Source organism: Macaca fascicularis, chromosome 8 (genome assembly GCF_037993035.2).
Source record: "Macaca fascicularis isolate 582-1 chromosome 8, T2T-MFA8v1.1".
NCBI lineage: Eukaryota > Metazoa > Chordata > Mammalia > Primates > Cercopithecidae > Macaca > Macaca fascicularis.
This window is the reverse complement of record NC_088382.1, coordinates 28,612,263-28,756,441: the sequence shown is the minus strand read 5'-3', so window position 1 is coordinate 28,756,441 and position 144,179 is coordinate 28,612,263. Positions and strand designations below refer to the sequence as shown.

At 40.4% G+C, this 144,179-nt stretch overlaps 3 protein-coding genes across 27 annotated transcripts; 2 read left to right on the top strand and 1 right to left on the bottom strand.

Annotated features, from left to right (window-relative positions):
• Positions 1–54,571: 54,571 nt before the first annotated feature.
• CDCA2 (cell division cycle associated 2) lies at positions 54,572–104,767 on the bottom strand. 8 transcript variants are annotated; one of them, XM_015454597.3, is made up of 16 exons: positions 104,693–104,767; positions 104,267–104,384; positions 103,439–103,499; positions 103,182–103,352; positions 101,539–101,708; positions 97,427–97,577; positions 95,400–95,596; positions 93,869–93,953; positions 83,090–83,301; positions 79,753–79,840; positions 79,044–79,285; positions 77,211–77,289; positions 75,721–75,809; positions 74,074–74,211; positions 58,925–59,096; positions 54,572–55,939 (listed from the first exon to the last, which is right to left on the bottom strand). In XM_015454597.3, the coding sequence occupies exons 3-16, from the start codon at positions 103,497–103,499 to the stop codon at positions 54,708–54,710; spliced, it is 3,087 nt and encodes a 1,028-aa protein (XP_015310083.3). In that variant the 5' UTR covers positions 104,267–104,384; positions 104,693–104,767; the 3' UTR covers positions 54,572–54,707. The 8 variants fall into 8 exon arrangements, with proteins under 8 accessions (XP_015310083.3, XP_073856610.1, XP_005562927.3 ...); XM_074000509.1 differs by having other exon boundaries at positions 101,539–101,693; XM_005562870.4 differs by having other exon boundaries at positions 104,559–104,716.
• Positions 104,768–105,028: 261 nt separating this feature from the next.
• On the top strand, positions 105,029–134,929 carry KCTD9 (potassium channel tetramerization domain containing 9). Of its 17 annotated transcripts, XM_074000518.1 has the most exons (14): positions 105,255–105,506; positions 106,153–106,210; positions 117,149–117,270; positions 119,077–119,120; positions 122,525–122,637; positions 122,744–122,840; positions 123,455–123,513; positions 123,718–123,846; positions 126,473–126,540; positions 126,628–126,723; positions 127,449–127,598; positions 129,512–129,617; positions 130,329–130,462; positions 132,983–134,929. In XM_074000518.1, exons 7-14 carry the CDS (start codon positions 123,486–123,488, stop codon positions 133,097–133,099), a joined length of 828 nt encoding a protein of 275 aa, XP_073856619.1. In that variant the 5' UTR covers positions 105,255–105,506; positions 106,153–106,210; positions 117,149–117,270; positions 119,077–119,120; positions 122,525–122,637; positions 122,744–122,840; positions 123,455–123,485; the 3' UTR covers positions 133,100–134,929. The 17 variants fall into 17 exon arrangements, 14 of the variants coding, with proteins under 14 accessions (XP_073856614.1, XP_073856619.1, XP_073856613.1 ...); XM_074000512.1 differs by lacking the exon at positions 122,525–122,637; XM_074000520.1 differs by lacking the exon at positions 122,525–122,637 and having other exon boundaries at positions 123,327–123,513.
• Positions 133,805–143,965, top strand: GNRH1 (gonadotropin releasing hormone 1). Of its 2 annotated transcripts, none has more exons than XM_005562869.5 (4): positions 133,805–136,653; positions 139,892–140,033; positions 141,535–141,630; positions 143,763–143,965. In XM_005562869.5, the coding sequence occupies exons 1-4, from the start codon at positions 136,493–136,495 to the stop codon at positions 143,802–143,804; spliced, it is 441 nt and encodes a 146-aa protein (XP_005562926.3). In that variant the 5' UTR covers positions 133,805–136,492; the 3' UTR covers positions 143,805–143,965. The 2 variants fall into 2 exon arrangements, with proteins under 2 accessions (XP_005562926.3, XP_065374657.1); XM_065518585.2 differs by lacking the exon at positions 133,805–136,653 and adding an exon at positions 138,967–139,027.
• Positions 143,966–144,179: the final 214 nt, after the last annotated feature.

Sequence of the window (144,179 nt, the reverse complement as noted above, 5' to 3'; positions counted from 1 at the left end):
GCTCAAAAAGAGAGGGCTATCTGTAACGTTACAGTTGAAATGCATGAGCCAGTGTGCAGTTAACTAGAAAATCTTCAAGGCCCCTTAGACCCTAGACCTGTGATTTTATAATTATACATCTGGTTTAACTTGGGCTGTTATTTCCTAATTCTCCTCATCTACCATTCCAAGAATATATTCTGAAGAAGATACATGATGTCTCTTTTTAGGTTTGCGAAGCCAGACAGAGAAACAACAGGGAAGACCAAGATTAATTATTCTTTGAAGATACAGCTGGTAAATATCTGCTGGGGTCTCCAAAATTCTCCTCATCGTTTGTAACAACCCTAGTCCACATCCTAACTCCCTTAAGTTGTTTGAAATATGACCTCAATCCTGTCCTCTTATCAGACTCTGGACAACAGGTCAGTGTCTCTCCCAAGCCTTCCTCTTCGCAGATGGGAACCACTCCAGGACACTGTGGCCAAGTGTGGTGGAGGAGCCTGCTTTACTCAGTCACTGAAACCCACACTAATGACCCGACTGGCTCTGCTTTGTCACAGCCTAAGAAGGGGAACAGACAAAGGAGGGAGTGAGGACGTGGATGATACGAAGCAGGCTCATTCACTTCCCTGTGTCAGCCCATGGCCATTCAACCACTGGGCTTTCATATATGGGCCTGTCTCTCTGGCCAAACAGCCTCAAGGTGACTCCCTGCTTCTCCCCTATTCCTCTGGGCCATCCTTCCCAAATGACAGGATGTCTGCATCAGTAGCCTCTCTATCCAAAACCACACAGCTCTCACCTGGAAAAGGAAGATCTAGTTCAGACAACTACCTTCAGACAGGGAAGGGATGCTTATCTTAAGTGTTAGTGTTATCATCTTGATAGCAACAGGGGGCAGCCAAATGCCTAGGCAGTTAGGGATGGATACCTGGTGAAACCCCACCTCCAGGTTGAAGACAGTTTAAAGCCTGAAACCCAAGCTGCAAGTTAAATCCTAAGACAGGATTGAGAACTTGTCTTCCCGTTTGGCGTGCTTTCCTCTGATTGATCCCCACCCTTTACCTATTTTATACACACCTACCCTTTCCTAATTGGTTTTCTACACTGCTGTGCCCACCTTTGAGTGGTGTCTTCACTTTAACCTTTCTTGCATACTCACAAACCAATCAGCACATGCTCCCCATCCTGTGCCTGTAACGACTCCAGACTCAGCCAGCAGAGGAGGAGATGACCTGACTTAGGAGAATAGACAACCTGACTTTGGGAAAGATAACCTGCTCTTCTCATTCCCTCTCCAGCTCCCCTCTCTGGACCCTAGACTCAGCCAGTAGAGGAAGAGAAGGCCTGACTTAGGAGTAGAGACAACTTGACTTTGGAGAAGATGACCTGCCCTTCCCATTCCCTCTCCAGCTCCCCTCTCTGCTGAGTTGTTTTCATCTCTCAATAAAATTATCTGCCCTCACCATCCTTCAATCATCAGCGTGACCTCACTCTTCTTGGACACCAGACAAGAGCTCAGGACCCACCAACTGTGGGTACCCCAAAAGGCTGTCACACTGGCTCTTTGCCCTTGCCAGTGGAGGGCAGCCACCCCCCAAGACAAGGCAAGTGGCCAACTGAGCTGCTAACACGCCACTGTCCAGGGATGGTGGAACTAAGAGAGCATTGTAAACACCCCCTCTGGGGCTTCAGGATCAGAGGCACCCTCACCTGGGCGCTACCACATTTCCCTTGAAGCACACACCTGGTCTGGCCAGGCGCCCCACACAGAGCTTGCTTCTGTGTCGGAAGCAGCCAGCTGGGTCCCATACTCGCTCACCCACATGCTCCCTCCCACAATGGACTGAGCACGGTGGGCCAAGCAAAGAGGGCACCCCTGCTGTGAGTCCAGCAAAGGGGCCAAGAAAAATCCTACATCAATCTCTATTTCCTCAAACTCACAATTTCAATACTTGAAGATACTTCCTTTAACAAGCCAGGATAAAGAATATGGAATATTCAGCTAATCTCAGAGCACGCATTAGAGAGAGCCAAAGTCAAAGGGAGGTGAAATTAGGCGATCCTAAGAGATCCTTTCAGACCTAGATTTTGGCACTATGATTTTTACTTTTTCTAAATGTCAACACATAGATAATATGGTATAGGCCACAGGATCTGAGACACAATGCAAAAGGAGGTGAGGAAGTAGGGAAGAAATACCTCTAGGCTGGAAAGTCATAGTTCTCACAGACTAGAGAATTTCCTAACTCAGAAATTACTGACCAGGTCAAGTGCAGTGGCCCATGACTGTAATCCCAGCATTTTGGGAGGCCAAAGCAGGCGGATTGCTTGAGCCCAAGAGTTCATGACCAGCTTGGGCAACACAGTGAGACCCTGTCTCTACAAAAAATACAAAAACTAGTTGAATGTAATGGTGTGTACCTGTGGTGCATGGGAAGCTGAGGCAGGAGGAGCCCTTGAGCTCTGGAAGTCAAGGCTGCAGTTAGCTGTGGTCATGCTACTGCACTCTAGTCTGGGCAGCAGAGTAAGACCTGGTCTTAAGAAAAAAAAAGAAAAAAGAAATTACTGACCCCCAACAGCCACCTCTCCCAGTCTTGGTTTCCTGGATTTTCAGCTAACAATAGATGGAGAACAGCCCATCTGAAGAGAGCAGGATGTGGCAAGGAAGAGATGTTAAAGGAAGACCCAGAGTCTAGAAAGATATTGGATAATGATTAAAAGCATATACAAAAGTAATAAAAGTCAACCGACAGAGACCATTTAGTGCTGGAGCAAACAGCTCTTCGCAGCTCAATAGACCCTGAGGGCCCAGAACAATGACTGATGCACGTAATAAGGACAGCACAGCATCATTTTCAGAGTTAAATACCTTCTGTGTTCTTAGTTAATGAAAGCAGAAAAGCAAATACTCATTAGATGCTTTAAAGGTTTTGTTCTTAAGTTTTGCTGTTTAAAATGGAATGCATTCAGTTATCTGGAAGATTCTCTGACCCAGAATCCCTCATTTTCTATGATGTCTGATAAATGAGTGTGCCAGGGAGCCCCAGAATGCTCAAAGTTCTGCCATTTAAACTGCCTCCTTTTGGGGGAGAGAAGTAAACCCCAAGAGGGGTTTTTCCCTACATGGTTTGCCTTACTCTTGCATGTGTGTTCTCAGTTAAGTAAACCCACATGGGCTACATGGGACCACAGATCAATGCAACCACAAGCAACCCATTCTCTAGGCGTGAGGAGTGCTGGGGTGGATTGGAAGGTAAACATTGCTCAGTGGAAATGCTCTAGGTTGAATGGTAGCAACCTGATCTGACCAAATACTATCTTTTGGGGAGAGTAAATGCTATGAAATAAATAGAAGGTGGGCTGATCAAGCTTGGCCCCTTGTTCCAAAGCTGCTGTTTATGCTGAATAGTGTCACTTAGAATGCTTAACAAGCCCACTGGCTCTTTTTAAGGGACTTCAGCACCCATAGTCCCCAAGAGATGAAAGATGTTTATTGAGCAAGAGAGTCTTTTATGGGACCAGAAATGCCACCTGATCCAATACTGGCCAATCTATAGACTGGTCCCCAACCAGTAAGATGGCATGGCATAAAACATTCTACCCCATAGGTAATTTGCTAGGTCAATCTTTCTCTCCCATCAGTTTTTGAATAAAGGCCAGGCACAGTGGCTCATACCTCTAATTCCAGCACTTTGAGAGACAGAACTGGGAGGATTGCTTGAGCCCAGGAGTTCAAAACTAGCCTGGGCAACACAATGAGACCCTCATCTCTATAAAACATAAAAATTTAAACATTAGCTGGGTGTCATTGCATGCACCTGTGATCTCAGCTACTTAGGAGGCTGAGGCGGGAGGGTCACTTGAGCCCAGGAGGTTGAGGCTGCAGTGAGCTATGATCACCCCACTGTACTCTAGCCTGGGTGACAGAGTGAGATACTGTCTTAAAAAAAAAAAAAAAAAAAAGAACTACAACAAGAAATGATGGAGAGACTGAACCAGTGTGCTTGGGGTACACTATCAATAAAGAAATATTCCCTGCCTTCGTGGACCTTACTGAGGAGTGGTTTTGCAGACAAGTCAATGCTATGACCATAAATGCTGTGAAATGGTGTGAGACACGCTGAGATAAATGAAGAGAGGGTGCCAAGAAATCACAAATCTGGATCTGAATTTAAGAAAGGCTTGCTAGGGGACAATGTCAAAGCTGAAACCTAGAACCTAAGGAGAATGATGAGAAAAGAGTAGAGAAGACAGAGCAAATTGTGAGCGGGTAGGACCAGCGCCAAGAAAAAGCCAGTGAGTCAAATGATGTGAGAATAGAGCAGTAGAGTATAGAATGAGCGGGGAAAATGTGGAGGCCAGAGAGATGTGCGAGGCCTCACAAACACCATTAGGGCTTTGCTGTGAGGGAAGAGAGAAGTCACTAAAGAGTTTTAGGCAGAAGAGACACAATTACACTTGTTTTTAGAAAACCATTTGAGGCCAGGTGTGGTGGCTCACATCTGTAATCCCAGCACTTTGCAAGGACAAGGCAGGCAGGTCTCTTGAGCCCAGGAGTTCAAGGCTAGCCAGGACAACATAGTGAGACCCGCATCTCTATCAAAAACATAGCTGAGCATGGTGGGGCACACGTGTAGTCCCAGCTACTTGGAAGGCTAAGGCAGGAGGATTGCTGGAGCCCAGGAAGTCGAGGCTGAGGCTGCAGTGAACCATGATCATGCCAGTGCACTCCAGCCTGGGCAATAGAGTGAGACCCTGTCTAAAAAAAAAAAAGCCACTTAAGTTGTAGAATGGAGACTAGATAGGAGAAAAGAAAACAGCAAGTGAAGACACACAGTGAGAAGACTGGGCAGCGATATGGAAGGGAGATGCTGGCAACTTGAATTAGGGAGATGGCAGTGGGGCCTAAAGAAAAGAGAAAGCTGGGTGGCCTGAATTAGAAGCTGGGTTCAAAGGAAGTGAATCCTTGACTGGATTTGGGGGGCCAGTGAGAAGGAGTCAAGGATCGGGTTTCTAGATTCAGTAATTAGGTGAGCAGTGATCCATTCAATGAGAGGAAGAGCAAGGTGGAGCAGGTTTATGGGAAAGGATGGTAAACTCAGATGGCCGTGGTTGATTTAAAGCCTGTGGGACAATCCTGAGGAGTTGCCCAGTAAGCGAAGTTACTTGGGTCTCAGACTGAGCAGGGACACATGAGCTGTGGCTGGAGAGGTGCCTCTCCCCTCTCAGCTGCAGTGCTGCAGTTGCCTCTTAACCATTCTCCAGGGTTTTTTTCTTTTTTTTTGAGACAGTTTCTGTTTGTTTGCTTTTTGTTTTTTCTGAGTCAGAGAGTCTTCATCTCGTCGCCCAGGCTGGAGTGCAGTGGCATGAGCTCAGTTCACTGCAGCCTTGACCTCCAGGCTCAAGTAATCCTCCTGCCTCAGCCTCCCAAGTAGCTGGGACTACAGGCACCCACCACCACACCTGGCAAATTTTTGTGTTTTTTGTAGAGATGGGGTCTTGCTGTGTTGCCTAGGCTGGTCTAGAACACCTGAGCTCAAGTAATCCGCCTGCCTTGGCCTCCCAAAGTGCTGGGATTACAGGTATGAGCCACTGCACCAGCCTTTCACCTTTTCTGGTCCTGCTGTGATATAGTCCATTCTCCACTCAACAGCAAATCTAATCTTTCACAAATCCCAGATTAGATTGCTCCCTTGCTTAAAAGCATCCTAGGAGTCCGTAATGCAATAAGAAAAAATATCCACCTTCTTCCTCTGGTCTATAAGCATCTCCAGGATCTGGCCCCTGTATGTCTCTAATCTCCTCTCACACATATTTTCCTTCATTTCTACACTGGTCCCCTGTCAGTTCCTTGACTATACTCAGCTCCTTTTATTCCCAACACTGTCACTGCATGCTCCCCATGTCTGGGAGGCTCTTCCAAACAATGACCATCTGCCTGGCTTCTTCTTGTCATTCAGGTCTTATCCTCAGTGCTGTACAGAACCATGGGAGACTGGGGCAAAAAAGAAAAATATGCTCCCCCATATACATCTTTATGTATCATTTAAATGGTCAGTATTTTTCCAGAACATTAAAGTAGTTGAAAAAAATATTGATAATTAAAAAAAATAATAAGTATATTACAACTCACAATGTTATTTTAAGTTTAAAGATTCTATTTATACCAAAATCAGGACTTAATGTAATTTTCCTTTTCTAGTTTCAACAGAAGCAAACTCATCACTGGCATTTTCAAAATCAACTTCTTGGCTTATCTCATTTTCGACTGAGTGGACTGTCGTATTTCACAATATCTCTTGACCAAGTGATGATCTTAAATAATTTTTAATTAAATTCATCTTACTAGCACTTTATTTTTAAATTTTGGTATTGCGCTCCTAATATTTTTGGCATTGATTTTGCTTTTTTAAATTATTGCATTAAAAAAATATATATTCCTTTTGGTTACTGAGATTTTGGCGACCCCTGCAAATCTGTACTCACCAGCCTTACCTAGGTCCAGCCCTGCTCAGCTTAAAGGCCATCTCCTCAAAGACACCTTCACTGACCCCTCTATCCAGAATAGCCTTCCAACCCTGCACCTGTCCAGTTACCTTCTTTTCCATTACCCTGAGTTAGGATTTTTTTGACAGTCTTACTCTGTTGCCCAGGCTGGAGTGCAGTGGCATGATCATGGCTCACTAGCCTCGAACTCCAGGGCTCAAGTGATCCTCCTGCCTCAGCCTCCTGAGTAGCTGGGACTACAGGTGTGTGCTACTATGCCCAGCTAATTTTCTTTATTTTTTGTAGAGATTCTACAAAAGACCCCTATGTTGCCCAGGCTGGTCTTGAACTCCTGGCTTCAAGAGATCCTCTCACATCAGCCTTCTAAAGTGTTGAGATTACAGGCATGAGCCATCATGCCCAGCATACCCTGAGTTAGTTTTAATAGCACTTATATTGTTCTAAATGATCTTATTTACCTTTTGAACTTTTTCTTAGTTTTGCCTTCAGACCCCAAGTAGAAGCTCCATGAGACTATGTCCGTCTTATTCACTGCTATATGCACAGCACCTAGTTAGTGGCTGGCACTTATCTGATGAAGTAATACACTTAGGAATACTTGTATTATAGATAGTTCTTGAATCCATGGGCTTCAAAGAATGTACGATACAAAAAGACAAGGTAGACTAGGGCAAAGCTCTGGGAAATAGCAGTATTTAGAGGGCACCAAAATAGGAGTCTAAAAAGGTAACTGAAGGCTAGGGATGGTGGCTCATGCCTGTAATCACAGCACTTTGGGAGGCCGAGGCACGCAGAACACCTAAGGTCAGGAGTTCAAGACCAGCTTGGCCAACGTGGTTGAAACCCCACCTCTACAAAAATACAAAAATTTGCCAGGCATGATGGCAGGTGCCTGTAATCCCAGATACTCAGGATGCAGAGGCAGGAAAATCGCTTGAACCTGAGAGACGGAGGCTGCAGTGAGCTGAGATCGTGCCATTGCACTTTAGCCTGGGCAACAAAGCAAGACTCCGTCTCGAAAAACATAAAAATAAAAAAATAAAATAAAAAGGTAACTGAGAATGAACAATCAGAGAAGCAGAAGAGAAGACAGGAGTGGTGACTCACACTGTAATCCCAACACTTTGGGAGGCCAGGGCAGGAGGATGGCTGGAGGCCAGGAGTTCCAGGATGCAGTGAGTTATGAATGTGCCACTGCTCTCCAGCCTGGGTGACACAACGATACACTGTCTAAAAAGGAAGAACATAAGAAAAAGGATAATTTAAAGTTTGATTTTCCTGACTAGGTAGGAGTAGTGGAAACCAAAACCCAGGTGGAGGAATTCACCTGGAAGAGGAAGGGAAGCAAAAGGTAGAATGGGGAGAAGATAATGGAAACGCAGAAACACAAGATCAATGGCGCCCTCCATGATGATTTCTAGTTTCTTTTCTATGAAATTGGAAGTAAAATCATCTGCTGTGATGAAGAGTGAGGCAACTGGATAGAAGTTTTATTCATTCAAAAAATATTTACTGGGTATCCCCCATGCACCAAGCACTATTTCGAATACATAGAATTCAGTAATGGACAAAGCAGACAAAGGCCCTTGCCATTGTGGAGCTCATATCCCAAGGTGGGAAGACAAATAATCTACAATGAATATAATAAGTAAGTGAATTACATAGAACGCTAGAAGATTGTGAGTGCTTTGAGCAAATAGAGCAGGGTGAGGGGAATGAAGAGCTCTGGTGGGGAGGATGTAGAGGGAAGGCTGCAATGTCAAATGACAAGGTAAAGAGAGGCCTCATGTGTAAGCAAATATTTGAAGATGGTTGGGGAGTCAGCCAGATGGCTATCTGGAGAAAGTATTTGAGGAAGAAGGAATAGCCAGCACAAAAGTCCTCAGGTGGGAGCGTGTTGGATATTGTATAAGTTTCCTATTACTGATGTAGCAAATTACCGTCAACTTTGTGCTTGAAAACAACACAAATTTATTCTCCTATAAGTTCTGGAAGGCAAAAGACCACAAGGTTAAAATCAAGGTGTCATCAGGGCTGGGCTTTCTGTGCAGGCTGCAGGGGACAATCTGTTTCCTTGCCTCTTCCTGCTTGGAGAGGCTGCCTGCAGTTCTTGGCTCATGGCCCCTCCTTGTACCACTCCAACCTCCTGCTGCCATTCTCACACCTGCTACTTCCTCTTCCATGGTCAAATCTCCCTTGGTCTCTCCCTTATCAGAATATTTACATTAGTGCTTATCAGATCAATCCAGCATAATTTCCCTATCTCAAAACCAGGTCCTTCATTTAATCACATCTGCACAAAGTCCCTTTTAACACATGAGATAATATTCACAGGCTCCAGGGATTAGGTCCTGAATATATTTGAGAACCACTCTTCAGTCTACCACAGCTCATCTCCTGAACCTTAAAGATTCACAACCATCCAATATGCAAAATACATTCACCCCATCCCAACATCTCAATGCATTATGGCATCCATTGAAAGACCAATATTTCATCTAAACTCTGTCTCTTCAGAAATCTCAAATCTCATTATCTAAATCAAGGCTGGTAACACTGAGGTCAAGGTATGATATGAGTTGTGTCTCTCAGACCATTTGATATTTCCTGCTTAACCACTGAATTATTTTTGTTTACCTCAACCCTCAGCAAAAATACTACTATATATTTGTACAATACGTAACACAATTTTAAGCATGGTCATACCCACAACCTACTTTGATTCATATAGCATTGTGATATAGGGAGGGCACTGTTCATAGTCCTCATTTACCAAGTGCAGATATCTGGCCCAGAAAGAATTGAGTGACTTATACAACGTCACCTGTAAGGTGTTAGAAGAGTGGGGCAAAAGTCAGGTCTCCTGTCTCATAATCTAGTGTTTATTTTACATTTTAGTTTTACAGTTATTTTTATATATTTTACAGAATATCCTATCCTGGGCAACATAACAAAAAAATTAAAAATTTTAATTTTAATTTTCTCTACAAAAAATTTTAAAAATTAGCCAGGTGTGGTGGCACGTGCCTATAATCCCAGGCTACTTGGGAGGCTGAGACAGGAGAATAAGCTTGAGCCCAGGAATTTGAGGCTGCAGTGAGCTATGATCACACCACTGCACTCCAGCCTGGGTGACAGAAAAAAAAAATAAAGAATATCATGTTTATAAGATACTTTATTAAATATTTAAATCATCTAACTCATGTATAGGTAAGACTCTGGGTATGATCAATCCTTGTGCAAAATTCCTGTCCATCCATGGACCTGTGAAATTATAAAACAAATATCTGCTCTGCAAATACAATGAACAATGATGGAACAGGATGCCAGTTGCAGCTATTCACATTCAAAGCAGGACAAAATGGAAGGAAAAAATATCACTGGTCCTAAACAATTTTGAAATCCAACAAGGCATACTCCATTAGTTTTCAAGGCCAGTGAATAATTCTCTGTGGCCAGAGGCTGTACCCTCTGGGCCCAAGATCCTATCTTCTGGGCCATCCTTCCTTTTTCAGAAAAGATCATATGTGTTTGTGGCTGAGAAGTTTTATCAGCTTGTTCTGCCTGTAGAATACTGGGAGTCCTACAGTTTTCTTTCATTTGGTCCTCTGTTTCAGTCTTCTCTTTCAATTCAATGTTTCTGCTGTTATAAATCTCAAAAGCCTTGTGGATCTACCATGTATATCATGGAAATCCACTCCATTAGACCAAAGACTCCTCCACAGGTTTCACCTGATGATCTCATCATTATTCCTGCTTCTGCTGAGATGGCTAAGGGGACCTATGAATCATATGCCTAATCTCTTCAGAGTCCTCTTTATGGCTGAATATTCTGAATTTTTATCCATTCCAGACACTAGCAAAAAGCTGTCGAGCCACACCCTTGGCCTTCTTTCCAGAACACAACTTTCCTGACAGTGAACCTTATTTTAGCATCTTTTGCAATCTGGATAGGCTGAGGATTTCCCAAATCATGAAGTCCTGTTCCTTTCTGATTAACAGCTCTGAATTAGCTGGGCACGGTGGTGCATGCCTATAGTCCCAGCTACTTGGGAGGCTGAGGCAGAAGGATCGCTTCAACCCAGGAGGTGGAAGTTGCATTGAGCCAAGATTGTGCCATTGTACTCCAGCCTGGGCAACAAAGTGAGACTCCATCTCAAAACAAAACAACAACAACAACAACAAAAACAGTTCTTCCCTCAATTGATCTCTTTCCTCTCACATTTCACTATAAGCAGCAAGAAGAAACCAGGCTATGCTTTCAACACCCTGCTTGGAAATTTCCTCAGCTAAATATCCAAATACATTGTTTAAAAGTTCTGCTTTCCATATACCTGTAAGACACAATTCAACTCAGCTTTTTTGCTGCTATATAACAAGGATCTCTTTTCTTCCTGTTTTCAAAAATATATTCCCTGTTTCATTCTAGGTCTTCACAGTTAGCACCTTTTTGTTGTTGTTGTTTCTTAATTATTATTTTTTAAATTATTCATTTTTACTTTAATCCAAGCCAGTAGGTTAATGTCTTTAATGTCCATACTTCTACAAACCATCTGTTTCTACCAATTTAGGTATCCTCTAAGATAATTTAGGCCTTCTCTCGTATGATCCCCACTTCCTTCTGACCCCTCAGAGAGTTTTTAACATCCATATTTCTCCTAACAGTCTGGAAGGCAATTGAGACTTTTTATTTCTTCTTTTTTAGAGACAGGGTCTCACTCTGTCACCCAGGCTGGTGTGTAGTGGCACAATCATGGCTCACTGCAGCCTTGAACTCCTGGGCTGAAAGAATCTTTCTACCTTAGTCTCCTAACATGTTGGGATCACAGGTGTGAGCCACTGCACCTGGCCCCAATTTAGACTTTTTCAATCATGCTTCTCAGAGTTCTTCCAGCCTCTCATTAACTGCCCAATTCTAAAGCCACTTTCACATGTTTAAGTATTTGTTACAGTAGCACTTCACTTTCAGGTACAAAATTCCATGTTGGGGTTCAATCAGAGAAACAGAACCAGTGGAAGATATATATTAAGAAATTTGTTGCAAGGAATTGGCATATGTGATTGTGGAGGCTGCTAGGAAAGTCCAATCTTTGTAAGGCAGGCCAACAGGAAGGGCAGGCTAGAATTCTGAGGTATGAGCTGAAGTTCTAGTTTGCAGAAAAGCCTCAGTTCTACTTGTTAGGCCTTTCAACTGACTGAATTAGTCCTGTTAAGATTATCTGGGGGCTGGGTGCACTGGCTCATGCCTGTAATCCCAGCACTTTGGGAGGCCGAGGCAGGCAGATCACCTGAGGTCAGGAGCTCCGGACCAACCTAGCCAATATGGTGAAAACCCATCTCTACTAAAAATACAAAAATTACTTGGGCGTGATGGTGCACACACCTGTAATCCCAGCTACTCAGGAGGCTGAGGCACGAGAATCACTTGAACCCAGGAGGCAGAGGTTGCATGAGCCGAGATCCTGAGATCATACGACTGCACTCCAGCCTGGGCAACAGAGAGAGACTGTCTCAAAAAAAAAAAAAAAAAAAAAGAAAGAAAGAAAAAATAAAGAAAGAAAGATTATCTGGGATTATCTGCCTTACTTAAAGTCAAATGATTATGGGTTTTAATTACATCTACAAAATACCTTCGTAACAACACCTAGGTTAGTGTTTGATTGAATAACTGGAGACTATAGCATAGTCAAGTTGTCACACAAACTGACCATCACAGATCCATTCCAGATTTAGCAGGGAGGCCTGAGGCTGGACAAGTGTGAACAACTGTGACAGCAGTAGGAGGTGGAGTCAGAGAAACAATGGAGGGCCTGCAAAAAAAGTATGAATCTAGAGTCTACCAATCTATATGTTAATACTATTTTCTTTAGAAATGCAGTAGTCCAGGTTTAAGCAAGATGAAGTCAGACACTCAAATTGACCTATACTCCCAGTGCTTTGGGATGTCAATCTGGGTTTTTCAGGGAGGATATAACAACAACAAACGAAATGTGAGCAAAGAAGTTAATTGGCAAGTGTATTAGTCTGTTCTCATGCTGCTAGTAAAGACATACCTGAGACTTGGTAATTTATAAAGAAAAAGGGGTTTCATGGATTCAGATCCACATGGCTGGGGAGGCCTCCCAATCATGGTGGAAGGTGAAAGGTACGTCTTACATGGCAGCAGGCAAGAGAGAGAATGAAACCCAAGTGAAAGGGGAAACCCCTTATAAATCTATCAGATCTTGTGAGACTTGCTCACTACCTTGAGAACACTATGGGGGAAACCACCCCCATGATTCAATTATCTCCCCCCGGCTCCTTCCCACAACACGTGGGAATTATGGGAGCTAATATTCAGGATGAGATTTGGGTGGGGACATAGCCCAACGATATCAGCAAGGGTAATGTGGAAACAATGAATGAAAAAGTCTAAGTTGGGTAGAAAATAAGGTGAACACTGTATAGGGAATAGCTGAGCCTCAAGGGATTAAGGGTCAATAACAATAGAACACAGGGTCAAGAAACATGTGGGACAGGCGTGAGTGCATGAGGGAGCTGCAACACTAAGAGGCCCTGGTTGATGGAGGGCATGTCTACACTTATTCTTTTGGTGATGGACGGTTATAGGTTATGATAAAGTACGGGATATGTTTGTGAAAAGGGTTGCTGGGGACCAGCAGAGATAACATCACAGAGATGAGCAGGACTTAGAGTGGAAGGTAGGAGCCAGAGCCCCATACCAGTGACTTCCCTAAATGGAGGATATTTTTCAGGCAGACAGTGGGTGGCAATAACAGGAGGGAGAGATCTATGGTAAAAACTGGAGGAAAGCAGAGATTTTCTGCCCACCTATGGGCATGCATGGAGTGAGAAAATAAAAAGGACTCACTTGAGATGGCTCCCGGGGGGAAGCAGTGTCCAGAGGAGCCAGCCCGGTTTCGGCTCAGGCATGGTGACAGAGGAGAATCTGTTTACCATGGGACCGGTGGAAGACTTGGAAAGAGAGCAGTGAGGTGAGTCAGAGAAAAGCAAGCAGAGAGCTAGAAGCAGAGAGAAAGTGGTAACCAAGGGTAACAGGGAAGGGGAGGCATGACAGACCCGTTGGTGGTGAGTTTTCTAAAGGGCCATGTCACAGTAGCCTCCTGGTGAGTGAGCACAGGGCCACTCAGGCCTGGAGTCTTGCAGAGCCTGGATGGATTCCACTGGCAGGAGAGGACTAGTCTGCAGGATAAGTAGATTCTAACCTCACTAGAAGAGAACAGCAATCATCAAAGCTGAAGATGGGGTCTCAGTGGGCAGCACCATACAGTTCTGCAGTGGTAGAATGTAAGGATATGTGGAACCCACCATGCATGTAATCCCAGTATTTTGGGAGGCTGAGGCTGGAGGATCACTTGAGCCCAGGAGTTCAAGGCTAGCCTGAGCAACATAGTGAGACCCCATCTCTACAAATTTTTTTTTTCTTTTTTTTTTTTTTTGAGATGGAATCTCACTCTGTCGCCCAGGCTGGAGTGCAGTGGCGCGATCTCGGCTCACTGCAAGCTCCGCCTCTCAGATTCATATCATTCTCCTGCCTCAGCCTCCCAAGTAGCTGGGACTACAGGTGCCCAGCACCACACCTGGCTAATTTTCTTGTATTTTTTTTAGTAGAGACAGGATTTCACCGTGTTAGCCAGGATGGTCTGAATCTCCTGACCTCTTGATCTGCCCGCCTCAGCCTCCCAAAGTGTTGGGATAACAGGCGTGAGCCACTGCTCCCAGCCAAAAAAATTTTAAAGAAGTAGTCAGGCATGATGCTGTGTGCCTATAGTTCCAGCTACTTGGGAGGATGGGGCAGGAGGATCACTTGACCCTGAGAAGTCGAGGGTGCAGTGAGCTATGATTGTACCACTGCATTCTAGCCTGGGTGACAGAGCAAGACGCTGTCTCAAAATAAAATAAGATGTACCCATATATAAAGCTGACTACTTAGAAGTGATATTGTGGGTCCCTTAAGGGTGAAGGTCAATGAAAAGAAAAAGTCCCAGTAGATAAACGATGGGACAAAGCCTTATTTATAAATACACATGTAAATTTTTATACTTCTGTTTGGATGCTATCAATGTTAGCATGTAAATGAAAGTTGAAGCTATGAATATCAAGGAGAAAAAGTGCCATCCAGGGATGTCACGTAGAATAACAATAGCAAATATTTATTGAGCATTTCCTCCATGACAGTCATTGATCTGGCACTTGACATGTATTAACTCAGTTAAATCAAACAATTCTATGAGTAGGTATTAATATTTTGCCATTCTACAGATGATGCTGCAAAATTTATAAATGATGGTGCTAGAATTCAAATCCAAAGCCCACATTCTTAATCCCAGTCTTATACTACCAAAAAAGGTAAGAAAATTGAGAATATAACCCTGGAAAACATCAATAACTAAGAATACACTGCAGGCCAGATGTGACAGCTCACACCTACAATCCCAACACTTTGAGAGGCTAAGGTGGGCAGATCCCTCAAGCCCAGGAGTTTGAGATGAGCCTGGGCAACATGGTGAAATTTTGTCTCTACCAAAAAAAAAAAAAAAAAACAAGTTTAGCCAGGCATGGTAGCACACACCCATAATCCCAGCTACTTGGGAGGCTGAAGTGGGAGGATCACCTGAGCCTGGGGAGGTTGAGGCTGCAGTGAAACATGATTCCACCTCTGCACTCCAGCCTAGGCAACAGACTGAGACTCTGTCTCAAAAAAAAAAAAAAAAAAAAAAAAAAAAAAAAGAATATACTGCAGATGAAATGTAGAAAGTTACATGATTGGGCTACATATCGAATGGATCCTAAATATCGTATTGAAAGTTCCTTTTATGATAAGTTCCTGACAGCATCTTGTTTTATTGCTTTTGAGTCTGTTGTTTTTTTCCTTGAAAATAGAATGCAGCAAAAAAAAAAAAAAAAAAAAAAAAAAAAAAAAAAAAAGAGGGTTCAATTTGGTTGGGTTTCAATTAATGAAAGTTTTGTTGTATCTGCTTAATGGGTTAATAAAAGCAACTTTAGCACTGGGAAAACTTCCTCTGGTCTTTCTGCATTCCCACAAGAAACTTTTATTTAAAAAATAATAATCACCATAATAATATTTTTTCTTATTTTCCAAAGTGGACTCCTTGGACTCTACTGACTAGAGCAGTTACTGAGGAAGGATCAGAGGTGAATTTTAGTTCTCCTGGGTTATGAACAATGACATGGGACTTAAGAAAAACCTTCATCCAATTTTTTTCCAAATTAAATCAAGAGCATTGATAATTAGTTTCTATCAAAGACATCTAGAGGGAAATGAAAGAACTGAAAAAGCCATAAGCTGCCTTTACTTCTTCATTAATATTTGCTCCCAAATGCAGGTCAAATAAACCACACTCCCAGTTTTAAATGAGTTGCTTTAAAGTTGATGAATTATTTTTCTCTTTAGATTTATACCACCCGTTGTGGCTAATTATTCCCACTACATTCTCTTCTTTTATTTGAGGTTTTGGTCAAACAAAGAAAACAAAGCTTGGCTCCCTAGAAATTGAACTCCGTTTTGTTTTAACATTACTCTTACTGCATATGCAATCCCACGTGGAATATTGAGATAACTGTTTTCACAATCAGAACTCCTGGCTCTAACAGTCGGTGAGGTCAACTGATTTTATGGCTTTCAGAATCTCCTAAACAGAAAAATGAGTTAGGAGGTTAAAGCCTGTAGGAGCTACAAATGCACATTCGCCTATGACCATCACTATGCTAATTTTTCTCAGTCGAGGCTTCTTTTTACTCTACTGTACCCCAATTTGCTCATCTGTAAGATAAGGATAAGAACACTATAGCATGGCTGGGCCCGGTGGCTCATGCATGTAATCCCGACACTTTGGGAGGCCGAGGTAGGCAAATCACCTGAGGTCAGGAGTTTGAGACCAGCCTGGCCAATATGGTAAAACCCTGCCTCTACTAAAAATACAAAAAAACTGGCTGGGCGCAGTGGTGCACACCTGTAGTCCCAGCTACTGAGGCAGAAGAATCTCTTGAACTCAGGAGGCAGAGGTTGCAGTGAGCCAAGATTGTGCCACTGCACTCCAGACTGGGTGACGAAGTGAGACTCCATCTCAAAACAAAACAAAACAAAAGAACACTGTAGCAGAGACAGCTAGCTGGCCACCAAAATTCATGCTTCCCCTCCTCTAGTGCAGAGTTATTGCTGAGAAGTAACTGTTCGGCCAAGAACATCTCCTCACCCCCATTGTATCCAAGTCGAACCATACAACTAGTTGTCACCCATAGAAAGTGGATGGAGTTTTGTAGCCCTAACCCTTGAGAGAGCAGGTGTTCACTCCCACCAGCCCAATTGTCCCATAGAACTGATGCTTGTGGTTTCTTTTGAACAAACAGAAATTGACCCTTCCAGTCTTAACATTTGAAAAAGTTATATTGCTCTTATCTGAGTTCCTTTCATATGAAACCCACCATCAGGCCTCCCAGATAGTAGCGAAGAGTCAAAACTTACCAGATCACTGCATCTGGACAATGAGATGCTAGACAGTCCTTCATGACTGCCTAAGCAACCACCTGCTTCCTGTTGACTGACTCCTTTTCCTTACCCCTCCCTAATTCTTGTTTTCCTGCATGTACTACATTTCTTCCCTGCTATATAAACCCCTGATTTTAGTTGGCCAAGGAGATGGTTTGAGACGGATCTGCCATCTACTCCTCTGCAGCACCCAATTAAAGCCTTCTTCCCTAGCAATGCTTGTTGTCTCAGTGATTGGCTTTCTGTGCAGTGAGCAACAGGACCTAGACTGAACTCTGCCATTTTGGTAACAGTAACAGAGACTAGATTTACCATCACACATGAACACCAAAACACCGGATCATATATATGAAGGATGATTCTCAAGAAAACAAAGAGTGGGTGATGCCTGCCTGATGGAAAATAAATAAGATGAGCAGTATGTTAGCCCAAACTTATTACCTGGAGAAGGTTTCTGATCTTCAGCATGGGGAGGGGGAATCCAGGAAGATCCCTGTCCTCCCCCTGAATTCAGGAAATGGAGCTGGAAGTCTGGGAAAGCCAAAGCAGTTAGAGTTCACAGGGCAGAGTACCAGAGAAGTGAGAGCTGCACAGAGAGTGAACTCTGGAGATCTGCAGAGGGTCCCCATTGAGTATTCAGATGAATATTGTGTGAGTAAACTACCTGAGCTCAGGACATGAGCCACTCAAAAGGATTAGAGGGAACAATACCCAGAGCACACACAAGGCCAGAAATAATGACCTTCTGATATGGTTTGGATCTGTGTCCCCACCCAAATCTTGTGTCGAATTGTAATCCCCAGTGTTGGAGGCGAGGCCTGGTGGGGGTGATCAAATCATGAGGGTAGAGTTCTCATGAATGGTTTATAAAGCACCATCCTCTTGGCACTGTTCTCGTAACAGTGAGTTACCACATGATCTGGTCATGTGGTAAAAAGTGTTTAGCACCTTTCCCCTCACTCTCTTTCTTGCTCCTGCACCTTCTGCTATGTTTGTAAATTTCCTGAGGCCTCCCCAGAAATCAAGCAGTTGCCAGCATCATGCTTCCTGTATAGCCTGCAAAAACCATGAGCCAATTTAACCTCCTTCCTTTATAAATTACCCAGTCTCCGCTGGGCATAGTGGCTCACACCTGTAATCCCACATTTTGGGAGGCTGAGGCAGGAGGATTGCTTGAGCTCAGAAGTTCAAGACCAGCCTGGGCAACATGGTGAAACCCCATCTCTACAAAAAATACAAAATAAGCCAGGCATGCACCTGTAGTCCCAGCTACTAGGGAGATCGAGGAGGGAGGATCCCTTGAGTACAGGAGGCAGAGGCACCTGGCATAACACAAAGTAATATACAATTCAAAAATGTCTGGCATCCAATAAAAAGTTATGAGGCATGCAAAGTAGAAATATACAACCAATAATGAGGAGAAAAAACTATTAAAACTGACTCATAACTGACATAGATGTTAGCATCAGTAGAGAAGGACATTAATAGTTTTTGTAATGGCATTCCGTGTATTCAAGATGCTACAGAAAAGGTAGAACAAGCTAAATAGAGTCATAGAAGATATTTTTAAAAGAACCAAAGTGAGAAATCTATCAGAACAAATACAAGAAAGCTACTAGACCTAATAAATGACTTTGGCAAGGTTTCAGAATGAAAAATACACAAAATTGTACTTCCACATAGTAGCAATGAACAATTAGAAATTGAAATGTAAAAGCAATACCATTCACAATAGCAACAAAAGTACTTAGGGATAAATCTGACAAAAAATGTGCAAGACTTAATACATCGACAATACCTCTCAAAATACATTCTATGACCAAATCACAGTCAGCAGAGAGCATTTCCCCTAGACACACTCTGTCTCTTTCAACTCTTTCATTCCCCCCTGCTATGGTTTGAGTGTTTGTCTTCCAGAATCCATGTGTTGGAAGCTTGATTCCCAATGCAGCAGTCTAGAGAGGTGGGGCCTGGTGGGAGGTCTTGGGATCAGAGCCTTCATGAATGGATGAATGTCATTATCTCAGGAAAGGTTAATTACCTTGAGAATGGGTTGTTATAGAGCAAGCCTGCCCTTGTGCTCTTACTCTGTCTCATGTGCTTGCTTCTGCTTTCTGCCATGGGAGGACTCTCACCAGATGCCAGCACCATGCTCTTGGACTTCCCAGCCTGCAGAATCACAGGCTAAATAAACATCTTTCCTTTATAAATTACCCAGCTTATGGTATTTTGTTACAACAGACAATTGACTAAGACACTCCCTAATCTAATTAGGCCTTTGCTCTCCCCTAACCTCCACCTCCTGTCCCCAGTCTGAAGCCTGTCCCAAGGTCCCACCACCTTTTAGATTAGATTTAGATTTAGATCTGCCTCTGGCATTAATGTCAGGAAGAAGTTCACTCTGCATCTGATGCAGAGTATCTGGAACATAATCACCCTTTTATATAGTGAAGATTAGCCTCCTGTTATCTTTATCTATTATGTTGGATGATGTATGTCTTCCTTGTAGCCTTGGGGTACAGTACAAAGGGCTTCTTTCCATTCCTTAGATGTCCAGTACTTCAAGAAGGTGGTAGATGAGAAGAAGGGGGGAAACATATCTTGCCCTAGTGTAACCACCTAAACTTCATGAGTAGTTGGATAACTCTCCTTAATAAATATTAATAAAAAATATTTTAAGAATCAATTGAAATAAGAACATACCTTCATCCAGGGAAATAAATCCCTCAGTCATTGGATGCTAAGCCCAGAGAGCATTCAAACCTCAGCCTTGGCCTTGGTTGTCTGAAGCAGCACTTTCTCTGTTATTCCTTTGAATAAGAAGGTCCCCTCACTACCTACAGGCATTTGAGGTATACCCTTATCTGGCAAACCAAACCTACTTCCAAAGGGAACCCTAATGAGACTGATTTTGTCTCAGATCCCTCAAACATACTAGGCTAGCTTCCAACTGTCAAGGTTTTTCTCAAGTTGATCCCCCTCTCTGAAATTTTCATTTTTCTCTCTCTGCTCAAATTCTCTAGATTGTTTTTGTTTAGAGAGATGAGCCCTGCTCTGTTACTCATGCTAGAGTGCAGTGGCACGATCATAACTCAATGAAGCCTCAAACTGCTGGTCTCAAGTGCTCCTCCCACCTCAGCCTCCAGGACTTCAAGAAGGAAGTGGGTGAGAAGAAGGGAGAAACACAGTGTTGGGATTATGGACATGAGCCACTGCAGCCAGCACACATTCCTTAGGCTCTTTTTTTTTTTTTTTTTTTTTTTTTTGAGACGGAGTCTCGCTCTGTTGCCCAGGCTTGAGTGCAGTGGCACCATCTCGGCACACTGCAAGCTCCACCTCTCCGGTTCATGCCATTGTCCTGCCTCAGCCCTCCGAGTAGCTGGGACTACAGGCGCCCACCACCATGCCCGGCTTATTTTCGTTTGTTTGTTTGTTTGTTTGTTTTGGAGACGGAGTCTCGCTCTGTCGCCCAGGCTGGAGTGCAGTGGCCGGATCTCAGCTCACTGCAAGCTCCGCCTCCCGGGTTCAAGCCATTCTCCTGCCTCAGCCTCCCGAGTAGCTGGGACTACAGGCGCCGCCATCACGCCCCGCTGATTTTTTGTATTTTTAGTAGAGACGGGGTTTCACCATGTTAGCCAGGATGGTCTCCATCTCCTGACCTCGTGATCCACCTCGGCTTCCCAAAGTGTTGGGATTACAGGTGTGAGCCACCGCACCTGGCCTCCTTAGACTCTTAAAAGTCCTAGCTTGTTCGCGTCCTCCCTCTAGGCAGTGACTGTTGGCACCACACATTTTACTATTTATGATCCCAGTTGATCATCACCTTATTGAAGAGAAAAACCATAATATCCTCAGTGAATCAGAAGGACTAATTTTCTTTTTCTTTCTTTCTTTCTTTGTTTTTTTCTTTTGAGACATAGTTTTGCTCTTGTTGCCCAAGCTGGAGTGCAGTGGTGTGATCTCAGCTCATGCAGCCTCCGCCTCCTGGGTTCTAGTGACTCTCCTGCCTCAGCCTCCTGAGTAGCTGGGATTACAGGCACGCGCCAGCACTCTAGGCTAATTTTTTGTATTTTTAGTAGAAATGGGGTTTCACCATGTTAGTCAGCCTGGTCTCGAACTTCTGACCTCGGGTGATCTGCCCACCTAGGCTTCCCAAAATGCTGGAATGACAGGTGTGAACCACCACGCCCAGCCAGAAGGACTAATTTTTATATTCCCAGTGCTTATCACAATTCCTGTCATATCATAGTCCTTAGTATTTGCCAGTCAAATAAATTATTATTTAACTTTTAAATGGAAAGTGTCTGGGAGGAAAACATTGTGCAGTGAGAACTTGAGTTCTAAACAGTTCTGTTGCAGCCTCAAATTGTAAAACTTCCCAAGTCAAGTCAGGCATGGTGGCCTGTGCGTGTAGTCCCAGCTACCTGGGAGGCTGATGGGGGAGGATTGCTTAAGCCCAGGAGTTTGAGGGTGCAGTGAGCTGTGATTGCATCACTGCACTCCAGCCTGGGCAAGAGTGAGACCCTATCTCTAAAAAAACTGATAAACCAGGCCAGTCACAGTGGCTCATGCCTGAAATCCCAGCACTTTGGGAGGCTGAGGCAGGCTGTTCAAGATCACTTGAGGTCAGGAGTTCAAAACCAGCCTGGGCAACATGGCAAAACCCTGTCTCTACTAAAAATACAAAAATTAGCCATGTGTAGTGGCGGGCGCCTGTAGACCCAGCTACTCGGGGGGCTGAGGCAGGAGAATCACGTGAACCCAGGAGACAGAGGTTGCAGTGAGCCGAGATTGCGCCATTGCACTCCAGGGGTGACAGAGTGAGACCCTGTCTCGAAAACACACACAGAGAGAAAAAAAATGAAACAAAAAATTGATAAATTAGTAAAAAGCTTTAAAACTCCTAAACCTCAGTTTCCTCCTGGACAACGCAGGCACACTAACCTCACCGTGTATACCACACACAAACATACATATTTGTCGCCTTTACTATGGAATGCTCTTACAAGGCCATGTGACAAGTGCAAAGCAACTCCCTATTTTTGCAGAAGAGTTGGTGGACTTGCACTGATACGGCGATGAGAGAGATGGCCATGGAGGAAAGGGACAGGTTGAAAAGGAGAATCGAGTCTAGGGGAAAGGTTTTCAATAATGCGGCACAGCCTCGTGGAAAAGAACTGGATCAGTGCTGGTGCTCCAGGAAGCAGACGCCAGGATAAAATTAGCAGTTTCCGAAATTTATCCGGGAAATACCATGAACAGCAAAAGAGACAGGGAGCAGGAGGAGGCAGGGAGGGGCTTCTGACATCCATGAAGAGATTGAAGAGGGGGAGGAGGTTTGGATAGGAAGGGCCTCAGGCTGCAATGCTGGGGGAAAGACAGCATCAGAGACAGCTTCCTGGGGGACATGGCATCCAATGCAAGACCTGATGGGCAACTTAGAGGCTGGCCGCCAGCAGGGGCAGGGTGTGGCAGCAGGAAGCAGACAGCAGAGCAGAGGTCCTGAAGGAAGGAACGGTGTCCCATGGCCAGGAGACAAAAGAGATTGCAGCCACGAATTGAAAAAAAGATTAGTATGGATGAAGTGCAAAGAACTTGGGGTGTGAGAGCCTGCCATGTTCCAGGTACAATCAACATCCTGTGTCAGGTAAAAGATACGTGCAAATGCTAGTTTGGGGAGAGAGGTAGGCAGGACCACGTTATGCTGGACCCTGTGAGCCATGCTCAAGAATCTTGACCTCTGGACTGGGGGCAAAGGGAGCCCCTCTTCAGGCTGTGAGGAGAGCAACAAAGATGACCCGAACATCCCTGGGCTTGGTAGCCTCTCCGATGCAGTGGCAGGGTGGAGAGGGTGGCTAGAGGCTGGGTGTCCTTCCTTAGAGCACAGCTGAGTGAAGTGGGGCACATCAGCTCCAGCATCGGTACAAACCCCAGGTACACACCAGGCCTCACCTCTGCTTAGCCTCTACTAAGGCTGCCACTCTCTTAAATGTTGGTGACCTCCAGGAGCTCTGGCACCACCGTCCTCCCTAGAACAGAAGCTGCATCTCCATGACGGTGTTGAAAGTGGAGGAGTAAGGACAGAAAAGTTGCTTTCCCCTGCGACACTCCATCTTCAGTGCGGATAGAGTTTTTTAAGCCTCCAGCTCAGCTAAGACCAGGTAGTGACTGTCATCAAAGCCACGCTAATGCACTGAGGATAACAGAAGCTCCCACACAGGCGGAGTTAGAACAGGCGTTGTAGGTAACTGTGCTCCAAATCCACAGGCTGACCTGTCCTCAGTGATCGCCACATGCCCAGCAGCCAGCCGGATTCACAGTCTGTTGAACTGGGCCGGCCATCTCCTCTCCCACCTGTGGAGCTAGAGGGACCTCTGGCATCCCTCCTTCCCATGAAGACTCATGTCCTCAATACCCCATCTCCTTTGCCCCCCAGTACCATTCACATCTTCCTTTTTTACCCTTGGATCTGTCCCCTTGCTGGGTGATTGATCATAGGAATTTTCACCCTCAGGGAATACTCTGCCACCCAGGTGTCTCACTCTATTTTTAGTTTCTTTTTATTTTATTTTTTTAAATTTTTGGCTGGAGTGCAGTGGTGTGATCTTGGCTCACTGCAACCTCCCCCTCCCAGGTTCAAGCAATTCTCCTGCCTCAGCCTCCCAAGTAGCCAGGATTACAGGCACCAGTCACCATGCCCGGCTAATTTTTGTAGTTTTAGTAGAGATGGGGTTTCACCATGTTGGCCAGGCTGCTCTTGAACTCCCGACCTTCAGTGATCTGCTAGCCTCAGCCTCCCAAAGTGCTGGGATTACAGGTGTGAGCCACTGTGCCTGGCCAGGTGTTTCACTCTAATCTCCCCCTGCCTGTGGGAGCCAGGTGATCCACTCCCAGTACACTGCTGTTGGGCTGGATCCCTGCACCTGGAATAACATTCCCGTGGGGCTTTGAAGGTTGAGTGTTGAGTGCCCAGTCTGGGTCATCTCAGGTTCCCCCCATCACCAGCGTGATCTGGGCTTGCCCCAGTCGTGGACTGAGGACTAGCTTTATCAAGAACTACAATCAGTTTTGGCAAGAGAACTATCTAAATCCATATATAAGGAAAAAATTTCCCCTAATAAAAAAAAATAATCTCTGGAGATGCAACTTTGCCTACAAAGAATAAAAAACAGCTTATCTTCTTAGAGCCTCTAGTTTGTTTGAAAACTATCCTTTCCAAGAAGAAAAGGATTGTTAGATTACATATGCAAAACCAAGTTTCCACTGAGCTGGTCTTCCCACAGTCAAGAAATATTTGTCCTGAAGTTCTTTCAAGACTCCATCTTTTAAATTAAATTTTTCATCAAAGTTTCCAAGATCCCAAGACTAATTCTTTGCGAGGGCTCGAGTTCTCAGTATCTATACTTGTCCTTTCCCAACTTACACCGCAGCAGCTCGTGCAAAAACGAAATATTTCTAAACCAGCAGTCTAAGATGGGAAACTGCCCACCCACAGCAATCCCGAGGGATCACAGCCTGTATCGTATTATATGATACACATGCGCACACTCTCGCACACGCACATAGATAATATGCTATACACATATTATACATAATCTACAATATAGCACACTGTGAATGGTTATCCCTGACTTATAAACAGCTAAAATATTAACACCCCATGCCTATGAATGGCTGCCTGGCCTATATCTCTGTTCTCCTAAGATATCACCCCAAAGTCCTTGCTCTTAATAGTAAGATGAGGGTCCCCCTACACAACATTTATAACAGCAGATAAAATAGGAATTTAACAGCTACAGGTGAACCTGTACCCTTTGAATGAAGGCATCCTTGAATCTATACACATATTAATACTAGAGATATGTAGTAATTATCTGCATTCCACATTGTAAATAGTTTCTGGGGAATATCCATTTTGTGTTCTTTTATTTTATTATCATTATTATTTTTTGAGACAGTCTCACTCTGTAGCCCAGGATGGAGTGCAGGGGCGCGATCTCAGCTCACTGCAACCTCTGCTTCCCAGGTTCAAGCGATTCTCATGCCTCAACCTCCCTGATAACTGGCATTACAGGTTCCACTTTGTGTTCTAAGTGACTAACTTTGAACATGACCCTTACTTCTTTTAAAGTGCTTGTAATATACTATATCCCGTAATATTCCAAAAAATGTTTTCTTTATATACTTTCCTGTGACATAAATAGCAGGCAGATTGCTAGCTCCATTTTACAGATGAAAAATGTGGGGCTTAGAGAGCAAATGAAACAAAACAAATTCACCAGAGGCCCAGAACAGAGTTTTCTTCTGCTAAGCAACAGGGTCTCGCCAGCACAAACCAATCTTCCAGTGAAAGAAATAAGAACCAGAAGAGAGAAAAGGGGGGCAAACCTTGCCCAGAAGACAGCATGTCATCTCCATCGCCCAGCCCTGCAGACCCTGGAGTTGTAACATTTATTCATAAATTTAGAAGCCTGTTTTGGCCAGACGGTATGGTCAGTGACTGTGCTACAACAGAGGAAGAAAAGAAACACAAAACTCAAAAGGATGTTTTGACCGTGCTATGCTTCTATCAATCAGCCAAGAACCTCCTTGCTGGAAATGAAGTATCCAAACTCCTAAATTTTCCCTTCTGTCTCCCAACCCGGCCAGCTCTGGGGAGAGGCCACCATGTGCTTGGGACAATTCACCTCCTATCCCCCCTCACTGGGCGACATTGAGTTAGAACTCCCTAACTTCTACCCCACTCCATTCCAGTAGAACTCCCTAACTTCTACCCTGCTCCATTCCATTCTTTCTTAATAATGCACTCCAGGCGTTCTGTTTCAGGCTAGTATTTACATGGCTATGTGGGTTAGATCCAGGCCCAGCTATTACCAGTGAACGCGGTGACATTAATATGAGTAAATGCAGGAAAAGGGATGAAATAAAACATATCCTATTGAAGGAAATGAGCGCTCCTTAAGAAAGGAAAACACACATAGGAAAAGACACGGGCATATCAGAATACAAATAGGGCCCATGGGAACAGTGGATTCCACAGGCATGATGTTATTGAAGTATTTGATACTAGAGTAAGCACCTGCAGATATGAATTACATCCTTGTTCAGACCACTAACATCAGAGTACTGACATCTCAGGAAGCGCCTATGTTATATTTCAAATCCCCCTGCCTGCTGCATAAATATCCAATAAATCAATCAGTGATAAAGGACGCTAACTAAAAGGCTTATAAAGCTGAACAAGCTGCTTCTCCCTCCTCAGAGAGACTGCCACCCTTAATTTACTGGGGGTTTCCCTAGTCACTCACACTTCCAGCCTTGGGACACAGAGAAGGCGAGATGGGGGATTAACACCTTCAGTGCTGGGTTTGGGGAAGAGCAACAGGTTGGTCATCTGGGGATGTTTCCCCAAAGTGGGCAGCAGCTTTGAGGGGGCAGATAGAATTTCCTGGTGTCTTTCAGGAATTACGAACACCCACCCTCCTCACCACCATCTTAACGGGGTTGCCATATTTATAAAATGAAAGAAAAACATTTCTTCCTCCTTGAGGAGAGACAGAATCGTGGGCCATGTTCATTTTATTTGGTCATAATAACGTGTCTTTTATATATATTCAAGGCAGGTTTTCCAATAATTGTTTCGTAAGTGGAAAATCAGAGGCATAATAGAAATCTTCATGACTTTCCCAAGTAAATAAGAAACAACATGAAATCTCTAGTCAAACAGAATGGGTGATTAAAAAATTGATCTGTGACTGCACTCCAGCCTGGGCAACAGAACGAGACTCCGTCTCAAAAAAAAAACCAAAAAAAAAAAAACAAAACAAAACATTGATCCGTGACACATTAAAAAAAAAGAGAAAGAAAATGTGCCAACTTTAATAATGATTATCTGTGGGTAGCAAAATTGGGGGAGTTTTGACTTCTTTCCTGTATTTCCCAAATATTCTACAACACTAGTGTGTTGGGGGCTTAATTTTGTGTGTTAACTTCAGTAGGCCCCAGAATGCCCAGATGTTTGGTTAAACATTATTCTGGCAGTGTCTGTGAAGGTGTTTTTGGATGTGATTAACATGTGAATGGGGTAGGCGGAGGAAAGCAGGTTGCCCTCATTCAATCCACTTAAAGGCCTGAATACAAGAAAAACCCTGGGTAAGAAGGAGTCTCTCTACCTCAACATCTTCAAGCTGGGACATCAATCTTCTCCTCCCTTCAGACTCACGTTGGAACGTGCACCATCGGCTCTTATGTGTCTCCACTTGCCAACTACAGATGTTGGAAATTCTCAGTGTCCCTAATCATGTAAGCTAATTCCTTATGATAAATCTCTTCATATGTTCATATCTCCTGTTGTTTCTGTTTCTCTGGAATCCATGACATGCAGTTGTGTTCCATGTTCATTTTATTTGGTTGTAATAACAGTATATTTTATATACTCAAGGCAGTTTTCTAATAATTGTTTTTTCAGTGGAAAATCAGAGGCATATGGAAATATTTGTGACTTTCCCACAACTAGTTTCGCATTTACACATTTACTACCAACTTTATTTCTATAATTAGAAAATCATTTTTAGGCTGGGCACAGTAGCTCCAACAGTAACCCTAGCACTTTGGAAAGCTAAGGTGAAGGATTGCTTGAGCCTGCGAGTTTGAGACCATCCTCGGCAACATAGCAAGACCCAGTCTCTACAAAAAACAAACAAACAAAATAGCCAGATATGGTGGCACATGCCTGTGTCTGAGGTACTTGGGAGGTTGAGGTGGGAGCATTGTTTGAGCCCAGGAGGTCAAGGCTGCTGTGAGCCATGATCACACCACTGCACTCCAGCCCGGGTGACAGAGTGAAACCCTATCTCAAGAAAAGAAAAAGAAAATAATTTTTAAAAATTACCTACGCAAATTTAAGAAGAACCATGTACTATGCAAAGAAAATCTGACAGAATTAATCCCACTGCAAACATTCATATTTCATTTCAGGTTTAATTTTGATATTTATTGTTACTGCATAAATCTTAAAGCACCTGGAGAGTATTAACATAAATATTATTTACAAAACATCACTCAAAGCCTTTACTGGTTTTGAGAGTATATTTTTTGTGTTTAAAAGTTTTGCATTGGATATGAAATCAGTTTTAATTATATAACAACATTATTTTTCTTTAGTGATTTTTAAATCAATAATAACAAAAGTCCTAGCTGTGTTCTTAAAACAGGTGGATTTCAACAAAAATTTATGCACACTGCATGGTAGTAAGCTGCATGGAAAATAAAAATGACAATAATGAACATCTGTTTTAGGCCTATCAAGTATTATATTAATTATTATCTTATCAATTATTTAATGATCATCTTATTTAGAGAACCCCATGTCTCAGGTACATCAGCTCCATTTTACAGTGGAGGAAGCAGCAGAGGGCAGAGGTTCCATGACTAGCCAAAGGTTACCTGGGCTAGCAGGTGGGAGCACTGGGGCTTCAAACCAGGCCTCTACTTCTAAATCTTAAGCTCTCTTCTATGGTGTGTGACCGGTCCCCCTGCCTGAAGAGCTTGCTGTCAAGATGAGATGAATATGCAGGAAACACAGAAGAGTATACGATGAAGCATTAGATCTGAGTGGTATTTTTATCGACTTTCATCAATTATAGCAAGTCTCATCTGACTTGCTCCATTTTGAAAACTCAAGTTCAAAGTTGGGAAATAACTCACCCACGTAGTTAGTGGCAGCTCCAGAAAGAGAATCCTGGACTGATGGCTTATGTTCCAAATGAGGCAGAAACACAGACAGAGCTGCAGCCCAAGGAGCTGTGTTGTGAGGAGGGCCAAGCAAAGGCCGTCCCTGGCTCTGCCCAGATGTTCGGGAACAACAGAATGTAATGATTCAGCGGGGAAAAGCTTTTGTTTGATTGTTGACTTTTATTAAGTCTTTATGAAATCAGTGATTCTCTTCAGAGTCCTCAACATCACTGGGGTTTTTTTTTTTTCTACATAGAATGCCAAGAACCGGATGTTCTTTAATAACTAACCTCTTACTCTGGATCATGCAGAATGGGACTGAGGGAGGGGGAGGGAAGGAGGATGGTGGGAAGAGTGGGGAATGATCAGGAAGAGAGAGAAAAAGCAATGAGGAAGGAAAAGAAAAAGAGAAAAATATCGGTTTTTTTGCCCGATTCAAATTTGTGTCTATTATAATTAGCCACTGTTCATGAGAATCTCCTAAGGGTCAGGGTCTATCCTAGGTACTTAACTTACATTATTTAAATCTCACAAAAAAACCTTGAAAGGTAGGCGCTGTTGTTATTTCAGACAATGAATTTTAAATTAACTTGCTCAGGTCACACAGTTAAGTGGTGGAGCTGGGACCCCAATCAACCTGACCCCAGATCCCAAGTGCTGAACCTCTATAGAGAACTGTTTCCCCATTTCCAGGCTCCATAGGCAGAGGCCCCAAATACTCCCAGGTGCTCTCTCAACTTGGCCAAACAATCCTAACTGGCGGCTTCCAAGTTACTTGGAGTTCTTGGTTTTTTTTGCTGCTGTTTTGTTTTGTTTGTTTTTTTAAAACGGAGTCTTGCTCTGTAGCCCAGGCTGGAGTGCAGTGGCACCATCTTGGCTCACTGCAACCTCTGCTTCCTGGGTTCCAGTGATTCTCCTGCCTCAGCCTCCCAAGTAGCTATGACTACAGGTGCACGCCACCACGCCCAGCTAATTTTTCTACTTTTTTAGTAGAGATGGGGTTTCACCATGTTGGCCAGGCTGGCCTTGAACTCCTGTCCACAAATGATCCACCCGCCTCGGCCTCCCAAAGTGCTGGATTACAGGCGTGAGCCACCGCGCCTGGCCGTAGTTCTTTAACTATTAAAGTGCATCGTCTGTAAATTAAGATTATTTTCTCACTGAATTTTAATGCAACTGATAACCAAGGCCACTGATTCAAGCACAGGATTTTATTTAAGTAGAATTAATGCTGGTTCTAAAAGGGATCTGCTAGAATTCTTCAGTACTAAAAATCTCTAGGACTTTTTATATAAAGATATCTAGGAAGGGATAGATATAAAAATATCTAGGAAAGGATCTTTCACCCCAATGCATTATGTTGTGCTTGTTGTTCTCTTTGCTTAGGCAGAAGACAATGGAGCCACGCTACATTTAGCTAGTACATGAGAAAACAAGTTGACATCTCTCAATTGCTCCTAGAATCTCGGAGCAGAGCCAGAGGCTTGAAAACAGATGACATGCCCAGGTTCTAAAGAGAAGTTTATCCATCCAAGTTATTAACAATATCCTCAGCATTTCCTGGGAAAATAAACCTTCATTTTAAAAATAAACCTGACTAAAGGTATCTGAAGACAAAAGGCTTGGTTCCCAGCCAGCAGCAAAATGTGAAAAAGAATTACAATTATTTTGAAATGAAGTTCTGAAGAGCGCTTCAGAATTAGAAAGAACCATGAAAACCAAACTCCTGCAGCTCAGGCCACAGAAGTACGTGACAGTTTAGTGGCAACGAGCACACACTGACTCAGGGGCCCCAGTAGAGCTCCTTCTTGTTTTCTTTAAATAGTTTTCTCTCTTGCTTTTTTTTTTTTTTTTAATTGAGATAGAGTCTTGCCCTGTTGACAAGGCTGGAGTGCAGTGGCGCGATCTTGGCTCACTGCAACCTCTGTTGCCCAGGTTCAAGTGATTCTCCTGCCAAGGCCTCCTGAGTAGCTGGCATTACAGGCACCGGCCACCACTCCTGGCTAAGTTTTCTATTTTTAGTAGAGACGGCGTTTCCCCATGTTGGCCAGGGGGCTGGTCTCAAACTCCTGATCTCAGGTGATCCACCCACCTCGGCCTCTCAAAGTGCTGGGATTATGGCATGAGCCACTGCGCCCGGCTAGTTTTCTCATTTTTATAGCAGCATGTGGTCGTCAATCTATTAGGCAAGAAAGAGCATATGCTAATATTTGGGGAATCTTTTTGTACTATTCCTGTAACTTTTCTTGAAGGATAAAATTATGTCAAAATAAGTGGTAAAAAATTAATGTAACCTTATTGCATTCCCGTCACATACCAAATAAAAAATAAGGAACTTTACATACATTATCATCACATAATTCAACACCCACAATAATTGTAAGAGAAAAATATTACGACTATCCTCATTTTACAGATGTGACAATTGAGATTCAGGGAAGTTAAATAAATTAGCAAACACCACAGTAACTGAGGCACTGAGATTTACACTTAGGTCTAACCTCAGATCCCACACTCTCAACTCACAGAAGTCCCATTGGTTACTACGTCAAAAGGATTAAGCAGGAAGTCCCAGCCAGAGGAAACGGGCAAGAGAAAGAAACAAAACACATACAAATAGGAAAAGAAGAGGTCACACTATCTTTCTTTACTGATGATATGATTCTATATCTAGAAAAACCTAAAGACTCCACCAAAAGGCTCTTGGAACTGATAAACGACTTCTGTAAAGTTTCAGGATACAAAAATCAGTGGCATTTCTACACGCCAATAATGGTCAAACTCAGAGGCAAATCGAGAACGCAGTCCCATTTCCAATAGTCACACACACACAAAAATAGAGTATCTATGAATACATCTAACTAAGTAGGTGAAAGATCTCTACAAGGAGAACTACAAAACACTGCTGAAAGAAATCACAGATGACACAAACAAATGGAAACATTCCATGCTCATGGATTAAAATAATCAATATCATTAAAGTGGCATAGTACCCAAAGCAATCTACAGATTCAACACTATTCCTATCAAACTACCATTGTTACCTTTCACATAACTAGAAAAGGCTATTCTAAAATTCACATGGAACCAAAAAAGAGCCCAAATAGTCAAAGCAATCCTAAGCAAAAAGAATGAAGTGGGAGGCATCACATTACCCAACTTCAATCTATACTATAAGGTTACAGTAACCCAAACAGCATAGTACTGGTACAAAAACAGATACATAGACCAATGGAACAGAGTAGAGAATCCAGAAATAAAGCTGCACGCCTATGGCCATCTGATCTTCGACAAAGTTGACAAAAATAAGCAATGGAGAAAGGAATTCCTACTCAATAAATGATGCTGGGATAGCTGGCCAGCCATATGCAGAAGAATGAAACTGGAACCCTACTTTTCACTGTATACAAAAATTAACTCAAGATGGATTACAGATTTAAATGTAAAATCTCAGACTGTAAGAATCCTGTAAGAAAACTTACAAAACACCATTCTAGACATCAGCCTTGGCAAAGAATTTATGACAAAGCCCTCTAAAGCAATTGTAACAAAAACAAAAATGGACAAGTGGGACCTAATCAAACGAAAGAGCTTCTGTACAGCAAAAGAAACTATCAACAGAGTAAATAAACAACCTACAGAATGGGAAAAAATATTCAGAAACCATGCAACCAACAAAGGTCTCATGTCCAGAATCTATAAAGAACTTTTATTATATTTTAAGTTCTGGGGTACATGTGCAGAACCAGCAGTTTTGTTACACAGGTATACATGGGCCATAGTGGTTTGCTGCACCCATCGACCCAACATCTACATTAGGTATTTCTCCTAATGCTATCCCTCCTCTAGCCCCCCACCCCCAACAGGTCCCAGCGTGTGATGTTCCCCTCCCTGTGTCCATGTGTTCTCATTGTTCAACTCCCACTTACGAGTGAGAACATGTGGTGTTTGGTTTTCTGTTCTTGTGTTAATTTGCTGAGAATGATGGTTTCCAGCTTCATCCATGTCCCTGCAAAGGACATGAACTCATCCTTCTTAATGGCTGCATAGTATTCCATGGTGTATACATGCCACATTGCCTTTATCCAGTCTATCATTGATGGGCATTTGGGTTGGTTCCAAGTCTTTGCTATTGTGAACAGTGCCACAATAAACATACATGTGCATGTGTTTTTACAGTAGAATGATTTATAATCCCTTGGGTGTATAGCCAGTAATAGGATTGCTGGGTCAAATAGCATTTCTAGTTCTAGATCCTTGAGGGGTCGCCACACTGTCTTCCACAATGGTTGACCTAATTTACACTCCCACCAACAGTGTAAAAGTGTTCCTATTTCTCCACATCCTCTCCAGCATCTGTTCTTTCCTGATTTTTTAATGATTGCCATTCGCCATTCTAACTGGTATCTCATTGTGGTTTTGACTTGCATTTCTCTAATGACCAGTGATGATGAGCTTTTTTTCATATGTTTGTTGGCCGCATAAATGTCTTCTCTTGAGAAGTGCCTGTTCATATCCTTTGCCCAATTTTGATGTGGTTGTTTTATTCTTGTAAATTTAAGTTCCTTGTAGATTCTGGATATTAGCCCTTTGTCAGATGGATAGATTGCAAAAATTTTCTCCCATTCTGTAGGTTGCCTATTCACTCTGACGATAGTTTCTTTTGCTGTGCAGAAGCTCTTTAGTTTAATTAGATCCCATTTGTCAATTCTGGCTTTTGTTGCCATTGCTTTTTGTGTTTTAGTCCTGAAGTCTTTGCCCATGCCTACGTCCTGAATAGTATAGCCTAGGTTTTCTTCTAGGGTTTTTATGGTTTAGGTCTTATGTTTAAGTCTTTAATGCATCTTGAGTTAATTTTTGTATAAGGTGTAAGGAAGGGGTCCAGTTTCAGTTTTCTGCATATGGCTAGCCAGTTTTCCCAACACCATTTATTAAATAGGGAATCCTTTCCCCATTGCTTTTGTCAGATTTGTCAAAGACCAGATGGTTGTAGATAAGTGGCATTATTTCTGAGGTCTCTGTTCTGTTCTATTCGTCTATATATCTGTTTTGGTTACTGTATGTTACCTGCTGTTTTGGTTACTGTAGCTTTGTAGTATAGTTTGAAGTCAGGTAGCGTGATGCCTCCAGCTTTGTTCTTTTTGCTTAGGATTGTGTTGGCTATGAGGGCTGTTTTTTGGTTCCATATGAAATTTAAAGTAGTCTTTTCTAATTCTGTGAAGAAAGTCAATGGTAGCTTGATGGAGATAGCATTGAATCTATAAGTTACTTTAGGCAGTATGGCCATTTTCACGATACTGATTCTTCTTATCCTTGAGCATGGAATATTTTTCCACTTGTTTGTGTCTTCTCTTATTTCCTTGAGCAGTGGTTTGTAGTTCTCCTTAAAGAGGTCCTTCACATTCCTTGTAAGTTGTATTCCTAGGTATTTTATTCTCTTTGCAGCAATTGTAAATGGGAGTTCACTCATGATTTGGCTCTCTGTCTATTATTGGTGTATAGGAACGCTTGTGATTCTTGCACATTGATTTTGTATCCTGAGACTTTCCTGAAGTTGCTTATCAGCTTAAGAAGATTTTGGGGTGAGGCAACTTGGTTTTCTAAATATGCAATCATGTCATCTGCAAACAGGGACAATTTGACTTCCTCTTTTCCTAATTGAATACTGTTTATTTCTTTCTCCTGCCTGATTGCCCTGGCCAGAACTTCCAATACTACGTTGAATAGGAGTGATGAAAGAGGGCATCCTTGTCTTGTGCTGGTTTTCAAAGGGAATGCTTCCAGCTTTTGCCCATTCAGTATGATATTGGCTGTGGGTTTGTCACAAACAGCTCTTATTATTTTGAGATATGTTCCATCAATACCTAGTTTATTATGAGTTTTTAGCATTAAGGGGTGTTAAATTTTATCAAAGGCCTTTTCTGCATCTGTTGAGATAATCATGCGATTTTTGTCATTGGTTCTGTTTATGTGATAGATTACGTTTATTGATTTGTGTATGTTGAACCAGCCTTGCATCCCAGGGATGAAGCCAACTTGGTGGATAAGCTTTTTGATGTACTGCTGGATTCAGTTTGCCTGTATTTTATTGAGGCTTTTCACATTGATGTTCATCAGGGATATTGGCCTGAAATTTTTTTGTTGTTGTGTCTCTGCCAGGTTTTTGTGTCAGGATGATGCTGGCCTCATAAAATGAGTTAGGGAGGAGTCCCTCTTTTTCTATTGTTTGGAATAGTTTTAGAAGCTCCTCTTTGTACCTCTGGTAGAATTCAATTGTGAATCTGTCTGGTCCTGGGCTTTTTTTTTTTTTTTTTTTTTTTTGGTTGGTAGGCTATTAATTACTGCCTCAATTTCAGAACTTGTTATTGGTCTATTCAGTGATTTGACTTCTTCCTGGTTTAGTCTTGAGATATTGTATGTGTATAGGAATTTATCCATTTCTTCTAGATTTTCTAGTTTATTTGAGTAGAGGTGTTGATAGTATTCTCTGGTGGTACTTTGTACTTCTGTGGGATCAGTGATAATATTTCCCTTATCAATTTTTATTGTGTCTATTTGATTCCTCTCTCTTTTCTTCTTTATTAGTCTGGCTAGCAGTCTATTTTGTTAATCTTTTCAGAAAACCAGCTCCTGGATTCACTGATTTTTTGAAGGTTTTTTTTCTGTCTCTATCTCCGTCAGTTCTGCTCTTAGTTACTTCTTGTCTTCTGCTAGCTTTTGAATTTGTTTGCTCTTGCTTCTCTAGTTCTTTTCTTTTTTTTTTCAGAGTCAGTTCTTTTCTTTTTTTTTTCAGAGTCTTGCTCTGTTGCCCAGGCTGGAGTGCAGTGGCGTGGTCTTGGTTCACTGCAAGCTCTGCCTCCTGGGTTCTCACCATTCTCCTTCCTCAGCCTCCCAAGTAGCAGGGACTACAGGTGCCCACCACCATGCCCAGCTAATTTTTTGTATTTTTAGTAGAGATGGGGTTTCACCATGTTAGCCAGGATGGTCTTGATCTCCTGACCTTGTGATCCACCCACCTCGACCTCCCAAAGTGCTGGGATTACAGGCGTGAGCTGCTGCACCTGGCCTGCTTCTTTAGTTCTTTTAATTGTGATGTTAGGGTGTCGATTTTATATCTTTCCTGCTTTCTCCTGTGGGCATTTAGTGCTAAAAGTTTCCCTCTAAACACTACTTTAGCTGTGTCCCAGAGATTCTGGTACATTGTGTCTTTCTTCTCATTGGTTTCAAAGAATTTATTTATTTCTGCCTTAATTTTGTTATTTACCCATTAGTCATTCAGGAGCAGGTTGTTCAGTTTCCATGTGGTTGTGTGGTTTTGAGTGAGTTTCTTAATCCTGAGTTCTAATTTGATTGCACTGTGGTCTGAGACACTGTTTGCTATGATTTCCATTCTCTTGCATTTGCTGAGTGTTTTACTTCCAATTATGTGGTCAATTTTAGAATAAGTGTGATGTGATGATGAGAAGAATGTATATTCTGTTGATTTGGGGTGGAGAGTTCTGTAGATGTCTATTAGGTCCACTTGGTCCAGAGCTGAGTTCAAGTCCTGAACATCCTTGTTAATTTTCTGTCTCATTGATCTGTCTAATATTGACAGTGGGGTTTTAAAGTCTCCCACTATTATTGTGTGGGAGTCTAAGTCTCTTTGTAGGTTTCTAAGGACTTGCTGCATTAATCTGGGTGCTCCTATATTGGGTGCATATATATTTAGGATAGTTAGCTCTTCTTGTTGCATTGGTCCCTTTACCATTATGTAATGTCCTTCTTTGTCTTTTTTTTAATCTTTGTTGGTTTAAAGTCTGTTTTATCAGAGACTAGGATTGCAATCCCTGCTTTTTTTCATTTTTTGGTTTCCATTTGCTTGGTAAATATTCCTCCATCCCTTTATTTTGAGCCTATGTGTGTCTTTTCACATGAGATGGGTCTCCTGAATACAGCACACTGATGGGTCTTGACTCTTTATCCAATTTGCCAGTCTGTGTCTTTTAATTGGGGCAGTTAGCCTGTTTACATTTAAGGTTAATATTGTTATATGTGAATTTGATCCTGTCATTATCATGCTAACTGGTTATTTTGCCCATTAGTTAATGTGGTTTCTTCATAGTGTTGATGGTCTGTACAATTTGGTACATTTTTGCAGTGGCTGGTACTGGTTTTTCTTTTCCATATTTAGTGCTTCCTCCAGGAGCTCTTGTAAGGCTGGCCTGGTGGTGACAAAATCTCTAAGCATTTGCTTGTCTGTAAAGGATTTTATTTCTCCTTCACTTATGAAGCTTAGTTTGGCTGGATATGAAATTCTGGGTTGAAAATTCTTTTCTTTATGAATGTTGAATATTGGCCCCCACTCTCTTTTGGCTTGTAGGGTTTCTGCAGGGAGATCTGCTGTTAGTCTGATGGGCTTCCCTTTGTGGGTAATCTGACCTTTCTCTCTGGCCGCCCTTAACATTTTTTCCTTCATTTCGACCTCGGTGAATCTGACAATTATGTCTCTTGGGGTTGCTCTTCTCGAGGAGTATCTTTGTGGTGTTCTCTGTATTTCCTGAATTTGAATGTTGGCCTGTCTTGCTAGGCTGGGGAAGTTTTCCTGTATAATATCCTGAAGAGTGTTTTCCAACTTGGTTCCATTCTCCCCATCACTTTCAGGTACAATCAAATGTAGGTTTGGTCTTTTCACATAGTCCCATATTTCTTGGAGACTTTTCTCATTCCTTTTCATTCTTTTTCTCTAATCTTGTCTTCACACTTTATTTCATTAAGTTGATCTTTAATCTCTGATATCCTTTCTTCCACTTGATTGATTTGGCTATTGATACTTGTGTATGCTTCGCGAAGTTCTCATGCAGTGTTTTTCAGCTCCATCAGGTCATTTACATTCCTCTCTAAACTGGCTATTCTAGTTAGCAATTCCTCTATCCTTTTCAAGGTTCTTAGCTTCCTTGCATTGGATTAGAACATGCTTCTTTAGTTTGGAGGAGTTTGTTATTAATCACCTTCTGAAGCCTACTTCTGCTAATTTGTCAAACTCATTCTCCATCCAATGTTGTTCCCTTGCTGTAGACGAGCTGTGATCCTTTGGAGGAGAAGAGGCATTCTGGTTTTTGGAATTTTCAGCCTTTTTGTGCTGGTTTTTCCTCATCTTTGTGGATTTATCTACCTTTGGTCTTTTATGTTGGTGACCTTCGGATGGGGTTTTTGAGTGGATGTCCTTTTTGTTGATGTTGATGCTATTCCTTTCTGTTTGTTAGTTTTCCTTCTAACAGTCAGGCCCCTCTGCTGCAGGTCTGCTGGAGTTTGCTTGATATCCACTCCAGACCCTGTTTGCCTAGGTATCACCAGCAGAAGTTGCAGAACAGCAAAGATTGCTGCCTGTTCCTTCCTGTGGAAGCTTGGTCCCAGAGGGCCACCTGCCAGATGCTGCCCAGAGTGCTCCTATATGAGGTGTCTGTTGACGCCTGCTGGAAGGTGTGTCCCAGTCAGGATGAATGGGGGTCAGGGACCCACTTGAGAAGGCAGTCTGTCCCTTAGCAGAGCTTGAGCGCTATGCTGGGAGATTCACTGCTCTCTTCAGAGCTGGCAGGCAGGAACATTTAAGTCTGCTGAAGCTGTGCCCACAGCCACCCCTTCCCCCAGGTGCTCTGTCCCAGGGGGATAGGAGTTTTATTTATAAGCCCCTGACTGGGGCTGCTGCCGTTCTTTCAGTGATGCCCTGCCCAGAGAGAAGGAATCTATAGAAACAGTCTGGCTACAGTGGCTTTGCAGCACTGGGGTGGACTCCACCCAGTTTGAACTTCCAGGCAGTTTTGTTTACACTGTAAGGGGAAAACCACCTATACAAGCCTCAGTAATGGCGGACGCCCCTCCCCCCACCAAGCTCGAGCATCCCAGGTTGACTTCAGACTGCTGTGCTGGCAGCAAGAATTTTAAGCCAGTGGATCTTAGCTTGCTGGTTTCCATAGGGGTGGGATCCGCTGAGCAAGACCACTTGGCTCCCTGGCTTCAGCCCTCTTTCCAGGGGAGTGAACAGTTCTAACTTGCTGGCATTCCAGGTGCCACCAGGGTACAAAACAAAACAAAACAAAACAAAAAAACAAAAACAACTCCTGCAGCTAGCTCGGTGTCTGCCCAAATGGCTGCCCAGTTTTGTGCTTGAAACCCAGGACCCTGGTGGTGTAGGCATCCAAGGGAATCTCCTTGTCTGTGGGTTGCAAAGACCATGGGAAAAGCATAGTATCTGGGCCTGAGTGCACCATTCCTCATGGCACAGTCCCTCACTGCTTCCTTTGGCTAGGGGAGGGAGGTCCCCGACCCTTTGCACTTCCCAGGTAAGGCAATGCTGCTCCCTACTTTGGCTCACCCTCCATGGGCTACACCCACTATGTAACCAGTCCCAATGAGACGAACCTCAGTTGGAAATGCAGAAATCACCCGCCTTCTGCACTGATCTCGCTGGGAGCTGCAGACTGGAGCTGTTCCTATTCGGCTATCTTACCAGCCATCAACTCATTTTGTAATTTTATATAATGGTCAAGTACTACAAATTCAAACTACAAGTACAAAACAATATATTTCGAAATTTTATAATTTGACGTGTTACGGTCACAGGAACATTTGCAAGTGAAATGGGGTATAAGTGAAATAAAAGTTTTTATTCATTTATTTATTTTATGTATATATATAAAATAAATAAATAAATACAATATATTCATAAATATATTTTATTTATAAATATATATATTTATTTTATAAAATAAATATAAATATATTTATTTATTTATTTTGAGATGGAGTCTCACTCTGTCGCCCAGGCTAGAGTGCAGTGGTGCGATCGCGGTTCACTGCAAGCTCCGCCTCCCAGGTTCAAGCCATTCTCCTGCTTCAGCCTCCCGAGTAGCTGGGACTACAGGCGCCCACCACCACATCTGGCTAATTTTTTTTGTATTTTACTAGAGATGGGGTTTCACTGTGTTAGCCAGGATGGTCTTGATCTCCTGACCTCGTGATCCGCCTGCCTCAGCCTCCCAAAGTGCTTGGATTACAGGTGTGAGCCACCACACCTGATCATTGATTTATTTTTATATTGACTGATTGATTGATTAGCAAGGTCTTCTCTGTTGCCCAGGGTGGAGTGTAGTGGCGCAATCAGCTCACTGCAGCCTGGAACTGCCAGGCTCAAGCCATCTTCCCACCTCAGCCTCCAGAATAGCTAGGACTACAGGTGTGCGCCACCATGCCCAGCTAGTTTTTGTATTTTTCATAGATAGGGTCTCACTATGTTGTCCAAGCTGGTCTTGAGCTCCTGGGCTCAAGTGATACTCCTGCCTTGGCCTCCCAAAGTTTTGGGATTCTAGGCATGAACCACCACACTCAGCCAAGATGCATTTTTTAAATGATTGATTCTTTGAAAAAGCTACTGGGGAAAGGAGGGTAGCTTTCCCCAAATTTGGAAGTTAACTCCTACAGGAGGGGATTCCCATTCTCTCCCTCAAATTTCTTTGTAGAACTAGAGCAAGGAACTAGAGAAATCCCTTAACAAGTCTCATAACTTCAGTGTGCCAACTAAAATTATGCTCTACTTACCATCTGGTAATTAGTTATCACTTAATAAACATTTCTTTTGGCACTTGCTGTCCTAAGCCCCAAAAACAGGACCTGTGCCAGTTTCCCCTCCAGAATTCCAGGCAGAAATGCCAACGGCTGCCCAGAGTACAGACCTGTCTCTTCCTGGAATTAAGGTGCCCAAGATGGAGGGAGGGCTGTTAAACTTGGATTATCCCTACAAGTGTCCTAAGAACAGGGTAAGACTTCCTGACAGAAGCTGGTCTTTTACCAGACTCTAGAGAGAACTTCCTGGCAATCTTCCTGCCCTTTGCTGACACACACACCTAACCTCTCCTGCTAAGCCACAGGTAGACACACTTTGGGTGTGAAATTGATTTAATAGTCCCAGAGACTAAACATAGAAATTGACCCTTCTGGTCTTATTTTATTTTTTGAGACAGAGTCTCACTCTGTCACCCAGGCTGGAGTGCAGTGGCATGATCTCAGTTCACTGCAACCTCCCCTTCCTGGGTTCAAGAGATTGTCCTGCCTCAGTTTCCTGAGCAGCTGGGATTACAGGTGTGTGCCACCACGCCCAGCTAATTTTTGTATTTTTTAGTAGAGATGGGGTTTCACCATGGTGGCCAGGCTGGTCTTGAACTCCTGATGTCAGGGGATCCTCCCACCTCAGCTTCCCAAAGTGCTGGGATTACAGGCGTGAGCCACCGAGCCTGGCCAACCCTTCTGGTCTTAAAGTTTAAAACATATATTTGTTTTATCTGAGTTCCTCCCTTAGGAAGTCACCTTCAGGCTTCTCAAAAAAGTATCAAAGAAGTGAAACTCATCAGATCACCACATCTACACAATGAGATGCTGGACCCCTCATTCATCCCGATTGCTTCCTTGCCCCTCCCTAGTTCCTGTTTTCTTACATATTGTTTCATTTCTTCCCAGCTATATAAACCCTTAGTTTTAGGCTAGTCAGGGAGATGGATTTGAGACTGAGTTCCCATCTCCTTGGCTGCAGCACCCGATTAAAGCCTTCTTCCTTGGCAACCATCATCTCAGTGATTGGCTTTTAGTGCAAGTGAGTAGAAAGACCTAGATCGAACCCCTGGAGTTTCGGTAACATGGTGAAAAGACCCATGGATGGTATTTGATTTCCATGGCTAGGGACAAGCTAGAACAAGGCTATGGATAGGCTGATGGAAATTTTTAGCCAAAACTAGTATAATAGAGGATGACACAAAAAATGACCTCGCTGGATCCACATAACCTCCTCACAATGTGATCAAAACAAATCTAAGTTAGGAGTAAGGAGTGCAGTGGGCTCTGCGGTAGTTGACATGTGTGTACTAACACGGGATGGATTCCTTTGGAAGAAATGCAGGATGAGGCTACGGCTTAAGGACAGGAGAGTAAGACTGGAAGGGGAAACACACCCCTCCGATGAAGCCAAGATGTGGTCATTGTATCTCCAATCACGTGGTGAGGGCGGCTCTCCATCTCTGAGGACATTGGCATATCTTGCACAAAACTCTTATCTTTCTGGATGAGACTCTCTTCTCCTCATTCACAGCCCCCAAATCGTTGCCTCTCAAGGTCCAGCATTTTCATCAAAGGAGAATGAACTTGAGGAGAAGATAGACTCCTAATTCCAGCTCAGCCACCAACCAGCTCTGAGACCTTGGGCAGATCACATGACCTCTTAAAAGTCTCAGCTTCCAGCTGGGTGTAGTGGTTCATGCCTTTAGTCCCACCTTGGAAGGCTAAGGCAGGAGAATTGTTTGAGGGCAGGAGTTTGAGATCAGCTTGGGCAACATAGCAAGACCCCATCTCTACAAAAAATTAAAACAAAAGCTAGCTGGGTATGGTGGCACTTGCCTGTAGTCCTAGCTACCTGGGAGACTGAGGCAGGAGGAACATTTGAGTCCAGGAGTTTAAGGCTACAGTCAGCTATGATCCTGTTACGGCCCTCCAGCCTGAGCAACAGTGTGAGACCCTGTCTCTTAAAGAAAAAAAAAAAACAGTCTCAGCTCCTTATCAGTAATGTGGGTGTGATAATGAAGTCACACACAATGAGGCATGTGGAAGAACACCTGCTGCAGTGACAACACTGCAGATGAACAATATAATGCAATATTTTTCATCTTTTGGTTACCCTGTGATCAAGGGAATAGGTATCTACAGCAAGGTGCAGGATGCTGGGCTGATGAAAACAAATACAGAATATCTGTTGTTATTTTCATAGAGGTCCCATAAAGCAGGCATTACTAATATTCCCATTTTGCAGATGAAGTAACTGAGACTCACACTTTTGTGGTTTTAAGCACTTTACTTTTTAAAACTGATTTTGAAGTCATGATGGATTCACAGGAAGTTGCAAACATAGCAGAGGCCCCGTGTACCCTTCATCCAATTTCCTCCATCATTGCATCTCCCCTGACTGGAGTCCAACAGCGACTTTGCCATTTCCTCACCTGCACACCTCAGAAAAGGAGCTGGTCTCCTGGAGGCTGACTCAGGGGCCTGGCTGGAGCCACTGGAGGGATTTTATTAGGACAGAGGTATAGATTTCAGTGAGCTGGGGAGCTGTGCTAATATTCCCCTTGGAGATTTGTAAGACAGGACAACGCTGAGACTGGCCAACATTGTGAGAATGCTCCTGCCTCCAAGAAGGAAACTGGTCCTACCAATTCAAAGATCCTGCCAAAGGAGACAGCTAACTTGCCCCCCGGCCCTCCAATCTGTTAGCCAGGCACTGGACACCAGCAAGCTGCCAGTCACTAGATGGGTATTTGGCGATGAAAAGTTCATCACTTTCATTGCTTAGTCCCTCCTGCTTCTCAGCACTTCCCTCCAAGTGACCACTATCCGCCGCCAGCAGATGCATACAGCCAGTTCTCCTGGGTCTCTTCTCCGCTCCAGCTTGTGAGCTTGGAAAAGCAAACAGCTCCCACATTTCTTACTGCACTGTTTATTAGATGGGAGTTATTTCATCAGTCATTAACATGTTTCCCTGAGAACCAGTTCCCAAGAAAGAGGAACTCGAGCCTCTTTGTTGCATATGGAGTCATGCTCTCTGCACCACCTCGGTGATCACTTGCAAACATTTGACAAGTGTTGCTCCTTTCCTGATGGCCATGATGCCCCAGCAACCCCCTTCCCTTCTCCCTACTCATTTGGGTGACGGGGGACACTCTTTTGCGGCTGCTGCGTCCCAACCTGCCCCGGGGTCTGGTGTCGTGCCCCGGGGTCTGGTGTCGTGCCCCGGCTCCTGAAACCGAGGAAGGGAGGGTAATGGCAAAAAACAAAGAATACTTGTATTCCTTAAAAAAATACAGGAGAAATGTTCTCTTTGACCCCCAGGAAAACAAAAACCCTTACAGAAAAAAGCACCCTGCTCAGCTGCAAGAAGGTGAAAGTTTAAATGTGGACAGAGTAGTAATATATAAGCAGTTTTTTAGTTTTCTGATGGGAATACTTAACAACCTAAGTATGTTTCCCCAGGAGGTCATCTATTATATTTTGTCCAATTTCTTCCTCCAAGAACTGAATCAATTCATGATGTAATGCCCAAGGGAGAACAATCTTCTGGAAACAGAGTATCTTTCTGGGGACAAGGTTGAGGAAAACATCTTAATATTGTTACAGCTTTTGGCCCGTGGAAACGGGCTTTGCTTGTGGATAGTAGAGTGAAAGGGAAAGGCAGGGAAAGTCAAAGGGGCACAGGCCTCACAAGTGCCGGGGATATGGCTAGGGCTGTTTCCCTTTCTTGGAGAAACAGAGGGTACAGATCCACCCAGACATTTATAGGACAGCTCTAGGGCACTGGGCACAAATCTTAGGGACTGAACTGAAAATGCTCCTTAGACAGAGTGCTAACACTGGAAGGCAGACACAGTGCTAACTTCTAGGTTATTCACTTTTTTAGAGACAGGATATTGCTCTCTTGCCCAGGCTGGAGTGCAGTGGTGCAGTCATAGCTCATTGCAGCCTCCAACTCCTGGGCTCAGGGATCCTTCTGCCTCAGCCTCCCGAGTATCTGGAACTACAGGAGCGTGCCATCACATCTGGCCTGTTTTTGTATTTTTAGTGGAGACGAGATTTTGCCATGTTGCCCAGGCTGGTCTCAAACTCCTGGCCTCAAGTGATCCTCTTGCCTCAGCCTCTCAGATTGCTGGGATTAAGACAGGCATGAACCACTGTGCCTGGCCGACTTCTGCTTTAAACAGTGCTGCTTCTATCTTCTTCCTGCTCCCAACCCCTCCCGCACCCCAAATATGAAAAGAAAATGTAAGTCAACATTCATCATTCAGTTAATTTTAAGAAAACAGAGGCAACTTTGGATTATTTCTGAAATTCTGGATGGCTTCAAATCTCTGCTGTGGGCCACTTTCACCAGATCCCCAACTAAAATTTTAAAGACCAGCCAACAGGAATCCAAATGGCCTGACATCCTCAAGCATGGGAAGGGGAGGCAGCTGCAAGATGAAGGCGGCAGCTGAGGCAGGCAAATAAACCACAAACTGAGGGTCACAGGCCTCCAGCCTTTCCCAGCCTTGCGGTGGCCTGCTCCTCCACTCCTGTGGCTGTCTCATTCATAACAATGGAAGCACTAGCACATCTCCCTCTGTGCTTTCAGAGGCAGGAAGATCTGACAATACCTTAGAAGGATGTTTTGTATGTTCTACTATAGTGTGAGCTGTAAAAAAAAAAAAAAAAAAAAAAGAAAGGTTGGGGGGAGGACAAAGTCTAGATTAAGCATTTTAAGGGGGGCAGGATATTTATTTAAAGAAAAGCCGGTTGTTTCTCTCTGAGGGGAAAGAAAGCCACAGTGGGACTCATTTAAGAGTCTCTTCAACTTGACTGGAGAAGGTAAATTGTTTTTAAACCCGCAAATTTCATTTAGGTTTAAAGGGATCCCTTCAGCTGTCACAGGGTTAAAAAATAGTAAGGCAGAACTTGGATAAACCAAAGTGTTCAATTAGTCCTTTTACCCAAAGCAAGCACTCTACGGCCTACCACATTTAAGTTTGAAGACTAAGAACTTAAGGCAACATTTACAGGTTGAAAAGGGTTCCCCACCCCCCGCAAGACTCTAGTGCCTCCTCCTCACATTTACATTCACCTGTTAACAGCCTGAGCCAAGGATCTTGGGAATACCCACGTACCCACTCGTGACAAACTACAAAACACTCAACACGCACTGCTTGAAACGGTTTATATGCCCAGGATGTGCCAGTCGGGCTGGTTGACAGGAATATAATTGGACCTCGCAGTGCTTGGGAAGAGGTTATCTTTCCACTGCTCTGCAGTGCTTCTGAGATGCAAGACGTGGGCCGTTTCATCTGCTGTGTTTATTCGACGGAAAAGTAGCAGCCAGCAGAATTTCCACTTATTTCCACTCACACAGATGTCTAATACTGCTCAGCAAAACTTAAAGGCAGGCTAGAATTTTATATTTCAAAGGGATGACCAACGGTGAAGCCTTTGCCACTATTATGCGAGGCAGGCTGCCTGGCTTACAATTTGTTTCCTGTAGTTCTTGGTTAAGACACAAACCGAGCCAGCTGGTTATAGGCAACCATAAATTCTAAGTTATTATTGTGACCAATAATAAATATATTTTGTCGGGGTCATGAAGCACAATGGCACATTACAAAATGAATCATCTTGATGGTGCAGAATATGTTCTCCCCACAGATCCAAAGCAGGGAATACTTAACAGCCTAAGTGTGGGGGTGGGGGGGTTGGAGTCAGTAAACAACGCTGGGGCTTGCGTCATAAAGGAGCCATTGATGCTTTCTAGAGTGGAGGCCTTGGGGACAGTAGAAGGCTACTGTCAAGGGGGTTTTGGTGCATATTTGCTGGGTCTGATATTCCTAGAATTCTGAGATTCTTAGTGGTCTCTAAATGTTTAAATACTTAAATTGAAGCATTTATCACTCTTTGGGGACCTCCATAGACTTTATTTACATTTGGAGTTACTATTATCAGAGAGTTCATTTAAAAAATATTCACAAAAAGTAGTCTATTTAAAAGTATTACCACAAATGCAATTCCTTAAGACAAATCTCCAATTTTTAAGAAAGAATGCCACCTGCAAGCTGTAAATATGTGCATTAATTTTTCCCCATAGTATTTGCTTTGGCTGTGACCTACCCTAATACTCAGTTGAACAAGGGCTAAAAATTGTCAAACCGAATTCTTGCTTGAGAGCTGAACTCTAACTACAGCCAGTTTGAGAGAAACACACATCCAGGTTTAGGGAATATGTTTTGTTTGTTTTGGCTATGACATAGGGCAGAACAGTTTCCATCCCTTCGAATGCATTCAAGAGAGTTTGAAATATTGCACAATAAAAGTCATTCATTATATCTGTCTCCTTTCCCTTCCAAAAACAAAAATGGCTGCCCAGTTCCAAATCTACACAGGGGGCAGGAAGAAGGGAGGCAGAGGGTCACTGGAAATCACCCAAGACTAACATCAGGTTTTTCAGGTTTGAGTTAGGGAATACTTCTGAAATCTTCATTCCCAGCGTTTACTTAAAACAAGAAAAGACAAGACTGGCTGCTTTATTGATTATTGCTCTGTGGTGAACAATTAGAAAATGGACACACTGTATTGCTCAAACGTTAGGCAGATAATCTTACATTTTACATTTGAGTGCTTGGCATCCAAACTAAATGTACGTGAACTGAAAAAATCCTATTTTACTCATCTTCTCTATAACGTTTCAACTGTTTGACCCCCACTTTATACTGAAAAATTATTCTCATGTTTGAATCAGACATAGGGATGAACCTATTTTTGAAAGCACCTGCTACCTAGCAGTTACGTGATGTGAAAAAAGTAGAAGAAATTGACATTTACTTCCTTGTTTACCAACAAGGACCTGGGATATCAGAACACTGGGAATGCAGTTTGCTTTTCAAAAGAAAAGAAATGCCAGTATCAGATCACTGTATTTGACATTATGAAATATTATCAAAGTGGAAGAACTTTTAAAGCAAACTTTAAGACAGTAAAAAAACCATGAGAATAAATTATCAGATATAGCAAATATATAAGTTACCTTTAAATTCTGAGCTTAAAAATTCACACATACACTTACAAATTTGGAACTTTAAAAACTTATATAATTTGACATTTCTTCAATTACATCTAAAACCAAAACGTCAGCTGTTTGCATCCCTGAAGGAAACTTTTTATCACAGAACATAAATCAAGCTAGTCAATTTGTATGTCTAGGATAAATGAGAAAAAAGAAAGTCAGCTCTCCAGGTGGTCGCCGGAAATTCTGTGATGAAATCCCAACCTGCCTTTTAGAAAATGCAAACCTGTATTCTTCTTTAATGTAAATGCTCCTTTATTTTCTCTTTTCATGTAAGAGATACAACGCTTAAAAAGTATCAAAAAATAAAAGCAGTTTCAGAAAATATTTGCTTCTCAATTTCCTAGAAATTTCTAAAAACCTTTCTAATAAATCTTTAAGGTCACATCAAAATCAGACGAAGTATGATCTTGGTTGAAGATGTGGAACAAATCTTCAACTGACATGTATCACTTGAAAGACAGTAATTACTTACCTTCTCATTTAAGCTATGTTACTTGCAGTCTGTAACACAATTTCATAAACAGAAAAGCATCAAAGAATGTGCAAAAATGAATACACCTGCACAATATTAGACAAACTTGAAACTATTAGTACATTAGTAATTAACCCATTCTAGAGCTAAGTCAAGGCTATGTAATAATCTTCAAATAAATTTAAGCACCCCAAAAGGGGGAAACAATTATTTGCTGTAATTTAATCCCAATTCCACTCACTTGGTCTAGGACTTCAAACCCAGAGTGAAACCCTTTAGATACGCTACAAAGAAACCCAATAGTATGAGCCAGAAACGCCTAAGCAATTGAGAACAGAGCAGGTTTCTTTAAAATTTTAGGTACAATTCACAACTTGTAGTCTAGTTTCAAATCCATGCTTTTCCAGATGTATTTATGGGTTAGATTTTAAAGAAAGTTAATAAATACTTAAAAGAAAAGCATGAGATGAAGCCAGCCTGTATCATCTAGTCTCAGTTTAATGATGAAATTATTAATAATTATTGAATAATAATCAAAGGAGATTTGGAACAGGATGTGCCTTTTGGGTCCCCACTCCTCTAAAACTCCTATTAGTGAATTTGGTTCAAGCATCACCTATTCTGGAAAGAAACTAAACTTTCGTGATTGAAAGTTGATGCCCCCTGGAGGGTTGACAGGTTAGGGTATTTCTTTTTTATTATACCCTGTAATGTATTTTGTAATGTAATTTTGATCCCTTATAGGAAGAAAACTGAGCATCTTCAAAGTAATTATATTTAGAAATTAATGCCTGGCACATAGTTGTTGAATAAATGACTGGCAAATAATTTTATTAACGAGTCCATAATCTGCCTACCTAGAATGAGCTGGTGCAGGAAATTTTCCTATATTAGGAACTAATTCTCAAATGCTAAGGTTACTAAGGACAGTGACATTTATTCATTATTTATTTATTTGAGACAGGGTCTCACTCTGTCACTCAGGATGGAGTGCAGTGGCATGAACATGGTTTATTGAAGCCTCAACCTCCTGGGCTCAAACGATCCTCCTGCCTGAGCCTCCAGAGTAGCTGAAACCAAACATGCCCAGTTAATTTATTAATTAATTTTTTTTGTAGAGGTAGCGTCTTATCGTGTTGCCCAGGCTGGTCTCAAACTCCTGGGCTCAAGCCATCCTCCTTGCCTTGGCCTCCCAAAGTGCTGAGATTACAAGTGTGAGCCACCATGCCTGGCTAATTTTTATACTAAACCAAACTATAATAAAAGCTTCAATTTATGAAAATAAATGAGTTATGCTTATTAATTTTTACCAAATTGAATTTTGAACCTTATTTTAATTCACCTTATTTTCTTACTGCTCTACAGAGTACAGAGTCCAAAGAGAGAATTATTTCTTGATGACAATCTTTCAGTGACTTAGGGTCAAATTTTAAATCATAAACTGTAGTAAACTAGTTTCTAGAGGAGTAGGCTGAACGCAGAGGCGCCCAGATCAGTTAGTTTCCTTGCTGTGTCTCTGATAGCCTGTCATTGCTGGCTTGGCTTCTTGCACCCAAATGGTACTACAAGTCTGGGTATATAACTGAAGGCCCCAGACAGATGTGGTTGGCCAACCTTTTGCTTCTTCTGGCCTCCTCTCTACTCTCCAAAAAAAACTTCAACTATGATTTAAAAAAATTCAAAATTTTCTCATATACTCGCGGTGGCATGATATTGATAGAATAGACATACAGATGAACAGAATAATATCCAGAAATAGATATAAACATATAAGGTCAAATAATTTTAACAGAGGTGCCAATGTAATTCAATGAGAAATGGTTAATCTTTTCAACAAATGGTGTTGAATGATTTTCATTAAAAATAAAAGACCCGGCCGGGCGTGGTGGCTCACGCCTGTAATCCCAGCACTTTGGGAGGCCGAGGCAGGTGGATCATGAGGTCAGGAGATTGAGAGCATCCTGGCTGACATGGTGAAACCCCATCTCTAATAAAAAAAAATACAAAAAATTAGCCAGGCACAGTGGCGGGCGCCTGTAGTCCCAGCTACTCTGGAGGCTGAGGCAGGAGAATGGCGTGAAGCTGGAGGTGGAGCGTGCAGCGTGAAGCTGGAGGTGGAGCGTGCAGTGAGCCGAGATCGCGCCACCGCACTCAGTCTGGGCGACAGAGCAACACTCCGTCTCAAAAAAAAAATAAAAAAGTGAAAAAAAAAACAAAACGCCATCTTCATCTTACACAAGAAAATGAATGTGGATCTAACACTTAAGTGAGAGCTAAAACTATACAACTGGAAGAATACACAGGAGAAAATCTTTGTGCCTTTGAGTTAGGCAAAGATTTCTTAGCTAGGACACAAAAAGCATATGCTTAAAGTAAAAACAAGGTAAACTGGACTTCATCAAAATGAAATCTGTTCTTCAAAAGACATTGCTAAAGAAATAAAAAGACAAGCCACAGAATGGGAAAAAATATTTTAAGAGACATATCCAATAAAGGATGTGTATCTAAATGTACAGATTCTTGTAACTCAGTAATAGTAAGACAGTAACAGCAACAACAAATGTGGGCAAGAAATTTGGACAGACATCTCAACAAGGAAGATAGAAAGATGGCAAATAAGCATAGGAGAGATGTTCAATATCATTAGTCATTAGAGAAATAAATCAAAACCCATGAGAAACTACTGCACACATACTATAATGGCTAAAATGAAAAAAGGCCAACAATACCAGATGCTGGTGAAGATGTGGAGCAAACAAAACGACGTGTTGCCAGTGGAAATGCAAAATCATGCAGCCACTATGGAAAAGTTTGGCAGCTTCTTAAAAAGGTAAACATATATTAATACTACCACCATACAGCCCAGGAACCCTACCACCAGATACTTATGCAAGATAAATGAAAACATGTGACTATAAAAAAGGATCCATATGTGAATGGTTATAGCAGCTTTATTCATAATAGCCCCAAACCAGAAATAATCCAAATATCCATCAAGTGGTAAACTGATAAACAAGTTTTGGTACGTCTATAAAATGGAATAAACAAGTATCAGCAATAAACAAGTATCAACTACTGATAGCATGCAAGCATGGCAGAATCTCAATAGTATTATGCTAAGCTAAAGACACAAAGGAAGGCCGGGCGCCGTGGCTCACGCCTGTAATCCCAGAACTTTGGGAGGCCGAGACGGGCGGATCACGAGGTCAGGAGATCGAGACCATTCTGGCTAACACGGTGAAACCCATCTCTACTAAAAAATACAAAAAAACTAGCCAGGCGAGGTGGCGGGCGCCTGTAGTCCCAGCTACTCGGCAGGCTGAGGCAGGAGAATGGCGTGAACCCCGGAGGCAGAGCTTGCAGTGAGCCGAGATCGCGCCACTGCACTCCAGCCTAGGAGACAGAGCGAGAGAGCGAGACTCGGTCTCAAAAAAAAAAAAAAAAAAAAGACACAAAGGAGTATATATTGTAGGATCTCATTTGTATGACAGTCTGGAGAAGACGGAACTGTAACACTAGAAATCAGATGAGCAGTTGTGAAGACCTGGGGTTGGCGGGTAGACAATTGACTATAAAGAGGCAGGAGGAATTCTGGGGTGACAGAAATGTCCTATTACTTGATTGTGGCACTAGTTACATGGCTGTATAAATTTCCCAAAATTCTGGATGCTTTAAAAAAGCGAACTTCACTGTAGGTTAATTATACCTCAATAAATTGACATTGAAAAGTAGCTCTTTCAATCTAAAGCATGAACCAGGCATAATTAATCATTCTCTCCTCCATATGCCAGGTCTAAGGCTCACCCTCAATTCTGCAGCTTAAGTGGAAGTAGAGGCAGTAGTGACAGAAGATGGGAGCAAAATGGCATTAAGTAGTAGGAACAGAAAATGAGAGGCAGAAAGAAGGCAAGGATACTAAAATGTGTGTAAGGGGAATGTGCCAGTTAAGATGCACAGAAGAGAACGTAATCGTTTTAATTTCAAGGAATTTATCTTACAGATATTTTCAACAAGCCCAACATGGCTATGTATTTGCTATATTTACTGCTATAATTGCAAAAGCTGGAGACAACTGACATTCATCCATTAGTGAGGAGATAGCCACCTTCATTACAGATGTTCAAGGTGTATATGCAGAGGTTAAAAAAGACTGAAACAGCAGCACTAGGGCTGTCCATAAAAAGACTAAAGGATACTCATGGCATTTTGTTGAATTAAAAAAACCAAGTGGCAGAATGGCACATACAGTGATCCTGTTAGAAAACAACAAAACGATGCGTGCATGTTTACACGGGAAAGGTCTGAAAGGTGCATGCCGGGTGTTAAGTGCTTGCACAGAGAGAGCTGCAGAGAGGAGGGTGTGGCTGGATGACACCTACATGGAATGGAAGGAAGATAGATTCCACATTTCCACTTTTAAATTCTATACAGTTCTGTGTTTTTCAATAGATACATACTATTTATGTAAGAAAAATGAGTAAAAATAGAGGGCCACACAGGCCACAGCCATTAGGTTATGCACAGAGAAGGAAAAACTTCAGAGGTTGTGCTGCCATCTTCTGGAACAAACAAGAATGTACAGGAACAGAAACATGATGGAAGGACGTCAAGGGTTATAGCAGTGAAAAACTACGGCAGGAAAAAAAAATTTTTGAAGCCAAGCTTTTGATTTCACCATTAATGAAAACAAATGGGAAAACAACAACAACAACAACAACAACAACAACAAACCAAGAATGACCAAATACAGAAATTATTAATGTTTTACAAATCTTGTACAAACGAGACCTGGTAGATAAAACTGCATCTAACTTGCTTTGATTGTTCGTATCTGTTCTTTTTAGGAAAAACGCCTATTGGTTATTGACAAATGCCGACAAATGTTTATAAGGAAACATTTTGAAACTAAGGGCGTGTTTACATTTTTAACTGCTGCTAGAAAAAGAGAACATTTCACATTTGAAAAACCATGCCCAAATCACAGATTGGAAATGTTTCCCTCATTCTCATTAGCACTTTTTGAGAAATAAAACAAAGCATGTGAAATTTTAAAAATTACAATACAATTGAGATTATATATCATCATAGAAAATAGGGAGTGAAATAATAATAGTTGTTAGTCTCCATATTAGACAAGGTAGAAATGCAAAACAATTTTATTAGGTTTCTGAAAGTTTTCTTTTCAAATCATTAAAATGAAAAAGCTTCAGAGAAGCTAATTCGTTCATTTTCTTGGGTGGGGGGAGTGGTGAACTTGTTTTTAGTGGTAGTGATTTGCCAACACCACCAAACTAGAAATGGAAAAAAAGAGTCTATAAATAATTTACATGTAAAGATAAAAGAATTTTAAAAACAATCCACCCTTGAGTAGAAGAAATTGGGGATCACTTTGAGTGTTAATGTAAAATACATTAGTCTTTAGCAGCGGGAGTTCCAGACCTGCCGGTGCCAAGAAGGTAACAAATAGTCCCTATGTAAGAAGGGGGAAATGGGTGCCCAGCGGGAGCTTTCTTCCCTGCTGTGTTATTTATAGAGAGCTCTATTTGTTAACATGTTTCTGCTATCATGGAGAGGGGGAGTTTAATGATTTAAAGGATTTCAAAGACAATTGTTTAATGATATAATGATTTATGTGCATTCATAAATTCCAGATATATGGCAATTTAGTTTTTCAAACGGCTATCACTGAAACAGCCATAGGAGATGTTGCAAAAGCTAGAGAAACCAAGTCAAGTGCCAGACATTACAAAAGAAAAAGAATCGCTGGAAAACTCAGTGTTAAAAAAATCAGTGACCTACCACCACACTTAGTGTTAGTAAACTAAATTTCTCAGTGAGTTTTGGTTTTTAAAACTTTTAATGGAAAATCATGAATCAAGTCCTAAACTGCCTGTGACTAATTAGAATAATCTGAGAGCCCAGTCTTTAACTGAGCTGCTATATTTTCACCAAAAAAAACAACAACAACAAAAAAACACAAAACCAATCCTCTCACACACACACACACAACAAAACATACAGGAATCCTATTTGAAGGAATGAATAGTTTCATATCAGAGTTATTTCTAAATTATATATTCATTTATAGTGATGAATTTATAAGACTGTGGTTACTGAAAGAATTTTCTGAAATTTCTTGTTTAGGATTTAAACTATTAAAATAAAAATCTCATTTGGGACAGATAAAACAAACCATCAAAGCTTCTCTTAAATTTAACCAAAAGGAAAACAAGTTTTGTAATTTCAACTTCTGTCAGTTAAAATTCATAGCCAGGTTTTTTTTTTTTTTCCTATTTAAAGAAAAATACATATCTCACCCGCTTTACGTCTTAAAGTTTATATTTCCTTCAATTTTAATAAAGTTCCATTAATTCTATCAATTTGTCTTTTGTGGGGGAAAATCAAAAACAAAAACAAAAAACAAACCTCTTATCCAGATAAAATTAGCCAATTCTAAAAGATGCTTCTAACAACAGAGTCTAAAACTTCAGTGGTAAATATGTACTTAAAATATATATATATACTAAAAAAAAGTCTAAAAATTGAGAGATGTCTTGTTGGGCCTAAAAACAACCCCTTTAGCGAAATAGTAATAAAGCATTTACTCTCTGAGGAAAGACGAATATATTTAATGGAATGTTTTCTATCTGAATGGTGAAGAAACTTATTTATTTCTACATAAAAGTAGGTTCAACTCAAATGAGTTTATTTATTAGCAACTTTTGAAACACCGAGGTTGAACAGAGGATGGGAACTAGACAGATCATTTCAGCATAGATGGTTACTTTCCATCTTGCCACAGACTCTGCAGGAAATGTCAATTACTGCTTTCTTTCTCCATTATGCTCAATCCTTTCCAAGGCAGTCAGAGAGCTCTCTCCCTTCCCATTAAGAGAGGATCTTCTCCGGTAGCCTTTGAACTGGGAAGTGGCTTTAGTATTTGCAAGTGTAGATATACAAAAGCTCTTCCTCCTCTTACCAGGTTCATCAGAAGAACCAGCAGCAGGGCCCTGGCTGTTTTCTTGATCTGAGACGGGAGGTGCCATCTGTGGTTTTTGTCTGGAGGACACAGTTTCTTTTCTGGGAGACACACTTTCAAATCCACTGCTGTCAAATGTACATATTGTTCTTCTTTTGGCTTTTTGGGAAGTGGAAGGAAGTGGAAGTGAAATCCACACAAGCCCTTCGTTTTCCAAATCTTTCTGTAGCCTTGTGCTACGTCGCACTTTGGTTTCACTATTTCTCCTCCGAAAGGTTTGCTCAATGGCATCAGACAAATCTTTAAACAGTTCAGAATTTTCTACACTAATTTCTACAGAGCTGCCCACATTGGAGGAGGGTGTGTGATTGCCCTTTTTTTCCAAATGTAAACTTTGACCATCAGAATAATACATGGAGCGTCTTCTATCTTTCCTGTCTCTGCAACTCTTAACACTGCTACTTTCCATGGGTTTTCTTCCCAAATCCTCACTTTGGCTGTTAGATTCTTTCAGATTTTCAATTAAGACATCTCCTAAGCAATGACAGTCTTTTTGAGAGTTAGGCATTAAACGATTGCATTGCAGTTTTCCTTCTGCAGCTACTAAGAAGTCATCCTTTCTTTCACACTTTATGTTTAGATCTGGTGAAATTTTCAAGATTTGACAAAGGTTTTCTGCATTTTGACGAGCAGCAGCAGCAAATTCTTGACCCTGTTGCAGGGTCAGAGCAGGTTTGGGACTATCTGATGCCACATGTTCTTCAGGTACAGAAGCACAAGAAGCAGGACTGTCAGCTCCAGCTTCTGGTTCATTTTCACTTTCTGACTTATTTTTTGCTTTTGGAATATTTTTATTTTCATTAATGTTCATTATATTTGTATTTGGATCTTCATCAGAAGTAGCATAGACAACCGATGAGGAACTTTTCATATAAGAGCAAAATTCAGACACATCATATTTATCAAAGCCTTGATGCATATGCAAATCTGGGTCGTGAGGCAAAAGATCCTTTCTTTTCACTGGATTTTTAGGAGCCTTCACTTCTTCCAGTTTGCCATTTGAGTTGAAATAACCTATGGGCATGTAAATAGGTTTCAATCGAATTAAAAAGTAACAATGGGAATGAACTTTACATTTATTAAATAATCAGGTGCCCTGTTTTGTTTTTGTGTTTTAAGCATTCACAAGACCCAAAAATGTTACACTGTACTTGCCCATCTGTCATCCTCCTCCTCCTCTCTTAGTTCTCCCATGATCCACAGGTTAAGAAAATAGGTATTCAACGCATGAATTAATAAAGCATATAAAACTAAAACCATGAAAGTGAGAACGCCATCTGAAACTGCTTCCTGCATTCTAACACCCTTCCCATGCTACAGGGTCCATTAGCACGAGGCAGCGACATCTCCCATTTCCCTGAAAATGAATGACTGCAAATGGGCAACATTATGCTTCTGAAACTTTCTACCAAGGTATCCTCCGAAACACGGGAGGGAAAATGTGGAATTCTGGGGGTATTTGAGGACTTACGAGCTAAAACAGCATGCCTGAAGACACTCAGGTCTCATGCCCTTTGTTAAAAATTACTATAAAGTGCACTGTACTCTCAAGCAGAACCATGTTTGTTTCAATATTATAAAAATTAACCCTTAATTCCTCAGCCTTTGACTAAATATCCTCCAGGAAGATACACATGGGCAGCCTTTCAAGTGTTTCTGGCACATCAGAGGTGGAAAAACCATCATCAAATTGGTAAGTAACACAGCCCACATGAGTTCAGGCTTTATGAGTTCTAAATCTTAGAAAAATTAGATGCAATCTTTGTTACCTCAGATGATGTTTTTCAGTGGTCAGTCAAATGAATAAAGTATTTTAAACAAAATAAAAACTAAAAGATTTATAAAACATAAGGTGAGCCACAAGTCTAAAAAATCAATGTTTCCATTTAAAAATATATCCATGACTAAGATACTTAAAATTATGTCACTTAAAGCTAGAGATTAAACAGATCAGTGTCCACTCAATGCCAACCAATGTTAGTTGGGTTCTTTAGACAGCTTTAAAAATTGATATTTATGGCCGGGCACAGTGACTCACACCTGTAATCCCAGCACTTTGGGAGGCCGAGGCAGGCATATTACCTGAGGTCAGGAGTTTGAGACCAGCTTGGCCAACACTGTGAAACCCTGTCTCTACTAAAAATACAAAATTAGCCAGGCGTTGTGGCACGTGCTTGTAGTCCCAGTTACCTGGGAGGCTGAGGCAGGAGAATTGCTGGAATCCAGGAGGTGGAGGTTGCAGTGAGCCAACACTGAGCCACTGCACTCCAGCCTGGGCGACAGAGTGAGACTCCATCTCAAAAAACAAACAAACAAACTAACTAACTAACAAACAAAAAGATATATATTTCGCATAAAATCCAACATACTAGAGAAGGAAGGTAAAGGAGATATAGGGAGATAGGAAAGGAGAAAGAGATAAAGGAAGGAAGGAGCTGAATTGCTTTAAATCCATGTAGCAGGTGATACCACTGGTTACAGATAAAAAATGCTTTAGGTATTTTTAAAAATAAATTCTCTAATAGGATGCAAGATGGAAAATTTTACTACAATCACTGTTTAAAAATCTTTTGAAAAACTCCTGTTAGAACCAGAGATGTAATGAAAATAAGACTTAGTTTCCACTCTCAAGGAGACTGAAGTTTTAGGGAACAGGGGAACACAGAAAATAGATAATCATAAAACCAGGTGATAGAAGTATGTTGCAGAGTATTCCTGGAAAAACAGACAGTACAGCAAAATCTTGGAAGATAAGCAACATTAGGTCAGATTAAAAAGAGGTAGAGTGGTGGATGCCCTGTCGCAACACAGCCTGTGAGAAAGCATGGCAGGAGAAGAGTGTGTGCCAGGACATGTGCGACAGAGGGGTGGCTGTTTATTTAAACTCCTGTGCTACCCTAATGTTAAGCAGGACGCAGAAGCCAAGAGTCTATGGTGGCATGTACCTCATTCATCCTCAAGTCTATTATTAATCTTGTATGGTATTCTGCAAATAGGAGGCAGGCTACAAATATCTGATGATTGACAAAGGTAGTCATTTAAAAAATGATTCTATACAAATCAACACACCAAGTGGACACACATTATCATTTTCAGGCAAGACAGCGTGGCTCGTGTCTGTAATCTCAGTACTTTCGGAGGCTGAGGCAGGAAGACTGATTGAGCCCAGGAGTTCAAGACCAGCCTGGGCAACACAGGGACACCCTATCTCTACTAAAAATTAAAAAAAAAAAAAAAAAAAATCCTTATTATTTTCATCAAGATCCAGTACGTTTAAAATTTGGGCATTAGAAACCAGAAACAATTCCATTTTTTATCTACCCCATATATCAACTGACTTGATAATAAAATAACTTTCAAGGTAATCAAGCGCAACTTATATGTATTATTTTTAGAAAACGCTCAGTAGTGCCAACTCTAACAAAACATCCTTAACTCATATAAGGTATACATATTACTGAACCATAACCTCGTTCACATTTTTTGTTCCTTTTTTTTTAAAGACAGGGTCTTGCTAGGTTGCCCAGGCTGGCCTCAAACTCCTGAGCTCAAGCAATCCTTCCGCCTTAGGCTCTCAAATGGTTGGGATCACAGGCAGGTGCCCCAGCTCTCGTTCACTGCATCCAGCTCTCGTTCACTTTCAACGATGGACTACACCACCAAATGGAATTTATTTTCACAAAATGCTTTAAAAAGCAAAAGGAAATAGGATGCACAGAAATTATTACTGATATTATAAGCAAAATCTTGTGTCTTGGTTTTCCTGGGGAAAGGATCCAGAGTTTCCATCAGATTCTGAAAAGGGTCTAAGCCACCTACAAGTTAAAAGTGACTCTCTTTCCTCCACTAGAAATGCTCATGGTAATGTAAGGAAACGTTGCTTTTTAAATTTACGTACTCTTTACATAGTGAATGGGAAAAAAGTGAAAAAAGTAAAATAGCAACGAAGAAGGTGACGAGAAAAGATAAAATATAACTACCAGGAAAAGGTGAGGATACCTGAACCCAGTCTTCGGATGCTTGGAACTGAAGGTGTCATCTCAGAGACTTCAGGCAGCTCAGGAATAGGACTGAGGAGGGGCTTCTTAGAAGCAATGTCTCTTTCCCCATATAAAGATTTCTGAACACTTTTCTTTCCCTTTCCTTTCTTCTTTCTGCAACTTTTTAAAACCTGAGAAAATGCATTAAAACATTGCAATTGAGAAAGATGTAGCACCACGTAAAACTTTGACCCTTTAACTAGTTATTATTATTATTATTTTTTCAGACAAGGCCTGGATGAGAATCCAGGCTGGAGTGCAGTGGCACAATCTCGGCTCACTGCAACTTCTGCCCCCCTGCTCAATCAATCCTCCCATCAGCCTCCCAAGTAGCTGGGACCACAGGTGCACACCACCACGACCGGCTTTTTATTTTGTATTTTTGGTAGAGATGGGGTCTCACCATGTTGCCCAGGCTTGCCTCAAATTCCTGAGCTCAAGCGATCCTCTTGCCTTGGCCTCCCAAAGTGCTGGGATTACAAGTGTGAGCCATAATGCCCAGCCTGACCCTTCAACTTCTATAATATCTCTAATTATTGTTTATACAGTGCTTTATTGAATAGATCACTTTTATATTTCGTTTAAAATTGTAAGCATCTAAATCGAGGGTAGGAAGTCAGGTAACTTCCACAAAGTCAAATAAACTACAAAGCAGGATTCGGTTTATAAATTGTATGGTAGCTTTCTACATTTCCACAAGGCACTTGCCAAAACAAGGGCTGGATAAATGAAAAATTATATGAGATGCTTTAGAACTAACTACATGAATGTAACGTCATAAGATATTTGTAAGCAGCACACAGTTATGATGACTCAGGATTAACCTAGTGTGAGTTACATACTGCAAGCTATGGGAGACTGCTTTATGCTCCTAGGTCTGGATGAAGAAACAGTAGGTGTGTATGTAAAATATGAAGAAAACACAAAGCTAGCTGAATCTGCAGATTCAAACAACAGATGATTTAATCAAGATTCAGTCAAAACAAAATGGATTTTAACAAGCACAAGCAGAAGATGGAAGACAAAGGTCTGACATTAATTGATGGAAAATGTAGGTTTCCATAAAAATTAAAAGTCACTTAATATATCCAGAATGGAGTATTACATTCAATTCTCAGTGCCATATCAGTAACTAAGAAACAATGTTTTATGTTTTTAAAAAAGTTTCATATGGAAGACTTCAGGGAAATGCTGTACTGAAATATTAGAAAGACAGACTGCTATGGGCAAAAGGAATGAGATATATTCAATGTGATAATGTTGAAGAGAACCAGAATTTAGGGACAACACAAAACATATTAACAACACAGGCCAGGTGTGGTGGCTCACGCCTGTAATCCCAGCACTTTGGGAGGCCAAGGTGGGCAGATCACGAGCTCAGGAGATCGAGACCATCCTGGCCAACATGGTGAAAACCGTCTCTACTAAAAATACAAAAATTAACTGGGCATGGTGGTGCACATCTGTAGTCCCAGCTACTCAGGAGGCTGAGGCAGAAGAATTGCTTGAATTAGGGAGGTAGAAGTTGCAATGACCCGAGATCGCACCACTGCACTCCAGCTTGGCAACAGAGCAAGACTCCATCTCAAAAAAAAAAAAAAAAAAAAAAAAATCCAGAAAGTGGAATTCATTCACACATTTATTGAGACTGCTGTGTGAGAGGTAATAACTTGCCAGGTGTGGGATCTAGAAGCAAAGAGGATGTGTTCTTCAAGGAGCTGCTGGTGTAAAGGAAAGGAGTTACCATGCACACGCACCATTGCACCATGACAGGCTATGTGAACTGAGAAGATGGGTACCCAGCCTGCAGGAGTTGTTCAAGATCGGCTCCACGGAAAATGTAATGTCTAAGTCAAATCTCGAACAAGCAAGGGCTGTTTTGGCCTATTATGGGGACGATGCAGAAAGGCTTTTCAAAGAGGGGAATGCCACGTGCCTGAACTCAAAGTGAGACAGCGCAGCTACAGGTGCAGGGCTGCATGCAGCAAGACATGGCCCGTGGATCCATGCAGAAGTGGCAGGAGCAGAGCCCTTGTCACAGTGACTTGAATGAAAGCAATGAGGGCTCACTGCATGGTGACTTTGGGAGTGTCAACGTTTGATCTTAAATTTAAGAAAGGTCATTTGGGTGACAGCACAGCATATTTAGGTGAAACTAATGGTGAGATTCAAGAGTACAGAAATGGCACAAAACTATGTGCTCCCTGAGAAATCTATAGATATCCTGTGAAAACAAAACATTCCACAGAAAAATAATTTTAGAACTGTACAAGATGAATGTTCCTCCTCGTGATTTACAGTGTACATTTAACATGAAATTCTCTGAGAAGTCCACAGTATAAATAATCTCCATACACATTAGGAAAGTGCTGGGTTAAATATTTTTCCAGTAAATATTTTTTTCATGGAACATCTGTTGACATTCTGTGGAACAGTTGGGGAAATGCTGGCTTGGTCAATGAACCTGAAAGCCAAGAGAAAAGAAAAATCTTAACTTGAGGCTCACAGATAAGTTGGAAAAAAAAATTTAAAAAAAATTGGCCTCTGGTGGCAGACACTTTGGGTTAAAGTCCTGATTCTGTTACTTAACTGCTTTATAACCCTGGGCAAGTCAACTTTCTGTACCTCATTCTCCTCCTCTGCAAAGCAGGAGTCACAACAGCACACCCCACATAAAGCTGAGGTGAGTATTAAATGAGCTGACATGTGATACAGCTGGTTAATGTAGGGCCTGACCCATGGTAAAAGCTATCTTGTTCTCTCAAATTCTTTTCCATTACTTGAGAGTGAATATGAGGAAAAATATCAACACTTTTTTTTTTTAAGCCAGGTGTGGTGGCACACCCATGTAGTCCTAGCTCCTCAGGAAGCTAAAGCAGGACTGCTTGAACACAGGAGGTTGAGGCTGCAGCTGAGTTATGATCGCACCATTGCACTCCAGCCTGGGCAACACAGTGACTCTTTTTTTTTTTTTTTTTTTGAGACGGAGTCTCGCTCTGGCACCCAGGCTGGAGTGCAGTGGCCGGATCTCAGCTCACTGCAAGCTCCGCCTCCCGGGTTCACGCCATTCTCCTGCCTCAGCCTCCGGAGTAGCTGGGACTACAGGCGCCCGCCACCTCGCCCGGCTAGTTTTTTGTATTTTTTTTTTTAGTAGAGACGGGGTTTCACCATGTTAGCTAGGATGGTCTTGATCTTGTGACCTCGTGATCTGCCCGTCTCGGCCTCCCAAAGTGCTGGGATTACAGGCCACAGTGACTCTTTTTAAAAAACAGAAAAAAAAATTTTAATTGACAAAAATTGAATATACGTATGGCATACAACACCATGTTTCAATATATGTATGCATTGTGGAATGATTAAGTCAAGCTAATGAACATATCGATTACCTCATATACTTTTATTTTTTAATATTAAATTATGCTATTAATATTACTATGCGGCATAGACCCAGTGTGGTCAGTTAACACACTGGGCAATGCCACCAGATTATAACACCAGATTAGCTTCTGATATATGGGTTTAAAAAAAAAAAAAAAGATCCCCTCTTCTCATGATTTTGGAAATCATGTCCCTGGATCTACAACAGTGCCAAGCACACAGTGGCTACTCCACAAATATGAATGAATGAATGAATGGTCAAAGAAGTACAGTTAAGCTTACATAAAATTTGCTCAATGCGATTGAAAGACTAAATTTCTGTTTTTTCATGGTCATGGGCCAACAAAAGTATTTTACCACCACCTCCCCCCCCAAAAAAACAACAATTAAAGCACCTCAGGTCTGTCTGTCCTGAAAACATATCTGGCAGAGCTGATCTTAGTCATAAGAAGATTTCATCAGCAAAGACCAGAAACTTATCAAAATCTGAATTTACCACAGTACAAAAGCCTTGCTGATAGTGTAATAACGAAGAAGTTGTATATGGTTGGAACCCCCGGGGAAAGCCATTTGATTAAGAAATGGTTACGGTGGATTATGGCTTAGAAAAGCCAAAGAACAACTGAAGGGACTGTCCCTAAAGCAATTCTATTTACTTCAAAATCACTGATTCCTCTTCTCACACAGTGAAGGAGGTCAGGAAGCAGAAGTAAATGTTTATCTTTTGTCTTATTTGCATAATTAAGACTTCTTTAAATTATTTTCAGAGAATAGCTTTAAAATTATTTAAAAATAATTCAGGCCGGCCCAGTGGCTCATGCCTTTAATCCCAACACTTTGGGAGGCCGAGGTGGATGGATTGCTTGAGCTCAGGAATTCAAGACCAGCCTGGGCAACATGATGAAATCTCATCTCTACCAAAAATACAAAAATTAGCTGGGTGTGGTGGTGGGCCCTTGTACTCCCAGCTACTAGTGAAGCTTGAAGCAGGAGAATCACTTGAGCCTGGGAGGCGGAGGCTGCAGCGAGCTGAGATCGAGCCACTGCACTCCACATGGGTGACAGAGAAAGACTCCGTCTCCAAAAAAAAAAAAAAAAAAATCATGGACATGGCAACAAATCACACCATATAGGAAAGCTTACGGTGATCAAGCACACACTTGCCTGCCCCGGTGCTTACTTATCTGCTGGGTCCAAGTTTAGCTCTTGCAGTTAACTCCCTCTTTCTAATAAAGGGTTCATACTGCTATATTTTTAACTTTGTCTAATGGAAAATTTCAAACACCCAAAAAGTACAGAGAATAGTTTACTGAACCCTATGTACCCATCAGCTAACTTCAACCATTACTAGCATATAGAAATCATGATTCACTTTTATTCTCCTAACCCCAGATTAGTTCAAAGCAAATCCCAGATGTTACACATCATTTCATCGGAAAATCCTGCAGTGTCTTGAAGAGTTAAAGGTTCTTTTTCTTTTAGAGACAATTGCAAATATGGTTCAACAATAAAAAGAACTACTGATACACATAACAACCCGGACAAATCTCCAGAGAATTATGCTGAGTGAAAAGCCAGTCCCAGAGTTACACAGTACATGACTCCATTAGGGTAACCTTTTCGAAATGACAAAACTGTAGGAATGGAGAAAGATTCGTGGTTGCCAGGGGATGAGGCGGGGTTATGGGTAGGAAGTGGATGTAGCTACAAAAGGCCATAGGAGAGCTCTCTGGATCTTGGCTGTATCAATATCTTGGCTGTGACACTGAACTATGGTTTTGCAAGATGTCACAATTGGGGGAAACTAGCTAGGAAAAGGGTACTTGGGATCTCTCTGCCTCACTTCTTAGAACAGTGTGTGTATACAGAATGATCGCAAAATTTAAAATGTATGCAGGGGACAGAGGCTCATGTCTGTAATCCCAGCACTTTGGAAGGCCTGGGGGGAGCAGATCACCTGAGGTCAGGGTTTGAGACCCGCCAGGCCAACATGATGAAACCCCGTCTTTAACTAAAAATACAAAAATTAGCTGAGCATGGCGGTGCACACCTGTAGTACCAGCTACTTGGGAGGCTGAGGCAGGAAAATCACTTGAACCTGGGAGGAGGAGGTTGCAGTGAGCCAAGATCGTGCCACTGCACTCCAGCCTGGGCGACAGAGCGAGACTCTGTTCAAACAAAACAAAACAAAACAAAACGTAATTCAACAAAACACAAAAACCATGATGGCAATTTTCCCCAGTATCTCCTCAAAGTTCAAATTTCTCCCTTGGCCCATAATTTTTTTTTTTCCCTAAAACAATTGTTCTAATCAGGATCCCAATAAGATCTCCATACGTACCATTGGATTAATGTCTTTTAGTCTCTTTTATACTATAGCTCCTCCTTTTACTTCCCTTGACATTTATTTGGTGAGTAAATTGAGGCATCTTTCCTACAGAATTAGCCAAGTCCTAGATTTGGCTCACTACGGTCAGTGTGTCTATGTTCCTCCACGTCCTATAAATTGGCAATTAGATCTAGAAGCTTGATTAGATTCAGTTTTGATGGACAAATTTGAATACAATTGTATAACCAACAAATTAAAACTTGCATATAATATGGTGGATGAGATGTTTTGACATATGTATACATTGGGACATGATTAAACTAACATCTCCACCACTTCACATAATTATTTTATGGTAAGAACACTTACAATGTCATCTCTTAGCAATTTTCACATATACATTATTATTTCCTAGTCACCATGCTGTATAATACATCTCCAGAACTTACTCATCCTGTCTAACTGAAACTTTGTGCCCTTGAACCAACATCTCCTCATCCCCCACCACTCAACCCACTAGCCCTCCTGACAACCACCATTCTATTCTTAGCTTCTGTAAGTTTTTTGTTTGTTTGTTTAAAGATTCCACATGTGAGATCTTCTTGTCTCTCTGTGCCTGGGCTATTTTACTTAACATAATGTCCTTCTATCCTTCTATGCTGTCAAAATGACAGGATTTCTTTAACGCTGAACAGCATTTTGTTGTGTGTGTACACACATATTTTTTCTTTATTCATTCATCTGTTGATGGATACTTAGCCTGAATCTGTAACTTGGTTATCGTTCTTTGATAAACTGATTTCATTTCCTTTGGATACATACCCAGAAGTGGGATTTGCTGGATCATATGGTAGTTCTATTTTTAACTTTTTGAGGAACCCCCATACTGTTTCCCATAATGTCTTGTGAAAATGGATTATTTGGAGTTACCGTGTCATAAACAACTGGAGTCCAGAGACCAGGGGGCAAAAAGCACTTGGGACTGTAAGACTAAATTTAACTACCACCATCACTCACCAATCAGAGCTTACCAGCTCCCCAAAACTTTGCGTAGGGCCAGTGAGTTTTCTTTCTAAATAATATGTAACATTTCTCTTTCTACTCAAAACGCCAACTTTCTTTGTTCTTAGGACATATCAAAGACCACCTCAGTCTGTGTATGCCCCAAACTGCAATTACATTTTCCCAAATAAAACATTTTGTTTAGAGGTTCAGTTCTGTATTTTTAGTTGACTTTGCCAATCAAAACAAGCTGTAGCAATTTACATTCTTACCAACAGTGTACAAAGGGTTCCCTCTTCTCCATATCCTCTCCAATGCTTGTAATCTTTCACCTGTTTGATAATAGCTAGTGATATCTCAATGTGGTTTTAATTTGCATTTCCCTGATGATTAGTGATGTTAGCCATTTGCATGTCTTTTGAGAAATGTCTATTCTGGACCTTTGCCCATTTTTCAATTGGTGTGTTCTTGCTATTGAGCTGTTTGAGTTTCTTACATATTTTGGCTATAAACCCCTTATCAGATGTATGGTTTGTAGTTGTAATATCTTCTCCCATTCTATATGGTGTTTCCTTCCTCTGTTGATTGTTACTATGATGTCACATCAGCCTTTTATCAAATGTTTTAGCAGCTTTGTTGAGCATTTTTTTATTAGCTGGAATTCTTCTATAAACAACTTTTCCCTCATCAACTATTTGTTATTTTATTTTCCTGTTATCAGAAAAATGAGTGGGTATCCTAGCAAGCTTCTGAAGTGTCCATTACTTAAAAAAAGTAATAAACTTACGTGTTATTTCATGATTGTACTACTTTAACGCTTTGCAATGCTGATGGTCATATTTGGTCAGTGGAAGCCCCTTGAAGATGGTTTTGTGTCCGCTAACACGACACCAGTAGTTTTATTTAGCATCCTTCCTTGTACTCTGGTACAGACCCAGCCAGGCTCACTTTTTAAATTTGTTGTTGTAAATCTGACAGCAGTCATTTCACCAAGGGACGCTAATCCCTTTTAACTGGTATGTCTAATGACAATCTATGCACCAGGGATGCTCATGAATTTAAAGCTTTATCAGTGGATAGAGCTGAACAATTCCAATTTCTACTCTTATTTCCAAGTCAAATTTAGTCTTACAAAGTTTTAAATTTCTTGGATTTAAAAATTTATCTTTTGTCTCTTAGTGAATGATTCTTAATGATGGGAAAAATTGCTTATTTGTTTTATTCTAAATTGAGTGCTTCTATTGAGTGTTTCATACTGTTTATAATTTCTTTGCAGTTATTTTTATCCTTAAGATTTATTCCCCTTATAGGGCCAGGTGCGGTGGCTCACACCTGTAATCCCAGCACTTTGGGAGGCTGAGGTGGGCGGATCACGAGGTCAGGAGATCGAGATCATCCTGACTAACATGGTGAAACCCAGTCTCTACTAAAAAATACAAAAAAAAAAAAAAAAAAAAAAAAATTAGCTGGGCATGGCTGCGTGCGCCTATAGTCCCAGCTACTTGGGAGGCTGAAGCAGGAGAATGGCATGAACCTGGGAGGCGGAGCTTGCAGTGAGCCGAGATTACACCACTGCACTTGAGCCTGGGTGACAGAACGAGACTCCATCTCAAGAAAAAAAAAAAAGAAAAAAAAAAGACTTATCCCCCTTATATTCAAATTTCTAGGTTTGAAAAAATTCTTAATGAGGTTAAGCCACCAACTTGACGTAGTAAGATTACTTTGTCAAATTTTGCTTTCGCTTTTTAGAGATTGTTCTCTTTCTCCTAACTTTAATTTTGTTTCATAGTCAGGCAAAACATTTAAATGGTCCCACAATCAAAACTAAAAAACAGTACACTTAATGAAGTCTAGCTTGAATTCACATTCTCTCCTGTCTCCTCCCTTCTCCCTATAGCCAGTTTTTAATTTTTCTTTGGCTTATTCTACAACTTAAAAATCGAAACTTTATGTGTGTGTATATACATATACCATTATTATTTTTTAATGGTCTCTACTTTCTTAGACGAAGGGTAATGTATTAGTTTGTAAGGCTACTATAATAAAATGCCGCAGACTATGTAGTTCAAACAACAGAAATTAATTTTCTCCCAGGTCTGGAGGCTGGCAGTGTTGTTGGCAGGGCTGGTGTCTCTTGGGGCCTCTCTCCTTGGCCTTCAGATGGCCACCCTGTGGCTGTGTCCTCACATGGTCATTTTCTATGCACACGCGTCCCTGGTGTCCCTTTGAGGGTTCGAATTTCCTCTTCTTACAAGAACACCAGTCAGAGTGGATTAGGACCCACTCTGTGGATCTCATTTTAACTTAATAACTATTTTAAAGACCAAATCTCCAAATACAGTCACATTCTGAGATCCTGGGAGTCAGGACTTCAATATATAAATGTGGGAGGGGACACAATTCAGTCCATAACCAGTAGTTGATCACATATATTGTTTTATAACATGCTTTTTTCATTTTAACAGTAAACACAGTCACCCTGCAGTATCTGTACGGGAATTGGTTCTAGGACCTCCTGTGGATACCAAAAATCTGCAGATACTCAAGTCCCTGACACAAAATGGCACAGTATTTGCATAGAGCCTATGCAAACTTCCTTTCACAGCATTATACTGTAAAAATACAGCATAACTATGCTTTAAAGCATCTCTAGATGACTTAACACTGAATACAATATAAATACTACATAGTTAATATGCTGTATTTTAAAATTTGTATTTTTAAAATTGTACTGTTATTGGATTTTTCTGAGTATTTTCTTTTTAAAAAATAATATATTAAAAAAAATACAGATGGGGTTGTACTATGTTGACCAGGCTGGTCTCGCACTCCTGGCCTCAAGCAGTCCTCCAATCTCAGCCTCCCAAAGTGCTGAGACTACAGGTGTGAGTCACCTCACCCAGCCCTGAATGTTTCTGATTCAACCAACCACAGATGCTGGACCATCTGTGTCCCCTTGGCATCACTGCATAGAAGTGTATGGAAGTTCTCTTCACAGCTTTCTACAGCTGTCTAATACTCACTTTATGGAAATACCACAGTTTTTTCAACAAGTCTCATATCGATGAGCATATGGTTTGCTTTTAGTCTTTTGCTTTACAAAGAATGCTGCAATAAATAAACACATATTTTTGTATTTTGATCAGTGAATCTCTGAGATAGATTTCTAGAAATAGGCCTATTGGGTCAAAGGATAAATGAATATTTAATTTGGCCAGATACTGCCAAATACTCCTCCACAGAGGTCTGCTTTAACAGAAAATGTATGAGTGTGCGTTTTTGCCCCATAGCCTCACCACGTGAGTATGCTGTCAACTTTCAGATTTTTGGTATCTAAAAGGTGAGAAACGCATCTCAATGCACGTTAGAGATGCAGTTCTCTTACGATGAGGAAGCCTGAACATTTCCTTCCTATGTTGAAGGTCATTTTCATTTCAGTTTTGTAAATGTTTTGTTATATTTTGAAGACTGTTCCTTTCTAAGTAACTTAGAAGCTCTTTAAATATTAGTGACATTAATCCTTGGTGTCTGATATGAGTTGCAAATACTTTTTGTCCTTTGTCTTTTAAATTTTCTTATGGGGATTTTTTTCCTTATGTATACTCCATGATGTATGGTTCAAAAGATTATCAAATTCACCAATCCTTTGCCCTCACTGTTTCTGGTTTTAAGTCACACTTTGGGAACTTTCTCTATTTCTGGTTTATAAAGGAATTTACTCTTGAGGATTCTAACGCTACTTCTGGTTGAGAAGTGGCGTTTAATCTAATTTTAGTTATCTGTCAATGCCTTGCTATGAAAGATGAAAAAAACTGCTCACTTAAAACCAAACCTGCCTCTTTTCTATGTTAATTTTGGTTCTTCTGTTGGTAAACATTGAACTTTTACATTTCTATTTCTTTTCATTAAAATTTAAAATATATATCTTGAATGTCTCACGATAATGATAATGGCCACAAAGCTTATTATGGTCAGGCGCTTTTCTAAGAGTTGAGCACGCATGAATTCATTAAGATTCACAAACTTCTAACATCCATTTCCACCACTGTTTTACAAACAAACAAAACAGGAGTCCAGACTTTTACCCAGCATTGCACTGGAGGGAGGAATGAACGCAGGATTTAAACCCAGGGTTCTGGTCCAGAGTCTGCACTCTTGCCAGCAACATTATTAGCCCCCTTGTTTCTACCTTTTTAACTCCTTTTTCACCTTCTGCCATTAACTGCATTTTCCTGTTATTATTGGATTGTTAACACTTACATCGTCCTGCACAACAAAAAGCTTCGTCCTTAGTTGAAAACAAATAGCATCTATATTATGATGACTGTGCAAACATTTTTCATGGCTCTGCCAAGCACAACTTTCATATTCCTTTCTTCTCCTCTGGGACCCTTGAGGGAGATGATTCCTAGCACCATAAAATCTACTTTTCCTTATTCTGCATTATTGCTTGAAATCATAGTAACGTTTGCTTCATATTTACTCTAAAACTTTTACACAGACTTCTATTTGAAATGGTATATAATTACCATTTTTTTTTTTTGTATGTGACATACCTTTCATTCTTTCAATCACAGGTCTTTTCTGTTTTTTTCCTCCAGCACCTTCTCCCTGCTCAAATTTGGACTGGTTGCTCTTCTGGGCTGGCTGAACAGCTATAACCAGCGATTTCCCTTTGATCACGCTCTTGTATTGTTAGATCCATTGTGTCCTGAATTCTTAAGCTTAGTTCCTCATTTTGCTAAAGTTTCTCCTCCAGTAGCATCCAAAGAAAAATAACTTTATGGCTGGGCATGCTGGCTCAAGCCTGTAATCCCAGCACTTTAGAAAGCTGGGGTGAGAGAAGTGATTGAGCCCAGGAAGAGTTTGAGACCAGCCTGGGCAACAAGGTGAGGCCAACCCCCACACCCCCACCCTGCTATAAGAAAGTAAAACAAGATGAGCCAGCCAGGCATGGTGGCTCAAGCCTGTAATCCCAGCACTCTGGGAGGCTGAGGAGGGCAGATCACGAGGTCAGAAGCTCGAGACCAGCCTGACTAACATAGTGAAACCTCGTCTCTACTAAAAATACAAAAATTAGCCAGGCATGGCGGTGCACACCTGTAGTCCCAGCTAATTGGGAGGCTGAGGCAGGAGAATCGCTTGAACCCAGGAGGTGGAGGTTGTGGTAAGCCAAGATCATGCCACCGCACTCCAGCCTGGGGCAACAGAGTGAGACTTCATCTCAAAAACAAAATAAAACAAAATAAAACTAGCCAAGTGTGGTGGTGTGCACCTGTAGTCTCAGCTACTCATGAGGCTGAGGTGGGAGGATCACTTGAGCCCGGGAGGTCAAGCATGCAGTAAGCAGTGAGCAGTGACTGCAGCACTGCACTCCAGCCTGGGTGAGAGTGAGACCTCTCAAAATAAAAAGAAAAGAAAAAAAGAAACACTCAAATGTCTTTTATTTTTGCCTTCACACTTAATTGAGACTTTGGCTTGGTGTAGAATACTCAGTTAAAATTAAGTTTTCTTCTAAGCTTTAAATGAACTCTTGTATGATTTTGCGGCTTTCAGGCTATTGTTAGACTTGATGCCACTCTGGTTCTTATGTCTCTGTAGGAAAAGTCCACTTTCCTCCTTATCCTTATTGTTCAGTTTCACAGTTACAGGCCTACCCCCTGGCTGTTCTTCATTGTACCAGGCATTCAGTGGGTGCTTTTAACTTGAAGACTCCTTTCTTCAGTTCTAGGAAATCGTCTTCTTTTAATTGGATAATTTCTTCCATTCTATTTTTGGGAAATCCTCTTCTTTTATTTGGATAACTTCTTCCATTCTCTTTTATCCTTCTTCTTCCTAACAGTCCTATAGATGTCTCCTAGATTCTCGTTTCCAGTCTTTCTTTTGCTCTACCTTCTGGGCGACTTTCCTTAACTTTAATTCTTTTGTCCAACTACTAAATTTCATGTTTTTGCAATTCCTTTTTCATAGCATCTCCTTACTTTCATGCAGAAGATATTTTCTTAAATTAGAGTACATATTTATGTATATAAAATTTCCTTCTATTCCTTGAATAACCTATTTCTCTGAGGTCAGTTTTTAACCTTATTAACATTGGTCTTTTCTCCTTCATGCTATTTGTTCTATTCAATTGTCTGTTTCTTATTTAAGATTGGGTAAGTTGGTATAGGTTTACTTGCTTTCCAGCTCAGTCTATTTCCTGCATGAAAATCCTACCTAGGAACTCTGTGTGGGGCAGGGTGGGGCAGAATGCTGGAGTGTCAACTGTCAGGATTTGCATCAGGGCAGGAGCTGGCTGTCAAGACTGTGGGACTTTCCAAATGCCAGAATGAGGGCTTTAATCTAGATGACAACATCTGTTCTGAGCATCAGGGTGGGAGGGGGCTGGCATGCCAACTGGTGCAAACTGTCCCAAATATAGGACTTCAATTCATCTCTCTGTTTTTCAGTACCACCTCTCACACTCACCATCCATCGTACCTGCCAATTCTGGGCCAGGGTCTCTTGGGATTCCCATGAACAGGCCTGCTCCCGGCTCCTCTCTAGTTCCCTCCTAGAACATTCTGAGCTGTCAATCTTTCCACCTTTTTTTATCTGTCAACATGCTCCCATCTGCTTGGTCTTCTAGAAATTCATTGAAAGCTGTTGTCGGTTTCTCAATACCCCTCCTCATCCCTTTCCTCCTCTCATTGCTATTCTAACTGTATTCCTTTTATTACATAAATGGTATTAGTTCAGCAAAGTCCTGGGAGGGATTGCAGTGACTTAATGCTCAATCCTTTTTGTACTTTCTGGCCAAAATTTTATATGAATAGGTGCATATTCTTTGTAAGAGTGCTTTAAAATGTATATATATATATACACACACACACACACGAAGAAAATCAATTTCTAATATAATAAGTTGTATGTATATTTTTGAATTAATGGTATTTTTTTCAGTAAGATAATCTTTCATCATTTTATCAAGAATGTGTGACCTAAAAAAGTGAACTAAAGCAGGAAAACACTCAGTTCCTTCCGGATTTAATGACTTAAGGATATCTGTGCCATTTAACCAAGAAAAGCAGTCATTTTTATTTTATGGAGGGGAAAGGAAGTTTATGGAATGTTTTGGGTGGGTGTGTAGATTGATAAGTTTAGTTTTAGAAATGTTGATTTTGACATAGCATGGTTAAAGACAGATGTCTAGTATGTAGTTGAACACAGATTTATAGATCAGGAAGTTCTAGTCTTCATATATGGTCATTAACTATGTTTATGAAATTACCCAGAAAACAAACAATTTACAAGGGCAAAGAAGAGAATTCTGGAAAATACAAACATTTAACAATGGGGGACAGAAAACAAACCTTAGACAGAGACTGTACAGGAGTGTTCCATCATGTCAAATGCTAAGATGTCCAATAGGAACAGGACTGAAAAGTATGCACTGGCTTTAGTATTAAAAATAAGGTGAAGCAGCAAAGTGGTGAAGAAGGCCAGATGTCAGTGAATGTGTAGTAGCACTACCCCCAACTCCTGTGTGAGTGTCTCTAGAGGCTATGTCAGATAGGAGAAAGGATAACTCAGTCAGACTGGAAATTTTGCTGGATGGATGAGGTGGAAGGAAAAGGATCCGGAATTGAGATTCCTGACAAGAGTTGGAAACACTTCACTCAGTTCAGGATGAAGAGGGAAACGTGAATTTAAGATGTGTCTAAAAGCTTAATAGTGCAGAAAGAATTTCAGAGTAAGGGAGTGAGCAGGCTGGATGGACAGGAAGTTGGCGGTCAGAGAATGAGCATTGCTACACATGCGAAGGTGTTAGGCAGTAACAAGTTGTAAGAATGGCAGCAAGAGTGAGTAGGTGGCTTCAGAGTGTGGAGTCCAGATCACTGGGCTGGAGAAGGAAAAGGAACTGGATTAAGGTGTTAAATTGGCTAATCACATGGACTGTAAGCGTATCTGAGATGACGAGAAGTGTTAGGAAAGACTGAGAGCTAATTTCTAAATTTTTCCTTAAATTTAGGGAAAAATTTGATTCAGCAACTGGAAGAAGAGAATCTAACAGGTAGCAAGTGGCACACTCATCCCTGTCTAAAAAAATCAGGATTCCCAAAAGGATGATACGTTGGGGTAGATTCAAACATGAGAATCAATTTCAGGTTTGAGTGCCTATTAATTTACTGTGCAGGACACACGCAACACAAGAAGATGAAGAAGATGCAAAAGCGTTCCTTAGGTAATTCAAAGTTAAGTATATAACCCCCCAACCCCATTCTACTCCACGACAAGATTGCATTAATAATCTTTGTCCAATGGTGACTGGAAAAAAATTTGTTTCTGTATCTTCCTAATCATACAATAAGGAAACACACCACTTCTACTCTTTATTATATCTTTAAACACATGCTTACCTGATTCTTCTTAGGAAGTGCTCTCTTTGTACACTTCGTTTCTTGAGACTTCCTCCTATTACTTTTCTTTTCTTTACAAGGCTGAACTTCTGTATTCAATAAGTTGCAAACATTTTCTTCTACAAAACTGACCAATTGCTATAAAGAAAGTGTAAAGTAAGGATACCATAAAGCACAAGCAATTACATGTAAATGTGCAGCTCTCAATCTTGTTGTGCTTCCCAGGATGCTTCTACCACTTTAGATCCCACTTCTTAATTCACAAATCCTATTAAAAGCACTTTGATGAAAATTGGTGGAAATGGTAATTACCAATTTCTGAATCATCAAATGCAGACCCAGAAGCACATATACATCACCCAATTATATTGGGGAAGAAAGAAAAAACAGCTTAAGAATTCGTTAATTTATTCATTCATCAACTACTCATTAAGAACCTACAATTTAGCACCTAACTGCTGGGTTATGGGGACAAAATCATGAATTTTTAGATTATCTAGGTTTGAATCCTGGGTTTAACATCCAACCATATGAAAGTATATGTTTATACTTTATGATGTTATAAACAAAAATCCAAATTTTATCTAATTTAACAAAATAGCAAAAAACATGCATTCAATGGGAGTTATGCTTATATATAACTCCCAGGTGAAATCAAGTGTTAAAAATCAAACAGACTGAAGCACAATTTTAAAAAGGTTATACTTATTTTCTGGTTCTGTTAATTACATGCTGATCCTCTCCACTTTCACATCAAAGAAATTCATAAAATCATACAGATCCCAAACAAATTTTGTTAACTTCCATGTTAACACAGCTCTGAAAGCAGCTTTTTTTTGAGACGGAGTCTCGCTCTGTCGCCCAGGCTGGAGTGCAGTGGCCAGATCTCTGCTCATTGCAAGCTCCGCCTCCCGGGTTCCTGCTATTCTCCTGCTTCAGCCTCCCGAGTAGCTGGGACTACAGGCGCCCGCCACCTCGCCCGGCTAATTTTTTGTACTTTTTAGTAGAGACGGGGTTTCACTGTGTTAGCCAGGATGGTCTCGATCTCCTGACCTCGTGATCCGCCCATCTCGGCCTCCCAAAGTGCTGGGATTACAGGCTTGAGCCACCGTGCCCGGCCCAAAGCAGCTTTTTAGATTTTTCTTCTAATATAATTAAAATCAAATCAGAAACACATTATCACCTTATAGGTTACATGCTAGGTAGGATAAAGTATTAGTTTTTTTTTTTTTTTTTAGACAGAGTCTTGCTCTGTCGCCCAGGCTGGAGAGCAGTGGCACGATCTCGGCTCACTGCAAGCTCTGCCTCCCGGGTTCATGCCTTTCTCCTCCTGCCTCAGCCTCCCTAGTAGCTGGGACTACAGGCACCCGCCACCACGTACAGCTAAGTTTTTTTGTATTTTTAGTAGAGACGCGGTTTTACCGTGTTAGCCAGAATGGTCTTGATCTCCTGACCTCATGATTCGCCCACCTCGGCCTCCCAAAGTGTTGGGATTACAGGCGTGAGCCACGGCGCCCAGCCAAAGTATTAGTTCTTAATGACACTGATTAAACCAAGATTTCACCCATTATCATTTGACAACGAAAACAGAAAAAGTATATTGTATGATTTAAAAACAAGTATGTTGTGCCAAACACAAACACTTACATTTCTTCTGTTAGAAGTCCTTGTTATTCTACCAACTTTATGAGAGGGTATTTTCTCATGGTTATTTGAAGAACTAAAGGTATCTGTGCCTGATAAGACAAAGACAGAATCAGGGTAGGAAACCAAAAATTATAACATGCATCTTCCTTTGGAAACACTGTGTTTAGGATACCCACATTTAATATCATATCTAAACAAAAAAAGAGGAGTCAAGCAGCAGAAATTTTGAAATCCAATTTTTTTCGTTTTAAAAAATTTTAAGTTTACTGGATACTCAGAAACTTTCACCACTTTCCATGGTGACTGCTTAACATATTACCAAGCTAAGACAGCAGAATAAATCACATTATAATAAATGCATGTATTTTCATGAACGTCCATTTATTCCACGATACATTTTGTATAATGAAATCACAATAAAGGGCATTAAGATAACCATGAAAATACTTTACTTGTTTCAAATTTTATTTAAAGTGTAGGATAGGAAAATTTTATTTTGACCACTTTACTTTTTTGAGATGGAGTCTCACTCTGTCACCCAGGTTGGAGTACAGTGGTGCAATCTCAGCTCACTGCAACCTCCATCTCCTGGGTTCAAGTGATGCTCCTGCCTCAGCCTCCTGAGTAGCTGAGATTATAGGCACCCACTACCATGCCTGGCTAATTTTTTTTTTGTATTTTCAGTAGAGACCAGGTTTCACCATGTTGGCCAGGCTGGTCTCAAACTCCTGACGTCAAGTGATCCGCCTGTCTCAGCCTCCCCAAGTGCTGGGATTACAGGCATGAGCCAACGAGCCCGGCATGTGACTTTTAATGATATAAATGAAAGGCATATAATGTGTTTAAGGGTATGGGTTTTGGAACGTGATAGACTATAGTTCAAATTTTAGCTCTAACTTAGTAACGCATGGCTTGGAGTCTACTATGTTTGGTTTGTGTCAACAAGAAGCCACTAAAGGGTTTCCGCCAGGGAGGACACCTGAATAAAGGTGCTCGTCCCATGACATCTGCCAGCTAAGTCCTGGTTTGTCAGAAAAGATGGGAGCAATCTCTGTTGCTTTGTCATAATCATAAAATATCCAGAGACCTTGGAAAGCATATGTGCTAAAAATGCCACACTAATGTTGAGGAAAAAGTCTGGATATTCAAGAATGATCCTTATAATCCAGATATCAGTTCTGTAAACCGTGAAGAGCAGTTTGTCACTGATACTTAAGAGTTGAGAGGCTAACTCCACTGCTTCTAGCAACTAACAAAATGGGGATTCCATCTGAGGAAGTGAATTGTGGGTGATTATGAAGTATGAGGCTTGGAATGGAAAAGGGATGGATGAATAGCTTCATGTCAGCTTTCCAATACTATTAGGTTTTTTTAAACCAAGTATATGTTGTGGTAACAAATATGAAATTTTTAAAAGAAAATAAAAACAGTCAACATATACACACATAAAAAATAACACTTATGATTTTAAGGTAAACAAAAGTTACTACCTGAAAGGGTCTCAGAGATTGATGACTTATTAGGAGAACTCAGAACGGCAAATGATACTTGAAGTGGTTCTATGTTTTCCTAAACAAAGGAAAAAAGAGTAGAAGTTAGATATCTTTAAAAGCAGTGAATATATAATGTGCCCAAAAGAAAAGTAAGAATTTATTTTGGTAGGAGAAACTATAATAAACATACAGATGGGTAATCAATAAAAGATTCTAAAAGTCAAAGCAAAACAAATATATTGAATAGAAAAATATATGTATATCACTTACCAATCATGTTTGCAATTGAAGGTTTACTAACTGCAATCCATCAAACTATTAAGAAAATTTATAAGCAAAAGTACACATAATGATCTGCTGCTAAATTTCTAACTCCTATAAAGAAAATTTAAAAATTCATTCATAAACACAATCTAATGTTATAACATTACTCAGGAAATTCCAGGGTAAGATGGCAATATAAATACAGATAGCAAATCTTTTCCACATAATTGCTGGTAAGACATTAACTGTTGGTTTTGCATAGACAACATTTGTCACTTTGAAGAAATTCTCTTTTATTACCATTTTGCTCAGAGGTTTTGTTTTTTAAATGAGAAATGGATACTAGATTTTGTTAAATGCTTTTTCTGCATCTACTCAGATGACCATATTTCTGTCTTAGTTTCTTAACAAGGCGAATTACACTGATTGTTTTTCAAACATAACACAACTTTGCAGCCCAAGGCTAAATCTCACATGGTTATGATGTATTTTATCTTTTTATATATTGCTATGTTTACAAGGATACTGAACTGTAGTTTTCTTCTCTTGCAATGCCTGTCTGATTTTAGCACCAGGTTAATGCTGAAATCACAATGCTGACATCAATTAACCTACTCCTTCAATTTGTGGAAAAACTTGTGTAGAATTAGTATTTTAACTTGCTCAAATGTTTGGTAGTACTCATCAGTAAAATCATCAAAAACTAGCCAGGCATGGTGATGTGTGCCCATAGTCCCAGCTACCTGGGAGGCTAAGATGGAAGGATACAGAAGGATAGCTTGAGCCTGGGAGGTTGAGGCTGCAGTGAGCCATGATCACACCACTGCACTCCAGCTTGGGTGACAGAGTAAGACCCTACCTCAAAAAAAAAAAAAAAAAAATCATCTGTACCTAGAGTTTTATTTGTGGGAAGGTTTAACTAAAATTTAAATGTCTTAAGTTGATATAGGGCTACTGAGGTTATTTATTTCACCTTTAGGGAGCTTTGGTAGTTTGTCTTCCAAGGAATGTATCCAGTTTACCTGAGTTGTTAAATTCATTGGTATAAATCTGTTCAATATGTACAAGGAGTCAGGGAAGTATTATTTGTAATGGGGAAAAATTCACAAAAACCTACATACAAAATAGATTAATTTAAACCATGGCATATCATTTAGTGTATCTCATTATTTCAAAGCATAGTGATTGCTCATGCAAAGCAGGTGAAGCTCGATGAAAATACAGGCAAGTTTGTTCCATGCTTTTCTTTTTTTTTTTTTTTTGAGACGGAGTCTCACTCTGTCGCCCAGGCTGGAATGCAGTGGCCGGATCTCAGCTCACTGCAAGCTCCGCCTCCCGGGTTTACGCCATTCTCCTGCCTCAGCCTCCCGAGTAGCTGGGACTACAGGTGCCCGCCACCTCACCCGGCTAGTTTTTTGTAATTTTTAGTAGAGACGGGGTTTCACCATGATAGCCAGGATGGTCTCGATCTCCTGACCTCGTGATCCGCCCATCTTGGCCTCCCAAAGTGCTGGGATTACAGGCTTGAGCCACCGCGCCCGGCTGTTCCATGCTTTTCACACTTACAAGATTCTCCCCCTTGTCATCAAAATCTGGTTGAGGTAATGGTTCAGGAACAGATGACTGCTCAAGCAGCAGGGAACTGAGACCATCGAAGTCCTTTTTACAAACAGGTGTTCCTCCTTTACGCAATGGAGTATTTGCTGGCAAAGATTCATCAAACACTTCCGGGCTTAAGTCCTCTCCAAAAGTAACTCTCTTCCTCTTCCTCATATTTAGAAAGGCTGGTGCTTCAAAATTTTCTTCGTCTTTTATAATTAGATAATAAATGAGAGTAACTTAAAAATTAAGCTATATTTCTTATCTAAAAGGCATATACTAGAATCTTTTAATGTGATTATATTCAGCTATTATTTGTATAATAGCTAGTAAAGCTACAAAATAATTGTTGGTAGAGCAAATTCAAAATGGAGAAGATAAGCACATTTCCAATTAAAATATGGTAACAGATTTCCAAGTAAAAATGTGCATATCTTAAACGTTTATAAAATTGAAATATAAATTCTCTTACAAATCCCACCACTAAGTAAAAATGGATCCATGAAATGGACACACCAATTCTGAGGCTCTCCAAGGAGATTCTATCCCTTTCAACTGTTCTTCATTCAAGTGTTATTTCAGAAACATTAAGGCATTGAAAATTTCATATATTATACCAGGTTTATTAACAAGAAAATGATATCCTCAAGCTTAAAAACAAGTATGAATTTCTTACCTGCTTCTTTATCTTTGCAACAGTTTGGGAGATTTGAGATTAAGCTGGGATGAGTCCCATCATCATCACAGAGGTTGTTACAGTGTTCCTAAACAGAATAAACATCAATGAATCATTTTACATATAGAAATACATAGATGTCATCATTAAAAACGGCAGTTTTGAAATTCTCTGTCAGCTGCAGATAGATACTCCTGTATGAAAGATTACCTTTATTTTCAGTAACTGTCCTGGCTCAAAACCATGATATCAGGCACAAATCATAACTATGTCCCCTACATACCACTTTAGAACACGGCATTTCAGGGCAAAATTGAAGCACAGGAATCAATAAACGTGGATCAAATTCATTCAATGTTTGATCTAGCAAATAAAGTTAAGGAAAACATGAGTAGCTAGAATAAAAGCATATGGTTATCGCTTGGTATCTATGGGAGATTCGTTTTAGGGCCCCCTATGATACCAAAATCCACGGATGCTCAAGTCCCTTTTATAAAATGGCCCGTATTTTCATACAACTTGAACACATCCTCCCGTACACTTTAAATACTACTTATAATATCTAATACAATGTTAAATGTCATGTAAAAGAATACTTTTTATTTATTTATTTATTTTTGAGACAAGGTCTGGCTCTATCACCCAGGCTGGAGTGCAATGGTGCAATCTCAGGTCACTGCAACCTGTCTCCCAGGCTCAAGCCATTCTCCCATCTCAGCCTCCCGAGTAGCTGGGACTACAAGTGCGCACTACCACACCCAGCTAATTTCTGTATTTTTCTGCAGAGATGAGGTTTCGCCATGTTGCCCAGGCTGGTCTCGAACCCATGAGCTCAAGCAATCCGTGTGCCTCAGCCTCCCAAAGTGCTGGGATTACAGCTATGAGCCACTGTGCCCAACCTAAAAGAATACTTTTAAATGGCATTGATATATGGTGTTGTTAATATGTATGGTATGATGCTGTTATATGTTATTGTTTTTATGTGTTTTGTGACTTTTTTTCCCTGATAATTTTTGATCTGTGGTTGGTTTAATCCATGGATGCAGAACCAATGGATTTGAAGGCTACATGTACCATATATGGTGTCAGATGAGGAAAACTATATAAATGATCTGAGATAGAAGAATTGCACTAAAATAAGAAAAAAGCCAACAGTTAAATGGTATAACATCGTGTTCTATCTTTTAAACATGCGAACCACACCTATTCCTGGTATTTAAATCTTTTTACGTTACTATATTCTTGAAGAAGAAACAACGAAAGAAGGTAGCAGTTGTCCCTGTGTGTTTCTCCAAATGAAGATTACAGTGTAGGCAAGTTAGGAAGGAAGGGATATTGTAAGCCCCATAGAAAAAGACAGAACAAGCCTAAACACAGGGCCCCTGGAGCTCAGCAGGAGACAGCCAGGCCTACAGACTGGATCAAAGTTCCCTCTTAATCACCACCTACTCGTCTAGCCTCAACCTAAACCTCTGACCAGTCCTTGTTATCAAGAATTCCTCATTTTCTCCTGTACATCCAATTCTAAGAACAGTACCTGCTCTAAGAAATAATCTTGCCCCAAATAAACCTCCTTCATCTGTCTCTCAAGTCAGTTCATTTTTCTGACCAGGAAAATGCACATACCAAATACTGCAAAATAAGTTAACTTATACAACAAAGCTCATGTTTACTTTTAGATTTATTTTTAACTAAAACAATCAGAAAAGTCAGCAAACAACTCACAATTTATATGCCTCCCAATTTTTGCCATCTTAGTATAAAGATCATTAGTTGTAAATGTTTTGTTTTCCTTTTTTTTTGAGACGGAGTCTCACTCTGTTGCCCAGGCTGGAGTGCAGTGGCCCAATCTTGGCTCACTGCAAGCTCTGCCTCCCAGGTTCAAGCCATTCTCCTGCCCCAGCCTCTTGAGTAGCTGGGACTACAGGCGCCTGCCACCACGCCTGGCTAATTTTTTGTATTTTTAGTAGAGACAGGGTTTCACTGTGTCAGCCAGGACGGTCTCTATCTCCTGATCTCGTGATCCACCTGCCTTGGCCTCCCAAAGTGCTGGGATTACAGGCGTGAGACACTACGTCCGGCCAGTTGTGTTTTCATATGATTCTAATGACAAAACTTAATACTTGCTGTGTCATATTGTTATAAAATAAGAGTTCCACGGATCATTCAGATGTTGTCTTTTTGAGGAGAAGATATGAACAAACAGCGCTGTGTGTATTACAGATCCAAACCAGCTTTTTTTTTTGGCCCAGACTGGTCTCAAACTCCTGGGCTCAAGCGATCCTTCAGTCTTGGCCTTCCAAAGTCAGGGGATTACAGGTGTGAGCTATTGTACCTGGCCACAAATCAGCTCTTTAACCAAAATTATTAAAGCTTTATAAATAGCAACTGACCATCAATGATCCACGTAAATAGAAGGTAATTTAGTTCCTTTTGGCTTCAGAACAGATCAGAATAGGCTTGTAGGCATACTTGTATGTTAAAATGTTTATCGTTTGAAAAAAAGATTTGTATTTCTGAGGTGCCAGACACTCGTGGTGATTTTATAGTATCCCATTTAATGCTCAAATTACTCGAAAAGTAGTTACTAACTTTACATTTTTATAGATAAGGAAACCAGGCACAGAAAGGTCAAATAATTTGCTCAGTGACTACGTTTCCAAGTCAAGATCTGAAACTTGGCATTTTGACTCCTGAGGCTATGCTCTCAACCTCTCATGGACTGACAGCCTGTCACGGATTTTAACAGCAGACTTATCTGGGTTCACTTAACAACCTACAAGCCTAAGTGTATGTCAAACAGGTCCTATACCTTTCTGGGAGCACTACTGCTGTATATATATGCCAGAACTATCAATAGAAACTACTCAATAAATGCCAGCTAGTTCCTATCAACTTCCTCTTTCCTCACATTGAGTGGGCTTAGAGAAAAAAGGATGGCTATAAGAGGTACTTTTAAGACCAAATATTTTGGGAGGAATAATCAGTTTAACAGACTGACACATTAATTATGATTAAGTAATCAATATCACTTATATAATTATATAAATCAATAATGTTAGTGCAATAAGATTATGTAAGATTATGACCCTTTATAAACTACAGTCTACTTATATTAAATTCTGCATACTATACACTATATTTAATTTTTAAAAAATAAGAACAAAAAGAAACTACACAGTGTTGTCAATAAGAAAAGATAAGGAAAAAAATTCACAATAAGACAGGTAAGACATTTTCTTTTAAACTAGTATGAAATATGACATTTCAAGGGTATTACTTTGAACGAAAATGCATTTTTATTCATTTGCTTTAGGAAATTTAACTCTCTTCTTACCTGTAAGCTCTCTAGACACATCTTAACAGAGGGTTTCTTCAGTACAGAACGAAGTACAAAGGTCTTAGGGGTGGAAAGGTCCCTCCTGCCCGCTGGAGTAGCTGGTGACCTGACATCAGGGACTGCGTCTGAGCTCACTTCTGCTGTGAACATGTCAGGCGAAACGGCATCGCTTGATCCTTTGCCCACTACACAGTCAGCAACCTTCAGTGCTTCAAGATAAACATGTAAACTTGAGAGGTGGAAGATCTCTTAAATCTGTTTGTTCTAGACCAAAAATATATTGTGTATTTGCAAAGATAATAACGTGCTATGAAGAAATTCAAACCTAATATAACCTGATTAGGCAGTAACGTCTGGGATTTCATTTGGAAAGAAAAAAGGAGGTAAAGAAGCAGCATTGGTCAGTTTTTACCTCAAATATGACTATGAAGGGTAAAGTGGGTATGGGGATTTGGCTCCCCAGGAAATCTCTGAGTCAGAGTTTGAAAGAAGGTATCATGAATCAGCTATAAGCTATTAGTGTGCTTCTACTCATGACACCTACTACTTGGACCATAAAAACTAATCTGAGCCAAGCACTGACTAATAAGCAATTTTATTGCTAGAGTCACAGGCATGTCAACATTCGAGGGTGGCAGGAACGAGAAGAGAAAGATCATCACACCAAACTACAAACACACTGCATGTGCCCCAAATAGGCATGGCTTTTCTTCCCAAATTCTTCCCACAGGAGAACGTTGCCTTATGATTAAGTGATCCATTTAAGAAATACACGATGTGGCAGGCACTCCTCTGGGTGCTGAAGAAGTAAAGACGAGCACACTCCATCAACCAGCACGGAATAAGCAGGGATTATAATATCTCACAGCAGGAAGGAGGGAGAGGGAAGGAGTGGTGGCTATGAAGAGTAACATGAGGATCCTCAGGACAGAACCGCACGCTGTGGCTTGGCTGCAGTGCTCACATGAATCCACACGTGATAAAACCACATGGACTAAACATACACAAAAGTGTGTGCATGTAAAACTGGTGAAATCTGAAAACAAGTTGGTGGATTGTAGCAATGTCCATTTCCTGGTTGTGATATTAATATATTGTAGCTATGCAACATGTCACTACTGGGGGAGACTAGGTGAAGGGAATACTGGATTTCTTTATATTATTTCTTACAACTAGATAACAAATTTAGTTATTTCAAATAAAAAGCTAAATATATATATATATATACACACACACAACAAGTAGTTAATATATGCTATTAAAGAAAATAATGTAGCAAGAGAGGAATACAGTATGATAAGCTGGAAGGAAGTGCTACTGCTTTGGGTAAACAGAGAGCTCCTGAGCAGACACCTGAATAGAACGAGGTGAACCACACACAGATTTAGGAATGGACACTATGCACACAAAGCCAAGTGCAAAGACCTGAGGTAAAGATGTACCTGGCATAGCAGAGGCCCAGCAAGGCTGCTGTGGCTGGAACAGGGGGCATGGACAAGAGAGCTGAGAAATAAGTTCAGAGCAATGGTTCAGAACCAGGCCAGGGAAGGCCTAGTAGAAATAATATGTTCTTTGGCTACTTCTCTAAGTATAACAGGAAGTTGATAAAAGATTTTGAGGAGGGCAGTGAGATACTGTGACTGACTTACATTTTAAAACCAGTGTTCTGGCTACTGTGTGAAAAACTGTAACAGGGGACTGGGGAAAGAGGGGAAGCAGGACAACTTCAGAGGACATATAAAACAATCCAGGCAGGAGATGGTGATGGCCTGGACCACACTGATAGGAATGCAAAAGGTGAGAAGGGGGTGGACATTTGACATATTTTGAAGACCCAACAGCATTTGTCAATGTGATAACAAGTTTCATTTGAAAAAGAGAGGTATCAGTTGGGTGCAGTGGCTCACACCTGTAATCCCAGCACTTTGGGAGACTGAGGTGGAATGGAAGGATCGCTTGAGCCCAGGAGTTGGCGACCAGCCTGGGCAACATAGTAGGATCCTATATCTACCAAAAAAAAAAAAATTAGCTGGGCATGGTGGTGCGCACCTGTGGTCCCAGCTACTAGGAAGGCTGAGGTGGGAGGACTCCTTGAGCCCAGAAGGTTGAGGCTGCAGTGAGCCAAGATCACACCACACTGCACTCCAGCCTGGGTGACACAGCAAAGACTCTGACTTAAGAGAAAAAAAAAAAGGGAAAAGAAAAAGAGAGGTATCAAGTTAAGTCCAATTTTGAGATACAGCAATGAGGTGAATGAGAGTGTCATTTACTAAGATGAAGAAAACAGAGATGAGCGGGTTCGTGAAGGAAAAAATAATCAAGACCTATTGGACTATGTTCAGTTTGAGATGTTTATTAGGCATTCAAGTGAAGGTCATGAAAGGGAGCTGGGGACTTAATTCAAGAGTTCCGGGAAAAGACCACGGGCAGCTATTTTAATTTGAAGTCAACAGCATGTGATAATGTCTGAAGTCACCTAGAAAGAGTGCACATTGGGTATCTTTTATCCAAATGCTTAGAATCAGAAGTGTTTCAGATTATAATTTTTTTTTCAGATTTTGAAATATTTGCATTCTACTTACCGGTCAAGCATCTCTAACCTGAAAACCCAGAAATGCTCTACTAACCATCTCCTTTGCGTGTCATGTCTGCACTCAAAAAGTTTCATAGTTGGCCGGGCGCGGTGGCTCACGCCTGTAATCCCAGCACTTTGGGAGGCCAAGGCGGGTGGATCACGAGGTCAGGAGATCGAGACCATCCTGGCAAACACGGTGAAACCCCGTCTCTACTAAAAATACAAAAAAAAAATTAGCTGGGCATGGTGGCGGGCGCCTGTAGTCCCAGCTTCTCGGGAGGCTGAGGCAGGAGAATGGTGTGAACCCGGGAGGCGGCGCAGCTTGCAGTGAGCAGAGATTACGCCACTGTACTCCAGCCTGGGCGACAGAGCGAGACTCTGTCTCAAAAAAAAAAAAAAAAAAAAAGTTTTATAGTTTGGATTTTTGGCTTAGGGATGCTCAACCTGTATATAGAGAAAAAAGGTCCAAGCACTGAACGCAAAGGTCGGGGGGCATTCAAATATTTGAAGGTCAGGATGGAAGAAGAGGAGCAAAGAAAATACACAAAGAGGAAATGGTCAGTGATACACGGGAAAATGAGAATGACATCCTGAAACCCAGTGAGGAAAACGCTTCTCACAGGAGGGCCTGGTTATAGATGTCTATATCTGTCCATAGGGCTGCTAAGACATCAAGGAGACCAATGTGTTGAGACTGACTACCACTGGGATGGCAGCCAGGAGATGGTTGGTCAACAAGGCCTATTTGGAGCTGGATCAAGAGAGAATGGGAGGCAAGGAGACAGAGTGCGGCCTTCTCTTAAAAGTTTTGCCTAAAGGAGAGTAAAGAAATGGTGTTCTGGCTAGAAGGGAATCCTGGGGCAAAGGGAAGTTTAAGATGGGATATTTTACAGCATCTTGTAGCTGAATAAGAAAAGTTAACAATTCAGAAAAGAGAGGGGACAACTCAGACACAAAGTCCTTGGAAAGAGAAGGAGCAATGGGAATCAGTCCATAAAAAAGAGGGTGGAGGCCAGGCATGGTGGCTCATGTCTGTAATTCCAGCACTTTGGGAGGCCAAGGTGGGCAGATTACCAGAGATTAGGAGTTTGAGACCGGACTGGCCAACATGGTGAGACAGTGTCTCTACTAAAAATACAAAAATTAGCCAGGCGTGGTGGCTTGTGCCTGTAGTCCCAGCTACTCAGGAGGGCTGAGGCAAGAGAATCACTTGAACCCAGGAGGCAGAGGTTGTAGTGAGCTGAGGCCGCACCGCCGCACTCCAGCCTGAGCGACAGAGTGAGACTCCATCTCAAAAAAAAAAAAGAGGCTGGCCCTAGGTAAGAACATCGAGACCCTTTTGAAAGAGGAGCGAAGGTAGATACACACATACAGAGATGCAGGAGGGCTCAGGGGTGAGAGGCCCAAGACCTTGCTCCCAACATCTCTTATTTTCTCAATGGTACAGGAAGCAAGGAACTGCAAAAGGCTACCAGGGAACTTTCTCTCAGATCACTCATGAGTAGAGCTGCCAGATTTGGCAAATAAAGATGCAGGGGCCCAGTTAAATCTGAATTATATCTAATTCCTTACATATATGTACTTCGATATAAAACAAAAATACTGGAGTGACATGGGGGAGATAGTGGAATAAGAGTTCTGTGGCTTCATTCCTGTTCCCAGAGAAATCTAATGAGCAACTGTCTGCAGGCAAAAATAACATCCTGAATATACCAGAATTTGGGAGTGAGGTTGAGACACCTCCTTGGACCCCAGAATGGAGAAAAGCCACAAACAAGTGGTAAGAAACTGTTCTGTTTGACTGTGCTGCCCTTCTCCCAACTGGCACAGTGCCACACACAGAGAATTCCCCTGGACCCACAGTTTCTACAGTGGGAAGGGTAAGTGAGAGGCAGACATTTGGCTTCCCAACCGTTCTGGGATCCTTCACAGGCGCTGCATTCTTGTCTCGCCCCCCAGGAAACACTGGGAGTACTGGCAAGGCTGGACCACTGGGGGTCAGATAAAAACAAAGAATGAGGGATGGGGATCACAGCCACCAGAGAGCAAATTTTGGTGGTTTCCTGCATTCCAGCTAACAGAGATGCCACACCAGAGAAACCAGCCAGCGGTATTAAGCTGCAGGAAACATGGTTAGTGGTTCAAATCCCTGTCCAGCTTCCCCACACAGCCTGGGTGCTCCCATCAGGTCTTCCCCAGGTCCAGAGGCAACTGTAGGTCAGCGATTGCCCACAGAGGAAATATCTGGCCCCTAGCTGTAAAGATGTGAGCCAACTAAGTTCTGGTGCTTGCAATTAAATATTTGCATTTTTTATTTTATTTATTTATTTTTTTGAGATGAAGTCTCGCTCTGTCACACAGGCTCCAGTGCAGCGGCGCAATCTCAGCTCACTGCAACCTCCGCCTCCCAGATTCAAGCAATTCTCCTGCCTCAGCCTCCTGAGTAGCTGGTATTACAGGCAGGCGCCACCATGCCCGGCTAATTTTTGTATTTTTAGTAGAGACAGGATTTCACTATATTGGTCAGGCTGGTCTCGAACTCCTGACCTTGTGATCTGCCTGCCTCAGCCTCCCAAAGTGCTGGGATTACAGGTGTGAGCTACTACACCCGGCCTAAATATTTGCATTCTGCTTACCAGTCAAGCATCTCTAACCTGAAAATCCAGAGATGCTCCAATAACCATCTCCTTTGAGTGTCATGCTGGCACTCAAAAAGTTTCAGAGTTTGGACTTTAGCTTAAGGGGAGCAACTGTAGGTCAGCAATTACCCATGAAAGGTACATCTGGGCCTACCCAATCCTAGCAGTGGAAAGGTGATCAAACTAAGCCCTTCTGCCGTCACTAAGTGTTCCCCAAGCCAGGTGGTGTCAGTGATTACCTGTGGAAGGAGCATCTGTCCCTGATCGACCCCAGCTGCAGAGAAGTGACTCTACCAAACCTCAGTGCTCTGCTTAACCCTACCCTGGGCTGGGAGGCAAGCCGAAATCCACACACATCTGTGGAGTACAGCCTCAGGCCCTGCCCACCCTATGGGGCCAAGCAACAACCTCAAGCAGCCTCAGAGCCCATCACCTGGTTCTGCCCAACTACAGATTCTAAACAATAGTACTGACCAGCCAAGGAAGACAACCTGCAACTCTGCCAAATCACAGACAATCACAGAGCCCAGAGAGCAGCTCTACCTGACTAAGGCAGAGTCCAGCCAGTGATCTTACTAGACCGTGGAGGACAGCTAGCAATATCATTTGACTTCAGAGCACAGGAAGCAACCAGAGAACTTGACTCCAAAATACGAACGATCACAAGAAACTACTATGAATAATTAAATGCCAACAAATTGGGTAAAAGAAATGGATCATGAACAAATAGAAAATCTCAAAAGACCAATAATGAGTAAGATGACGACTGATTTAGTAATAAAAATCTCCCACCAAAAGAAAAGCCCAGGACCAGATGGCTTTATTGCTGACTTCCATCAAACATTTAAAGAACTGACAAGTTTTCCCAAACACTTAAAAAAAAAAAAAGTAGAGAAAATACTTGCAAATACTTCCTTGTCATTTTATAAGGTTAGCACTACCCTGCTACATATAAGAAAATTATACACCAATATCCCTGGTGAACAAAGATGCAAAAATCCTCCACAAAATATTAGCAAACCTAATTCAGGAACACATTAAAAGAATCATTCACCATGATCAAATTAGATTTATCCCTCGGATGCAAGGATGGTTCAACATATCCAAATCTATGTGATACATGACATAAAGATGATGAAAAATAAAAGTCATATGATCACCATTAAGAAACCATTTATGTTTCCTTAAGCAGATCATTGTGAAATTATTCATAATTATTCTTTGGCCCTCTGCCCAGAAACCTTTTTTGTATCTGACAATTGCTGAGATTTGGGGAAAGGAGCAAATCTTAATAGAAATTAGTAATCCCCTCCATGAATTACGATTATAGTCTCAAATAAGCTACTGTAAGGCATTCGTGGTGCTCTGAGCAGTGTTTTGTGTGTGTGTTTTAAACTGGTAGGAAACTGCATGCATATTTATAAAAATAAAAAACTGGAAGAAATGAAAAAATATATATCAGAAATAGCCTGGCTTCAAATTTTAAGCACGCACAAATTCTGTCTCTGGGTATTATGAAGCTCTTATGTGAAACATGTTTCTTGGTAATGAAAACCACGTTAGAGATGTTTAGTAATCATATTCTGTTACTGGTACCAAGACTACTAAGGAAATGCCTTTGTACTTTAGGGAAGTACTTTTGGCATTTTATTATATAGACAGGAAAACTGAGATGTAGCCCCTCTCCTGGAAGGGCTGATTTTGAATAACTGCTCATATGATGTAAATGTACTGATTACTGCCTATTTTAATAAACACTCTTGGAAAATGAAAACAAAGATTAAAAACCATATGATCACCTCAATAGATAGAGAAAAAGCATTTGACAAAATTGAACACAGTATCACAATAAAAATTCTCAGATTAGGAACAGAATGTTCTTCAACACAGTAAAGGTCATACGTGACAAACCTGTCGCTAACATCATTCTCGTCAATGAAAAGCGTCCATTAATGGGTGAATGGACAAAGAAAACATTGTATATACACACAGCAGAATACTATTTAACCCTAAAAGCGAGGAGACTCTCATTTGCAACAACATGGATGAATCTGGAAGAGATTTTGCTAAGTGAAACAAGCCAGGCACAAAAGACAAAAACCACATGATTTCATGTATATGAGGAATCTAACAAAGTTGAATTTATAGAAGTAAAGAGTTGAATAGTGGTTACCAGAGGCTGTAGAAGTGGTGAGGAAGGAAATGGGGAGTTGTTGATCAAAGAATACAAGGTCTCAGATAGACAAGTGGAATCAGTTTTGAGATCTATTACACAACAATGTCTATAGTCAATATTAGTGTATTATATATTTCCAAATAACTAAGAGAATAATTTTTAAATGTCTCACCATAAAAAAAAAAAAAAGACAGGTAAGTGAAGTGAGGGACATGTTAATTAGCCTGATTTAATCATGCCACATTGTATAAATATATCAAAATATCATATTGTTCCCCATAAATATGTACAGTTATGGCTTGTCATTCAAAAATAATAGTAATACATTTAAGAAAAACAAAACAATTACATGACACATACACTATAAAATTATCTGTTGAAAACATAAATTATATGTATCTAAATTTTAAAAAGAAATAAAGGAAGGAGTGTTGGATATTTTAAGAGAAAAATAAGGTGTGAAAGTGTGTGGATTGATTAAGAAACAGCACAGATGGGCTGGGAGCGGTGGCTCACACCTGTAATCCCACCCCTTTGGGAGGCCAAGGCGGGCAGATCACCTGTGATCAGGAGTTCAAGATCAGCCTGGCCAACATGGTGAAATCCCATTTCTACAATAATACAAAAATTAGCCGGGCATGGTGGCGAGTGCCTGTAATCCCAGCTACTCGGGAGGCTGAGGTAGGAGAATGGCTTGAACCCAGGAAGCGGAGGTTACAGTGAGTTGAGACCGCGCCACTGCACTCCAGCCTGGGTGACACAGCAAGACTCCATCTCAAAAAAAAAAAAAAAAAAAAGAAAAAAAGAAAAAAAAAGAAACAGCACAGAGCCATTTGAGGTTAAAAAAAAAAAAAATTGAGGCTATCAGCATACCAAATATTAGCAGCTCTGGGGCAGGTGCAGAGAAGGCAGGCAGAGTCACTGAGTTGGATTTCTGGCTACATAGGTAAAACAGAGGAAGCAGACGGGGTAAAGGAGATCGGAGGTGCCATGCAGGTCTCCCTAAGCTCCCCCTTAACAAGGGACATTTGATTCCATCTTAGAACATCTTTTTATTCTTCCTGAAGGTGCACTGTCTGGGGTGCCACCAAAAAACAACAGAGTTTAAAATACAGAAATCAACACCAGACTCCTTTCATCAAGGCCCCATCTACTATGGTAGATCTAGTCTTCCCTGTCTAATTACAGTATTTCCGAGCACGGCTTCATGGCACGCCTAAATAAAATTTTGGCCTGTGTGATTTCAACATTTCACATTGTAGAGTGAGGTGTTTAGTACGATGACAACTGTTAATCACCACACTTCATACAATCTATAATCACTGTCACAGAGAATCTGTCACTCCTACGCAAAGTCCCATAAGAGCAAAGCAAAAAGAATTGTTAAGAAACCATTGGGCCGGGCACAGTGGCTCATGCCTGTAATCCCAGCACTTTGGGAGGCCAAGACGTGGATCATGAGGTCAGCAGTTCAAGACCAGCCTGGCCAAGATGGTGAAACCCCGTTTCAACTGAAAACACAAAAAAATTAGCTGGGCATGGTGGCAGGTGCCTGTAATTCTAGCTACTCAGGAGGCTGAAGCAGAGAATTGCTTGAACCCAGGAGGCAGAGGTTGCAGTGAGACGAGATTGCGCCATTGCACTCCAGCCTGGGCAACAGAGCGAGAGTCCATCTCAAAAATAAGAAGAAGGAAAAAAGAAACTGTTGAAGGCAAGAACACCTTATTCTATTGTGGTAACAAACTCACAACCTTGCCCTATGCAGGGGGACCATGCAGGCGCACATCCACCTATTTATCTTATGATTAAAATTCAAAGTCAGAGTAGATGCTCACTACAAAATTGCTAAAGAAGTTCTTTTTCAGGTTGAAGGAAAATAAGACAGAGAAACTCAGATCTTTAGGAAAAAATGAAGAACATAAGAAATGGTGTATCTGGGTAAATATAAAAGACTATTTTTCCCCTCTTAACCTATTTAAAGCACATACAACTGTTTTGGCTGGGCACAGTGGCTCACGCCTGTAATCCCAGGACTTTAGGAGGCCAAGACAGGTGGATTGCTGAAGGCAAGGAGTTGAAGCCCAGCCTGGCCAATATGGCAAAACCCCATCTCTACTAAAAACATAAAAATTAGCTGGGCACGGTGGTGTACACCTGTAATCCCAGCTACTCAGGAGGCTAAAACACAAGAATGGCTTGAACCTGGAAGGGGGAGGTTGCAATGAGCCGCGACTGCACCACTGCCCTCCAGCCTGGGCAACAGAGTAAGAAACTGCCTTAAAAAAAAAGAAAAAAAAAGCACATATAACTGTTTAATCCAAAAACAACATCTTGTGGGGCTTATAATGAAATAAATGTATATCTGTAAAGGATCATAAAAGCCATGGCTGGAAAGGAGAGGAAATTGATCTGCAGAGTTTGTAGTTTCTGTATTTTATGTGATACTGTATAATATCAATTAAACAGACTATGAAAGATTACAGAGCAATAATTAGGAATAGAAAACATATGATAAAATGACAGATGTGAATAAAACCACGTTAAGTAATTACCTGAAGTTAATAGATGAAATATTCCAATTACAATAAATTATCAGAATGGATTAAAAAAACACAAGATCCAATTATATGCCCATAAGAGTTTTACTTTAAAGATCTAAGTAGAAAAAAAAATCAAGCGGCCGGGTGCGGTGGCTCAAGCCTGTAATCCCAGCACTTTGGGAGGCTGAGACAGGCGGATCATGAGGTCAGGAGATCGAGACCATCCTGGCTAACACGGTGAAACCCGTCTCTACTAAAAAATACAAAAAAACTAGCTGGGCGAGGTGGCGGGCGCCTGTAGTCCCAGCTACTCGGGAGGCTGAGGCAGGAGAATGGCGTGAACCCAGGAGGCAGAGCTTGCAGTGAGCTGAGATCCGGCCACTGTACTCCAGCCTGGGCGGCAGAGCGAGACTCCATCTCAAAAAAAAAAAAAAGTCAAGCTAAACCCTTGCTAGTAATGTTCACTTCACTCAGTACAAGCATACTGATTTTGAGAAAGAATGATTTTTACATTCTGGTAAAACTCTTTTTACATGCTTAAAAACAAATAAAATTATTACAAGTAGGGTTTCTCTAACAAAGAATACTTGTTAATATGTTCATAGGTGCTACCTCTTTATACTAAATTCCATGAGTTTGGAAATACTTCACTAATTCTTATTGAAGGTAGCTTAAAAAAGAGAATATCTCTCATATAAAAAGAATTCGGAAGCATCTCTACTAGGCCATGAGCTCCTAAAAAGTAGGAAGCAATTTCATTTCCCCCAAATTTTAGCAAACAGGTACACTAATCATAAATGTCTATGAATCGGGAAACTGGCCATGTACTAAGAAAAGATTACTTACCATTTGAAGTCTCTGTGAGCTCTGAAAGGGGAAGAGACTCTTCAACTAAAACTCCAGACTGTATTGAACCACATTTAGACGATTTCTTGGGGAAAAATGGAAAGAGTATTACATTTTATTAATTACAGTACTACTAATGTCTTTTTAAAGATTTGAGTAAACATTATGGATTACCTGGAAATGTGATGTTCAATCAGTCACCTTCATTATCTCATAAACTCAAAGTGTACAGGATCTAACAATGAAGTATCCATACTAACTGCATCCTAAACATCTGACAAATCAACTTTTAATTCCCCAGGAAAAGTTTAAAGGACATATTTTTGTTGTTATAGCCTAGAGAGTTGTATCATCTGCAATTGTTTAGAGAAAATTCTCAAAATAAAGTTTATATAATTATCAAATGCCAAATGAAATCAATAACTGGGATATGAAAAACATTAAAGGCTAGGATAGAAAACACAGCCACATTAATTCAGAAATAATATCTGAATCATGATGTATGTTCAAACAATTAATCAAAGTTCTGATAACAAACAATTACTCTTGCTTCTGTTCGGTGGGGATTTCATAACAACCTGAACAGGGTGGAGGGAGCCGAGATTACAGGTGACTGAAATACAAAGGAAACCCACTGGAGCCTGAAGCATCTCTAATAACTATCAAATCTTTGTTCTGCCAGTCCATGTAAAACGAATAGGACGAGCACTGGATCTAAGTGATAGAGAAGGTGCAGAAAGAGTTCCAACTGTAATGGTGTTAGGTGTCTCCTCTCACAAAGGACATGAGGAGCTAGTGTGTCAAACCACAACTAGGAGCATGAAGCAAGAAAAGCCCGTCAGGAAAGACCAGCTCCCTGTTCACATGTGCACACAGGTCAGCTGATCTTCAGTAGTATTACTTTTCTCCTAATATCACCTTTTGATCGTCTTGACAGGGTTTAGGTAGTTGTAAGCCACAAAAATCCCTACAGCTACTTGAAAGAAGTGAGCAGAGCAAAGGAGAAATTGCTGAATGGCACCCTGATTTCCATCAGAAGGAAAGCAGTCAGGGGCAGGCATAAGTGCAAGACTCCCAGGCCTGTGGAGTATACCCCACATAGAAGGCATCTGCTTATACCCTGCTCCCCAGTAGAAAAAATACTGCCTGAGGGCAGGACTGTAACTTCCTCCCTTCTTAGAGTATCACCCTCTAGAATACCTCACACACAGAAGACCCCAGGGCTTATTCTCTTTGTAAGGTTAGTAGTCAAAAGTGAGATCGCTATCCAAGTAGGACACACACACACACACACACACACACACACACACACACACACACACACCCCCAGCTACCCCAGGGCTTATTCTCTTTGTAAGGTTAGTAGTCAAAAGTGAGATCGCTATCCAAGTAGGACACACACACACACACACACCCAGCTACCACAGGGCAGAACAAGGTACTAAAATTGAAGAATGGCACTGACAGCGTTAAAACTGCCTATGGAGAAAACCAAAACTTCATTTTCCTATGCGTAAAGTAAGTGAATTACCTCAGAAAGATCTGCAGAAGTTTCAACTGCACATGCTCTGTCTGTATCAATACTGAGTATCTGGAGACCAGTTACTTTTCCTTTAGCATCTGTTAGATTTTCATCAGAGTCTCTCTGATAGGATATTCTCCGACGTTTGGAGGACAACACTGCAGGGAACCCAGACTGCTGGCACACGTTGAGGCCTTCCTTTCTGGCTATAAACACAAAACAAAAACAAAACAACACAGGCATAAATGTTTTCATATATATAATATATATATTTCTTTCTTTTTTTTTTTTTTTTTTTGAGACGGAGTTTCACTCTTGTCACCCAGGCTGGATCAGCTCACTGCAACCTCCACCTCCTGGGTTCAAGTGACTCTCCTGCCTCTGTCTCCTGAGTAGCTGGGATTACAGGCTCACGCCACCACGCCCGGCTAATCTTTGTATATTTAGTACAGACGGGGTTTCACCACGTTGGTCAGGCTGGTCTGAACTCCTGACCTCAGGTGATCCACCCACTTCAGCCTCCCAAAGTGCTGGGATTACAGGCATGAGCCACCATGCCCGGCTATTGTGCATCATAATAATTTTAGTAAAATCTAGTGCTTGAGTCTAAATTATCAATGAAAAGAAAAATCTAGCACACTTTTTTATTCCAAAACAATAAATCTAACTGAAAGGAAAGAAAACATGCCTATTGAAAAGATAAGATATACTAAAATACTTTCGCATGTCTAATATGGTACCTTACGCTTTTTAAATGTATGACGACACCTGTTATTTTAAAAGATGTGGTTATGTTCCAATACTCTGTATGACTTTATGAAACAGACAATCACAATGTGCCTCAGTTTTTTCTAGCTTAAAAAAAAGGAATTGTCTGCAGAATTATAATGATGTAAATAAATTTTTAAGACCCAGGAAAAAACTGAAACAATAAGTGAGTCACAAACTACAAATATAAATCGGTACATCTGAACGGGTCACGCACTCTAGAGACAGATGAGGGGGACTTGTCTTGGGCTAACAGAGCAATCCTCATGGGTGGTGTTGAAATTGCACTTAGAGATGGTTCAAGAATTCAAAACAAACTCATTTGGAACCTTAGCGTGTAAAGTACCAGAGAATGGTTATAATGATTACAGTAAGACCAAGATTTTGTCACATTCTGGTGTCTGAAATGCTTGGTGATTGGAGAGAAAAAAAAAAAAAACCTGAAAAAACAACCAAATAAATTACAATCTAAGAGTTAAAGAACATAGCAGATTATCAGATTGGATATACTTGTGTGTGTGGTTTTTTTGTTGTTGTTTTTTGTTTTTTTTGAAAGTGAGTCTCACTTCTTTGCCCAGGCTAGAGTGCAATGGCACGATCTGGGATCACCGCAACCTCTACCTCCCGGGTTCAAGCAATTCTCCTGCCTCAGCCTCCCCAGTAGCCGGGATTACAGGCATGTGCCACCACGCCTGCTTAATTTTTGTATTTTTAGTCGAGACAGGGTTTCACCATGTTGGCCAGGCTGGTCTCGAATTCCTGACCCCAAGTGATCCTCCCTCCTCAGCCTCCCAAAGTGCTGGAATTACAGACATGAGCCACTGCGCCTGGCTGGATATATTTGTTTTTAACATCAAGGTTGGGTGTTTGGTACTCATATAAAATTTATATGAATTTATTTCATGTATTAAATGCTTGCCAAGCTTAATAATAATCCTGTAAAAATCAAGATTTGTAAACTCAAAATTGCCAAAAGCTCTATAGTAAAGGTGAAATGAGCTAATTATCTCTGACATTTTCAAACTTAAAATTTAATTGCAACCATGTGGAAATGTAGGATTAGGAATGCCTGATGCCAGATTTTTTTTTCCAAGAGAAACCAGAAATCCGTATTTTTGTGTGAAATGCCCCAAATTTTTAATGTTAGTCTCATTTCATAAATATAACTGTGTTCTGAAAAGAATGGTTTCACACTAAATAATTTCATATCTCAGAAGCTTGTCTTTATAAATACTGAAGTCAAAACTGAACGAATTATCTCTACTCACTCAAGTCTGTCATCTCGGACTCTCTTCCTGCCTCTGAGAATTCTGGACAGTCGGTCATTTTCTCGTTTTCCTTTATGGAGTGAAAAGCTGACTGGAAGGCCGATATTCGCTCTCTTAAAGAGTTAACATTTCGATACAGTGCAGGGCTGCCCTGTGAAAGTACAAAATATATAAGAAGTATTATAATCAATTCATACTTTCTATATTCTAGGCCTACAGCCTTTGAATCCAAAATTAAATACAGTACACATACGCTTTTTGAAGATCAGAGGTAAGGAGTTAGTGTGGCAGAGCTTCTTTACCCTGGAATTACACATTTTCAGTTTGAATAAAGAAGTTTAGCACAAAAATGTTGAGAGGCCAGCCTAAGAGCAGATGGAGGGTGCCAAGAAAACATTGCGCTCTGGGATGGTGCAACAAAAAGGGACAGGAGGAACCTGTTTGTAATTTTTACCAAGTGTTGTGCTGGATGTATCCAAAGGAAGCCATCTGCATGGTGCCTGTGTCACAGGTAAGTCTCAGCATACCTACTTCAGTCCAAGCTCTTTCTACTCAGCACCGCTCTACACATGCCCTCCAGCCCAGGGGCCAGAACGAGATACAGAAGTTCCATACATACTCAGATACCACATTTGCCTTGCTCTCTTTTTTGGCTCTTCCCAGTTAATTTTCCTGATTGTATGGGAACTGGAGGATATTTACTTTGTAGGGTTGAAAGCCAGCCATTCTCTTAAAATACAAAGTTAGACGGTATAAGCACAGAAGCTCTATGGAAACCCCGTTAGCAGGGTTCCAGCCAGAGACTGATAAAATGAAATCTATACTAGTAGGGATAGAAGTGCCAGATAAAGGCAAGTAATATAAAAATTGAGAGTTCCGTTTACATAAAAAATAAATTACAAATGAAGTTCTCTAAATTTTTTTTTTATTACTTGCACTACTAACATTTCCACTGACACAAAGTTTGTGGCAATTTTTAAAAATTATACTAATGGGCAAAAAGTGAAGTAAAAATTACCTCCCTTTAAGATATCATACACAGTAGGCCGGGCACGGTGGCTCATGCATGTAATCCCAGCATTTTGGGAGGCCAAGGTGGGAGGATCACTTGAGGTCAGGAGTTCGAGACCAGTCTGGCTAACATGGTGAAACCCCGTCTCTACTAAAAATACAAAAATTAACCAGGCATGGTGGTGCGTGCCTGTAATCCCAGCTATGTGGGAGGCTGAGGTGGAAGAATCACTTGAACCTGGGAGGTAGAGGTTGCAATGAGTCGAGATCACGCCACTGTACTTCAGGCTGGGCAACAGAATAAAACTTGGTCTCAGAAAAAATATATATATCATAGAGAGAAAAAGCAGTTCATATTGTGAAGCCAGGTTTGATGGTGATCTGTTCACACATTTGATTCTCTTCCTGGTTAAGTATAAAGCAAATTCTCTATTATATAATAAGAAAACATTTTACATTGAAATATGCTTGATGACATAAACGTTCATGACATAAACAGCAATAATATTCATAAAAGGCTTGTGCTCAACTCATCTAATAGAATAGGGAAAAGATGATCTCAAATTCATACAGTTTACTTTGAACATGCTTTTTCTGTACTCATATTTGAACATGGTAGGGGCAGGTTTAATATCCTAGGAACATGCAGCACCTTTGAAATGCTACTTTAAAAAAAATGGTAAGTGTCTCTAGTCAAAATAGTTTTTTCTCTATTTTCTACTGGAGAAGGAGAACAATGTTTACACATAAAGCAAATGAAACATTTAAAATGCACTGCTTTTTTGAGGTTTTTGTCTTAGGAATTGTGTCGGTTAGTCAACAACCTTCCTTCCATGTACCACAAACTGTTTGAGGGGGTTGGGATCTAGGGAAAATTACTTCATTTTTTTTTGAGACAGGGTCTTGCTCCATCAGCCAGGCTGGAGTGCAGTGGCACAATCACAGCTCAATGCAGCCTTGGTGTCTTGGGCTCAAACGATCCTCCAACTTCAGCCTCTCAAATAGCTTGGACCACAGGCATGTGCCACCACATCCAGCTAATTAAAAATTTTTTTTTGTAGAGACAGAGTTTTGTCATATTGCCCAGGCTGGTCTCAAACTCCTGGCTTCAAATGATCCTCCCTCCTTTGCTTCTCAAAGTGCTGGGATTACAGTGTGAGCCACCATATCCGGCCAGGGAAATTACTGTCTAGAGTGAAATTCTGAAAACATATAAATGTAGTTACAGGTACAAGAGGTGCTATTGAGAAGAAAAATCAGTAATGTGGCTGAGTCCCTAAAAGTGCTGGTTTAGCTAGAATCAGGACAGACCTCTATCTTTAGTAAAATCTGAGTTGAAGGCAAAACAATGAGAAAGTGGTCTAAGGGAAGTTGTCACAGGAGGGAGGTACTCTCCAAGAACAAGGGCCAAGGCCCCAAGTGGAAACAGAATGGGGCAGAAAGGCCAGCATGCCCTTTGAGTGGAAGGAGATGGGGAGAGACCAGAGTGGGCATACAAAGGCATCAGGAAGGGGTATGGGTTTAATTCAAGGGATCGCAGGAGGCCATGGGAAGACTTTGAGCAGCTGGGTGAATGATTCGGTTTCTACTTTAAATTAGTACCTCTCCTTGACTGCTCTGTGGGATAGCCAATGGATTAGGGAGAACATGTGAGGCTGCTGCCAGCACGACACACGTACTACATTAAGGTCCTTTTTTTTTTTTTTAAATCAGAGAAGGAATACACTTTAAATTAATGATACAAAGTCTATGGTAAATACATAAACCAGGAACAGTCATTCATTATCACTATCAAGTATTATGTATTGTAGATAACCTTTTGTAGATAACTGGCAGCAGTGTAGAACTCTTTGCACCAGCATCACCACAAACACGTGAGCAATGCATTGTTTTACGATGTTACGTGAGCCACATCACCAGGCCTTAGAAATTTTTCAGCTCCATTATTATCTTATGAGACCACCATTGTATATTTAGTCCTTCATTGAGCAACATGTCACTATGTAACACAAGACTGTATCTGACTTTTTAGGGGCAGGTATTATTTAAATAAAAATTTGAAAAAATAGTTAAATACACCCCCATCAGCAGGTAAATAAGCTGCTCCTCTCCACAAGGCTGTCCTAAATACATTTTGTCCCTGGAGACCCTTGCCCCTATACATCAACACACAGTAGTCATGAAAAAATTAGAAACTTAGAGATAAGCTCTTAAAAAGCTAATAGTGCCTCACCTCATAGAAAACTAGATCTTAACTAGAAAAAAAAATTGTGAAATAAAATAGAAAGCTCCTCTAGAAAGCTATTTCTATCCAGGGTCTCACAACTCTTAAAATACCCTTGTTTGGGTTAGGCACTGTGGCACACACCTGTAACCCCAGCACTTTGATAGCGAATGCTTAAGGTCAGGAGTTCAAAACAAGCCTGGGCAACACAGTGAGGCCCCATCTCTACAAAAAAAAATTTTTTAAATTAGTCCATTGCTGTGGCACATGCCTATAGTTCCAGCTACTTGGAAAGCTAAAGTGGGAGGATTCCTTAAGCCCAGGAGCTCATTGCTACAGGGAGCTATGATTGTACCACTGCACTCTAGCCTGGGCGACTGAGATCGTCTCTAAGACAAAACAAAGAAAAATTACCCATGGTCAACAGCATCATTTATGCATTGTTTTGTTTTTTTTTTTTTGAGACAGTCTCACTCTGTCGCCCAGACTGAAATACAGTGGCATAATCTTGGCTCAGTGCAACCTCTGCCTCCCAGGTTCAAGCAATTCTCGTGCCTCAGCCTCCCGAGTAGCTGGAATTACAGGCACCTGCCACCACACCCGGCTAATTTTCATATTTTTAGTAGAGATGGGGTTTCACCATGTTGGCCAGGCTGGTCTCGAACTCCTGACCTCAAGTTATCTGCCTCCCTCCGCCTCCCAAGAGTACCGGGATTATAGGCGTGAGCCACCGCGGCCAGCCGCTAACTGCATGTTCTCTAAAACACAGAGAAAATCTCTCTCCAGGTTTGAAACAGAGCAGATGCACTAGAAGGTGTAAAGACAGCACAAAAGCTTCATAACAGAATTCACAACAGAACTCAGAAGAAAATCATACCTGGGAAGGAGAATCTTGTGCCAAAGGAGATTTCCTAGCATTCTTTATATTTTGCTGCCGAGCGATGAAACGAATCAGATGGTTTGTTTCAGGAGAGCCCCGAGCACCGACTGCAGAACGTCGTCTGGACTTTTTAAGGTAGGATGATGACTTTCCTGTAATGAAACTCTCTTACAAATTGGAACAAAACAAGGCAATCATCAGTAACCACGTCCAATACGTGTGATGTACCAGCCTGAGAGAGAAAACATGATAAACATGTGCTACAGAAAGCTCAGTAGAGAGTTACTGGCAGAGTCGTTCATACACAGTCAGTGGAAGAGGAATCTGTTTTGTCTGCTGACTTAGTCCATGCTTCTAAAACAGTGCCTGGTACATAAAACAGTTATTAAAAGTTGTGGAATAAATACATGAACACGTTTTAAGTTTTCATTTTCGTTTCATATTTCCTACACACAGATGGCTTTTGCTTTTGACTCAGGATTTTTCTTTTTCTAAATAAGTCAGTTTTATCCCCAACAACTGAAAGGTAAGATCTCCACCTAGGTACATGCAGTCTCAGGTTCTTAATTCTTCAAGATGATTGGTTTCTTTCTGATACCTACCATTGGTACTATCCTGAATTTTGGACATATGCCTAAGCACACAAAATGAATCCGGCTTTTTAAAAGTCTAAGAGTCATGTTCTTGAGAATGCAAGTTAGGGTGGCATGCCACTTGTACCTTGTCTTATGTATTACCTGGTCTAGTGCCCTGTGATGTTCAAGACTTCCATTATCCTCCAACTCTAAAACCTATTATCTGATCCAATTCCATTCTCATATAGTATTTCCTTCTTTTCCATCTAAGTCAGACTTCACTGGTAAACTTCATTTCTACTGCTTGAAGGACATTAGCTGGAATCAATCTTCTGTTTTTTTTTTTTTTTTTGAGACAGAGTTTCACTCTTGTTGCCCAGGCTGGAGTGCAATGGTGCGATCTCAGCGCACAGTAACCTCCGCCTCCCAGGTTCAAGCGATTCTCCTGCCTCAAACTCCTGAGTAGCTGGGAATACAGGCATGCGCCACCACGCCCGACTAATTTTGTATTTTTAGTAGAGACAAGATTTCTCTATGTTGGTCAGGCTGGTCTTGAACTCTTGACCTCTGGTTATCTGCCTGCCTCGGCCTCCCAAAGTGCTGGGATTACAAGCATGAGCCACTGTGCCCAGCCCTGTTTGTGATTTTTAAAGGAGGTACATCCTGATCTTTCAGTATTATATTTTCTTAATTGCTCTTAAACTTTCTCTTATTTTTGCCATAAATGAAAACAAAATGTAGTATTACTATTCATATCAAACACCCTCCTGCATCCCATGTGACAGGTCAAAAAGTGACTCACACACATTTTTTTCTAGTACTGGCATTAAGCACGACTCTGACTTCAGAACATTATCATGCTGGGTGCCTTGCAATTCTGTGATCCCTGCTATGCTAAATGAGCCATGCACGAGCACAGAAGTCTCCCTGAAGAAGCGAGTGTGCAGAGTAGGCAATTTAGGACCTAAAATAATATGACAGTACATATAAACAAATAAAGCTGAATTACATTAAAGTTATGTTTAAACTTGAAAAGCATTACAAGAGAATGACAACTTTTCTTACCTGTAGAGTTCCTAACAAAGCTTTCAGGTGTAATTCCCAATTGCTCTACGGTTACTGTGGAAAAGTTCAAAGGGGATTTAAAAGTATCTGGTGTGCAAGGATTAGGAGGTAATTCGGCATGCTTCTGAGGAGTCATAATCTTCCCAGTTCCCAAAATGAAAGACGCATTTCCTGAAACGCACGACATATTGTAGGGGTGAGGACAACTCTCTGTCTAAACCTTTAACTTCCCAAGGAGGCAGCAGATCATCACATACCAGCATTATTCATTGCAGACTCCTTGGTTTCAGGGGGCTTGTCTTTTGAATTGGCATCCATCTAAGAGGTGAAGAGAAACAATGAAAAATAACCCCACCAGCAAGATGAATGTGATTTGATCACAAACCTCATTCAAGACTGAATTGTAATACAGTCCATACTGGCATAGAAACACACGTCGCAGGTTCCATTTTTTATTTTAATTTCTGTGGGTATACAGTAGATGTATATATTTATGGGGTACGTGAAATATTTTGATACACGCATGCAAGTCGTAATAATCAAATCAAAGTAAATGAGGTAGCCATCATCTCAAATATTTATCCTTTTTGTTAAAAACAATCCAATTACACTTTGTTATTTTTAAATGCACAATTAAATTATGGACCGTCACCCTGTTGTGCTAGCAAATACTAGATCTTATTCATTCTATGTTTTTGTACCTGTTAACCAACTCCACTTCCCTCCCACTCAGCCCCAATACCCTTCCCAGCCTGTGCTAACCATTCTTCTACTCAAAGCGCGTACTTTTAAGGCCAAATTAAACAGAAAGAAATGGAGGAAACTGCTGTTCAGGCACCAAAGCAGACCCCAAAGGATAAGCCATGGCTTTTCAACCGAAGTGAAGACCTGAATCATAAGGGTACCCGTCTCAAGACGCAGCTCCGTCCATTTCCAGAAATTGTCTCAGCAGGTCCGGATGCACCCCTGGTCACCCAGAGCAGCTCCTGAGAGGAGTACTAACTCTGTGCTGCAGGGTAAGCCGAACAAACGCCATAAAAACGCCCCGGAGAAGCAGCCCCATGGCAGGGTGGCTGCAATCCTACCTCTCACGCCGCACCTGAAGGCCCGCCAGGCAGATAGGCTTAATCTCAGAGCCCCGAGGCAGGCGAGCTTCGCGTAGGTCGCTGCTTCCAGACCCCGGCTCCTCTGTCCGGAAGGGCTCTGCTGGCAAAGCACCCGTAGCCGGGAACCGCTCTCCGAACAAGGAGTCCAGGGTCCCTGAGGCCGACTCGGACTCACACCCCGCGCAGTCCCTGTCTTTCGCTCTGCCCGGCCGCCTCCTCCGCCCGCCGCCCGATTCAAATTCCCGGCCCCGCCCCTCGATGCCGAACTTACTCTACGAATCACTCCGCTACCGCCCCTTTCTCTGGTCTGCGCACACTCCGAGCCCTCCCAGTGACTTCCTGGGCTCGGAGTGGGGCCACCGCGAGCTGCAGTCAACCCGCCGACCACAGACACCTACTACTGACCTGTGACCGCGGGGACTACTTTCCAGGAGAGTCTCGCGGAGTAACGCTTCTGTTAGCGCTTTAACTCCGCCTCCCACCTTTCTATTGGATGCTGCAAACTTCGAAAAGACTCATTCAACCAATCCTAACAGAGCGAAGAGCTGGCTCTTACCCAATCACTCCGTCCCTACCGCAGCCGTTTCCTCGCTGGGCCGGCTTGTGGGCGGGGCTAACGCAGGAGGAGGGGCTGACTGGTGCTTGGGTCCCTTTCAGCGCTCCACCTCCTTTCCGTAGACCCCGCCCTCGTATGCAGATGAGCGCTACCTAGACTTGAGTGTGCGCCTGCTCAGTAACGCTGTAAGTCGCCGTCCGGCTCCAGGAGCCTCTCTGATTGGCTGATGCCCCTTCCCGTCTACTAGCCTTCAGCGTCTCTTCCCTCCCTCCATCCCGGCTAGGTTAGCCAGGGCCCGCCCGATACTGGGTGCTGATTGGCTGGACCCTGGCCGGTGACGCAGGTTGGTTGGTAGGCTGAATGTCAGTCTCGGAGAGGTGGGGGAAGGGCCCCAGGCAGGCTGAGGAGCCTAGGGGCGGGGTGGGAAGGAGGACCGGCCGAGCCCTGGGTGTGGGACAGAGTGCGTGTGTGTGGTGTGTCCCCAAGGGCAGGAAGGTGGCGAAGGGAGGCGAATCCGAGTGGGTGGAGGGAGGGGAAGGGCGGGAGGAGAAAAAGGTGGGAGTAGGACCAGGTGGGAGGGTGGCGGCTCACTCAGGACCCAGCGGGGGCAGCGCGATGAGGCGGGTGACCCTGTTCCTGAACGGCAGCCCTAAGAACGGAAAGGTAACGGGGGCGTGAGTGGGCGCGGCGGGCCGTGGGTCGGGGCGAGGGTGGAGGGTGCGGACCCGGCTGGCGGGGCAGCCGTGAAGTTGGGCAGAGGGGCTGGGAGGTGGGCGTGCGCGGGCTGGGGGCGCCCGGGGACAGCACAGGGTCCCCGCGGCCTCCTCCCGACCCTCAGGACCCTTGTCCCCGAGCCTGCCCTTCGGCGCCTCAGCTGCCTGGGGGCCGGCGCGGGTCGGGCCGGGGGCTCCGGGGCTCCCGGATGCGCGGTGCAGGGGGCGCGGGGACTGGGGAGCGGAGAGGGCCGCGGTCACCTGGGCGCCCGGGCGGTCGCGCCTCTTCCCGCCTGTCCCCGAGACCCCGCTCCCGCCTGCGGGAGGAGGCGCGCCGGCTCCCGTGCTGAGTAATGGTCTGCTCGGAAAGTGGCGGCGAGCACCAGAGCCTGTGGAGCTGGGTCAGGGAGACAGAAGTAAACTGCCCGTGGATAAACAAAATCTCCCATCCGAGGTCGAAGACAGGATTTTAAAAATGGGGGCATTTTCTTGTTGATTTTTGCCCTTCTCTCTGAGATGCCTCAAGCCCCCACTCCCCGACGCCGCCAAACTTCTCTGTACTCGTTTTATTATTTTGCCTTATTTTGATTCCCTAGAGGACGGGGACAGCAGACCCAAAAGGGATCGATTTGACAGTCGCCTTTGCTGTGTTAGGTAGGCCTTTGCGGAGGGTGTGGTGCTAAGTGTTCTTCCAGCGCTGGAGCAAGCCAAAATGAATTCTCTTCCTTCCCAGCCTTTTGCCCCACCCATGAAAGTTGTTCTGCTACTTTGGGAAATTTTGACTGTTCAAGGCAGACATTTACTGCGTTGCTAAATGACACCCAGAAGTAACTCAGCCTTTACGAGTCTAAGGTAAAGGTAAATGGGTTTCACTGTGTTAGTTGCCAAAATACTCTGGTGCCTGCACATTCGGGAAACACTGTAAATTTTTAAATAGTGAAATTGTCCAGTGGCATTAAAAATGGCTTTCCCGTTATTCAGTGTAGAGTAAACATGCCCTGAAAATTCGAACCAGAGTGTGGTTTGTTGGCTATAATTTTGTGTTCTTCTGATCCTAGAGATTTAATACTCATTTTAAAACAGAATTGGTATAAATTCGAGTTCTCGAGTTATCATGAATGCTACCCCGAAAATATGCTCACGAAGTTTACATTTCTCATCACTATTAACTTTTTCTAAACCTGTTCTGTAGTTAGCTGGTGTTATCTAAAACGTATGTTGTTACTCTAAGAAAGATTGAGTATATCCAAAATTGGTAATATTTCTCAAAAACAAACTTCCGATTGACCTTTTTAATGCAGTATCTCTGCTATGTTACTCATGGAAGACAAATATTTAGACCTAGTCATAAATATTTTTGCTCTAAATCTCTCCCGAATCCACTCAATTTGGTTGTCAAAAATTAACTGAGTTGGTCTTTCCATATTGTTCACACGGATTTTTTTTAAACTATCTAGTTTTGACTACATTCTTGGATTTAAATTTTATTTACTTTAAAAATATTCTGCTAGAGAATCTCAGAAGATTGGGGGAAATGCATCTCAAATAATTAAATATGAATATGTTCATGTTACAACGATCATAAAAATCCAAACTGGAGAATACTAGATAAAAAGAAACAAAGCCGTGATCTTCACTGCTCAGCTGATGAACATATTCTAAGATAACGTTGGCAGTGCTTTCTCTCCTTTCAGTTGATTAAAAAATTTTATAATTACTCTTATTTGACAAAAGAGCTACATAATACATAACAGCTTGCATTTTTATATATAAAGTGACTAATTGGATTGGCATGATCATGACATGAATGTTCATTAAGAATAAGCTAGGGAAAAGTGCTACTCAAATAGAACAGAATTTGATTTCCCATCCACCAGTTGGAATATCTGTACCACTTACTTTATCTCCTTTACCTCGCTTCTGCTTTTATTTCCTGGTTATAAGAATAATCTGTTTTTTTTCAAATAAGTTTCCCTCTTATAGCTTGTTTAGTGGTTACCAGACTGTGAGACTATAAAGCCCAGGGAAAGGTGTGGAGAGGCAGAGAATTCTTCCAAGGTGCTGTGTTACATGCTCACCACGAATTTTCTGTGTATTGAATAAATGTAACTAGTGGTGAATGTATTTGATGTTGGAGAGAGGGCTATGCATTCTCTGAACAGTGGTTTCCAGAGTGAGATGGCACACCACGGACGGTGTCCAAGATGATTTATTGGAGGTCAGGAAGAAATATACCTTTTGTTTGTATCTTACACTTAAAAATATAAAATAATATGGAAACGTGATTTTTTGGATCTGGAAAGACACAGGTGCCTCCAGTCATTGAACATGTCAGCTGGTCTCAGGTCTCCTGTAAGAAGGGAGGGCCTTCACATGTGAAAAGGTTAATTAATAGTGGCTTCTTCACTGATTGGTTGTCATTGACATTGTGCTGTGGAAGCTTACAACTGCCACGTTAAGATTTATATCTAGTTTTAACTAAATTAACCCTCACCAAAATGCCAAGTGATCTTAAAGGATTACTTCAAAGAAACTGCAGCTTGAAGTCAATATGAATTATGCAAGCACAAGTAAACAATGAGGAAATGGCAGGAGCTGCCACTTCTCCTAGTATGTATAAACCATGAGACTAAAAAAAGAGTGGATCTCTTTGGGCCTGAGAAGTTGAAACAGTGCTGAGTTTTAAAGAAGACTAGTTGAAGTCCTATTTATTAATTGCTATTAATAATCAGCCTCTCCCTAAGTGTATGTTATTCTTTGAAATATTAGCCATTGACAGGATGAGTCATCCTAGTTAGCAAGATATTTAGAAATACTTTCTAGGACATGAAGACAAATGGCTTCAGATTTTTTTTCTTTTCTGATTTTATTTTTTGGTTTTCGTTTTTTACTTTTATCTTTATATTTATTTATTTATTTGATACAGCGGTTTGCTCTTCCACTCAGGCTGGAGTGCAGTGGCGTGATCTCAGCTCACTGCAACCTCCACCCTCCAAGTTAAAGCTATTCTCCTGACTCCGCCTCTTGCATAACTTGGGACTAATTTTTGTATTTTTGGTAGAGACAGGGTTTCACCATGTTGGCCAGGCTAGTCCTGAACTCTTGACCTTAGGTGATCCACCTGCCTTGGCCTCCCAAAGTGCTAGGATTACAGGCATGAGCCACCACACCCGGCTTATTTTGATGTTTAAAGTCAATCCTGTATTTGGCAGAATTTCACTAAATTTAATGATAAATATTTAGGAGATTCTTACTGGCTGATTCATAGTCTAAATCACTAAAAGTCCTCATCATTTGGGAAAACATGTACTTTCTAATAGTGGAATATGGTTTGTAACTACATAAATATACAGATGTTTGAGCACATGCCCAAAAGTGTGTTACCATTGGGGTGTGTGGTCAGAAACATTTGAAGGCCTTAGTTCTAATCACTGGAATATTTAATTTAAATTTTGAGGGTTTTTTGTTGTTTTTTAAAACTGCTCCAAAAGAGTCAGTTATGTTGTGCCTGTCATCCTTTTTCCATGTGCCTCAACATTTTCATTATTCTTTTTAATATTCCCTGTAAGAGTTGGCATTAAGGAAATTGAAATGGGGACTTGCGCATCTGAATGCAGTGTGTGGCTTCTGAGCAACTTAATGTCAGTGCAGAATTTCTGCATGTCTTGAACACAGAGTGCTTTTTTTACTTCAGAATATTCATTAATGAGCTGTGCAAGTCCTAGGCCTTTTGTATACTGATTAATTCATCATTCATTCATTCATTCAGTGAACACTTAGTAAATGCCTTCTGAGTACGTGGCATCATGCCAAACATGGCAAACAGGGTAGGAAATACTTTCATTCTGTACCGTGTTTTCATTCTTGGTCCAAGAAATAACTTTTTTTCAGGTTTTGGTATTAGGTCAGAAACATGTTGTTGGGGGCAGGCACAATGACTCATGCCTGTAATCCCAGCACTTTGAGAGGCTGAGGTGGGAGGATTGCTGAAGTTCAGGAGTTCAAGACGAACCTGGGCAGCAGAGTGAGATCCCATCTCTAAAACAACAACAACAACAAAGAATGAAAAAGAAATGTGTTGTTGGTAGTAAGTATGCCAGTTTGAATCCATGACGTTGTTAGAGTTGGAGGAAGGTGAAAATTTTATGTGAACCTCTGCCTCTGAAGTCTAAACATTACCTAGGCCGGGCGCGGTGGCTCAAGCCTGTAATCCCAGCACTTTGGGAGGCCGAGACGGGCGGATCACGAGGTCAGGAGATGGAGACCATCCTGGCTAACACGGTGAAACCCCGTCTCTACTAAAAAATACAAAAAACTAGCTGGGCGAGGTGGCGGGCGCCTGTAGTCCCAGCTACTCGGGAGGCTGAGGCAGGAGAATGGCGTGAACCCGGGAGGCGGAGCTTGCAGTGAGCTGAGATCCGGCCACTGCACTCCAGCCTGGGCGGCAGAGCGAGACTCCGTCTCAAAAAAAAAAAAAAAAAACCTACTGAGAGCCCACTTTTTAAGCTTGAACATTTCTTAATATATTTGATACATAGTAAAGAATACAATAAAGAATGTACATAAAAATTAAGAGGAACATAATATAGAACATAATATAGAAAATGTCTGCCAGACAACCCGAGAAGTAGCATGTTATCAATAACATAATGTGCTCATCCACTTTCCTGTACCTCTGTTTTGTTTTTCTCTTTGCTGTGTGTGTGTGTTTTTAAATCAATAGTTTTGTCACATATATATGCATAACTAAATTACCCTTTTTTTTTTTTTTAAGACAGGGTCTCGCACTGTTGCCCAGGCTAGAGTGCAGTGGCGCGATCTTGGCTCACTGCAACCTCTGACAGCCTGGGTTCAAGTGATTCTCCTGCCTCAGCCTCCTGAGTAGCTGGAATTACAGGAGCTTGCCAGCACTCACGGCTAATTTTTCTATTTTTAGTAGAGACGGGGTTTCACCATGTTGGTCAGGCTGGTCTCAGCTGACCTCATCTGCCTGTCTCGGCCGCCCAAAGTATTGGGATTACAGGCGTGAGCCACTGCGCCTAGCCATTTTTAAAAAATCAGCTCCGGGACATACTGTATCTCAAATTGATATTATACTGTATATAGTTTTTTGTGGAGACAATGTCTTCTCTATTGCCCAGGCTGGTCTCAAACTCCTGACCTCAAGCAGTCCTCCGTCCTCAGTCTCCCAAGGTGCTGGGACTACAGGCATGAGCCACCATGCCAGGCCAGTCCTTGCTTTTTTCATTCAGTATAATTTTGTTCTAACCATAATATCTGACATAGTGATAATTTATTCATTTTTACTGCTTTATTAAAGTACATGCTATACAAATACTGTCAGTGGACATTAGGTTATTTTCTTTATATTTTGTTGTTAAATTAACAGTGCTGTCATGAATATTTCTATATATGTATCCTGGTGCACAGCAGCAAGCATTTTTCTAGGGAAGTAGTTCTCAAACTTTAGCATGCATCAGAGTCACTTGAAGGAGGAGGAGAATTTGAGAAAACCGCTGGACTTCATCCCCAAAGGTTAATATTCAGCAGGTCTGGGATGGGGTAGGAATGTGCATTTTTAATTTGCAGGTGAAATGTGATTCAGATGCTCTAGGTGACAGGATCACACATGTGAGAACCACCACTCTAAGGTATAGACACGTAGTTGTAATTATTGGGTGTTAAGTAATGTAAATATTCAGTTTTGTAAAATAATGCCAGATTTTTTTCAAAGTCATTGCAGTAATTTATATTCCCACCAGCACTGCATGAACCTTCCCCATTGGGCTACAACTACTCCAGCACTTGGTATTGTCAACATTTTCCATTTTAAATATTTTCTTTTTTCACCTTAGAGTTAATTATCTCACCTTTTAAAGAATCAGCTCATGTAAATATTTAAAATGTATTTGACTAAAAGTATAGGTAGAGAAAATTGAGTTCTACATTTAGCTATTAATTGTGATTGGTGATTTTGTTAGGTAAATCAGCCTGCATAAATTCAACAAGTATTCCTTGTGTATTATGTAATAAATATTGTGGGTAAAGAAGAAAAAATATTTTATGTACGTGTGCAGGTTTTAATTTTTAAATTTAAATAATATAGGTTACAATTTGAAAATTGTGTTTAAAGGCAAATTAAAACTAGCCAATCCTACTAGACATGGTGTCCTTTTACTTTCCAACTCATAGACAGCTTTCACTTGTCATGGGATCTGAAATTTAAAAAGAATTGACTCTGAACAGTAGTATAATACAGTCATCATGAACTTTAATAGACATGCTTCTCAATTTACTCTGTAAAATGCTTCTGTTCTCAGGGCCTAAGTTATTAAAGTAGATAATCACAGTGACATGGAAACATCAGGCCCACATGGTGGAGACAACACATAGAAAGCAAATGATCTTTGTAAGCACTATCATTTTATGATTTCTTTGGCTCAGTATGAGGACAACAACAAACTTAGTATATACTCACTGGAGCTTATGCCCATGATACACAAGATTTTTATCGTTCCTCTTTCTCAACAGAGTTGTTGTATAAAGAATACATGTGCCAATCTAACTTAATCATCTTTTCTATATGTATAACAAATTTATGTTGATACATATTTTAAAATCTGGTTTCTAATTAGTTTAAGATACAGAGATTTTGAATATATGAATATTAGTATTACAATATAACTCCTTTTTATTTGTTTGGTATTGTTAGTATGCTCGAATGACTAGTTGGAAAACAAATGTCAAGAATAGCCCTCCAAGTGAAAATAAGTATATTGGCCCAAATCGAGGGAAATTTTCAAATTTCTAGAACTATAAGATTCTTTGTATTAATTCTATTTTCTCTAATTGACTACCCTTTGGTCATTTCACTTAAAGGAAATTGTTAACTGCCTGATTGTAAACTGTTAATTTTATTTGTAGAACTAGTATCTGGAGCTATGGAGACCTTAAAATAAATTAAAACTTTCCCCCCTTATTACAAAATTAATAAAGTTTCGTTGTAACAAATTTGGAAAACAAACAAAATAAAACAACAAACTCAGCTGGACGTGGTGGCTCACGCCTGTAATCCCAGCACTTTGGGAGGCTGAGGTGGGTGGATCACGAGGTCAAGAGATCGACATCCTCCTGGCCAACATGGTGAAACCCCGTCTCTACTAAAAATGTAAAAATTAGCTGGGTGTGGTGGCACGGTTTTGCTATGTTGGCCAGGCTGGTCTTGAACTCCTTACCTCAGGTGATCCTACTACCTTGGCCTTCCAAAAAGTGCCAGCATTACAGGCATGAGCCACTGTGCCCAGATTGCTTTAGAATTGCATTTATACTGTGTATTTTTTTACCCTAATGACAGTGTGACTGTCTTAAATGAATATGACTGATTGTCACACAAAAAAGGCGTGTCCTAGTTCAACACTCAACATTTAAGAAATACTTATCAAAGACCTGCTATAAGCCAGGTAATGTACCATTTAGCTAGGTGGATCCTTCAATTTGAACCTATGGCGGTTATTAGTAGAACAACTCAGGGATGTACTTCTTTTTTTTTTTTTTTTTTTTTTTTTTTTTGAGGCGGAGTCTCGCTCTGTCGCCCAGGCTGGAGTGCAGTGGCGCGATCTCGGCTCACTGCAAGCTCCGCCTCCCGGGTTCCCGCCATTCTCCTGCCTCAGCCTCCCGAGTAGCTGGGACTACAGGCGCCGCCACCACGCCCGGCTAATTTTTTTTGTATTTTTAGTGGAGATGGGGTTTCATTGTGTTAGCCAGGATGGTCTCGATCTCCTGACCTCGTGATCCGCCCGTCTCGGCCTCCCAAAGTGCTGGGATTACAGGCTTGAGCCACCGCGCCCGGCCAGGGATGTACTTCTTTAGTGCTGCTTATCAGCTTTACCAAGGGGTAGTCACCTCTGTTCACAGAATTCATAGCAACTTTTTGCAAATTAATATTTTTACTGGACCTTTAGGATCCAGGCAGACAGCCAGATTAGAAAATACTTAGTGATATGGTAAATTGTTCTTGATACTTTATTAAGATTGATTTAAGTGGCAATAAAATAAAAGTTGAATTCAGTTTATACCTAGACTGTGCTCCTTTAGTAGTTTTACAGCCTTCAAGGAGACACCTATTGTACTTTGATTGCCTTGAGAATAGTCCTTGCCAAATAGTATGTGTGATTTTTTTTCTCTCATCTGGTCACATTTGACTTCAGTGGGGAAGAAATGGAAGATGGCAACATCCTAACCCTCTGAATAAAACAACAAACAGGTCTTGAGTTGTATTTCATCAATTTGTTACTTTGGGTTCCTATGTCATGGGAAAGCCTAATAGAATTAAAATAGTGTTTTTTTTTTTTTCCTTCTTTTTCATTTTATTCTGCTCTTCAGAATGGCACTGTCTGATAGAACTACTGAGATGATGGAAATCTGTGCTATTCAATATGGAAACCACTAGCCAGTGTGGCAGTTGAGCACTTGAAATGTGGCTAGTGTGACTGAACTGCATTTTAACTTTTAATTTTAATACATTAAAATTTAAATAGACTCATGAAGCTTGTGGTTTCCACATTGGACAGCACAGCTTTAAAACATGGCAGGTGGCCTTTATTTTCATCGGAAGACAGCTAACCAACAGAAAAACCAAGTCAATCCTATAGAAGTAAACGACAATTCAAGTTAGTGTATTTTGAATAAGTCATATAAGATCTTAAGCTATAATATGTTAATCACAGAAGGATAATACAGGCAGGTGCATTCAACTTGCATCTATTTTATGGTATGGATGAAAGAGCAGTGAAAGTGATACTGAGGAAGAAAGTTGATGTTAGGGCAAGGAGGGGATATCAGGCAAAAGAAAGCCATATTGAGATACAAGGGCCAGAGGTAAATAAGAGGGAAACGAAAGATTTAGAAAATTATTTGTATAATGGCAACTATGCCAAGAACATTGAATTGGGAAAGAGGTGCTTCTTACCCTCCTCTCAGTACCTTCTGACTGCAGAAGTTGTTTTGCATCTGCTGTGGTCAGTCTCTTGCTCCTTTGCATGTTTGCTTCTCTCTTCTCTGTCTTTACTTTCTTCATGTTCTTTGCCTTAACACAACCCCAGCTTTGCCATGTGCAATGCCCTAGGTACTATATTTCTCTTACCTTTTTCCCAGGAATGTGTATAATGCAATTACAGAATTCCTCACTGTGTTGCAGAGGTGAACAATCATAGGAAATATGGGGGACATATTTTACTCAGGCTTTAATTATTTGTGGCAAGCCTGCTGTGTGTAGGACACTGCGCCTAGTGCTTTGCATTATTTTTTTATTGTGATAGAAGATAGAACAAAATTTATTATTTTAACCATTTTTTAAATGTGTAATTCATTGACATTGTTTACATTCGCAATGTGTGTAACCATCACCACTGTTTATTTCCAGTACTTGGTCATCATCCCAAACAGAAATTGTACCCATTAAGAAATAACTCTCCATTCCCATCTATGCCTTGGTAACGTTTATTCTGCTTTCTATCTCTATGAATTTGCCTGTTTTGGGTACTTTCATGTGAGTGGTATCTTAGAATATTTATCCTTTTCTTATTGGCTTACTTCATTTAGCATACGGTCACAAAGGTTCATCCATGTTGTAACGTGTCAGAATTCATGTCTCTTCTCTTCTTTCCTTTCATTTTCTTTTTTCTTTCCTTTCCTTTCCTTTTCCCTTTTTTTTCCTTTTTCCTTTCCTTTCTCTTTTCCTTTTTTCTTTTCCATCCCATCATGTCCAGGCTGGAGTACAGTGGTATGATCTTGGCTCACTGCAGCCTTGACTTGGCAGGCTCAGGTCATCCTCCCACCTTGGCCTCCCAAGCAGCTGAGACTACAGGGATGTGCCACCATCTTTGCTACTTTTTGTATTTTTTTTTTGTAAAGACCATGTTTCACCATGTTGGCCAGGTGGGTCTCGAAGCGATCCACCTGCCTCAGCCTCTCAAAGTGCTGGGATTACAGGCATCAGCCACTGTACCTGGCCTCATTGTTTCTTATTGCTGAATAATATTCAGTTGTATATCTATACCATATTTATACAATTACCTGCTTATAGACAGTTGGGTTATGCATTATTTTTAATAATGTACTTGGTTCCGCTTACATTTTTCTCGCCTTCAACACTTTCCAAAATGCTCCAGCACTCTTCTCTCTTTCATCCTTCTGATCCAAGAGAAAAAAGTTGGAATCTGAGTACTCTGCTTTTGAAAAACTGCACACTCTTTGTTATCAAGCAGCTTTTTCTATGGCCTCCATTTACTTTATTTATTTAACTAGAAACTCTCCACTGTATTCCAGTCACTGGTGGACAGAGGACCAGCCTTAGTGCTCACTTCATATGGCATCTTGACATATGATCTTGGGACATCCATGAGCTAGATGATTGTGCTTCATGTTTAGCTCTTCACGTACTTCTTTTTCTTTTTTTTGTGGGGGAGACAGAGGCTTGCTCAGTCACACAGGCTGGAGTGCAGTGGTGCAACCTTGGCTCACTGCAACCTCTGTCTCCCGGGTTCAAGCAATTCTCATGCGTCAGCCTCTGGAGTAGCTACAGGCATGTGCCACCACACCTGACTGATTTTTGTATTTTAGTAAAGATAGGGTTTCTCCATTTTGGTCTGGCTGGTCAAACTCCAGTCCTTAAGTGCTCTGCCAGTCTCAGCCTTACAAAGTGCTGGGATTACAGGCTTGAACCACTGCGCCCGACCCTCTCCTACTTTTTATTCCTAACTTTCAGAGGTCATAACTAATAATGGTGCAACTGTACAACTCAGCCGCTGGGAACCCATAGTTACAGTTAGGACCAGGGCACAAAATTCACTTACATGTAGAGATTGTCAGCCCCCTTGCTTAAACAGTTGCATGTATCTTACACATATATCAGAATGCTGGATTCACAGCAGGACAGATCAATTCCTTGTCACCCAGCTGTTTGCTGTATTCTTAATGTTAGATGCTAAAATCTGTCTTAGTTAATGAAGAATTAAATAAATGAGGTAGGAAGTTATATTTTCTATGGTAGTTTATGTAGATAATGATATAATAAACAGCACCAGTGGACTCCTATTCTAAGGGTGCACCATTCAAATAAATAAATAATAAAAGGACAACATAATAGGGACTTACTAGGTCTCAGTCTCTTTGCCAAGCTCTTATGCATGAATTCGTAATAACCTTCTGAAGTAGGTGCTACTATTTTCTTCATTTTTAGTTAAAGCAACAGAAGCATCAATAGGTTGACTCAAGTTGACAGCTAGAAAATGTCAGACTCTAGATTGAAGTGTGGGTCTATCTTACTTCACAACTGGAGTGCTATTTAACGCACCTTAGGATTGTAGATTGTTTTGGTCAGAGATGATTTCTTATGTTCTAGTTTAGGATTCGACAATTTTAGGCACCAAGTGAATAAATGAGTCATAGAAGAAAAGGGGGCACTGTTAAGAACCTGTTGAAGTCTCCTTTTATATGATACTCTTTTTAGCCCTGTTTTACTGTGATGGTTTGTAACTTGTTGGGATAACATTTATTAAATAAGTTGTTCATATTAATCTGGTGTATTTACAGGTGGTTGCTGTATATGGAACTTTATCTGATTTGCTTTCTGTGGCCAGCAGTAAACTCGGCATAAAAGCCACCAGTGTATATAATGGGAAAGGTGGACTGATTGATGATATTGCTTTGATCAGGTAACCTTCACCTTTTTATAAGCTGTCAACAGTGTGCCTCAACTTCTTGGTGCTATGCTGTTTCCCTTAAGCAGTAGTTTAATCACTGTTAAGAATACAGGATTTTGGCAAGTGATTACCTAGAATTTGCTCTTTGGAATTTAAATCATTTGGGCTTAAGCTGTATTGATCAGCTAGAAAACCCTTAGTATACATTTCAGTATACTGATAGTCTTTCTGCATAGTTCATATATGGCTATGAGGAATTTCTTCTTTGTGGTACTACAGAAGGATCTAATAAGACATGCAGTTTTTAACGTTAGAAATCTAATTCATCTCTTCACTTTTATATGCACCTGCTTGTTAATCATTTCCTAAGAAATGCTTTGCATTTTATAAATATTACAAAGGCCAGATTTTGTGAAAACTTTATAAATATGATATAATTCTAAGTAGAGATATCACCAGTGATCCACCATAATTATAGACTTATTTGTTTGTTCTTTAAATATCCCAGGCAGATTCATCTCTTTAAAACAAGTGTGTAGTTCACCTTACTTCATCTTCACGAGGTCAGAGAATTTTGGAGCAGGAAGATGCTTAACAAAGAAGATGGTAAAGGGAACACAAATTAAGTGTTGACTATGCCAGTTATGTTATAATTGCTTTGCCTGAGTTATACCATTTGATTGGCAGAGCATGAGTTTTTTTTATCAATGATGTGAAGATAATGATGCTTTAAGTTACAATAATACACAGATTCTCTGTATAAATCCAGATCAAAATGACCTTTCAATATAGTATACTGCTTTTGCAGTGAATCAGTTCTAGACCCTTCATTTTACAGACGAGGAAACAAATTACCTGTGAAGCTGAGGACTCACTCAGGTCATACAGCTAATTGGGTTTTGTTAATGAAAAAAAAAACCAGATTTTTATACTAATCTGAAAACAGTAAATTGGCATGGTGAACAAGTAGGAAATACTATATACTACATTTTAAATCCAAATAAATTAGGATAATTTCGAGTTTTTCAATATGTATCTCCCAGCTTCTTTCAGTTTCTAAGGAAAACTGAGTCACATTGTTGGATGATGGTCCTCATCAACCTAACTTTCTCCTTAACAAGCACAAACTCTGCTTCTTAGAAAAATTTAATGTGTCCTGTGATGTCCTATAGGAAATAAAAACTTCTACAATGGAAGGTTATAACTGAAGCCTTCTGAGCTATAAAATACCGACTTATTCGTTTTAGGTTCACAATACGTTATCTGGTGTAATGGGTTGAGGAAGAGGATGTACACTGATTGTCTAGAACTGTGGGTTATGTGCAACCATTTACATTTGGGTGTATGGTGGATCTGTAGTGGGTAAACACTGACAGCAGAGTTACTTCCAGCTATATTTTTCCTAGATTTAATATGACAGTTTATTTCATCTCCAAAGCACACAACAGCTAATGATTTAGGGGTAAAAAAAAAGGTAAAGAAAAAAAGAGGAGTTAGCTGTGGCTTTAATCTATCCTTTGAGCATAATTATTCATTCTCAGTTGATAAGAAAGCTGAACTCACATAATTTGTGTAGTGGGATTTTCCCCCCCATTTCAAAAGTACTTTCATGTGCAAGATCTTATTTTTGAATTTAAATTCAAAGACAGTTAAGTTCAGGGAGCTAAACAAAGCATTGGAAACTTAGCTTCTTTGCAGTCTAGATTGATAGCAAAACCTATTGTCTATATAATTCTAAGGAATAATTCCTATAAGCAACAGATAATTAATGTGATTTTTAGATTTTGATGGTGGCTTTTTAAATTTTGATTTCCCCAGGGATGATGATGTTTTGTTTGTTTGTGAAGGAGAGCCATTTATTGGTAAGTGACTTTAAAAGCCAGTTTTATCTGCCAAAAAAAAAAAAAAAAAAGATGGAATGGCAATTACTTTAAATGGGGCTATTAAGCTTAAACATCAAAAATGATCTTATGGCTGTATTCAGATCTTCACACTTTTTGATTCTACATTGGGTGTATGTGTTAAATTTTTTACTATATGATCGTAGTTTATTATGGATGCTTCATCTTTTACATGCCTTTAAAATGCTTTCAAGGTGTACATATTCATTAACTATAACATAGTAAGGTAGTTTTGATTTTAGAAACAATTGTTTCAGAATTTTTTCTTTGATAGTAAATGTCAAAATTTTTCTACATGTTGTATTACATATTTGTGAGTAAATATTGCTTGCATAAGTAGTGTTTGACAGTATTTCACAGTGATCAGATCAGTCAAAAAATAACTTGGTATCAACCACAAACATGGGTGTGCACACACACTACCCTTTGATTTGGAAGAAAGCTTATAGTTGTATATCTCAAAAGAAAAGGCCAAAAGTAAGATAAAGTATTTGATTTATTTAGATCCATACAGTCAACACTGAATATTTAAGTATTTTTTAAAGCATCATACTAATTGTATTTGGTGAGTGGAAGTAGTTCTCAGGATTGATGCACAGGCAATTGTCAACTTGGAAGTAAGTGCATACTCTTGTCTGTCTGTCTCTACCTTAAAACTGTGAGTAAGAACTTTTCCTCATCTTCTTTTATCCATTGGCCTAACAGTGATTGGCAGGCAACGATCACTTAATTGGTCCACTGCATACAAACACAATAAAAAATGATCAATTAAGGTTTTTTTTTTATTGTTAATTGATGGATTTTAAAATATTTGGTATATTTTCATCCTCTGCATTTATTGGTGTTCAGATTGTCTTAATTTTTGGCCACTGGAAATCTCTTCAGGTCTTTTTAACAAGCCCTGTTGGATTTTATAGCTTTCTTATTATCTGGAATAACAGGTGTTCATCTTAAAGCCTTTTCCTGTCTCAGACCTGGATCAACATTTTTCCAACAAGCCTTGATTTTTTTTAGTGGGAAGTGTCTTTCCAAGACAAATCTGGGAGCTAGGGAGGCTGTTTGTTATTGGGTTTATCATTGTTGCTATGCTTTTTGGTGGACAGAACTGAAAATATATAGGTAGAGATAAAATTTGTATATATGTTATAGGATAGAAAGTTTACATATCATATATAACACAATATGGATAGATGAAATAACTCATGGGTTCATACTAATACTTAAAGTTTATATTAAGGATTATAAGGTTTTTACTTTTCCTCTTCTGTTCTTACATCTGTGTCTCCTTTTTCTATATCAATAATACTGACTTTCAGGGACACAGGGACTAATAGAATTATAATGTCACATAATTACTCATTTACTATACCCCATACAGAACACATCTAAAAATGTCAGCGTAACAAACCCAATACTTTCAGTACCAATATAATTACTAAAAACAGTTAAATGTTTTTCATATGCTAAATCCTTTCTCCCCTTACTTAAAAATAATTGTATTGTTTCTGCATTGTCAGAACATACAGCCATTGTATACCATACTGTCTCCCTTTATACTCTCATTTAGTTTTACTTCTTCAAGCGTACATTTACCTCCATCCTTTTGTTATGTTTCCAGTGGTTATCTGAAACTTGTTCTCTAGTAGATTTCTCTCCAAGAAACTATGAGAACAATAGTCTCTGACATCTTCCAGTGGCAAGATGTCATTGCCATCCACCATCTTTATGTGATTTTGGTATAAAATTATATGTCAACGCTTATTATAAACTTTAGTATGTGTAATTTGTTCTGTGTTAATTATACCTCAGTGAAGCTATTGAAAAATCCTTGGTTCACATCATTTTTCTTTGAATATCTTAAATACGTTACTGCATTTTATTCTGGCTTGAGGTGTTGGTCTCAAAAAATCTGATCTTTCTTATGTGATTATTTTTCATAGATCACCCAAAGGATATTTCTCTTTCTTTAAAGTACAGTAATTTTAGTAGAATATTTTTTGGTGTTCTGAGTTGTTCTGAATTGGTTTTCTCAGTATGTGATGGATCCTTTCAATATATAGTTTCAAGTGTGTATATTTTAAAATTTCAGTACAGTTTTCTTGAAGTTTACATTTTTATTTTGTTCACTTTGATTTGATTTCCTTCTTTCAGGACTCTATTGTATGTATGGTGGATCTTTTACACTTGTCTTTTACATTTGAAACTTTCTTTTCTTTTCTTTGTATTTTATTTATTTATTTTTTTGAGACAGGGCCTCACTTCGTCACTCAGGCTGTAAGGCAGTGGTGTGATCTTGGCTCACTGCAGCTTCAACCTCCTGGGTTCAAGTGATTCTCCTGCCTCAGCCCCCAGCCAGTAGCTGGGACTGCAGATGTGTGCCACCATGCTCGGATAATTTTTTTGTATTTTTTGTAGAGATGGGATTTTGGGGTTTTGCCCTGTTGCCCAGGCTGGTCTTGAACTCCTGAGCTCAAGCAATCCACCTGCCTCGGCCTCCCAAAGGATTACGGTTATGAGCCACCATGTGTGGCCGTTTCTTTTTAATTTTTCAAGCTATTCTCTTTTTTACCTTTTCTTTCCCTTAAGTCACTGTCATTGTGTTTAATCACTCTTGTATTTCTTTTGCTTTAGTCTTTATTTTAAAAATCGTTTTTCTTTTATTTCTAATTCTCTTGGGAGTTCTTGCTACACGTTTCTGAATTTGTAAATCCTGGTTTATATTGTTATTTTATACCTTGTATAAACTTGTTTTAGCATGTTTTGGAATATTAGATTATAATTTTGATCTATTTTGTGGGTATTTCTGGCATTATCTATAAGGACATTATTATTATTATTTTAACACTTTTGTATTACATTTGATCAATCCTTTTGTATTGCTCATTTTTATGTGAAGTTAGTTTTTCTTAACTTGAAAAGAGGGCTGACAGGACAGTTTTTCTAATTTCATGGCTCTAGAGTTCCCTTTTCTGTTGTTTTTGTGAAGTGTTAAAAACATACAGAACTCATTTTCTGATATATTTTGGTCTATTAGACCTCTTAACTTTCGTCTGGAGCCCTTTTTTTTTTAGTCTCTGTTGTCTCTGTTGCATTCAGCTTGGATTATTTTCCCAGCATGTTATCAGTGTGGGGCTTTGTCCATAGAAGGGAGTTTTGACCATTTATTTTGGTTATGGTTTTGAGAGTTTATTTTCAGCCCTATCAGATCTTACTGCAAAGTACTTGCATCACTCACTTTTGGGGTCATCTCAATCTGTTGTTCTCAGCTGAACTTATTAAGCAATGAAGTCAGTATCTATGGATGGCTTTCACATTCATGGGTTCATCATATACCCTGTTGCATCTCTCTGCTTTTTCTTTCACAGGCGCTGAAAGCATGCTGCTCTTATAGCTGTTGGTATTGGTGGGACTACCTTATCACCTAGTGTTGTTTTAGATGCAGTCTGTGGGTTTGGGTATTGCTGTCCTAGTAGCTCTGGTATGCTTTTATTATGTGTGTATTCAGTTTTAAAAATTATGCCATTACCGTCTTCCCAGAATCCCCAATCTTAATATTTGTATTATTTTCTACATGTCATCTCTAGATCCTCAGACAGATTCTAAGCCTCCTGAGGGATTGTTAGGATTCCACACAGACTGGCTGACATTAAATGTTGGAGGGCGGTACTTTACAACTACACGGTAGGTGTATGTGTATGTGTGTTAGAGAGAAAGAGAATGCAAAAGGAGCACTGTGTACCATTTGTTCTTCAATTTGCTGATTCCCTAAAAAGATACTCAAATGCTGCTTAAATATACTGTGTGATCTGAAACCATTTTTTATAAGTTTTTTTGAAGAACAAAGTAAAAACATGGTTCATTCCTGAGAAAGCATAAAAGGCATCACTTCAGTGTTTTAGAACATGCTTTTTAGATATTGAGTAATAGACACACAATATAAGTAAAAATTAACAGTACTGAAATTTGTAGAGGCTACAACTGCTTTTATTAAAGGGCAGAAAAATGTAAGTTTGGAAGATCAAGAATATTATTATGTAATAGTTTGCTAACAGGATAGACAGAGAAGTATTTAAAGCAAAGGAAACTAAAAAATGTTTAAATCAAAGGAAGTACCCGATTAGAAGGGATCTGATAAATGGCAACTTACTGCACGTTTTTGTTTCCCAGCGTTACTCCTACCAGGTTGTAGCATGCATCTTTTTGAGAGAGCAGCTGGGATCGAGTATACTCTTGACTTAAATATGTTTGTTTATAAAGACAAATGGAGAAATCAATTTTTTTCCCTGAATTCTTAGGAGCACTTTAGTGAATAAAGAACCTGACAGTATGCTGGCCCACATGTTTAAGGACAAAGGTGAGTGTAATACGTTGGTTTCACATTTCGTCTTACCTGTTTTGTATCTGTGCTGCCTTTATAACTCCCGACTTTCTGTACTTACTAATTATGTCAGTTTTTAAGAGTAAAAACTTACTGATATATTAAGCAATTTTTTCCTCATACATTTCTGACTTTATTTTTTGTTTATGGGGTACTTTCTTTATTATAATGGTAACACAGGTGTCTGGGGAAATAAGCAAGATCATAGAGGAGCTTTCTTAATTGACCGAAGTCCTGAGTACTTTGAACCCATTTTGAACTACTTGCGTCATGGACAGCTCATTGTAAATGATGGCATTAATTTATTGGGTGAGTTTATGTAGACTTTCAATATAATTATGTAACTACTCACATTTTTGTAAGTTTAAGATTTTAACTTTGTTTCACTCAGTGACAGTATATTTCCATAAAGTAAAAGTATTTTTTTTTCTATTTTTTAAACTAGATGTTTTCTCATGTATATGAGTGTATATAGGTGTAGAAATAGATTTAGGCACGGACAGGTGGTCCTTCAGGTAGGTAGTCTTTGTACATATAGGTAAATATCTAAGCCATACACATCAACTTTATATTCTAAACTGATATAGATTCTATATGACAAGTGACTTTAAACGATTTTGTTGTTTCCTTTTTTAAAAATTGAATTATGAATGTAACTTGGCTCCAAGTTCTGGATATTCTCCACATTATGTGAGAACTAGAGTAGTCAAGAGGGCAAATCATGACTTGCAATCATAATTCTCAATTAGAGATTTGATTCTACAATTTGCTAACTTAGGGAGACTAACTTGGGGAAAATTTCTCTGAGTCATATTGGAAAAATGAGTGTTAAAAGCACTCTCAACCCTATCTACATCACAAGATTTTTGTGAAGGTTAATGGAGGTGATGTAGACAAAAGTCCTTATAAAACACTGGTTGCACATTTGGATGCTAATAGGCCTCTAAGTGACTGAAGTTGATGTGATGTTAGTACTTGAGGAGTGGTAGGCAGTTGGTGATCTTGAGGTCACATGCCTGCCAGCTTCAGCAGATCATTGCCATGTGCAATGTGGACAGATGTAGAGTGCCAGAACCTTGGTTTTTGAAGAAACCTGGGTATCTAAAATTTTATGTGACATGTTTTTATTTTGAAAACATTACATGCTGAATACATCAGAATCAGCCTGAGGACTGCTAGCTTACAGTTTCTGTAGTGAAATACAAAACACCCACTAACTTCTAGTGTTGCTATAACAAACTTTATATTCCCTTTAACATGTACCTATTGCAAAAAAAAAAAAAAAAAAAAAAGACATTATTTGACTCTTTTAGCTAGTTCTATAACTTTGTAACTAAATTTTTGTTGCTTTCTATTTCTCCCATTTTAATTTTTCTTCAGATTATTGATAGCATTTTGTATCCTACTTGCCTAGAAAATAACATCAGAAATATATTTATCCATGCTCTGTCACATATCTGCAAACCAAGCTATTACCAAGATTTGCTAGTTTTTTCTTTTTCATGTTTCTCAACTATTTCTTTTATTTGTGCAAGTGTTCAAAAAGCAGAGCTCTCTGCTGGATTCATTTTATAAAGCATTGTTTTTAATTAGTACAGTTTCCATCCAAACTCTTTATATTGGCTGCAGATTGCTCAAGTAATTATATGCTTTAAAACAATCTACAGTAATTTCACTAACACCAAAAAGTAGTGAGTGGCAGAGCTGGGATTCAAATCCAGATTTTGATTTTTTTTTTTTTTTTGAGAGAGTCTCCCTCTGTTACCCAAGCTGGAGTGCAATGACGTGATCTCCGCTCACTGCAAACCGTGCCTTCTGGGTTCAAGTGATTCTCCTGCCTCAGCTTCCCGAGTAGCTGGGATTATAGGCACACACCACAATGCCCAGCTAATATTTTTTTTTTTTTTTTTTTTTAGTAGAGACAGGGTTTCACCATGTGTTGGCCAGGCTGGTCTCGAACTCCTGACCTCAAGTGATCCACCCGCCTCAGCCTCCGAAAGTGCTGGGATTACAGGTGTTGAGCCACCGTGCCTGGCCTGTCTTTTGTATTTCTGAGGCTTCTCTGGATGTTTTAAAGATTTATTTCTAAACCTAGAATTAGAAATGTATCCTGGCTGCATTCCCTAAGAGTTCTGCTTTACTCAGATCTTGGCAAATTGAGAGCGTGGCCCACAAGAACCTCTTTTATAATATGTTGGGTTTCCACCGGGGATATATATCCGACCAGAATGGCATAATCTTTGGATGCCTCTTGAAGGGGAAATGTGGACCCTGTATGCCAGAGTGGTAGCCGGATGCTGTACCTTGGATGACCTTTGTTTTACAATTGTATTATCGTCCATAGAGTTTGGTTTTCACAGAAAAGATTGTATTATTCTTCCCAAATAACGGCTTGTGGTTTTCGGTATCTACTTACCTTATTAGCTTGTGTTTGAAGGGAGGGATTATGTCTGATACTTTCTTTGTAATTCCAGAGTTCTAAGTAGTTTTTTACCAAGTCAACAGCCAACTGATTGAGGTCTTCTCATTTGAAAGATAATGGAACCCAAATGTATTCCCACACATTCTGATGATGTTTATTAACAGATTAGAATAAGTAAACATACCAAGTCATGTAAAGGATGTACATTGTTTTTTACCAAGTTAAAGTAAATGATAAATGAAACCTCTTTTAGTATTTACCAATATTTTAAAAATTTATTCTCCTATAAGATTTCTGAATTATACTTTTTTGTACTTTTTAAACTTTTATTCATTTCCGTCATTTTCTGACTCATTATGTCAAAGATACTTGTGGCAAACATGTTCAGATCTGTTCCATTTAAAAAGTCAATTAAATGTTAAAATTATGTTAACTAATCGTATTTTACTAAATTTAAAATGACTGTAATACATTCACTAAATTAGTTGTTCAGAATCATTTTTGTTCTGATAGGTGTGTTAGAAGAAGCAAGGTTTTTTGGTATTGACTCATTGATTGAACACCTGGAAGTGGCAATAAAGGTAAGCCTGTTTTTACATTAGCCACTGTTATATATATTGTAGCTATCTCCCAAAAGACTCCACTAATTTCTTAATATCTTTTTCAAGAATTCTCAGCCACCGGAGGATCATTCACCAATATCCCGAAAGGAATTTGTCCGATTTTTGCTAGCAACTCCAACCAAGTCAGAACTGCGATGCCAGGTAATTAACATGAATTTTACATGAATTACATGAATTATTTCTATCAGCAAAATAAAATTTTACATTCTTCTAGTGTTTTGGGGTTATTTTGCTTTATTTTTCTTTTATGTGCAAGATCTAATTTAATTATGGGTCATAGCATTGATTTAGTTCTGAAATGGTTAACCAAAAAGAGATGCAATAATAGCCTTTTTAAATTGCCTAATTATACCTCATGCAGCAGTTTATGAATAATGCATGGAAATTGCAGCAGTTTTTTAAAAGTAATTATTTGTACATTTGCAATATATGGTCCGATCAGTGGCAGGTACTTTACTTATGTGTACTGTAGCATTTCAGATTTTAAAGACCACAGTATTCATTTTTGCCTGATAAACTATTTTGAATTATTGAATTAATAAAATAATTTAAATATAATTAGGTTTAAATACTTATTAGCAGGTATAGGACTAACAGGGATACCTCTTTAGAAACTTCTACACATAAATGAATTATAGCCAGGCTATATTCTAATGTATATGTTGATAGAGTTTCTTTTATGAGGAACCTATTTAAGGACACTTCTTTCATGTATCTAAGTCCATTTTGATCATGTTTTGTAATAAACTCCAAGTAACTGAACTGCCAATTGCTTCTAAAAAAAACTTGGTGGTTAGCTATAGTAATTAAATTTAATACAAACAGACGATTTAATTATGGTGACAATTTGTGCTTTTTTATTTCAGGGTTTGAACTTCAGTGGTGCTGATCTTTCTCGTTTGGACCTTCGATACATTAACTTCAAAATGGCCAATTTAAGCCGCTGCAATCTTGCACATGCAAATCTTTGCTGTGCAAATCTTGAACGAGCTGATCTTTCTGGATCAGTGCTTGACGTAAGTATCATTTTAGGCTACAAGAGAAAAGTAAATGTTTAGTCTATTGAACAGTCTCAAAGAGCCTTTGAGACAGGAATTATAACTGTCTTTTATGGGAGCTTTTACTTGAAAACAGATAATTTATTATGTTGATATAAGACTAAAGGGTCTGAAAGTGAAATGAATTTGGTTTTACAGGTTTGATATCCTTTATTAAACATAGACCTGAAAGGTTTAGCAACTAAAAAGAAATTAAATCTTGGAATTAGTTCCTGATCTCCTCAATATACTGTACTTTGTCAGGACTCGTATTTTCAGCAAATTATAAAGGTAAAACTGAAAGGAACCTTGAAATCTATTCAACCTCATTTCTGGAATGGGAAAATGTTACTGCTCAAGAATTATTTGATAGATATTTTGAAATAAATATGGTATGCATCAGTTTGTGGAAGTTAACATCTCAGTGGCTTTTTCCCTCTCTCTCTGTATATGTGTATATTTATATGTATGTATATGTATGTATTCATGACAGTTACCTGTGTTTATTTGAAGTTAGAGGGTAGATGCAGACCAACAATGAAATCTATTAATTTTTAACAACTTTTAAGTTCCTTACCACCAAGGCCCATGTCTGTATGTCTTTTGAATTAATACCATCTTGCTTTTGGTAGTCATTTATTGAATTATTGTAATTTGGGTTTTACTCATTAGCTGCAGCTTATTTCTCCATGAAGCCGTGTATCCGAGCTAGTAACAAAATCTACCAAATATGCATTTTAGTTACTTTCACTGTTCTTATTCTGTCTTATGAAGGGTCAGGTTAGTAACAAAACAGGAAAAAGACTAGCATCAAAAAAAAGTTTGAAGGACCTAGTCTTTAAATAGTGGAATGTCGAGAGGCATCTTTGTTTGTGTTAAGCCCTAAAAAAAAAGTTTGTCAAAAACTCTTTGAGATAAATGAACATAATTTAAAACTCTTGGCTGGATGAGGTGGGTCAAGCCTGTAAACCGAGCACTTTGGGAGGCAGAGGAAGGTAGATCACTTGAGGTCAAGACCAGCCTAGCCAACATGGTGAAAACCCGTCTCTACTAAAAATGCAAAAATTAGCCAGGCGTGGTGGTGCATGCCTGTAATCCAAGCTAGTCAGGAGGCTGAGGCACGAGAATCACCTGAACTTGGGAGGCAGAGGTTGCAGTGAGCTGAGATAGCACCACCGCACTCCATCCTGGGTGACGGAGTGAGGCTTTGTCTCAAACAAAACAAAACAAAACAAAACAGCCTTAAAACATATATTTTCTACCATTTTACTCTCTGCCTTGCATTATGCATTGTGATGTGCCTGCTCAGGGTTGCTAATGTTTAGCCATGGTTGGTGCAGAAAGACTCAAAAAGCATCTTGTTAGTGTTTTGTAGCTAAATAATGCGTTTAAATGCTGGCATTCGTATTCTGACCTCTGACTTGAAGGCAGTAGTAGCATCTTAGAATATCAGTAATTTCACTTAGAACATTAAGATTCCCATAGTAATAAGAAAATCCATACCCCTAACAAGTGTATGCCTTCCTTACCCATACATTTTGACTATTTCATTGTCATGCATAGGTGTGTTTATAAAAATAGAGACAGAGACGTCATAGTTCTGACTCTCCCAACTTCTTTATCTACACCATTATGTTTCATGTAAAATGAGCATGCTATTGTTAATTTGCATTTATTTTTTTAAAAACAGTTCTTTAAAAAAAAATTTCTTTCAAATGTTCCCATTTCTTACTGCGTTTAATTAGAAAAGCCTTTATTGTAAACAGAAAATAATTGATTATGAGTGTGTTGAGTTGAGCCTTTTCCCCTTTTCTATTTTTTCTTTTACTGTTTGAGCTAATTTGAACAAAATTATGAACCTTACCACCAGGACTTTTCTCTTTTCTTTGCAGTGTGCAAATCTCCAGGGAGTCAAGATGCTCTGTTCTAATGCAGAAGGAGCATCCCTGAAACTGTGTAATTTTGAGGATCCTTCTGGTCTTAAAGCCAATTTAGAAGGTGAGATCCTTTCTGTAAACACCTATTCTATGGAGGAAGCAGACTGTAAAGGAAAAAGCCCTGGAAAATAATTGTTAAGGGTGAAACAGGATAGCTGTAGGGAATAAGTTTCTTCTGTCATCATATTTGGAGAACTTCCAAAGCGGTAAGATACCTCCATTTGGTTTCAGTCAAATGCTAATCAAAACAGAGGACTCAGAAAAAATAAAGCCTCAATATTTAATAAAGTTTTAATTGGAAAATTAAATATCAATGTCTTAAACTTTCAAATGGAATAAAATATTCTTACACTGACCAAAAGGAAAAATTTCTTTTGCATAAAGCCAGGGAGTTTATAAAAATCATTTTAAGATTTAATTTATTGTTTCTTAATTTGTTACTGTTTTATCTGTGACTGATCACTTTGTTTACTTGTATATTTAGGAGACTACTTAACCTTCCTTATCATAAACCTGTAGAGGCATATTATGAAAGTGCTAACCCATCATAAGACAGAACTAAATTTCTTCCCTCAAAAGTATCAATGAAAGCATTCTTTCATCAGTGAACTGTTTATATATATAAGTTCGTTGAGAGACAAGATTTTAGATTCATTTCCAAAAGTCAAAAGAGACTGTCATTATTGACCTCCATTAAGTCATCTTGCAGTTTTGTTGAAGGTAGATAACTATATTTTTAAGTTAAACTACTCCCAGAATGTGTTCACTGTAGGTGCTAATCTGAAAGGTGTGGATATGGAAGGAAGTCAGATGACAGGAATTAACCTGAGAGTGGCTACCTTAAAAAATGCAAAGTTGAAGAACTGTAACCTCAGAGGAGCAACTCTGGCAGGAACTGATTTAGAGGTGAGTTCACCAACATTTTAAGAGTTTTTATTACTCTAGACTTACTAAGCATCTCATGCAAAATGTATTGAAATCAAAACAAAGTAGTTGGTTGGTAAAACTGGATTGGAAGACTCATCTGGCATTCAGACTAAGTTGATTTCATTTCTTTCCTTTTCCTTAAGTTTTTCTCAAGTAAATAAGTTTGATAGATGCATTATCTAATGTATTGTATTTTCCATAAAATTTAATTCCGAACAGAACTAAATGGGCTAGATTACTTCTTAAACTACTTGAGAAATTTAAATGATATCCAGGTTTGAAATCAGGTTCAGGAAGTCTATTTAAAATTGGAACCATATGTTTTTTGGTTTATCAGCCTGAGATTATAATTTTGCCTAGTCATCTTTTTCAAAGAATTGTATTTGTATGTCTTCTTAATTTGCCAGTTTAGCTAGCAGACTCGATAGCTGTTGATAGGTCTACATCAGCACCATCCAATAGCACTTTGTGCAGGAGGGACATGTTCTGTGTCGGTGCTCTTCAGTAGAGTAGCTACTAGCCATATAGAGCTGTTGAGCACTTGAGATGTGGCTAGTGCAGATGAGAAATTGATTTTTAAATTTTATTTAATTTTAATTCATTTAAATTTAAGTAGCCACATGTGGCTGGTAGCTATGAAATCTGGTATAAATTGGATAGCAGAGAACAGTATGTCAAAATTTAGCTTGCTGTTTTTTTTCTTAATATTTTTGCCTAGATCTCTTGATAGCTCTCAGTAGCAGAGTAGCAGACCCCTTTCAACTTCAAGGCAAAAAGAATTGGCCTAAGATTATAATCCTATCACAAACACAATTATTTATTATTTATTACATCACTTTCACCTAAGATTATATTATTTTCCTTGGTTTTATGTACTCAGAGTGGCTTAGCAGCAAAAGCCTCCCTCTGTCTAACTGATTGCAAAGACTGATCAGGTTGACTATTGAGGGGTGAGCTGCTGACATTTGTTCTCCTAAGAGGTTACATTTAGTCACCCTTCTCTCTAACCATTGTCCCGTATCATATCCAGGGACTTAACTGGAATCTCTATCTTACCGCTCCGTGATCTCAAGAGAAATTAAGAAACAGCTTCAAATTGCAGTGGTTACACTATTTTGTACATCTGTCAAAACTCATTGTATTATATACATACCTTTGGGGCTTTAAAAAGAAAGGCAGTTCCTTGGTGTAAAAATACTAGGGCTAGGGAATGGAAAAATGTATTACACAATTTGATTAAGTAAAATCTTTTCAGATTAAAAGAAAAATAGTCTTCCCCCCATCTCATTCCTTTTGTTGTTATTGTTCTTGGATCATAGTAAAATTGTTTTGATAATATTTATTACCTTGGGGCCAGGCGCAGTAGCTCATGCCTGTAATCCCAGCACTTTGGGAGGCCAAGGTGGGTGAATCACTTGAGGTCAGGAGTTTGAGACCAGCCTGGCCAACATGGTGAAACCCCGTCTCTAGTAAAAATACAAAAAATTAGCTGAGTGTGGTGGTGAGTGCCTGTAATCCCAGCTAGTCGGGAAGCTGAGGCAGGAGACTCACTTGAATCCTGGAGTTGGAGGTTGCCCTGAGCCGAGATTGCACTCTGGCCTGGGCAACAAGAGCAAAACTCCGTTTTTTTTGTTTGTTTGTGTGTGTGTGTGTATTTATTTATTTATTTATTTATTATGTTGGAATCCATTTTGTATTTTAAATCAATGGTCCCCGACCTTTTTGGCACCAGGGACTGGTTTTGTGGAAGACAATATTTTCACAGACCAGGGTCAGGGGTGGTTTTGGGATGATTCAAGTGCGTTACATTTATTGTGCACTTTATTTCTACTAGTATTACATTGTAATATATAATGAAATAATTATATAACTCACCATAATGTAGAATCAGTGGGAGCCCTGAGTTTGTTTTCTTGCAAGTAGACACTCGCATCTGGGGATGTTGGAGACAGTGAGAGATCATCAGGCATTAGATTCTCATAAGGAGTACACAACCTGGATTCCTCACATGTGCAGTTCACAATAGGTTTCACTCTCCTATGCGAATCTAATGCCCTTGCTGATCTGACAGAGATGGAGCTCAGGCTGTAACTTGAGCCATACAGGGAGTGGCTGTAAATACAGATGAAGCTTCATCTACTGGTGACCTCCTGCTGTGTGGCCTGATTCTTAACAGGCCATGGACCAGTATCAGTCTGTGGCCCAGGAGTTGGGGACCCCTGTTTTCAATGTCTCATTTTAAAATATGCAAGAACAAGGGACATGCTTCCTCTTTAACCTTTGTTTATATATATACAGCCTGAACATTAACTAGAGGTAACAAATACAGATAGAATATCATCTTAATTTAGGGTGGTGTATCATCAGTTTTCCGGAAATTAAATGAGTTTTATTGTATAGGAACATTTTCCTAATCTGCCCCAGAAATCGTTTTGAGCAGAAACAGATAAGGCCTGAAATCTCCACATGAATTATATGAATATTGTTTTCATCTTGCAGAATTGTGATCTGTCTGGGTGTGATCTTCAAGAAGCCAACCTGAGAGGGTCCAACGTGAAGGGAGCTATATTTGAAGAGATGCTGACACCACTACACATGTCACAAAGTGTCAGATGAGAATTTTAGGGGCTGGAGGAAGATATACAAGATGAAAATGTTTTCCTTATCACTTTTCTTTCTCCACCCACTCAGTTGTCTAGAAGAAATAACACTGTAAGGAAATTTAAAAAAAACATTTAGAGGATTATGCTTGTTCTGAGCGGTGCATAAGGGAAAAAACTGACTTTTTTTCCATTTTCTGATTTTTAACAGAAAGCACTCATTTAATAGATGTAGGGAAACTAGATATTGCTGCCTTTTGAACGGGGTAGGGGGGTTTACCTGGTTTTATGACCAGGAATAGTGTCTATTATATTTGCTTTTAAATAGGCATGATGTGGAAATACCATCTTGGTTTGAGATGCATTTGAGGATTTTAATTTATGGAAAGCACAACATATGCAATTATATTTATTGAATACCTAGATGCAGTATGGATATTTAAATTGTTAAAACTTTATGAAAACTTGGAAAAGGTTGTTCAGGTTTATAAATAGCTTTAGTGATGCCTCCTCTCTTTAAATACCTGTCACACCATATGAATATGGTGAGATCAGACTCCCTAAGACTCTTTTCAGGTTCATTTTTAAAATGTTTACTTTTTAGGACAAAACAGTAGCTAAATTAAAGTAATATCCAGTTCTTACTGATTGAGACAGAGTGGAAAGAAAGACATCGTTGTACATCACTGTCATTCCAAAGGTACAGTGGGACTCTGGATGGAGGAAGCACTTACCTATCACTACAACACTTATAAGTGAGAATTTCTCAGAATTTCATTCTAGGCAAGTTCCACTCAACACCAGACCAAGCAATTCTATTTACACTGTTAGCCTAGTTTTCTCATACAATCATCACAAGGATAAGAAGACACTTCAAAACCAAAAAACCAAGGTGCATCATTAATATTCATTTAATTCAAAAACCGAATAGTTGACATAGGGCCAGCTTAGAAATAGATACTAAATCCAGAGCTACTGCAATCAAAGCATATATGAATGAAGATGGTAGAGTTGCCTGCTAAAAGGCAATGTAATATAATTGCAGCTAGAACCCTACAGTGGGGAATGAGGAATTTTAAACACACATTTGATTACAGCCACCAAAAAATATATGTAAAGTAAAGATAAAGGCATTTGGCTGGTCCAAGGTGTAATACCAATCAGTCAGCACCTGTGATTCTTCTACGTGTTTAGGACACATATATATATATGTGTGTCCTAAACAAATTGTAGCCCAATTTTCTTGAGTCATTATCTCTGCAGCAGCAGAGGAAGGACCTGTACCTCCCTACCAATGACCTGGTGTCCTTATTTCTACCCCAAGAGCAGGGATATTAGCTGTGTCCAAATGGGTTCTGAATTCTACAGACTCATCAACATGAGGCAAGGAATCATTGAAAACCACCTGTGTCTCCTTTGGGAGAATGACATATCTTTAGTATTTACGTAGCTTATTCTTGTATATCTACATATGCAAAGCTTTCCTTAACAGTAAAGGGTACATATGCATAGTGGGAGGAGATCAGACCTTTACAGGTGAAGGAAAGCAACTTCAGAAATGAATTATTTTCTTTGCTTTATTATTTTTACCAAGACAGAGAAGTATTGTATTGAGAGATAATCTATTTTCATAATCAATATGTGCCTAAATTATATTTAAATCATTTCACTCTGTACTATATTTTCAGGAATTATAGAATGTGTTATTCATTCACTTAAAGGTACCTCTGTAGAAATAACCTAAAACTGCAGAAGGATCTGAAAGATCTAAACATGGTGTGCTTAGAAACTGCAGATTTTAGATCTAATGTATACTGCATTAATAAATGATATAAAGTGTTGAAAAGGAGTTTCTTCTCTTCCTTTTGAAAATCATCACTTTCCGTATTTTACTTACATTTCTTCAATATGTGTTGACAACCAGCCCTGTGGTTCTGGGTAACAAAGGAAATACAGTATAACTTAATTTGTTGTGGATTAGTCTTTTTGAAAGTACCATTAAAGTAAATTTATTTCTTTAAACATGATTATTTTTATCATTCTTTTAAAAAACACACCATGCTAACAACACAAACCTCATGAATTCTGAACAAAAGAAAAGACTGCCTCCCCAATAATTCATTTAATTTGTTTGTGTTAAATTCATCACTCTTTAGGTGATGAATATTACCAGTTAGCTTTATTAGGCTGGATAAATAGTATGCCCCAAAACATTTTTTGCCTGATAACTAGGATAGAGAATTTTTAAGGAGGGAGGAAACCGTCAAAATAGTAAAACTTCCATTAACCCTAGAGAGGAAACATGTCTGTACACATAGGTAAAAATACAGTTGTTGGGATGACAGGAAAAAGGTTTTAAATGTAAGCTAGCTAGATTATCTGCATTAGTAAAATTTGGTACTCAAGTAACTGCCTAAGCAATACTATCTATTGTAGTCTAGTTCTTTCAACTACAGTCTCAAGGAGATTCTAGTAGAAAATGTTGTAAATTCATTATTCTTATGAAGGGTTCAATCATAAATCAACTTGGAATATTTTCTCCATTTCATTTTATGACTCTTACGTGTATTGTAAATCTGCCCTATGTCAACTTTAAATCATCTTTAATATATGGAAAAACTTAGAATTGCACTAAGTCCCCAAGGAAGAATTACCTTTAAAATTAAAAGATTCATTACTACAAAGAAAAGTGGTTACATTATTTCAGTATAAAGCACCTTATCCAAGGATTAATTCTCTGAAACCCTTTTACAACCTGATTAGACGTGTCAGCAGGAGTTAACCTTAAGTGCTTCCTGCTGAGATTTTACATTAGGGCAAGAAAAGATTTTTTTCATCTGTCATTTCAGTGAGATTATGAAATCATTGCTGTAATAATTTTGAGGTGTTTTGATGTTGATGAAGCAGTTTTTTCTCTACAGCCATTCTTTCAAATTTAGAAAAAATATGACAACTGTAAAATCCAATTATTTAAACCCAATTTATTATATTTAACTTTTTGGTAAATTGACCTAACCATGGAATCCTTAAATGGTTTTAAGTTATTCATTCAATATCAAAAACTCATTAATTACATAGTGGTTTGATAACCTATTTGGTGATATAGAAAGTAAGTCAAAACAAAGTTGACTTTTGCCTTGAGATCTGTGTGACCTAAGACAGTGCTAATGGAGACTTTAAGGACATACAGCATATTAATGAATTCATAGACCATGTTTGCAATGGTTAATACTGAGTATCAACTTGATTGGATTGAAGCATGCAAAGTATTGATCCTGGGAATGTCTGTGAAGGTGTTGCCAAAGGAGATTAACATTTGAGTCAGTGGGCTAGGGAAGGCAGACCCACCCTTAATCTGGGTGGGCACCATCTAATCAGCTGCCAGCAAATATAAAGCAGGCAGAAAAACATGAGAAGTCTAGATGGGCCTAGCCTCCCAGCCTACATGCTTCTGTGCTGGATGCTTCCTGCCCTCAAACATCGGACTCCAAGTTCTTCAGCTTTGGGACTCGGACTGGCTTTCCTTGCTCCTCAGCTTGCAGATGGCCTACTGTGGGACCTTGAGATCGTGTGAGTTAATACTTAATAAACTCTCCTTTATATATATATGTGTGTGTGTATATATATATTCTCACCCTCTAGAGAATGTTAATACGGTATTGCTGTATTCATCTTAATAATTTCAAAGCATTTTTCAAAAATTTAATCTCAACTGTTAGAAATAACCTACAAGAAATCGAGAGATAAGTGATTCACCAGACAATAGGCGTCATAAGTCTTTTTTTTTTTTTTTTTTTTTTTTTTGAGACGGAGTCTTGCTCTGTCACCCAGGCTGGAGTGCAGTGGCCGGGTCTCAGCTCACTGCAAGCTCCGCCTCCCGGGTTCACGCCATTCTCCTGCCTCAGCCTCCCGAGTAGCTGGGACTACAGGCGCCCGCCACCGCGCCCGGCTAGTTTTTTGTATTTTTAGTAGAGACGGGGTTTCACCGTGTTAGCCAGGATGGTCTCGATCTCCTGACCTCGTGATCCGCCCGCCTCGGCCTCCCAAAGTGCTGGGATTACAGGCTTGAGCCACCGCGCCCGGCCCACAAGTCTTAACTCCCATTTCATTAGTCCTATCCAGAGACCACATTTTCTGCTTCAGCAATACTTAGATGCACATCTCTCAGCAAATACAAATCAATTGGACAATTTAAACTAGCACTATTCAACCATAATGAACTCTTGCTGAAAAATGGTCTGTCCTTATTGTATACTGTAGTGCAATGAGATTCCACTCTTCATGTCAGAATGACACGAGTCAAAGTGTCTAAAGGAAATAATTTAAATGGAACAAAGTCAAATACTTACGTTTTATTTTTAAATTCTCCTCTATTTGCAATTATACTTTAAAGTGTACTCCCTTCTCTATCCTATCATGAGGACTGGACAGACTCCACAGAGATGGCTGGACAAAGCAAGGGAATTTGCTTAGATAAGACACCATTTCTCTTTACCCTGAAATCCCTGCAAATGTAGTTATTCCAGAGGAGACTGGGCAATGACTGATGGGTTTAGCATCCTACCTGCGGGGAAATTGCCAATCCCAGCTGTAAAATGAACCAATATCCAGTTATATTTGTTAGCCATCTTACAGTTTAGCTAATATAACAGGATTTACAGCCAATTACACATGAAAGGTTAATTCTGTGTCAGATAAAGCATATCTTTGATGCAGAAATAGAGGCAGCATTAGGCCTTACCTGGTTAAAAGGTTTTTGCTTTCTATTCATTCCTTCGTTCATTCATTCAAACCTGTACTTACTGAATGCTGACTAAATGCCAGGGGTTTCTTAAGAGAGATTTAAATAAGATGGGATCTTTGACTATTATAGGTTTCAGCCTAGGGGTAAATTAGGGGAAGACAACCATGGGTATTCAAATAAATGTAATTAAGAGTAATGGGTGTGTGTGTGTGTGTGTGTTTTACATGCTTGTCCTGTGTAAATAACATGTCCACCGTTACACCTCTGGGGTGGAACATCTATAAAATTTGGATAATGATACCCACTTTGCAGGGCTATTGTAATGAGTGCTCTTATACATGTGCTATTTATTAAATAACTATAATTTCTCATCTTTCTGTTCCCACTGCCCTTAACAATGTTTTGCATATTTAACTCAATAAGCATCAACTGAAATGAGTTGGTCTGCTGATGTAAGTCTGCTCAATATGGTCTTGCTCTCGGTATAGGTTTCTTGCCTTTTTGATGCTTTAGAACTAGGCTTTCAAGATAAGTCAAGCAGGGAACCTGATGGGTAGATGAGGGAATTTTCAAACACGCACTGATTTAGGATCCTACATGAACTTGGTATATAGTGTCACTTATTTATAAATCAGATTTTTAAAATTGGAAGCAACTCTGTGATCTAGTCCATCTAGTCTACACCCTTCCTTTTGCAAATGAAGAATCCAAGAGCCAGAAGCTTCCAGACATCCTGACTCAATGTCCTATATTTATTATGTAGCCTCCTTTGTGGAAGTTATGTATGCATTTGACTTCACTTAATCTAAGACATCTATTTTCCTTGAACTTTCGATAGGTCTGCTGGTTTCCTCAAGGGAATCCAACCTAGTTGGATTTTAATCTCTTTGAATTGTAGCCTCAGCTATAACAGTTTTAGCTGAGGTTTTAATGGCTGCACTTAAGTAAATTTAACAGATACACCAGGGGGTGTTCCAATTACATACACCATTAAAGGGCTTTCTGTGAGGATTTTTAAAAATTACCATTAAAAAAAAAAAAAAAGCATAGTCCATGTGCAGTATAATTTACCAGCAGGAAACATTTCAATGTCCTGGAAAAATTCCCTATAAAAAGGAAGATAGGAAAACAGAAAAGTCACAATACTCAACCTACTTCAAGGGAAGCTTGGGATCTTTTTGGCTGTCTGCCTCTAAACAGGTAAAAGGCTTTGTATTATTTCTAGCACGAGTTTTTCTTTTTTAGATTGCATGCTATTGTATGTCTACAGGGCATTTGACAGCCTAAGGGCTAAATCCAGGTGTGACGGTATCTAATGATGTTCTGTTCTTCACTGTCCTTGCCAGCACCAGCCATAGAGATCCAGGCTTTGGGGAATCACACAGCTTATTGACCAGTGTTTGATTTAGTCTTTCGCCTCTTTCCCATCAAATGAAAATTAACTTGGAGACACATTTCATTAGAAAATTAGAGGCCCCCTTGGCTAGGAAGGCATTTGGTCGGGGACTAACTACTTTGAACAGTGTTGAGTCCTGAGCCACAGATGGTCCAGCCAGCAGTAACGCTAGGAAGACTGAAGGATAAATAGAAAAATGTCATTAGTACCATGGGGTAGCCATTTAATGTCAACCAATTTTATATTAGCCAGAGATTTCTAGTAGGAGCTACTTTCCTTAACAGATAGCTCAGTTCTCTTTATCTCAGGAATGAAAGAGTTGAAGACCAATCACGGGGGAAATGTTACGGCAAAATGGTGAACTTGATAAGGGATGAATTATGGGGTTTGGATAACCAAACAATAAAAATAAAAGTATAGACTGTTTTAGTACTAAAAAGATCCTGAACATGTGAGCTTAAGTACTCATTTTGTCCCCAGTGGCTAAGAAACTCAAGGCAAGCCAGCAGGTGTCTCTGAGTTTCAGTGTCTGTGTATAAAAACTGTGACTCTGACTTCTGTCTTCTGCAGGGTTAGTGATATAGATGCTAGCTTTTTCACTAAAGAGGTCTTTTAGTTTCTACTCAACCTTGCTGCGTCTAATTTGATTGTGCATTCATGTGCCTTAGAATGGAGCCAATTCCAAAACTCCTAGCTGGCCTTATTCTGCTGACTCTGTGTGTGGAGGGCTGCTCCAGCCAGCACTGGTCCTATGGACTGCGTCCTGGAGGAAAGAGAGATGCCGAAAATTTGATGGATTCTTTCCAAGAGGTAAGTTTCTCTTAGCTTCAAAATAAGACATAGCAATTTGATTCAATTTAACTATATTAAACATTCAGGATGAGCCCCAATGGCAATATTCTATGATGTTGTACCCTAGATACTCCAGCTGAGATAAGGAACTGACAAAATAGAAGTCCCATTCCTACTTTCGGTTCAGACAGGGGCTAAACAAAGAGCTGGAAAAATTCCAAAAGAATATATTAATAGCAACAAGTGTGAGATAGCACGTCACATTCTGAGTGTTTGGGATTGCTAAAGGAATTAGAAACAATGCGATAGGGTCAAGGTCTGTATCAGAAGATGATTCTTTGGGATTTGGAAAGAAAACGTTAGAACTTTGTATGTGTTTCTCCTCATTTCATCTTTTAAAAATATCTGTGATATTAGATCACTACATTTTTATAATTTATAAATGAGTATCCTTATCAACGATGTATGCCCTATCATTTCTTTTCACTGATAGGGGCATTTAAGCAAAGTTGGAGACTGGTAGAATACAGGAATTAGCAAACTCAAGATGATAAAATAACGTAGTAGAAAACATGCTGATTTAATTTCATAAAGATTAGATGATAGAACTGGCACCAACGCTAACGTGAGGTACTTGCTTTTTTGTTTTCTGGGCTTATTTTCTAAGACAGGGTCTCACTGTGTTATCTAGGCTGGAGTTTAGTGGCACAATCACAGCTCACTGCACCCTTGACCTCTTGGGCTCAAGTGATCCTCCCACCTCAGCCTTCTGCATAGCTGGGACCACAGGCATGCATTATCACACCCAACTAATTTTTAAAATTTTTTATAGAGATGGGGCTTCCCTATGTTGCCCAGGCTGGTCTCAAACTCCTGGGCTCAAGGGATCCTCCCACCTTGGCCTCCCAAAGTGCTGGGAGGATTTTTATTTATAAAATACGACTACTCATCAGGGTCATGTGAGGAAAGAAGCCATCTATGTTAGCTGATTAACCCGAAAAATAACCTAGGGCTGAGAAAGGGAAAAATTTAAAATCGTTTCATTATCATTGGAAAGAATTATCTCTTTTCTGAGAAATAATAAAGATAATTTAATATTAAAGAAGACCCGGAATCTGAAGCCTCTTATCTGCAGGTTATACATGAAGCAAATCTCATTTAACTATGACATATTTAGTAAAACCTAGAAAATAAAAACCAATCCTTTTTACAACTATAAAAAACTCTTGGGGTTTGTTTTTTGGGGTATACTGACTCTCAGGAGGCTCAAAACGCCTCCCTCTTGTCATCTTTAAGGGGAAAATATGATATCTTCTGTCTCCATGATTTCCAGATCCCCATGCCATTCTGTAGAAATGTCCTGTGTCCTTAAAGTCCCTATGCTAATCCTGCAACCTTCCCAGTCCCCCTCAGCCCCACATCCCCCTTGACCCCACTCTCCACGATTTTTTGGTGGAAATGGAAAACACCGTTTCATTTCTTTATCTCCATCTCAAAGAATCACATTCTCTTTCTTCAGATAGTCAAAGAGGTTGGTCAACTGGCAGAAACCCAACACTTCGAATGCACCATGCACCAGCCACGTTCTCCCCTCCAAGACCTGAAAGGAGCTCTGGTAAGTTAAAGTGATCATAACGTGATCATAACATAGAGCTCTAGAGGTGGATAGGCCTTTGGGAATCACTCAGGACAGCCACCTCCCAGCCACTGTGGGGCTTACGTTCCTGACTCCTGTGTTACCTCCTGTGGTAGGACTGTGTTTCATGACAATCCCAGTCAGTGGTTAGACAGCACTAGGGGCTGAAACGTTTTTTTGTTTGTTTGTTTGTTTCTGAAGTTGAATTGAAATCTCTCTGTAACTTTTATCTGTTAATCCTGGCTCTAGCTTTTGGGATAACCAACAAAGCAAATTTCTTCCCACTGCTGCGTTTCAGTTCAAGTAAAATCACCAAACCCCCTAGACTACTCCTCTCTAGGCTCCTCCACAGCCCTCCACCTGATCCTGCAACTGCACTTTATCTTACATGGTTTTCCAGAACCCTGGGGAATATACACATGAGAAACACTACTCTAGATGGGTTTTTTTTCTCCTTTGGAATGAAAATTATCAAACTACTAAATTTATAATTTAGAGAGTGATGGATTTGATTTCCAATTTCCTGATAGGACTATAACCATCTCCAAATTCCACCCCCCAAAGTGGAAATACACTAATCTTATTAGGTTTTTGATGAAAAAGTATAAGAGAATTGAATGTATCAGTTGAATCCTTTTAAAAAAATATTTGTTGAGACAGGATCTTGCTCTGTTGCCTGGGCTACAGTACAGTGGTGCAATCAATGCTCACCACAGCCTCAACCTCCCAGGCTCAAGCAATTCTTGAGACTAGATTAGCCTCCCTAGTAGCTGGGACTATAAGCCCTTGCCACCACACCTAGCTGATTTTATTTTTTAATGTTTTGTAGAGACAGGGTCTGTGTTGCCCAGGGTGGTCTCGAAATCCCAGCCTCAAATGATCCTCCCAAAGTGCTGGGATTCAAGGTGTGAGCCACTCTGCCTGACTTAAGTTGAATCTTGGATTTGATGTGGATATTCTCTGATCTCTATTGTCCACTTATTTGTGGCAATCAGAAGGCATTACAGTTAATTATCAGTTATGCCTAGGAGCTAGGTAAGCCCAAATAAATCATATATAAAAATAAGCTATAATTTTGTCTACAGTGACTTCAACTTAATATACCCACGGACAAAGAAAAAAGTGGGCAGACATCGTTACTTCCTTTCTTTTACTTTCTTTTTTTTTTGTTTTGAGACGGAGTCTCACTCTGTCGCCAGGCCAGAGTGAGGTACAATCCCAGCTCAATGCAACCTCCGTCTCCTGGGTTCAAGTGATTCTCCTGACTCGGCCTCCCGAGTAGCTGAGATTACAGTCATGTGCCACCACACCCAGCTAATTTTTGTATTTTTAGTAGAGATGGGATTTCACCATGTTGGCCAGGATGGTCTCGATCTCTTAACCTTATGATTTGCCCACCTTGGCCGCCCAAAGTGCTGGGATTACAGGCGTGAGCCACCACGCCCGGACTATTTCCTTTCTTTTTCTAATTTTGCTTACTGCATTACAAAACTGGCAAGCAGTGAAATTTGCCAAACATGACATTATGAAGAAACTGAAGCAAAGACTGGTTTAATAGCAATGTAAATAACCAGACTTTTTTCACTTCCTTCCTCACAACTCACTCTTAAACTACTAATGTAGATTTTATGTATATTAAGTAGCTTAAAAAGACCCAATCGGCCAGGCACAGTGGCTCATGCCTGTAATCCCAGCACTTTGGGAAGCCGAGGTAAGTGGATCACTTGAAGTCAGGAGTTCAAGACCAGCCTGGCCAACACAGCAAAACTGTCTCTACTAAAAATATAAAAATTAGCCAGATGTGGTGATGCATGCCTGCAATCCCAACTACTAGAGAGGCTGAGGCACAAGAATCATTTGACGCCGGAAGGTGGAGGTTGCCATGAGCTGAGATCATACTACTGCACTCCAGCCTGGGTGACAGAGTGAGGTTCTGTCTCAAACAAAAAAACAACAAACCCAATTTATCATGTCTCTCTAGCGCTAACTGGAGTACAAAATCAAACAGACCAATTCCTTCTAGACTGATATTTTAGAAACTAAAATGTCAAAACTGTAATGAAATTCAGCTGGTAAAGTCAGTCTTGATATATTTGTTATATATTTTTCAGGAAAGTCTGATTGAAGAGGAAACTGGGCAGAAGAAGATTTAAATCTATTGGGCCAGAAGGAGTGACCATTACTAACATGGCTTGAGTATAATTCTGACATTGAAAATTTATAACCCATTAAATACCTGTAAATTGTGTGAATTTCAGAAATCCTTACACCAAGTTGCACATACTCCATAATAAAGTGCTATGTTGTGAGTGAAGTGGCATACCTGGTTAAATCTTTCTCCAATTCAGAACTCCCGGGGAAGGGGTACTGTAAGCCCAAAAAAGGGAGCCCTCCAGGTGTGTATACAGGTGGCAGATGGGAGGGCAGATGAGATAAAGTGTCTGTTGTTGACAGCAGGGATCTCAGGCTCTCCAGCACCCCTACCCTGCATCTGCCCACAAGCAGAATAGCCACACTACTAGTCCAGC

Coding starts and splice junctions, on each gene's coding strand:
- CDCA2 (XM_015454597.3), bottom strand. CDS start 103,499: ATGGATGCCAATTCAAAAGACAAGCCCCCTGAAACCAAGGAGTCTGCA. Junction 77,290..79,043: donor ATGACAAGGGGGAGAATCTT/GTAAGTGTGAAA, acceptor TCCTTTGTTTAG/GAAAACATAGAACCACTTCA. Junction 59,097..74,073: donor CACTTCCTAAGAAGAATCAG/GTAAGCATGTGT, acceptor GCATTTTCTCAG/GTTTTAAAAAGTTGCAGAAA.
- KCTD9 (XM_005562866.5), top strand. CDS start 105,459: ATGAGGCGGGTGACCCTGTTCCTGAACGGCAGCCCTAAGAACGGAAAG. Junction 126,541..126,627: donor ACCTGGAAGTGGCAATAAAG/GTAAGCCTGTTT, acceptor ATCTTTTTCAAG/AATTCTCAGCCACCGGAGGA. Junction 130,463..132,982: donor TGGCAGGAACTGATTTAGAG/GTGAGTTCACCA, acceptor TTCATCTTGCAG/AATTGTGATCTGTCTGGGTG.
- GNRH1 (XM_005562869.5), top strand. CDS start 136,493: ATGAGAAGTCTAGATGGGCCTAGCCTCCCAGCCTACATGCTTCTGTGC. Junction 136,654..139,891: donor CTGTGGGACCTTGAGATCGT/GTGAGTTAATAC, acceptor CATGTGCCTTAG/AATGGAGCCAATTCCAAAAC. Junction 141,631..143,762: donor AAGACCTGAAAGGAGCTCTG/GTAAGTTAAAGT, acceptor TATATTTTTCAG/GAAAGTCTGATTGAAGAGGA.